This window comes from Typopeltis vanoorti, chromosome 12, assembly GCF_054136105.1.
Source record: "Typopeltis vanoorti isolate ZY-2024b chromosome 12, IOZ_Tvanoo_1.0, whole genome shotgun sequence".
NCBI lineage: Eukaryota > Metazoa > Arthropoda > Arachnida > Uropygi > Thelyphonidae > Typopeltis > Typopeltis vanoorti.
In genome coordinates, this window is record NC_143560.1 from 37,467,464 (window position 1) to 37,589,359 (window position 121,896).

Sequence of the window (121,896 nt, forward strand, 5' to 3'; positions counted from 1 at the left end):
CCCGGTGGATCTGAGCGTTCCTGATGAACCACGGGGCGTCCAGAATCATTCGCAGGCATTTGTTCTGTAGTCTTTGTAGCTTGAGGATGTTTGTCTTGGAGGTATGGCTCCAGACTGGGGAGGCGTATATGACTGTGGGACGGATCACTGTCTTGTACAGTAGTATTTTATTTGTTGAGCTTAGTTTGATGTGTCTGTTGATCAAGGGGTATAACTGGGCGATAACTTTTGAAGCTTTGGTGCATATGCTCTTGATGTGGCTGTTGAAGCATAATCGCTTATCGAGAAGTATTCCTAGGTATTTTGCTTCAGTTTTCCAGGGAATTTTAGAGTTGAACAGGGTGATGTCTCCTTTGGGGAATGCTCGTCTTCTTGTGAAGAGTATCGTTGTACTTTTCTGGGGGTTTAATTGTAGTCGCCAGTCTTTAAACCATTTTTCTAGATTCAGGATGGTGTCTTGTAGTTTTTTGGTGACGAGAAGTGGTTGACGAGATCTGGCTAGAATAGCCGTGTCATCAGCATAAAGAGCGATGGTGGCTGTGAGAGGATTTTGAGGGATGTCTGCCATATAGATGTTGAACAGGATCGGGGCTAGCAGTGATCCTTGAGGAACTCCAGCGAGGATTTTCCGTTGGGTTGAGACTGTTTCATTGATTTTGACTTGCATCCTCCTGTTGGAGAGGTATGATTTGATCAGGTGTATCATGTTTAGTGGAAGGTTAGCGATGATAAGTTTGTAGAGGAGGCCTTGGTGCCAGATCTTATCGAAGGCCTTTGAGATGTCTAGGAAGACAGCTCCAGTGTGTTGATTCCAATTGAATCCTGTGGTGATGTATTCTACCAGTCTATGGATTTGATGGATGGTGCTGTGATTTTGACGGAAGCCGAATTGTTCTTCTGGAATGATATTTAATTGGTTGACATGATCTTGGAGTCTGATAAGGATGATTTTCTCAGCTATTTTCCCTAAATTGGATAGCAGGCTGATGGGACAGTAATTTTCAGGTAGGTGTGGGTCTTTGCCTGGGGAGATACAAAGGCAGAAGCAATGAGAGGTCATCCTAACCTATAGGAGTTGCCAAAGGGTGTGCAACCTTATTATAAAAAGGCGCAAACTTTGCTTGCTCACACTTGGATAAAGGATTAAACTAAACTTATTATAGTCTAACCAAGTGAAAAAAAACTCTCAAAAGAGTTATCTTCGAAAGGGTTTCTAATTAAGTGCGCCATTGCTCTACCACCGAAGTAAATATCATTGACATTTTTATAGTTGTTTTAGTTTCTTGGATCAATTTCTGATGATTTAGCTGTTCTTAAAATCTCATCTTTAATGAAGCAAGTAAGTAAATTGAGATTTCTGTTGATACATTTAGGAATAGTTGGTGTAAACTGAAATGCTCTGATTGCAAATCTATATCAAAAAAAAAAAAAAATCAGCTAACGCCTTTTTATTCCCCGTATATGGGGAGTAGGCGAGGCCATTTAGCCCTATCTAACTTTTGGAGACTGAGTGGGCAGTTCAATCTCCACTGGTACCAATCAGAGATAGATGGCCCAAGGCTATCACTAATTAAGCGGTACTCAGTGAAGAGAGACGGCTCAAATTTGCCGCCATCTCGTGGTCCCTAACCCTAACACAATATATTTAATGTCTGAAATAATGTGGGTTCTACGGTCGATTTTCTTGAGTTTACAGGACGAAAAACCCGAGTTTCCGGGAGGAAAAACCTGCTTGCCCGTGCCAGAGATCGACTAACTCTGGAACCGGTCGAAAAAAGGCTTAGAAAAATTTCCTCTAGTCGCTGACTAGACTCGAAACCAAGTCTTCCTTCGTGCGGTCAAGCGCCGTGGTTGGCAAACGCCATATCCACTGAGCTACAAGTGTATTTACTTTTTCAAGAATATACTGAAGGAAAAATAGCATTGGTGTGGTTCCAAGGTCAGTAAGTGCATCATAAAATTTTTTGGAATTGGCAATTTTATCTGGAACGTATAGAACTAATGCATCATACTGTTCTAAAATAGTTGATTCCACTTTTTCCCTCGACAGTCACCTGGTTTGAGCAAGTTTGGGAATTTAATGTGTAGCTATATCAGCAGCTTCTTGAATGAGTACAAAATCTCTTTGCCGCTTAGCACTGCGGGAGAAGTAGGAGGTTAAATCCTTTAGAAAAGCTTCTAAGTATGAGAATAAAACACTGACTGCATGACTAGCGCATAGAGCAAATGAATGACAAACGCAACCCCTTCACAAAAACAGATGGGACGTCATCTTTCAAGTTTCTGAAATCCACTGTTAACGCCCATCATGGAGGAAGTTATCACTACCAAACCCAATGATATTGCTAAGGGGAATGCCATGATCCAGCAGAAGAGTTTTGACAGCACTGTAAAGACTTTTAGCACTTCCGTTCTCTACACATACTTTGTCTGGTAATGCATCAGCTACATCTTTTTTATCTGTATCAAAATATACAACAACAGCCAAGATTTGAGTGACGGAGATATCTGTATACTCTCATCTATTATAATTGAAAATTTTTGATTCTTGCATATTTTAGTAAGTTGAGACTTTTCATAGAATGATATTCCATCCTGAATAACATAAGAAAGTTAAGTTTTCTTCATTGCCAACTTTCCAGCAATTTGGCTATCCGGAAATGCGCGTTTACACATCGTTACAAAATGGTCAACATGAGAAAATGGGACGTTATGCTCAGAAAAGAAGCTAGCAATTATCAACTCACTCCTAGCTAATTGATTATCCTCTGTTGATGCTTTCTTATTAAGAAATTAAGTAATAACAGCTATCGACTTAGCAGACTGATAATTACTTTTATGTTTGGCCGAATCTTTATGCTTTATTAGCGCAGATTTGTTTGCGTTTTTAAATGTAATATTACAACACTTACAGTAACGGGTATCTTTGCTGTTCACATCTTGCTACAGCCAATCTTTTAATTCAGGATATTTTAATCGATCTTCTTTAAATGCTTGAGAATGCACACTTGTTTTTTCTTTGATGACTCCATATGGTTGGATTGGAAGTACCATAAATATGAAAATAGGTAAAAATATTGATAATTTAAACAATTTGTCAAACACCGTACAAGCACAAGGATCTCTACGATAACACTGCAAAAGGTTGTGCTATATGTATGTAACGATGTAAAACCTGTGTGATAAGAAAGGGAAAACGAAACCAGAACAGAGCAAACACGGTTTATTTATCAGATTTATCAAAAATAAAAAAAAAAATCGTGAATATAATAGTAAAATAAGACAAAAATATTAAAATTCAAACTTTTGTTCAAATTTCCCAAGATTTTGGGAGTTTTTTAATTAAAAATCCCTAGATCCCTAGGTAGCGGCTAAATTCCCTAGATCTTGGGAAAAATCCCAAGGAGTGGAAGCCCTAGTCAAAGGTAACTAAAAGTTTAAACACAAGAAATGAAAAATTACTCAAAATAGTCCATTAGATGTTGTTATGACAGTATAACTGTGCATCAAATTAAAAAATCCGAATGCAGCATTTTAATTCGATGAACAGTTAGACTGTTATAACATCTAATGAACTATTTTGAGTAATTTCTCATTTTTTGTGTTTAAACTTTTAGTTACCTTTAACCCCTGAAGATGTAAGTCAAACGACTTACGAAACTTGTCGGGTTTGTATATCTTTATTTATCTTAATAAACATGTAGTCGCAATACCGAAATCTTTCTTCACAAGATAAAACAGCTCTAAACAGATTAAATTGGGCAGTAAGAGATGCACTCAAAGCTCATAGGGACCAATTATGGGAAGAAAAGTTAGCCTCCATTTCATCTACTGATCATTCCATCTGGGGACTACTGAAAAATATCAGAAACAAAGATAGATCCCTTCCACCAATATTCTCTGACCAGGGCTTTGCTCACACCGATGTAGACAAAGCAGAAATTATAGCAAACAATTTGGAGGAGCAATGCAGGCCTTCGTATGAAAACCTTGACTTTGACCACATATATAAGATTCACAGCAAGGTCAGACACTCACTCAAACTTCCTGACACCAATACTGACCATATTGCACCAACATCACTGGCTGAGATATATGACATTATTAAAAAATTAAAGAACAAAAAAGCTCCTGGGCCAGATGGCATTACTAATTGGGTGATCAAACTTCTGCCCCGAAAAGCAGCAGTAGTGCACCTGACCACAATTATAAATGCAATCCTAAGTCTTCACTATTTTCCTTCCACCTGGAAACTGGCCAATGTAATTCCTATACATAAGCCAGGCAAGGATCCTCACCTGCCTTAAAATTATCATCCAATCAGTCTCATCTCCAACCTAGGCAAGATTGCGGAGAAGGTCATCCTCTCACGTCTTCAAGTCTCAATAAATGAACTAGACATCTTCCTAAAGAGCAGTTCGGCTTTCGGCAATACCACAGTACTACTCACCAAATCCATAGAATTGTGGAATACATAACTACCAGCTATAACTGGCGTCAATACACGGAAGCTGTTTTCCTTGACCTATCCAAAGCATTTAACAACATATGGCACTTTGGATTGCTACATAAATTTATCTGCTGGTATCTCAATGAAATTGACATATTTAGTTAGTTCATATCTGCATAACAGGACCATGCAAGTCAAGATTAACGGCACTACCTCATCTCAGCAACCCATCTTGGCTGGAGTGCCACAGGGATCACTACTGGCTCCATTGCTATTCTCTGTATACATGTCTGATATCCTGCACAACCCAATGACATCCATCATGGCCCTGTATGCAGATGACACAGCATTATTAGTCAGATCTCTTCGACCACATTTCGTTACTAGAAAACTTCAAGAAAGCCTTCTAAAATTAGAAAGATGGTTCTCCAAATGGAGACTGCAAGTAAATATTCCCTAAAAAGTTCAGCTATTCTCTTCACAAAAAGTTCGATATCTCCTTTGAACATCTTATTATTCAACACCAAAATTCCCTGGCAGACAGAAACAAATTACTTAGGTGTCGTCCTTGACAAAAAATAAACTTTTAACCAACACATCAAGGTTACATGTACAAAGGCATCTAAAGCCATCGCTCAGATCTACCCCCTAATAAACAGAAGCAGCAAGCTAAACATGAGAATCAAACTGCTTTTATACCAGTTGACGATTCGTCCTATAGTTACGTATGCTTCTCCAGCCTGGAGCCACACCTTCACTACAAATATTATCAAATTGCAATGGGTTCAGAACAAATGCTTGAGAATGATCCTAAACGCCCCATGGTTCGTCAGAAATCATCAACTTCACTGAGATACAAATATTCCTTATATCTTCTCCTTCCTACAAACTTTAGCTGCAAAGTTCTTCCTAAAGACATCCACTCATCCCAATGATCTAGTTCAGCAAGCTGTAGCCTATGAACCTATAGATACATTCAAACACAAAAAGACCAAAAGCCATTTTAACTTCCTTCAGTGATGTATAATCTCCATGCCCATTCTGGGTGAGCAAACTGCTCGTATTTTCCTTCACTGTGACCGTAACAGACAACGGGGAATATGAAAAGCTTTTCGCTTCACCCCTTAAGTCATGAATGTCAATTGTCAATTGAAATCTTTCTTTTGAACTGCTAACTAAACCACAGAAACCTACACCTATAACAATACATATGTTCAAGGCTTGATATGCACTGTAGTCTGTAGAAGAGTTTGAACTCCTGAAATGAGTCTTGTGACTCCACAGACATCTGGAAATAATAAAATTTTATATTAGCTCATCATGGCTAAATGGAAATTGTACATTTTTTGAAATACAGATCTAAAAGTTTTGAGAACATTAGCATCAGGTTGCTTATGTTGGCAAAATGAGAAGCCAAAACCATGGTATTGCATAACTGTTTCATTGCAATTATTCAAGAAGTTTTCAGTTTGGGAAAATTGTAATTGTCCAACATTCAGCATATTTAAATCAACCTGCAGGTTCTCTACATCAACATTGATTCACAATTGCTTTACCCATGAATGAATTTTGCATTATCAGCAAACAACTGAATATCTTCCTTTAAATTATTCCCTATATCATACATGTACAAATTAAACAACAGTGGTCCAAGCACAGAGACATGCAGGACACCACTAGTCACCTGCTTATTCCTGGATTCTGCTCTTCCATATACTACTTTTTGGTATCTGTCCATCAGCCACCCTTTTATCTATATCACCAGTTTCCTATCAATCCCCATTTGTTGCGCTCTGCATAACAGAGTTCCATAAAATTCTTCATAAAACTTCACCAAAAATGCAAATAATATACAGTAAAACCAATGCTGTCCTATATATATATATATATATATATATATATATATATATATTAAAGGGCTATCAGATAAATAAAATAGAATTCTACACCATTACAATTTTAATGCTACTTTCAAAACCACCTATAAAATTACAAAAACTTATTCAACTCCTCCAAGGAATCTCTCCCCCCCCACCAGGGTATACTAAATTGATTGCACCTGTAACTTACCTTACATTTGTGAGACTCTCAATGCACAATTCCAATCTATCAAGTTGCACTTTAAATTTACACAATTTTGGTAAAGCTTCTTGGACCACATTCTTACTACCCTATATCAAATGGATGGGAAAGGTACCTGTTCCTTACATCATACAAAAACCTGGTATGAATGCAAGTTGAAGGAAGACTGAAATTTTGATCAACCACCCTAACCTAAACAGTAATGTTGGCATAAAAATCCCAAGAATTTGTCTGGATTCAGCCCACAACTTCTTTCAAGTTGTGGGCTGAATTTCAAGATGTGATTATGTGAGATAATGTCTCACATAATCACATATCTGAGATTATGTGAGAGCACGTTGCACTCTAATTTGATATACCTCTTAATGATTTGTAACCAAACAGATAACAGGATCCTAGCTTTGATGTCAGTTTTTTTTCCATCAGAGGCCTCGTAGTGTTAATGGTTGACCAAATTGGTGACTTTAGCATATAAATTATAATGTAGCTTGTTTCTTTGTGTGTGTGTGTGTGTATATATATATATATATACTCCAGGTGATGACTTACATATGGAGGTTGAAATGCCAGATGATTATTTTGGTTTATACTACACTGAAGTTTTACTGTAACATGGTAGTTGTTTCCATAATTTTAAAATGAATGCTGATTTATAGTTGAATCATAATCATTATTCCAATTAAAGTGAAGTAATTGCTACATATAATTTCTATAAATGATGTAGATGGCATGATTGTAACAATGATCCAACAAATTTCTGTAATGATTCTAAATATCAAATTTCAATCATGATGTGATGGAAACAATGGCTAAATTTCTGTAATGATACTAAGTATCAACTTCATCCAACCAGAATCAAGGAATTGCACATGGAATGATAAAACAAATCAGAATGAAATTATACCAGTTCTGAATTGTGTTCAGAACTGGTATTTCAATCTAATTAAGACTGAACCTCACCACAGTCAATAGTAATTTGGTTACCTGTTGGGAGAGAGGTCCACACAATCACAACAAGGAATGTCATAGTTGTTTGATAATCATCATGTTTAATTCTTAGCAGACAAACTTGATTATATATTTTTAAAATCAGTGCAGTTATTTCAGAATAACTGACAATATTCAGTGTCTTCCAAAAAAACTACCTGCTTGATAATGGAAACAGTTCTTCATAAATAAATTTAAAGACAAAGACTTATGTTGGTCCCATCTTTATTGCAATTGTTGATAGAAGAAAAATAATTTCATCTACGATTTTCCCCTTCATATTAAGATCTCAAGATCTTAATATGAAGATCCGGAGCACAACATATATACAGGACAAGCTAAGTTACATTACATACAGTAAGCTAGAGAAACAATGAATTGATCACAAGTTATTCTACTGGCATGACCTCTAGTGAAAAAAAAATAATAAATTATTTATAAACTACATCAAGCCAAATTCTATTTATGATAACATGAATAAACATTCTTTCTTACAGATAGTTTTCTTTCAGTAAATGATGTCCTATTTTTGGCATTACAATTGTTATTTTTGATTTATTGACTGGAAAAGCACTAGTTGTCTACATCACACCAAAACATGGTATGAATGCAAATTTAAAGAAGCCTGTGAGATTATTACCAACCACCCCAATCTGAACAATAATGATGGTCTAAAAATCCCAAACATATGGAAGGCATATATTCGACCACAGAACCTTCTTCTCTAAGAGAAACTATAAATAGGACTGTAGAAAATCCAGGATCCTAAATCATCTAAAATAACAATTGTAATGCTAAAAATAGGACATCGTTGTTACTGAAAGAAAACTATCTGTAAGAAAGAATGTTTATTCATGTTATCATAAATAGAATTTAGCTTGATGTAGTTTAGAAATAATTTTTTTTCCCACTAGAGGTCATGCCAGTAGAATAACTTGCGATCAATTCATTGTTTCTTTAGCTTACTGTATGTAATGTAACTTAGCTTGTCCTATACATTTGTGCGTGCGCGCTCCAGATGATGATCTTGATATGAAGATCGAAACATCGAGATATTAAAAGAGTTATTTATAACACGGTTGTAAAGTTCATAATTTCTAAAATGAATCATTATTACTGTTCTTTTTAATAAGTTGGCAAGCCTAGTCCAAGAAAACGATAAGAACTTTTAGTTCTTCTGGAATCTGGCCTTGAGGATTTTTTTCCCCATAATTGATGAATGCTCAGAACTGTGTACTACTATCTGATAAGTTGTTTAGATGCAGCCTGCATGAACAGTGTTTATAGAAACCTGTGTACACGTTTAATGATTTCTCTAAGGTATTACAAATTGATGGATAGTGTTAAGATCATTTAGCTTATTGTTCGACTATCAGATGGACCCACTATCCTAAGTGCACTTGAAAGATATTTCAGTTGGCTATATTGCATATCAGTTGAAAATCATTCTCATGCCATCACAGTTGCCAAACTTAACATTTGTTCAAGTTTAGAATCACCAGCTAGACTTGAACAAATGTTAAGTTTGACAACTGTGATAGCAGGCAATCACACTTTATAATTAAAATTATGTAAATTAATGGTACAAATGTAGAAATGTGAAATCTCAGTCTGGTTCATTTCTGAAATATGCCCCTTACTTGGAGACTAATGGGTGTATTTGACTATTTATCAATCATCTTTATCCATCATTTTTTTTTTACTGCTGTTCAAATGCTTTAGCAATTTGATCTCCAAATGAGATTAAAACAAAACAATATAATTTAATAGATGAGAAATATTGCATCAGAATATTCAATACCCTACTGGTCATCGAAACATGATATCTAAATCTAAAAAAATTTTAGATATCATGTTTGAAAAACATTTATGAATTGCCATAAGTGCCAATTTTCACTTGTAATAACTTTTTTTTTTTTCAAGTATGGACTAAAATGTAATTGTCAGGATTTATGAAGACATAATGTAAATTTGCCAGAGAGGTCATCATAGTTCATAATAAAATGGAGATGTTAGCAATTAAATATACAGCATATAACATTTGAAAATGCATTGTAAGAATCAGAAATTCAATGTGTATTTGGTTCTCTGTATACATATATATGTTGTGATTGTTCATTTTTACTCGGTAGAAAATATTAATTATGTTGAAAGTTTATTTTTCACTTGGTTAGAGTATAATAAAATTAGTTTAATCCTTTATCGAAGTGTGAGCAAACAAAGTTTGCGCCTGAAAGTATCTTCAGGACTGGGGTAAGGTGGTACAACACCAGGGAAACTCGTTACAAAGGTGGAGCAAGCTACCAACACTCCTCACACTTGGATAAAGGATTAAACTAATTTTATTATAAAATATTAATTAGTTTAAATGACTGATACAGAGAGATAAAGAGGTGACATGGTTTATTTAAAAAGATACTAGTTTACTAGTTTCGTTGAATGGATCAACTTCTTCAGGTATCACAATCAAAGAAATATACAAAAAATAACTGACTTAAAAATTGCATTAACAGTACTAGTACATTCTGAAAACAGTAATGCGAGCTTGAGTTCCAAATAAAAGTTGACTACATGCTGTCACAAGTGTGCCAGTATTGAACAGAGGCAATGTGTGTCAGAGAGATTGAAACTTAGGTTGTTATTGATATGGGAAGAATCTAAGGTAATTTCTCTAGATTTGACAATATTTTTTCTTTCAAGTTCATCATAGCACACATGGATATTAGAAGTTTGTGTCCAGTCCACAATGTGTTGGCAGCCTTCTTCTGAGTTAACAGAAAAAAAGAACGTGGCTAGAGAGAGAATGCTGGCTCTAGTCCTGTTGTAGGAAATATCTCTACGGTGTTCTTCCATACGTAAAAGGATGGATTTTGCAGTTTGGTCGTAGTATGGCTTTCCACAATCACATAAAATCTTGTAGACTCCTGGAAACTGAGTGGGAAGAAGTTTCTCTTTAGGTTTATTAAGTATGGAGCAAAGTTTTGGGAGCATAGAGAAGCAAGTTCTGAAGTTAAATTTATTGAGAATTTTAGCTAGTACACCTTAGCACACCAGGCCAAATCTTTACTTACAGAAGAAACAGAAATTGAAAATGAACTCCTTTTTCTTAAAAAGACTTTTATTAATAATGGTTTCTCTCCTAATAAGATTGATAAATTTTTTTCTCTCCATCACTCAACTGCTTCTGAAGATCCATCTTCCACCAGAGCCTTTATTTCTTTGCCTTAGATCAGCTCTCTCTTTCACCAAAACTAGCTAAAATTCTCAAGAAATTTAACTTCAGAACTTGCTTCTCTATGCTCCCAAAACTTTGCTCTATACTTAGTAAACCTAAAGAGAAACATCTTCCCACTCAGTTTCCAGGAGTCTACAAGATTTTATGTGATTGTGGAAAACCAAACTACGGCCAAACTGCTAAATCCATCCTTTTACGTATGGAAGAACACCATAGAGATATTTCCTACAACAGGACTAGAGCCAGCGCTCTCTCTCTAACCACATTCTTTTTTCTGTTAACTCAGGTGAAGGCCGCCAACACATTGTAGACTGGACACAAACTTCTGATATCTATGTGCTATGATGAACTTGAAAGATCGTCGAATCTAGTGAAATTACCGTAGATTCTTATATTATTACCTTAGATGGAAAGATACCAGAGAGTGGTTTATTCAGGAGTTGCGTCCAAAAGACGGCTTGTGACTAGTGGTGTGCTGCAGGGCTGTTCTTGGACCACCACTTTTCAATTTGTTCATCAATGATATAGAAAAGGATCTGAGAGGAAGCGTTCACTTGTTTGCTGATGATGCAAAGTTGGGTAGAGCAATTGTGAGTGCACAGGATATCAAAATTTTACAGGATTTGGATAGTTTGGAGGACTGAGCTAGGGAAAATGGATGTCAATTTAATGTGGCAAAGTGTAAGGTTATGCATTCTGGGGTAAAAAAGAATAGCAGCAGTATATCACATTGGTGGAACCGTACTCCAGGAGATTGATGAGGCCAGGATTTGGGAGTGTTGGTGGATAGGGAATTGAAGTTTAGGGGTGGGGGGGGGGCACATTGCAAAAGTGGCTAAATCAGTTCATCATATCACTTGGCTTCTGAAAAATACTCTAACAAGCAGAGACAAACAAGTTATTGTTCCTCTGTACCGAGCCTTATTAAGACCCCATCTAGACAACTGTGCCCAGATATGGGCGCCAGGGTTTCTTTTTGATGGGGAGGAGGTGGAGAGGATCCAGAGACGAGTGACCAAGATGATAGCAGGTCTGTGGAATGAACCTTATGAGAACAGGTTGAAGATTTGTGGGTTGCAAAAATTGGTCGATAGGCGGAAAAGGGGTGATATGATTGAGACATTGAAATTACTGAAGGGTTTCTGTACGATCAATCCAGAAGATATTTTTGATACATGGAAGCTGGGCAAGAATGTGGTTAGCAAGGGTGTTAGAGCTAGGTTTTATGCTTGGAGAGTGGTGAATGAGTGGAATAAACAGCCAGAGTCTGTTGTGGGTGCTACGATTGTGAATGAGTTCAAGGCGAGGTATGATAGATAATGTGAATGTTAAATAGTTGTTCTTGACATGATGTCAGGGCCTCCCTCAATGAGTCCGTAAACTCCTTGGAGTTGCCCGCAATAATAATTATTCTTCCCATATCAATAACAGCCTAATTTTCAATCTCTCTGATGCACACATTGCCTGTGTTCAATACTGGCGCGCTCGTGACAGCACGTAGTCGACTTTTATTTGGAACTCAATCTTGCATTACTGTTTTCAAAATGTACTACTGTCTTTTGTACTAGTACTGTTAATGCAATTTTTAAGTCTCTGTTATTTTTCGTATATTTCTTTGATTGTGATACCTGAAGAAGTTGATCCATTCAACAAAACTAGTAAAATCTTTTTAAATAAACCATGTCACCTCTTTATTAGGGAGATCCCAGATACATTGGAAAAAAATACAGGACACTTATGACTGCGGTTGAAAGTTTAGTATGCGCATCCATCACATATGCCAGTCTTACAAGATGATTCTAACTTTCCAAGTGTGTGCATGGTAAGGTTTAATATGCACACACTTCACTAAGTATAAGTAAACAAATAGTAAATCCAATTGCTAGGCTGCATATTTTCATTAAGCCACTTTAAGTTGCCTTCAAATGGTTTTTTACTTACTATTATAGATTGTTAATACAGTAATGCTCTTCTCACCTGACAATATTCTTATTAATCAATCAGTCTTGTAATAGAATAGAAATTGTAACTCATCGATTTTGCCATTCAGTCTTGAACTCTAAAATACAGGACAAAAAGCTGCCCTGAAGAGTTTTCTCGGAAAACGGGACGATCCCGTATTTTAAGGATGTGTGGGATCCCTACTCTTTATCTCTCAGTATCAGTCATTTAAACTAATTAATATATATAAATATATAGAGCCTGTGTAGCTCAGTGGATGTGGCGTTTGCATACCACTGCGCTTGGCCGCACGAAGAAAGGCTTGGTTTCGAGTCTAGTCGGCGACTAGAGGAAATTTTTTTAAGCCTTTTTTCGACCGGTTCCCGAGTTAGTCGATCTCTGGCACGGGCAAGCAGGTTTTTCCTCCCGGAAACTCGGGTTTTTCGTCCTGTAAACTCAAGAAAATCGACCGTAGAACCCACATTATTTCAGACATTAAATATATTGTGTTAGGGTTAGGGACCACGAGATGGCGGCACATTTGAGCCGTCTCTCTTCACTGCATACCGCTTAATTAGTGATAGCTTTGGGCCATCTGTCTCTGATTGGGTACCAGTGGAGATTGAACTGCCCACTCAGTCTCCAAAAGTTAAATAGGGCTAAATGGCCTCGCCTACTCCCGTATACGGGAATAAAAAGGCGTTATCTGATTTTTTTTTTTTTATATATAAATATATATATACATATAAAATGAGGAAAAGTTCTGATAAACACTTAGAACAAAAATGAAAGAAAAAGAACAAATTATTACAATTTGATGAAACATGAGAGGGAGAGGGAGGGGTTAAAAGGTTTTAAGATGTTTTTCTTCTGATTATATTGGTTGCTTTAATATCATTTTTGTTCTAGGTGTTTATCAAAACTTCTCAGTCCTCCTCTTGAATGTGTGTGTGTGTGTGTGTGTGTAGCCTGTATTAAAAAAAATGAGGGGGGGGGCTTTTAAGTCATAGTAGAGTAAGTACTTCATTTGTATTAAAAAGGAGATCACAGGTAGTACTTCAGTAGTAACGGTGATTATTTGTCCTCTGGTTGGAAACATCTGGATTCAAATCCCACCATCTAGAATGCAAGGAACCTTTATAAAGACTTTTCAACTGAGATTGAATTAATGAGTCTTTGACTCCATGAGGTCTTGTTTAATAATAATAATAATAATAACAAGATTTTTCTTCAGAAATTGTAGGTTTGTTTCATCCCACAAATCAGACAAGCCAGATGAAGATCAATACCCTGCTGGTCATTCAAACATGACATCTAAAAAATTTTTAGATATCATGTTTGATAACAGTTCGAAGAACACATGCAATTAACAGAAATGTACTTAATATACTAATAATCTTAACTGTCTTTGTTTCGTTGCCATAATTCAAATGAAACTAATTAAAGCTAATTTATTTTCTTTTATATACAGTAATCCCTCGATTAATGCATCATTTTTTTTCGATACCCAAATTTGATTATTGTACCTATATACATCTTAAAAATATACGTTACAGATTTTAAAAATTTTCGATCTATACATTTTTCACTGCTAACTATTTTAAAAAATCATTCACCAGGACGAAATAATTTAGTTACCAATCTGAAACATTTTACTAAGTTATTTTTTTATGGCATACTACACTATTTCCATGTGCACTATGTTCCAAATTTACTGCCAAAATTTATGTCGTCTGCTTTAGATAGAATTTTACTGATCATAACTCGTGCAATTGTTTTCCTTACTTTTATTTTAAATTATTTTTCTAACCTTTAATCATGAGTAAAATAATTAGTGAGCAAAAAATAGAAGTGTGAAAATGATTCAAAAGGTAATCTGATTGGAAGAAAAACTTGAAATAATAAAGAAAAATGAACAAGGCGAGTGCAGAACAAAGATAGGATAAGAACACAAAAATGGGTGAATTAACTGCTGAACACAAAGAGAAAGGTAAGGCTGCTTCAAGTTCATCATGCATGCATTGAAAATCAAAGTATTATAATGATTGAATTAGAGAGACTTCTTTTTACATGGATCGAAGATTGTAACCAAAAACGGATTCCACTAAACACTGGCCTTATTAAATCAAGCATTGTCTCTTTGTAACCTGGAAAGAAAGGGCTATCAATGATGGAAAAGAAGAATTCCATGTTAGTGCTGGGTGATTTGAGCATTTCAAAAAGAGAAATAGCTTACATAATATTCTAATGACAGGCAAAGCTGCAAGTGCAGATGAGATATACAGAGATTTTGAAGAAAATTGTGTAAGGGAAGGAAACTATTGTGATCAACAAATATTTAATGTTGATGAAACCGGCCTTTTTTTGGAAGCAAATGCCTTCCAAGACTTTTCTAGCCAATAGGAGAAATCTCAGCCTGGTTATAAATTTGCAAAGTCGAATGAAATTACTGCTAGCAATATGCGAGCCGTTTGGAAGTACATTCTTCCACATTGTGCAAATGATTTTAGAGTTTTCAAATGAATCTAAGAAGTTGATTGATTCCGACCTGCTAAATTTAGATGCACAGCGGGAAGATCCTGAAGAATATGAAGAAAATGCGCCTGTTTTAAAGAATGCATTAATCGAGGGATTGCTGTATATATAATCACTATAATCTGTATTCTATTTTTATCATTAGGAAAGTGAGGTTTATCTATACGGCAACGGCATCAAGGACTGTGTTTTTTTCCTGCTGAATTTAGTGAATGAGAGAGCGTGCATGTGCGTGTGTGGATAGATAAAAAAATCAAAGAGTGGACATTGTTGAAACTAAAAAAAATCGCATGTGATGCTGTATGCTGGGAATTAAGTACAGAAAAACTTATCCATAAAGAAACTATTTTTGTATATTATAAGATTTAAAATTGTATTATAACTTTATTAACAGCCTATAAAAAGTGGGGAGGGAGAGAGAGAGAGAGAGAAAATTTTTATTAAGATAGTATTAAGATTCACTGCACTTATTGCTGGAGCTTTAGAATAAGCAAAAATAATCCATGTTAAAGGGTATGGTTCTGAAAATTTAAGACCCGGTGTTTTCATTCTTAAAAGGCATCAGCTCAGCACCACACTATTTGCCATTTGAGGTTAATGGCTGAACAAGTTACAAGCATGACAAATTTTCTGAGTTGCATCGAGGACTATTGGGTAGTGTAAGTTATAGCTATTATTTATACAGACAAGAATAGTATTACTACTCTCCAACCAATAGGCAATGGGTTCACATCCCACTGTAGCCATGGATGCTTGAGAGTCTCTGAAGGCAATTTTCACTTGCTTTCTGTAAGACCACTGTTCTGTTTAATGGTAACATTAAGTGGCTTGAAAAAGTTTCTTGTATGGTCTCTAAAGCAAGAGAACTGGATTATCTAACCTTACCCCCCTTTACAGTACTAAATGTATTCATGGGTAAATGGAGTATGGAGTTTTTCATCTGATACCAACAGGAAAAATATATATATTAGGGAATTATTTTAAATAACTTAGTGTTTATTTTAGTGATTAGTACAAACTGTGACATGTGAAGGATCAGAAGCCATATTTTAGTGCATTCAATATGCAATTTTTCCTTTGACAATTTTATTAACTCTTTACATTACTTTAAATTTTATGATTCATTGAAAATTGGTGGGCAACAGGTAAATTCTATAAGATCCATCCATTTCTGTGTGGGGTGCTTAAGGGTCAAAGCTGTATAACTGAGAGGAGACCTCCACATAGCCTTTAAAGGAATGCGGAGAACCGACCAGGGCTTCTGACCTAATGTCCAATCCTCACCTTCTTGTGGTGCACCCTGTTGGGTATCTACTTTGATACTGAACGAACGAGGATGGGCTGGCAATTTTTGATTTAGCCGACCAAATTGTATTCTTATTGGTTAAACCAAAATAAAAAATGATGGTACAACATGACAAAATTTCATGCCGGCTGGGGCGTCGTCTGGTTAAACAAGGCCCCCGTTGTTTTTGCCAGGGAACCAGGGCGAACAGCGAAAAGTCAGCTACTGGAACAAATCTGAAAACAAACCCCAACTCAACATCACCAGAGTTAAAGATTGGTACTATCAACGTAAGAAGCCTGAATGGCAAAGAAATGGAGCTAGCTGAGGAATTAGATAAGTACCAGATCGACATAATAGGGGTGACGGAAACAAAAAAGACCAAAACTGGTGAGATCTTTCTGAGCAATAAATACAAAATGTTATATTCAGGCAATGACAATCAAGGAAAAGAAGGAGTAGCCATAGTATTCAACACAAAATACGAGGCTAATCTTCTTGAATGGCAGTCAGTCTCAAGTAGAGTAATGTGGGCAAATATGAGAATGGGGAACTGGACAATGAGACTTATTTGTGCCTATGGTCCCACAGAAGGTTCTACTAAGGTAGAAGTGGAGGAATTTTTTGAGGCTTTAGAAAAAGCAACTGACACAATGAAAAAGGAAAAGTTGGTCCTTGTTGGGGATCTAAATAGTAGAGTAGGAAATGATTGTGAGACATACAAAAATATTTTGGGAAAATTTGGAGAAAAGAGCAAAGCTAATAATAATGGCAAATATCTGTTGGATTTCTGCTCAGGACATGGACTGGTTATTACTAACACCATCTTCCAACATAAAAATGTGCATAAATTCACATGGAGAGAAGAGGCTAGGAATAAGAAAAGTCTCATTGACTATGTTATTGTTGATAGTGATGTTTTCTCCCTGGTGCAGGACACCAGAGTGTACAGAGGATTTGAAATTGGAAATGATCACTATTTAGTCTTGAGCAGGATAAAATTGAATTTCATATTGAAAAGAATAACATGTAAGAAAGTTTTAAAGCGAATAAAAGTTCAGCAGCTCTCAGATGTGAACTGTAGACTAAAATACAGAAATATTATTGAAAAGAAAATGAAAGAGTTTGAGAACAGGAATCAGACCTTGGAGATTCAGTGGCAAACTCTGAAGGAAACATTGATTGATTCTGCCAGAGAGGCATGTGGTGAGGTTGTGTGCAAGGATAAAAAAATCAGAACTCCCTGGTGGACACAGGAAGTTAAAGAGGCAGTGAAGGAAAAGAAGAAAGCATATCAAAAGTTCCTGGCAAATAAGTCAGCTTTTACTCTTACAGAATACAGAGACAAATGTAAGAAAGCTAAACAGTGTGTAAAACTAGCTAAACAAAAGTCATGGGAGGACTTTGGCAAGAATATAGAAAATAAATATCAAGAAGGTGGCAAAATATTCTGGAGGTTGTTGAAGAAGCTTAGGAATGGAGGAAAGAGTGCTGTAAAAGGAATTAGAGATGATAAAGGTGAAATGAAAACAGGAGAAAAAGATATCCTTGAAGTATGGAGTAATTACTTTGAAAAACTGCTAAATGAAACAAGCAGTGATGACAGCACAGTGATAAAAAACACTGACCAGGCATGCAGTCAGGAATACATATCCATACTTGAAGTAGAAAAAGCCATCAAAGGCTTGAAATGTGGAAAGGCAGCAGGAGTAGATGATATTCGACCAGAAATGCTGAAGTACGGTGGTATAAGAGTCTTACAGTGGCTGCACTGCATAGTTCAGAAAGCCTGGACAGAGGGACGAATTCCCGATGATTGGAGTAGAGCTCTCATAGTACCCATATATAAAAAGGGAAATAAAACTGAATGTGAGAATTACAGAGGTATTTCCCTACTGAGTGTTCCTGGCAAGATCTATGCAAGTATACTTGAGAAACGGTTGAGAAGAATTGTGGAAGAAAAGCTTGGTGAAGAACAAGCTGGATTCAGGCCAAATAGAGGCTGTCAGGATCAGATCTTCACTTTACGACAAATAGTCGAGAAAGCATGGGAATATAACAAAGATCTGTATTTAAGTTTTGTCGATTTGGAAAAGGCATATGACAAGGTGCCAATAGAGAAGCTATTCAATACGCTGCAGTTATATGGTGTCAATGGGGCATTATATCAAGCAATACTTAGTCTTTATTTGAGTTGTGAGTCAGCAGTTAGAATTGAAGGAAGTACAGGAAGATGGTTTAATGTTAAATCTGGTGTGAGACAAGGATGTACATTATCCCCTCTGTTATTCATTATCTATATGGATCACATTATGAAGGAATGTGGTATTAAACCTGATATCAAAATTGGAGATGTTAATGTCAGCTCTTTGCTTTATGCGGATGATGTTATACTTCTAAATAAATCTGCTACAAGTCTGCAAGATTCTCTGACTAAATTGAATAGCTGCTGTAATAGATATGGTATGAAGGTCAGCAATAAAAAGACAAAGACAATGAAAATAGGCAGAATCATTGAAAATGTCAACTGTGTTGTGAATGGAGAACCTGTGGAACAAGTAAAACATTTCAGCTACTTAGGCACAATTTTTACTGAAGATGGTAAACTAAATATAGAAATAGACAACAGAATCAGCAAAGCTGGTATCGTGGGAAGTCAATTGAATAAATTCATATGGAATAAGAAAGAAATTAGTCGGAACACTAAATTAGCTGTATACAAGACAGTGTTCAAACCAATTTTAACTTATGGATCTGAGAGCTGGGTCAGAAGTAAAACACTTGACCAAAGACTAGAGACCGCAGATATGAGAGTCCTGAGAAAGATTAGAGGCGTGAACAGATGGCATCAATGGCAATATCATATTAAAAATGAGGATATTAGGAAAGAACTTGACATTGTCAGCATCCAGGAATGCGTTAGCAGAGCTAATCTCAGATGGTATGGTCACTTAAATAGAATGGGAGAGGAAAGATTAGCAAAACAAGTGTTCTCTGCCAGGTTGGCAGGAAAACGACCCAGAGGAAGACCAAGATATAGGTGGATTGATACGGTACAAAGTGCCTTAGACAATAGAAATATAAGATCTGATAATGTTGGAGTCTTGACAAGTAACAGACTGATTTGGAGGAAAATTGTAGATAGGAAGTTAGTAATGATGTAATTTTTTCATGTAGTACTGTCATATCCTGTACACCCTTTGAGGGTACATGGCAGGAATTTGATGATGATGATGATGATATATATATATATATATATATATATATATATATAGGACAAAAAGTTTTTATGTGTTATCCAGAGTAATCTATATAGTGCTTTTTTCTGTAATGAATAAATTTTTATTAATAAAAACTGGCTTAACTGAGATCCATTGCAAACATTCTCCACTGATGTCAATCACTCTATTAAGATTCCTTCCAATATTTTAAATGCCTCACCTTTCTTGTGCTGTTCATAAAAAGATAACATAGCAGGTAACTCAGCTGAAATTCTGTATACAAAATTAATGCATTTAAGTCAAAACTGAAGATTCATATAAAAGCCCCAAAAAACTGGAACTTCTGTTGATACTCTTATATAGTATGTTAACTATATCAAAAAATGCTTTGCTGTATTACACTCCATAACTATTTGATTAAACATCCTCATCTTGGATTGCAACACTTCCTGGTTTCAGTATATATTCAACTAATTTTTGATATCATGACATAAATAACAATACTTTTTTTTATTTTTATTAAAGCATAAACAGCAACCACAAGGTACTAGATTGCTTAAGTGACTTTATTATATCTGTATGGAGTAACAACATATGTACAGGGATAGAACATAAAACCTAAATGTCTCAGTAGAATTAAAAGTTCATTGCACAAAGAGCAAGACGTCACTATAGACACCGGAGGAAAGAAACCTTGTGGAGAAAGTATTTTCCAATAAGGGCAGCATTTGGACACAAAAGGAAAATACTTCTCCACAGAACTTTCCACATTTTATATAAACAATTCTCATAAAATAAAGCTTTCAACACAGATCTTGGAACAATTGTCGCTATGTAAGCTAGTTCTGATTACACAGGTTTATAATACAGCTGACAATGCCATGGTCCAACAACACAGCTTTAATATACACTGCCACCTGGATCGTTGTTAGTGACTACAGGTGGTTATCATTTGGTAAATGGGAGGGGGAAGGGAGGGGATATAAAAATCATTCAAGGTGTGCACTACAGAAATGATATTCTGTACTGTTCAAATATACAATAATTTACAGCAAAAGTAATCTCATTCAATTAGATTAAATCTTGCAACAATTTCAAGTGACTTTCAGCTGCTCTGAAATATGTTATCTGAATAAGCTAAAACTTCTTACTCTTAATAAAATCATACATGAAACAAAGGAGTGTGCTCTCAAGCATAAAACCATTTAGTCCATTTTTTAGACTACATAAATATGTGGAAAAAGGAGAAAAAAAGGGAAGGGGGCAGAGTGTGAGAGAGGGAAAGTATAAATGCGTGTGTGTATATTCACTACAAGTAGTTTTATTCTTCAACTACCTATTAAAAGTTTAAGGGAGGGATGAAACAGGGTGAGGAGAGGGGGCACCCTTGTATGTAATTTAAGTATATTTATATATTTATATACATCTTTTAACAATACTAATAACAACTACAGAACTTGAAGGTGCAGTCAGTCAGTGCCACTGATACACAGTTTTTCTTCTTTTTTTCTCTCTTCTCATTCTCCCTCAGACATTGTTCAACCAATTTCAACCATATCGAAAACAAGAATCTAATCTGTCCCTAAGGAACAATCACTCAAGCCATATTGTCACAACCTTTTATCACATAACACTCTGGAATGTTTCTGTCCAAACAATTTGCAGAGACCACCACTAGTAGTTGTAAGTGCCCACTAGGAACCAGTGAACTCCACCAGGTCTGTAGAATAGAAACAATTTGTACATTGTAGCAAACAAGTTGGCATCCATCCAACTATATATATATATATATATATTATATATATATATCACTCATGGACAAGAGTTGTTTGCTTTTGTGCTATTCTAGTGACAAATTTAATCTTGAAAAATTTAACATATGCGACAATGGAGGGACTTCTACAATTCCTCATGCCATTGCTTAGGACTTTACCTGGAAATCTTCAACCACTGAAGAACTCAAGATGACAGAGAACATTACATGGGCACTTTTGACAGACAAGTTTAGTTTTCTTTCAGCTGTAACATAACCAATATAAGCAGACTAGTTGCTTTCTCTCAAACATCAGTGGCCTCCCAAATGACTTTACTGGAGTAGCTATCCTGAGGTGATAAAGTAAATTCATTTAGATACTAAAAACTCAGGACATGCTAGATGTTGGCTTTTCCCTGGGATGTAAGGAATGAAGATCTTAAACTGCTGGTATAGAACCAACGGGAGCTACTGGTCTATAGTATTGAGCATGTGGAGCTGCAACAACCACTGCTTCTCTCTTTGCTTTTCTGCCGCTGATCTGCAATGACAAAAATAAAGCTTTTATTTGAAATATCTATGCACATTCAGTAAATGTAAGAGTAACAATGCAAGAACTGCAAAATATTATTTCATTGGAGCACAATACTTACACATAATGTGAGTATTATGATAATAAGCAACTTTCATATACAGTATATCTCAAACTAAGTATTTACTAATATAACAGAGGAATATCTTAATGTTTCAGCAGTTCCCTTTTAAGTCAGAAGTAAGGCAATGAAATACTATGTTAAAGCAATTACACATTACAAAAAAACATCTTTTAACTGTTGTGAGCACTTGTTCTGTGCCGCTGGAATGTAACCAACTAAGTAAGATAACTAAAACTAGGATCACTTAAAGTCAAGGCTAAGGAAAACTCCAACCAAATTCACTGTCCTCAATGCTTATCGGGCACATCATTATTATTAGGTCCATCTAGAAGCTGAATGAACAGAAATTTTGGATTAATCCAAGCAAACTGACAGCCAATATTCTATATTGGCAGAAACTACATACACTATGATGGCACAATATAATCAGAGTTTGGGGTACTGCCAATACCCCACCCACATACACACCTGATGTCCCCTCCCTTTGGGCAACAGGACAAATAGCAAAACATACATTACTGGAACAACTTCAACCAAACTGCACACAGATGCCAAAAATGAAGACTAGTGTGTACGTGTGAGTGTGGGGGGGGGGGGATACCAGAGAAATTACAGCAATTCCCTAATGACATAACTGTCTTATTAAGACTATGAACATAAGATAAAAGAAGGAAACATGCAACCAATTACAAGGATAGTGAATGATTTCTTTGGGTCAAGATGTAAGTTTTTTTTCTCCCCTGCATAAAAAGGGATTCGATCTATAATTTGGTAAGTAGAATGTTCTTTTAGAAGATTATGCACTTTTCTTTTTTTTGTTCTACTACAGTTTGATTCATAACAGTAGCATTATATCAGAAAACAACTTTTTTAAAGTTTCTTTTTTGGAATACTGCTTTTGGGGGTTTGGATTTGCTAGATTCTTGCTACATCCAAACAAATGTTGGCTATTACAGGAAATAGTTCATAAACTCCACATTTAATATTCAATGAATGTCATTATTTCCAATTTAGGTATTATGTCCTTAAGTGTGATAACAAATTTACTATCTCGACTACAAATCTTCACAGCTTTTTCTATTAAAGTTAGTAATGATCAGTTCACAAAAATGCGATCATGACAGACTTTTGTCATTGGCCTACTAAATGCTGTTGGAGGAGTTCAATATTTTTTCTTATAGCAGCTTTAATAAATTTGAATTTCTTCAATAACAAACAATGGACCAACCACATTATTTGGATGTAGTAAGCTTCTGGATGATTCAATTTACCCCCCCCCCCAAAAAAAAAAAACCAGTAATAACAGCCTTTAAAAAACTATACAAGATGATTACTATAACCAAAGTCAATAAACACTATGCTAAAAAAATAAAATTTAAATAAAAATAAATGAAAAAGTAAAATTTAGTTATACATTAGAGATATTTATTTTAAATTTATAACCTAGTATATTAATGGCAAGTGTTTTTAATGCTATATTAAAATAAGTGGATGGAGTACATGAGGGAGTTGTGCTTGTAAATAAACAACAACATTGTGCTTTGTGCCAATCTAGAAAGGGTCTCACCCCTCCCAACAGAGAGAGAGATGCACACCACAATTTTAAAACCCCTGATATATATATACAGTCTAGCCAGGCAACTTTCCTTGCTTTGTAAATAATTCTCTTCATTTTAAAACTATATTAAAAATATATCTTTTAACATTCAAATATTTATGGTTGGCTTTGATATTACATCTCTATTTACAATAAACACTTGCTACAGTAAACATCTAGGGATCAAAGAAAGAGTTTGTTATGTGGCTAGGGATCTTGGGATTATGATAGATAGGAAACTGAAGTTCAAAGGTCATGTTGCAGAAATCAAATATAACTTGGAAGATAACTGCAATGCTGAAACAAACACTAACATATAAAGTTAAACAGGCTGCTGTGCATCTTTTACCAGGCTTTGATATGACTGCACCTACATGACTAAGTCATCTGGTCTCCTGGGTTTGGAAGGGATAAAGAAGTTGTGGAAGGAGTGCAAAGCAGCATAACAAAAAATGATGATATCAGGATTATGGAATGTAGATTGTGAGGACAGATTGAGAGTAGGTGAACTGCATACACTATTAAATAGGAGAAAGAGGGGTGATATGATAAAGGTCTACAAAACTTCTGAAAGGTGTTATAGGTTATCAACTGATTAAAATTTTCATTATGGAAAGTGGGGAGAGGATGGGGGGGGTATCTGTCAAAGTGTTTGTGGACAATTAAGAAAGGGCTAAGAGCTAGATTTTTCTCTCACAGAGTAGTGAGTGAGTAGAACAATTGCTTGTTGAAATAATGAGTTTAAGAGAAGGTATATGATGGCTTATGTGTGATTTACTGCCTAACTTAGTGAGTCCATTCCCTGGAGGTCTCTGATAATCAACACTAATAACTGTGACTACATGGCTGAAGTTTTTTTTATGTTCCTGCCTATTTTCACAGTTATTGGTCTTTTTAATGCTGATTTTCATCCTAAATTTGTTACAGCTGTTATTCAATTTAGTTAGCGAATCCTAGAGACTTGCAGTGGATTTCTTTAGGAGTATATCAGCTGCATAAAGCAAAGCTAAATTTGATATCTCCAATTCTAATATCAGGTTTAATGCCACTTTCTTTCATAATTTAATCCATATAGATGAGATAATAAGAGTGGAGATAGTGTGCACCCTTGTCTTACTCCTGATTTTACAGCAAACCATCTTCCTGTATTTCCGTCAATTCTAACTGCTCACAAAAATATAGACATATTGCTCTGTATAATGTTCCAATTATGTTAGATAATTGGAACACCATTGAATTGAATGAATACCATTTTGACAAGCTTTTTGCTGGGCACCTTGTCATATGCTTTTTTCAGATCTACAAAACATAAATACAGATCCTCATTATATCTGCATGATTTCCCAACTATTTGTCAGAAAGTGAAAATATGATCTTCACAACTTTTATTTGCTCTTATCCAAGTTTCTCTTCCACAATTTTTCTTAGACTCTTTTCAAGTATGCTTGTATAAATATTACCCGGAACAGTTAGTAGAGTAATTCTTCTATAATTCTCACACTCAGTTTTATTCCTGTTTTTATAGATGGGCAGTTAAGAAAAGGCTGAGAGCTAGATTTTTCTCTCACAGAGTTCAACTGGAATTCATCCTTCTGACCAGGCCTTGTGAATTATGCAGTTTAGCAAAACTGCAAAATTTTTATACCTTCGTATATGAGTATTTCTAGTTGAATATCATCTACTCCACTGCCTTCCCATTTTTCAAACTTCTGACAGCTTTTTTCTACTCAAGTATTTATATGTAACCTGCTTATGTTGAAATTCCTCTTTGGTCATTTCTACTATTCTGTCACTGCTAAGCCTTTCAGAGTAATTAATCCAGATATCTGGAATAGATTGCTGAAAATTTTGCCACCTTCTGCATGTCAGAAAGGTGGCAAAACTTTAATGGTACAGATTGCATGTACTTGCAATCTACACTGTTAAAATAAAAAATAACATGCTACTTAAACAATTAATATTTAAATTTTGAAATATTAAAATACCTTCAATTAATGGCAATCGGTCATCTTTATAAATGGTCATTTCCAATTACAAAGATTGGCTAGAATGCCAGCCAATACAGCTTATTGTATTTTGCTCTTATGAAGCCTGCTTGGAATTTGTTGATGATTTTCTAGAGCCCGACACTTGTGTCGGGCTCTAGAAAATCATAGTATAGACTGAGTGAGAAGCTGAAGGTTTGACTCGAGTCACTGAATATATGCTATATTTTTATCATGGAAAGCAAGGCACATTTTTTAGAGAACTAGGGCTTGGGTAGAAGTCAGAGGTGTGCAGTGGAGTGAGGAATGAAGGTCCTCAGTGTAGTAAGAATTATTTTAGTTAACTGGTCAGAGCATGTGTTTGGATAAGGTTGACTGATTTATGGTTTACTGTGCAAAAACAGCAAAGGTTGCATCAGTACAGAAGGTAAATAATAAATAATAATAATAGTGATAACTAAGTAAATAATATGTACTGCACAAAAAATAAAATTTTAAAATTGTATCTACACAAAAATGGAATTTGTAATCAAATGAGCTTAAATAAATTAATTCTTTGTAAGTTAAGAACATCATGCAATTTGTCTGAATCTGAAAACATCTGCCTGAGTGTATATGGCTCAGCTAGATTAGTAGGAATTCCATTCCTTTCTCTCATGTGAAGTGCTGGCACCCCAACAGAATATGACAATTGGTGAGACGTTGCATTTTTCATACGTAGGTTGGGTCATCAGCCCTCAGTAAATAAAAAGACGACTAATGCAGAGCCTAGCAAGAACAACTTCCTCTCTTCTGTTTCTAGATGGCTAAACTGCCAATACTTAATTTCAGGTTTAATCTCAAGCAATCTGTTTGTCAGTGCTTCCTGCCATGAAGACTGCCAATGCTTAATTAGTTTTGATCTTACCAAGTCTGAAGTCTGCATATGGGACTGTCAAATAGTACATAGAAAAAGTATGAGCTGATTTTGCAGCTGCATCTGTAATCTCATTTTCTTAGTTCCAATGTGGCTGGGAATTCAGCACAAATGAATATCAAAATGAAGGATTTTCATTTTGTACAAGTTGTAAAACCTTACAAAGCACTATACGAAGGAAATGAGATGGCCTGTAAAGAACTCAATAATCTGTATAAATTACACACTTTTGGTAGTATTTTTCTTTTATATGCACAAGTACAAGCCGAATGGCATGCAACTCTGCTATATAATTACTGCAACCAATAGAGGTCTCAGATCTTGATTTGATTTGGCCGGCCTGATTGGCTGAGTGGTTAGTGCATCTGCTCTCCAGCCAAAAGGCTGCAGGTTCGAATCCCACCATAGGCATGGGTGTTTGTGATTGTCTGTGAAAATACTAGCGATGGTGGTGGGCAGTAGATGGCACTGGTGTATATGATAATGGTAGTTGTGGTTCGCTGTAGTTGAATTGAGTGGTGGAGATGGAGAGTTGTAGAATAGGTGCCCTACCTCAATGAGTCTTTAGACTCCTTGGAGGTGTCACATAATAATAATAACAATAATAATGCACAACAGAGTGGGCCACTCTGTTGTGTATTAAACAATTACAGGGTAGACAGATGATGGAGTGTGAGACTTCTGTAGTTAACAAAGTGAGAGGTTACAGGATATAGTTTAAAGCTGCCATGAAGGTGTGTTTGGTGCACGTAATGTTGTCAACATTTATGCCAATACTTGTGGAAAGGCTTATGTGTAAACCTTCCCAAGCCTTTACACATAAGCCTTTCCATGCACTTGAGAATTCTTCACAGAGATGGTATCATATGCAAGTCATGACAATTCAGTAAGTGGAAGTTAAAATTGGTGCAGCAGCTAAACAGGTTAGTCTTCTTAAAGAGGTGCCGAGACACCAATACAATACAATATCAAACTGCATCACAATTAAAAACAGGTGAGTTTAGCACTATTATGTGAACAGAATAACATGACCTGTGTGGAGCTCTCAAAAATAAATGCAAATATTAAAGCTCTATGCGATGAACTGTGTGATGTTTTAAACACAGAACTTTAGGATCTTGACAGTATCTCTGATGCAATGGCTAATAAAGAATTCACCATAGTCAAAAACTGGCATCAGAAAAAATTTGAAATCCTCCAGCATCATAGTGCTATGAAATGACTGCAATTACAAGAAGATCGTGTCGTTGTAAATTTATCATCAGTAGCCCTAATGGATAAAGCTGTTAATGTATATAATTATATAGCGGTAAGTCTAGGACATTTTTCTGCAAGTCACTATATTCAGTAGACATCATGAATTTGGTCAGGAGATCCTTAGGATGGACTGGCTGCCTATTGCTCATTTAGCAACACCTAGGGGACACGTATATAGCTTAAGGATCGCTATGGATGCGAGCAACAACATCCCAGACAAGTTCCAAAAGCTAAAATAACGGTTTCTGTTGAACAAGGAATATATGGCCTGCATCCAGCAACAGCTAATAATACACATTTGGATGTGGCCAACATTCTATTTCATTCCAAGCCTCTCAAGAACAATATCCCACAAAAGGAAATCAGTGCTTATACACTAAAAATGTATCCAATGTGTTTGCTATTTGGCCACAAGGTCCAGACACATTGGATACATTTTTAGTACATTTAAATAGCCAACACCCTAAAATCTACTTCACAATGAAACATGAAGCTAATGACTGTCTGCCCTTCCTGGATACACTAATCACATGGCTTCCAGATGGTTCCTTATCTTTTTCTGTTTGTAGAAAATTTGCACAAACAGTTACACCATCATGCAGTGCAACGATATGGTATCCTAAAAACACTAACTCACAGAGCAAGAGCTCTTTGTTCCAATGACAATGCTCTTGCTGCTGAACTCACTCACTTCACACCTGGGTTGGCAGATGCCTAATTGGTATAGCGCAGATAAAGATTTAAGCAGAATGAAACTTCGTACCAGCACTATTCCACAAATATGCTGTCTGCACTTGCAGTTGGTGAATGGATTAGAATTGCTGCTGAGCTGTCTATCCACAACCATTCAGCCTCTAATAGGTTACCAGCTTAAGAAATTTTGGATATTCCTGAATGTGTGAAAATCAATGACAGTTTTTAACCGCCATTTTGGTACTACATATTTTAACCATAAATACATGCTTCCCTGTATGCTTTGTGTAATTATGGTTAATAACTATTCATACAATAGATTAATTTACAGGAAAATTGATGGGAATCTATAATAAATGTAAACTTAATTATGAAATACTATTATAGTATCCCTTACAGTGACTGCACATATCGGGAATATGTGCTGAAGTCAGAATGCGAAGAATTAATTAGCCGATTGTGTTTAGCCAGTAACAGGTTATTTCAACTGTCTGTGCAAGTGTGTGTAGAGTGTTAGCCTTGGCACAACAAGGGCTGTATACTCTTATTACTACTAGTGCAGTAAGACGAACTTGTGTATCTGAAGTGCCCAATGGACACGAGGTTGTGGCGAGGAGGTATATCTAAGCATACGTAAGCATATGCCGATTGGTATGTCTATATTGGGAATTAGTCTGTTTGCATGGGGGATGGAGAACGATAACGCAAACTTTACGCATCACAGAAACACAGCTATTGATACAAAAGAAGCCAATGAAAACTTCACAAAGGACTGGGTAAGTCTGTAGGGAACATGCTATTTCAAGAAATATCCCAGACTGCTGGTATATAATTTCGTTCAAATAGTCATTTATAATGCGATTTCATTTAAAGAATATATATACAAACTTCACACCTTCTTAGCCAATGGCTATAATCTCAATACTAAATGCACCCCAGAAATCCTCCTCCACTGCCTACCACACAAGACTGCAGCAAAACTGTTATCATCCCATACATTCAAGTCACATCTGAAAAGATATCTAGAGTTCACAATAAATACCAGCTATGCACTGCATTTAAACCTCGTCAAATTTGCAACTCTCATCCATTCACCTAAGAACAAACTCTCTTCTTTATCACATCCAGGAGTTTATGAAGTGCTCTGTTCTTGTAACTGGGCTTAGTATGGACAGGCAGAAAGAACTGTTGACATCCACCTTGGTAAATGTAAAATAATACATCCGGCATATCGTTATGGCAAGTCGGGCTAACAGACCATGCCTTGGATATCCCTTCACAGAAGATCAATTAGAAGAAAACAAAAATGGCGCCAAATTAGGACTTTAGTTCCTTGCACTGTCTTGTCTGTTACAATTATTTTAAACTAGTCCCACTGTTATACCAAATTGCTGTTGTTTCACGTACTGTGACAAACTGTTTTTGTGCTCTGAAGATGCTGGATATAATACCAGCGAAATATCAGTATTAAATAAAAATGAGTCAATAAATATTATTTTCTTATCTTTCTGTGTTGTCATCTATATCATTAAAAATAAATAACATTTATGCCAATAACTCCCATGATCTCTGTAACATGCAAAGCAAAGGGACATGTCTGATATTGAGCTTCCCAATGTAAAGAAAAGAACAGGAAGAGACTATTTTTAAGACATAGGTAAGAGACAATTTATTGGTCTAAGACAGGGCTGTCCAAACCTTAGTTAATCCGAGGGTCGCATTACAAAAAAAAAAAATATCCCAGGGCCGCATCACAATGCATATCTAGTAATTTGGTGAGCAGCAGTGACACAGCCTTGATAGCTGAACAAATGAACAACACTAATCGCACACTCACGTTCGTCATGAGCACCCGGAGCATGCATGTTGGAACAAAACAGTATAAGAAACTTCTTTGACACATCTAATATTTGAAAAACACGTGGGTATATAGTGATGTAAATACACCAAATAATATTACCAACATCGAGATTATCGATTAGTGATAGAATTAAAATATCTAACACGCATTTGATTCAGATTATTTTATTTTTTCTCTTGTGAAAATCGAAACCCACAAGCAGGCCACACAAAATCGCACCATGGGCCACATCCGGCCTGTAGGCAGTGCTTTGGACAGCCCTGGTCTAAGAGATAGAGCAAGTTCATTTGCTTCAATGTAAAGACTTTGAATGGGTGATGTGCAAAAAGCACCAGTAGCTATTCGTATACACTGATGATGGACAGGGTCCAGCCATTGGAGAGTGCTCTCCCTTGCATAACCTGGGACACATAATCAAGTTTTGACCATACAAGTGCATGATAAACGTGGAGCAAGGAACACTGATCACTACTCCATTCTGTAGAAAAAAAGAGTGTGAAGGAAAGTCAGTGCTTTCTTTGCAACTGTCCCTAAATTGATTGACAAATGCATGTAAAGAATTAAGCTTTCTTTTAAGGATGAGGCTCCAAGAACATGGCTTCTGGTGCTACTGGAATAATATTTTGTACCATTCTTAAATTATGATGAGTGAAGGGATGTTTTTGGCAGAAGTGTACATTTACTGCAGATGATGATCAGCCTGTTTTCAACCTACTACAGGGTGAATTGCAGGAGGGTTGGGTCTACTACTCCCATGGTGACCCAGTCCATCTTGGGAGTGTGCACACATACTCGGATGAATGAATGTATGAAGGTGAAAGACAATCACAAACATCCCATGCCTTGGCAGCCTCTTGGCTGGAGAGCAGATACGCTAACCACTTGGCCAACCAGGCCAGCACTTATTGCAGAAGTGGACGTTTTTTTTTTTTTGACAAAAACCTGAACTCATTACTAAGAGTCCATGAAGAGACAATTAATTGCTTGTTGAAGTTTTCTTTCAATTACCCTCAATATTATGAATTCATTGACAATCCAGTAAATTGTGAAGTCATTTACATAAACAGCATTGCCTACTGTGGGAGGAAGCTGTTCAGTGATTGAATTAACTCTGATAGCAAAGAGTGTCACACTTAAGACAGAGCCTTGAAAAACGCCCTCTTCTTGATGATATGGCTGAGATAACATACTTCCAACTCAGACTTGGCTCGACAAAGCTTTTTAATTAAAAATGGGAAGGTGTTCCCTAGGCCCACGATTAAAGAGGTCTTTTAATATGCTACATCTCTGGTCTGTGTCAAAAGTTTTTTAGAAACATGTATAAAGAAACATCTCTTATACATGTTTCTAAGCAGTCGAAATGGTCCAATGTAGATCGGAGTCTGTGAAAGCCACGGTGGATATTGGAAAGAAGTGTGATGCTTTCTAAATATCAGAGAAGCCTTGCATTTACCATTTTTTCCAATATCTTACAAAGACAGTCAGAGCAATAGGTTGATAACTGTTTGACTGTGTTGGATCCTTTCTAGGTCTTGGGATGGCAAAGACAACTGACTTATACCAAGAATCCAGAAACTCTTCCTCTGTAAGTACTCTATTGTATAATAAGAGAAGGATATCCATAGAAGATGATGGAAGATGTTTCATCATCTCATAATGGATGTCATCAGGACTACACTGACATAACAGAGTAGAAGAGCTCTTAATAGTACACTGGTAGAAAAGTTTAGTTGCTGTTCTTCTTGTTGCTCTTTCAATATTAAAAATTCAGGAGGAAATGAGATTCTAGCAAAATTATCTTCCAAAGTATATATCTTTAGGATCAGCAACAACACATCCATTATGTTTCACAGCAGACAAACAGTGCATTCTATATATACCTTTCATTTTTTGTATTCTATCCCATACAATTTTTGTACTGGTTGTTTGATTAATTGATGATGTAAACTGGATCCATGAGATATCAGAATAAAAACTCAGATAACGTGCTTTGGATAAAGCATATTATGTTAAAGGCTATCAGATTTGATGTGGTGGGGGATATCTATGAAATATACCTCATGCAATGTATAGATCTTTTTCGGTTGCTTGACATTCTGGATTTCACCATGGTTTTGAATAGAGTGGAAATTGAGATGATGTTTTTGGACAATACAATTAGCAATATACTTCACTGCTTTATTAATAGGCGTTTGATTGACTGCTTCAGCATTAAATTTTGCAAGATGGGAAAGGGTATTTCAGTCAGCCTGGTCCATTTTCCACAGAAGTATCTGCATAGGAGAACATTTTCATGTGAAGACATAGTGCAAATAGCAGGAAAATGATCACTTCCACAGATGTTCTCTTTAACATCCCAAATGAGCAGTATAAAGATCAGGGAAGCATAAGATCTATAGTCGAATATGAGCAGGCAGATATATGGGAAAAGGTATCGACTCCATTAAGAAGGAGAGGGCATGGCTGTTGAGCTTGTGCATTCATGCTGATACTATACCAAAGAATGTTATGTTCATTAAAGTCACCCATAAGAAGTATAAGCTGAAGCAGTTGCAATATAAGATTCTCAAATTCAATTGCATTTAACTTGCAAGCCAGTGGCAAATAAATTGGAACATAATGTAATAAGAAATCCCACAGATATGAAAATTACTACTGAATCCAGAGCAGTATGAAGCTGGATATTATTAAGAGAGAGATCTCCAGGGAGTCAGGGACTCATCGAGGGAGGCCACATACTATATGCACCAGCTATCACGTTTATTCTTCTATTCATTCACACTGCTTTCACAAACACTCACTGGTAATCTATTCCAATCATGCACCACCCTATGAAAGAAAAATCTAGTCCTCTTCCCCCCCCCCTTCTTAATGGAATTCATTTTTAGCTTCCAAGGACTCTTGTCCATTCCCCACCCTCCATAAAATAAAAAATTCCATCAACTGAAATCCTATGACCCTTTCAGAAATTTGTATGTCTCAATCATATCATCCCTCTTTCTCCTGTTTGCTAGTGTCTGCAGCCTATAAATTCTCAATTTGCTTTCATAATCAGTATTTCACAATCTTGAGATCATTTTTTAACACACTCCTTCTCTCTCTCCATTGTGAAGAGGAAAAATGATTATCTTTACATGTTAAAGTTCATTTCAGCATTGCAATTATCTTTTGAGTTGTATTTGCAATCTTTGATACATGTCCCCCTGAACTTCAACTTGCTATCTACTAACACTCCAAGATCTCCAGCCTGATCAGTTTCTTCTATCGTAATCCCATTAATATAATATAACATTGGATATCTAATCACACCAAAGTGCATGACTTACATTTCCTGACACTGAACTGACATCCGTTTTCCCATGTCAACAATTCCAGCCTATTCAAATTCTGCAAGTACTGCCAATAAGCAGCTTAGGTGACATACAGCTACCTATCTCTGCATCAGCAGCTAATAGCTGTATGTCACCTGTTAAATCCTTCCCAATATCATTAATGTACAGATTGAATAACAGTAGACCAAGGACTGATCCTTGAGCTATCACCACTAGTTACTTTAAATCTTAAAGACTCACCCCCCCCCCTATTTACCACTTTTCGATATCTGTCAGTTAGCCATCCCCATATCTATGGCAATAATTTATAATCAGAACCCATATTCTCCAATTTATGGAAGTCTTCCATGATGTATTCTGTCAACAGCCTTAGCAAAATCCAAAAGTATCATGGTGTATCCATTCCCCTTGTCTAGTTCAACGGTATAGAATATGAGTAAGTTGAAATGTGAACATGACCTTCTCTTAGTAAACCCATGCTGTTTATCACAAAGTGGAGATTCACTGTCAACCCATTTCTGAAGGCAAGCCCTAACCAATTTTTCCAAAATCTTCGCCACCACTCCTGAGATACTGATTGGTCGATAGTTGGATATATCCATCTTTTTTGCACCACCCTTGTACACTGGGATTACCATACAATCTTTCCATTCCCAGAATCTTCCCTTTCTGAGATAAAAATTATATAGCCTGGTCAAAGGAATAGCCAGTTCAGCTGACACATTTTAACATTGCACCATTTAAGGATTTTTAAATGCTTCACATGCACTGTCAAATATTATTCCCATCCAGCAACTGATCCTATTCTGTTGAACTCAGTATACTCCTAGGTTGGTCATAATTTCCTTCTTTGTAGTTTAGCATGCAACCTTTTCTGAACGGGACATTCATAAACTTAGTCACTTCCCAAGTGAGTACTGCATGATCACTGTCATCAACTGGAGGCAGAATAATTGCATCTTTAACTGAAACATCCTCTGACACTATAATCAAATCCAACACTCTTTGACCTAGAGTTCCTTCTGTCACATGCTGTTTGAGGAAGTTGACCTGCAACAGTTCAATAAATTCAGTTTCATTCTTCACGAGATTTTACTGTTATCCAATCAATATTTGGATAATTAAAGTCTCCCATCATGATTACTCTTTTCGCACCCATCATCTCTATTTGGTGATGCATTTCTTCATCACTTGCAACTGATCCACCAGGTCTGTAACAACACCTGCTATGTAACTGATCTTGTTAGATTCCACCTTACACCAGTTGGTTTCAAATTCACTGCCACATGAAATACTGTTACTAGTACTATAATCGTAGTTCTCAACACTAACTGGATTCAAGTCATCCGATATCATTAGCCACAGCATCCCCCCGCCATCCTATGCTGTCTATCCTTCCTAAAAATACTGCACTCTTTATACTCGATACCAGTTAGTATGTCTGATTCTGATAGCCAGGTCTCACTAATACCTACAATCTGAGGTCCCAACATATTCACCAAGGCAACAAACTATACTCCTAGCATTCATGTATAGACATAATAATCTACCTGCATATTCTTTTGTATATTCTTGTTTGCTGACACAGTTGGACAACTTGCAGATCTCTATTCTTCTCTAGTGCCTTATACATGTAGACATCTTTGCATTTCTGATGGGTCCCAACCAAATGAACACAAAGTTGAAATCGTTCTCTCCTCGTAATCATTTCCATGATAATGCCCATTCCTGTCTTTAAAACAGTTACATAACATTGTCACTGTTACACTCATATTCTCACCATTATAATTTAGTTTCCATGACTCTGTGTTAGGTCTCATACTAGTTATTAGTGTTTCAACTCCTAATACCAAATGCATTGAGGTGTAGAGCAGTCCATCTTATACAAATCTAATCTTCCCTCAAACTCACTCAACACTTGCAAAAACTCGCATCCATTCCTTCTACACACACTATGCATTGAATCGCTTGCTATCATAGCCCTTCTTCTTAATTCATTTTTATCATATTGAGGTATACTACAATTATGATTTCATTTACTTTTCTTTTCTGTTTTTGAATTATTGGATATGTTGGAAAGGAGTATGATTTATTCATTAGTACTAACCACTAGGATAGCTTCTCCACCATGACCATGAGCTGGACCATCTCCAGTTCTGCCCTTATGAACAACAGTAAAATGTCTTAAGGTCAGATTCTCATTGAGTTTTAAATATGTTTCCTGATATGTTTGGAAAGGAGTATGATTAACCACTAGGATAGCCACTCTACCATGACCATGAGCTGGACCATCTCCAGTTCTGCCCTTACAAGCAACAATAAAACAATAAAATGTCTTAAGGTCAGATTCTCACTGAGTGTTAAATATGTTTCCTGAAGAAAGTTATTACCGGATTTTCATGCCACCAAGTTTCCTGACGTCCGCAAAAAAATAAAAAGTAACCTCATCAATCCCTGAAAAAGGTACCCATGTGTGTAACCAAGATCGGAAAGTAACAGAGGAAGGTGATTTCAAGAATCTATTAGAGTGGACTAGATGAACGACTATTTCAAAGTAAGGATTAATGTATTGTTTTTACTAGAGACAGAATTTGTGACAGTGATTTGTCTAAAGTTTTTTTTCATGTTAATAGTACTTGAGGACTGTAGGAATTAAGCTACTATTGAACTATCTTGTTCAGTTGTGTGAGAGAAAAATTAGCATTAGTTTAAGGTGAAAATTTTACATGCTGATATTGTTTTCTTAGCTAAGCCTGCCTTTTGTTTAGCACGTGTAAAATTGCTCTGTGTATGACTAAGTGTTAGCTAAAGTAATACCATGGACACGTTTTTAAGAGAGTTGTTTACTTAAGAGGATTAATTATATTTCCAAACATAAGAGCTAATCTCAGGTGGTATGGTCACTTAAATAGAATGGGAGAGGAAAGATTAGCAAAACAAATGTTCTCTGCCAGGTTGGCAGGAAAACGACCCAGAGGAAGACCAAGATATAGGTGGATTGATATGGTACAAAGTGCCTTAGACGATAGAAATATAAGATCTGATAATGTTGGAGTCTTGACAAGTAACAGACTGATTTGGAGGAAAATTGTAGATAGGAAGTTAGTAATGATGTAATTTTTTCATGTAGTACTGTCATATCCTGTACACCCCTTGAGGGTACATGGCAGGAATTTGATGATGATGATGATGAACATAAGTTGCTGTTGAAGTAAAGAGCCTGAATTAACTTGTAGTTTTAGTATTAACCCTTTTGTACATTCATTAAGTATGAATAAATTGTTTTCCTTGTCAAATAATTTGCCTGATTCCCATTTACCAATGCACTGCTCATAAAAATCGAATCTGTATGTCCTAGAATATTGAGTAGCCATGACTATAGAATAGAAATTTTGTGTTGCTAGATTTAGTAATAAGTAAGAGAGGAAAGTTCCATGTTTTGCTGAGCATTTTTTTTTTGGAAGGATATTCAACTCCAATCTACGAATTTTGATGGCGCAGTCGGAAATCAAATAAATTTTCAAAATTCAATTTAGAAAAACGCCAGTTGTTCAGACAAAGAGATTGGCTCCAGCCAGAGGCAATTTCTTAGTTCTGAAGGTTTTGTGCATGTGATAAATTTTATTTGTTTTAATTTTTAACTATTGTTTTCCGAAGAAAGTTATTACCGGATTTTCATACCACCAAGTTTCCTGACATTCGCAAAAAAATAAGAAGTAACCTCATCAATCCCTGAAAAAGGTATCCATGTGTGTAACCACGGGTACCTTTTTCAGGAATTGACTAAGGAGGAATTAAGTTGAACGAGAGGATTTGAAATTAAGAGACTAAATCAGGCAACAAATTAAGAGCTCAGAGAATATGACTGTTAAGGTTAAAGTCAAGTTAAATTAAAGTTAAAATAAGTGAAATAAAAATTAGGAAAGAAATAATAGTAATAAAATTTTACAATGGTGCAGACAACAAAAATTTAATATAATATAATCTCATAATTTTTACACTACCATTGTATAGTGAATCATTAATCTTAAATATTATTTATAGTGAAGCATTGCCTCCTCACTCTAACTTGTAGTGGTGGTTTAATAATGCTTTTAAGTAGTCATATGTGAGTAAATGATACAGATAAAGCATTTACTTACATCACATACACAAACAAAATATTTAGAATAATTTTTGCAAACAAAAGTTATTCTGAATAGCTTGGCTTAAGGAACATGCCAACCAGTTTGGTCATCACTCTACACCATTAAAAGTTTATCCATTTCGGCAATAAGACTGTCACATTAACAGATAACTGTAGGATTAATTAGTGCAGTACTTTTCACTACATTAAGAGAGCTTTATCTTTGTTTCAAATAACTGTAACAATAGTAGTGTGAGGTAAGTTTACAAAAAAAATAAATAAATAAATAAAATAATAATAAAGAATAGAAGAAGAAAAAAAATCCTTAGCCCACCCACACATGAATGTATTACAGATTTACAGAAAAATCTGTTGTATGTAGGAGATACATTTAAAAAAATTGAAACACTTTAAAATTCACAGGGAAACACCAAAACACAAAGATATGGTGAACTATGATGTCATTAAAACTGTGCACTAATTGTTTAATGAGAGTGCCATGTTGCTAGAAGTGTCAAATGAATGGATTGTTGTATTTTTTTAAATATTTTTTATGCGGTTCCCACCCATGAAAGGTTATTAGTAAACATATAGTACTTTTGTACCATTAGTGGGATAAGGATTTTCCCCACATTTTTTTTTAATCAATTTAATTTTATTTTTTTAACATTTTTATTTTATTTACATAGGCATGATATTACTGTAAATGAAAAAGATGTGAGAAAATAGAGAATTACATGAATGAATATTCACAAAAAAGTGCTATTAAATTTTTTTAAAAATCAATTTATAATTCACAAGGAAACACCAAAACACAAAGAGATGTAGCAAGCAATGACATCACCAAGACTTCATGAAAATCATGAATCAGTTGATTAATGAGAGTAGCATGTTACTAAAACTGTCGTACACACATGTGCCCATTAAAGAAAGAGATTGATTTTTTATAGGACAGCCCTTTGAATAAAAGTAACAAACGCATTTATAGTTTTGATTGCTAGAGTGTGTTGTAATTGCAGCTGCAACTTTAGAGTCAGGTGATGCAGCAGTTTTCCCGTGGCAACTGTTGAAGTAAGAACGTGTCAGTGGAACATGTCAGAAGTTACGTCATGGAGCAAAGAGCTGTGATAAAATTTTATGGTAAATTAGAAAAAAAACTGCTACAGAAGTGTACCAAGACTTAAAAAAAAAGCGATGACTGTCTGAACCGTGCACAGGTGTTCTGCTGGTTTTCAAAGAGGAAAGGTCCCTGGAGGATGAACAATGATGTGTATGGCCAGTTTCTGCATGGACAAATGAAATGTGGTGAAAGAATGTGGTTCCATTCAGGACTTCCACCGTGCTTTCAAATGCCTGTATTACAGATGTAAACATTGTGTGGAGTTGGAGGGTAATTATTTTGAATCAGTGTAATTGACAATTCCAAATATAGTTCATTGTTTTGATATAATAATTGTTGTCTCATTACTTAACACTGTGTATGAATGGATCGTTGTAAGGTATGGTATTACTGTTAATAAAAAAAAATGTGAGAAAATCAAGAATTACATTTATGAATATCCACAAGACAAATGCTATACATCAAGTAATGAATCTCATGTCATGTTGATTTGAGCATGGCGATTATTCAGCATATAGGTCACTGCTGTTTAATCCTCCCAGCAGAGACTCAGTTTCCCTGCCACTTCAAAAACACAAAACGGATATTGCATTTGGTAGAAGTTTTACACATAAGTTAGTTATATAGAAGTAGGATCCCAGTAATTCATGGAGTTTGAGTTGTAGCCACCATGCTAGAAGGACTTATGTCTTCTGGCAAAAGGATGATAATAATAATAATTTGGTCATCAGTTCAAAGGAAATTTAATGCTAAACTTCCACAATTTAGTTTCTTGATAAAGTTAGTACTCATATGCCAGAAAAGTACATGAACAACAGTTTTAGAATAACTTGTCCAGTAGCCTAAATATAATTTCATTATTTTGCATAATTTAGTTATTAAAAGTTGACATATTACAAACAAAACTGAAAAGTACAGGTTTGAGTAAAGCTTTAAAATATAAATTTCATCAAAATCCATTCATCCAAATAAGTGCTGTTATGTGTGTGTATCAATAGATGGATGGGGGAAAGGGGGGGGATGACCTTTAGATGCATTTTACATCTAAAGAGTGAAATTATGTTAGTCTTCGATATCAGTAATGATTACAGTATCTGACATGGTTAGCAAAGTAATTAACATATCTGCTGTCTAACATTAACCTCCCTACTGGCCGAGGTGGATGAAATAGCCAGACTACCCCAGGAATTTTCATGGATCAAAACTTCATAGCAGATTAACTGTGGTGTGAGTCACTTGTCTTCACACGTACTGCTGTGTTACTTGGAATTTTTGGAATGAATATATTTTAGTAATAGTAAATTTCCTTCACTTTACTGACAATATAGATTCTTTTCTCGAATTTTCAAATGTTTGTTTGCATTTAAAATATTTTGTGAAATATTTTTATTTTTAAATAACATTTGGTGAAATAAAAATGACATTTTGCTTTCTTTCTTTGCAAAATACCTTTATATGGATCATCACATTTCAATTTTAGGAACCAATTTTTTTTTTTTTTATGAACAACAAATGATTATAAACTGCATTACTCGGTTTCTGACTGCTGTGTCTTTTTTAGTATCAAAAATTTATATCCAATGGTATTTTATCAGACTCTTTGCTTAAAATTGCAACAGATTTTATTTTAATTTTTTTTTTTTTTTTGTAGGATGCACATTACTGTAATATCCAGTGCTTAACCATTGTAGGTATGTTGAAAATATAATAGGAAGGATATGCTGTATGGAATAAATCAAAATTTATGCTCATTTTTAAGATTTTTTTACCACAACTCCCCTCTCCCCTTCTCTGGAGCTCAGTAACGTAACTACTTTAAATTTCTACTGGTTTGAAAGCTTTCAGACAGTATTCAAAATCTCTTATTTCAGTTTACCATTTGACAAAAGAAATAAAGCAATAATATTGTTGTATATTTGAAGCTTCTAATTCTGTACTCTTTCTTTGCATCTGATATTAGCTATTTAGTGGTCTGCTAAAATTATTCTAAGATTTAGAAATACTATGCTATATTTTCAATATGAAAAACTGTTTATGCATACCACACAAAAGAAATTTCAGTTGTGCTATTTTTGTTTGTTTTCTTTCTTTCTTTCTTTTTTTTTTTTTTAAATAAAAATTCTAAATATTACCATTTCTATTGCTGCTGGTTGCTATTTCTGAAATATGTCTTAGAAATGCTGGACAATAATCCTCTTAGCTGGAGGAAAATTACCCAAAGAAAGTTTCCCAGAAGTCACACTAAATTGCTTCAAGCAAGAATGTCTTGTTTCGTTTTCAATTGTTCAGACATCCTAACACAGAAAACCTGACATTTCTTTTACAGGCTGATGCAGTATTTATGCCTAATATGATTTCTTTATTTATAGTGATCAGTTTCACTTTTTTTTATTATTGAAAAATTCTAAATTATTTGATACAATTATCTTGAAAAAAAAAAAAAAAAAAAAAAGGCTTTGAATTTTTTAAGAGAAAAGGCACATATCTGTTGCATAATCATTTATTTTTCGGGTTGAGGGGAGGGATTAAAACTATTCAATCTGCAAGCAATTGTTACAAATGTAAATCACTTCGGGAACATGCTCATGCAGTTTAGTGTAAAACAGTAGCAAAAGTTTAACTACTTCAATAATGTCACGTATGTATTTTATCGTTTTGCTCCCACAGAAGAAAAGAAATAATGCAATAATATTGTTCAATCTGTCGAACTTTATTGTAGTGCAAATATTTATTATCAAACTTTGCTGTTTTGTAATAAAAAAAATATTCGTGCTACTTAGAAAATTTCTAATCTGCAGCACACACTGCCATGAAAATTTAATAGACAAAGTTTTGGCATTCTTATTAACTCTATTCTTATTTACACAAAACAATCTTATAATAGGCATATTTGAAAAACAATTGCATTAGGTGAGATTGTGGTACATAGAATGTTTCAAAAATTAAGAAATAAAACATATCAGAGAATGATTTACTCTACTATTTAGAACTGTTTGGAATATAATTAAGGTGTTGTATATATATATATATAGAAAAAATATGGAAATATATAAATATATATTTTGTGTGAGAGATTTATTCTTATTAACTGTATTCTTATTTACAAAAAACAATCTTATAATAGGAATATTTGAAAAACAGTTGCATTAGGTGAGATTGTGGAAATATATATAATCTCCCACACAAAAAATTTGGAACTTATATCACATCAATGCTATGTATAGTGTGTTGGCAAGGGAAAATGTTAACGTAATTATTTATTTTATTATTTATATTTTTGCTCTTGCTAGCCACCTCACAAATGAATTGTGTATACTTTCTAATATTAGCCTTTCTGCGCAGTAAGCTAACGGAGCTTACTGACCCCCACCCCAACTGGGAACTAGATCAATAGAACATGCCCAGCAGGGTAGCACACCGAAGTGCCTCGTGCAATAACTGAATATTTTACAGCAGAAATTCCTTGTTTGTTTTTCCATTTTTCTGATTGATTACAGACATTCAAAACATATTATTCTGATATTGCATTTGTAGGATGACAGTGTTTTTAAATATTAATTTCCCCTATTACCCAATATCACATAACTTCCTGGTTTATAATGAGGAAATAATATGTATATTTTCTTATTTATAATTTGTTAATTTATAATAATCAAAACTTAGTTTCTGTGTGGAAAAATAACGAATTAAATAAAAACTGTACCTATGTTTCATAACAGTTTTCAGATGTGTGTGGTAGTGTTGCAGTGGGAGGGGGAGGTGTAAAACTATCAAAGTCGAAATAAAGTTCAATTCTATTGTGAAAATATGAAATTTCACATTTGATGCATGCACATATACATATTTTGTATCGGAGAATATAAGCAAAAGTATCGCTTACTTTAAAATTGGAGCAAAATATATACATATCAATTTAAATAATAACCATTTATTTCATTTGTAAAGACCGATTATACAGGGAAACCAGCAAGGTAAAAGTGCAAAGAACAGTAGATTACGATATTTTGAAAAAACTTGGTGATATGATTAAAGAATTGAATATTATTCTTATAAAGCAAAGTCATCAAAGAATAATTCTTCGATGAACATAACAACTACATTGGCAGCCGTTTTTTTTTTTTTTTTTTTTAAATAATATTACAAATAATTATCGTGAATTAATTTTTTCAAAAACAAAGAAAATATTCCGTCGAGTACGCGATTAAACAAAATTAGCACAAAAATATTAAACATTGGTTCTCCAAGGTAATGTAATATTTAAGTGAAGAAAGTATGCAAGGATTTATATTTTGTCCTGGAATTTAAAACTGTACAATAAAAAGAGAAAATAAAAATAATTTCTATATTTTTAGTCTCTCAAAATATAACTAAGAGTCCAGTTGCCAGCATAAAACAAGCAACTGTGTTCTTTGTTAGAGAACTGAGACTCAGTTTCGCGAGATAATATGGTTAAGTGTTTTCTACAGCGTGAAGGATTATCGCACCTTGTAAAGGACAGAATAGCCAAATTGCACTTCTTATCCATGTTCATATTATTCAGGTGTACTGAATCATATCCAGGTTTAGCTGGATGTATATATATGTCCTAGCTGGTTGGGAGGTTAAAGAAGGATGTGAAGTAGTTCAAATCCAATCATGGGCATAGATGGATGTTTTGCAAATATCTTTAGGTAGGTTGTTCTACCTAGTGTGAAACCACCATCCCACTTATTTGGAGGCCTGAAATAGCTTGTAAAAACTTCATGTTTGGTCTCTAGAGTAGGATTTTCAGATTATCTTGTAAAAATAATCATATTAAAAATTCTGAATATTTTTACGTATTAATTATGCTTGTTAGTTTTTGTTTTCATACACGCAGTGTCTGCACTTGTGATGTGCTCATTATGAAATTATTATATTAGGAGTAACATGTAAAGAAGTAAAAATATTGAAGTACTTACTAAACTGATTATTTGTGTTACTTATAAGAAAGTTTGTTGTATTTTAAAATGTTGAATTTTGTGTTTGTGAAAGACTTTCTTTTAGCGCTGATGGATACAGCGAGTCAGCTATTTTATTGCAGTGCGTAGTTTCTGACTTTTGTGAAGTGCGCATGCTCCCAGAGAGAACTTGATGTGTGATTGACAGCTGACAAGGAAAGCGTTGCGTATCCAAGTTACAGTTGTAAACAAGAGAGCGTTCGGAAGTTTTTTAGAACACTGGCCGAGATATATTCAAGGGAGGAACTTGATTTTTTTGTGCGGCAGTCAGAAGGAAATTTCATAATGTATTCCGAAAAGGGAATAGTGAAAATAATAGGTTTCAAGCAGGAATAAGTAAAGAATAAAAAGGAAATCTTGAAACTGTACGTTTTTATAAATTGGCGGTAAATATTCAAGTTAGAAGGAACTTGATATTTTTTTGTGTGTGGCAGTCGGAAGATATTTTATAGTTATTCCGAAAAGGGAATAGTGGAAATATTAGGTTTCAAGGAGAAATAAGTAATGAATAAAAGGAAATCTTGAAACTAAGTTTTTATGGTGAAATAAGTTAAGACTGTCAATTTAGTATTGTGAATGAAAGGAGAACTTGTTGCTTACATTCTAAAGTGAATGTTTTTCTTAGAGAAAATATTGATAAGGAAGTTTTATAAGTATTAAGAATGCCTGAAAGTGAAAGTTTAGAAAATATATTGATTAAGAAGATTTTTAGGTTTTAAAGGTGCCTGATCTGATGAGTATTACTACTAAAAGGAAAACAGGATATAGTCAAGAAGACTTTATGTGTGTTATATTGATTGATGAAAAGGATCCTGAAAATGAAGTACAGAGCCTTGTAACTTCTGGAAAAGAGCCTTAACAGAAAGAGAAAAAGACTATGAACATTTTTTGTGATTGTGAAAGAAAAAGTGTTTAGTCTTAAGAGCAAGTTTATATTTTTAAATAAGGCCTTGGATCCATATAATCTGTAGTTATAGTTGTGTATTATTGCTAGAAGTGTATATTTATTGTTTTAGTTTTATTAAATGTTTTGTACTTGGTATTGAGTCAATGATTAGTTGGATTCTGAAAGAGTGAGTTAAAGTCATTGCACCAATTGGAGTGAATTCTTTGTGCAAATATAATAACATATAGGGACACTCGGAGTCAAAATAAAAATAATTGTTAGTAAAAGAAATTTATATGATATTTCACCTCATAAGTATATAGTATAATTATTAACAAAGGCACAGCCGGTAGACTAAATAGTTAATATACTATATATATATATATATATATAAAGGATAAAAATTAACAATCTAATCCTAAGCCCACCTGATGGAACTAATACTAATGCATTACATAATAACAGCCTTTTGTGGGATTCAAATAAAATGTGCAATTTTTGGTGTATTGTACTTTCACAGCAAAAAAGCTGAAGCTAAATAAGTTAGCAAAACTATTTCATGTGCTTGTACATGCCTAAGGAATGTCTACTTTTTAGGAGATAGGTTATTTAACATTTAATAATATCTTACCTTGAGAGTTTGGTTCTGGCAAATTCTCTCGTGGTACTAAATGCATTACTGTTGTTCTACCAAGTGGAAGTTGTAGAGCTATGAAAGAAATTCACAATTAATAAAGCAATCAATTCAAATCAATTATGAATTTGTGTTAACAGATTTGTATGGCTAATTCTAATGAGTGATGATTATAAGAACCCTACCAATTTATTATTACACTTTGAGGGACCTTCACATAAAATATAGTAAGACAGGAAACACTAAAGCACTACATAATGGTCCAGAATTAAAATTGAATGTGGAACCAATGTTTCAAGTAGCATGAGCAGTATTGCCTACTGCTGGAGCTCCTGTGTACTTTTAAGTGAGTAAGCTCCATTGTCTTACTTAAGTGTCAGACTTGTGTGATTCGAATAACAGAAGTGAAACAGTTGTATAAGTTGTCCATATTAGCCATTAAAACTAATTTCTCATTTTAATATGGTTCTACATGCTAATAACTTTATATGTCAATATAAGTTTCACTTACAATGTGGCTCATATGAGTTTAAATCCAAGCATAATGTTAGAAGATTAAAAATCTTTGTAGATTCTAAAATTTTCTTTTCAATGCAATAGTAATATATGTGTAACAGTTTCTAAGAAGAAAGTGTTACACTTATTGTGGAATAAGAATTCTACAGTGTTTAACATAAAATTAGATCAAATATTAAATGAAAGAAATTAAAAGGAACCATGAGAACTGAAACTTTTAATGTGATATATAATGGAGTTGACAGAGACCAAAATTATTTGCTATAAATAATTTTGTACAAAATTAATTGTAGAAAATACAATACTTAAGCAATCTACAATTCACTGATGATATCATTCTAATAGCAGCAACATCACCAAAAAAAAAACACATGATTATTGAATTAAATGAACTAACTCTGGAGATAGGTCTACAAATAAATATGGATAAATCAAAAATAATGCATAATTCCAGAATGAAAACAAATTGCAATAAATCAAAGACAGACTGAAATAGTGAATTCATACAAATATCTAGGACAAATCATTACAAACAACCATAAACTTCAAAATGAAATTTCAGCTAGAATAACAGCAGGAATGAAATTTTTTCTTAACCCCATTATAGAGAGATATTTAAAAGTAATTTACCAAACACCTAAAAAAAAAAGATCTACAACCAGTATGTAATCCCAACAATGATGTATGGTAATGAAACCGTGAGTCTGACAAAAAAAAACAGAGAAACTGAAAACAGCACAAAGAAACATGAAGAGAGCCATTCTGGGAATAATGCAGTTAGATAAAAAGAATAATACTTGGATAAGGAAGCAAACAAAGGTAATGAGCATTGCATTAGTAATAAAAGGCAACATATGGCGCTGGACAAGTCATGTGATGAGAATATCTGACACCAGACATTCTCCATCATGTCACATCACACATAAGATGGACAAAGAGAACAACAGAATGGACACCAAGATTTGGTAATCAGAAACCAGGTAGACCAGTGGTAAGATGGGACAATGAGATAAGATATTATGGGCATTTATGGTAGAGAGATACACAAGACCGGCCAAAATGGAAGAAGCATGGAGAGGCATTTGTCCAGCAATACACTGAAGAAAGCTTTGATGATGACAACTGACTCTCAACCACAGCAAACTTGTAGAAACCATGAGAACAGTTTATTATAGTGGATTTCTTTTAACAACACTGAACCTGTGGGGCTTTGGCTGGAATTTTTCAGCAGTTTGTTACAGCGACTAACTTCGTTATAGAAGCATTTGCTATAGTGAGAGATGATGGTATAAGTTGCACCTTTTATATGCTAATCTGTATGAAGCTCAATGAAACTGAGCTCTGTCTGTCCAAGGTGCTTCAGCATACCATGTTTTGGTCTGAATGATCAAAGCAATGAGTGACCCAACTGCAATGAATATTTTTCTAATGTCAAATTTCTGTATATGCACTATGAGATGAGATGAAACCGTTACATAGTTGCTATGAATGTAATAAAAGGAAAAAATTTTAGAATCTACAGAAATTTTAATCTTTCAGCCACCATCACACATTTCATGTATATTTTTAAGTTATGAGACCCACATAATGAGAAATGCTATGGAGTGCACAAAGTAATAGTACATATCAATGAACACAAGGGTGATTATATAAGTTGATACAAATCAGATTGCTTTTGTTCCAGCTTTGACTTGTTAGTTTGCTTTGCTGTTTCAGTGTTTCCTTCTTGGCACTTGTGTCAACTGACAGAAAACAGGTAATGTAGAGCATAATAAATCAGTAAAATTTCTTATTAACTTTGCCCTCAGTAATTAGCTACAAACTGGAAATACAAACTCTACTAATAAAAAAAAATAGTATGAATAATAATATATAGTCTAGTCAAAATATTATGACCAATGTCCCGATAGTTTTTAGGATCTCTCCTGTTGCTAGAACTGTATGCTGTAAGAGGCATGCTATACTGCAGCATTAGGAATCCTTCCCATATATATAATCCCTCCACTCTGAACACTTCTGCAAGTGTTCAGAGCGGAGGACTGAAAATGCCGGATCCTTCAAATCCAAGCAATCCTAGAGATTCAATTCTGGCAACCACAGTGAAACCTAGAAGTTGTGTTTGGCAAAGCAGTACTCAAATAATACCAGCAATGTGGCATGGTACATTATCTACTGAAACACACGTCTTAATTAAGCATCGTATTGTGATAATATTGGCACTTTTCTGGTTATGTTACTCTTCAAAGGTTATTCTACAACCAAACCTTTTTTGAAGGCCATCAGATCATATCCCTTACTTGTCAATTAGTAACTCTGAATGAATAGTACATCACATTATCATGTACACTGTGAGAAGCGCTACATCATGAGGTGAAATGGCTGATTGTAAAAATATAGTAGTGGTCATAATATTTTGATTGGACTCTGTTGTGTTTGAGTATGCATACAATTTTAACTAATACCATTCTTGCAAGGGGTAATGTATTGCTAATGTTTGTATTACAAACTCATATTAATAATCTTGCTAGCACAATGGCAAATTCACAAAGTTCACAAGTACAATTATCTACTTCATAATTTTAAAAATCATATACGTGTAAAATTACTTGATTAAGCTGAATTTTAAATTCATAAATCTTGACATTATGTTATCTATATGTTGGACTTAACATAACTGAAATTATCATACCAAGTTAATGGATGACATATTTCCACTTTTCTCACCAGAATTACAAAAAGCAGAAGTGAAGGTAGTTTATTAAAACATAATATGCTGTTGATATTCTTTTTGTACAACTGCAGAGAAATAACTATTTTACTGTATCAACCAAGGGGTGCTTAAGGGTAAAAGCTGTATAACTGAGAGGAGACCTCCACATAGCCTTTAAAGGAATGCGGGAAAACCGACCAGGGCTTCTGACGTAATGTCCAATCCTCACCTTCTCGTGGTGCACCCTGTTGGGTATCTACTTTGATACTGAACAAACGAGGATGGGCTGCAATTTGGGATTTAGCCGACCAAATTGTATTCTTATTGGTTAAACCAAAATAAAAAATGATGGCACAACATGACAAAATTTCACGCGGGCTGGGGCGTCGCCCGGTTAAACAAAGTCGGTAAAGCCCCATTGTTTTCACCAGGGAACCAGGGCGAACAGCGAAAAGTCAGCTACTGGAACAAATCTGAAAACAAATCCCAACTCAACATCACCAGAGTTAAAGATCGGTACTATCAACGTAAGAAGCCTGAAGGGCAAAGAAATGGAGCTAGCTGAGGAATTAGATAAGTACCAGATCGACATAATAGGGGTGACTAAAACAAAAAAGACCAAAACTGGTAAGATCTTTCTGAGCAATAAATACAAAATGTTATATTCAGGCACTGAAAATCAAGGAAAAGAAGGAGTAGCCATAATATTCAACACAAAATATGAGGCTAATCTTCTTGAATGGCAGTGAGTCTCAAGTAGAGTAATGTGGGCGAATATGAGAATGGGAAACTGGCCAATGAGACTTATTTGCACCTATGGTCCCACAGAAGGTTCTACCAAGGTAGAAGTGGAGGAATTTTTTGACGCTTTAGAAAAAGCAACTGACACAATGAAAAAGGAAAAGTTGGTCCTTGTTGGGGATCTAAATAGCAGAGTAGGAAATGATTGTGAGATATATAAAAATATTTTGGGAAAATTTGGAGAAAAGAGCAAAGCTAATAATAATGGCAAATATCTGTTGGATTTCTGCTCAGGACATGGACTGGTTATTACTAACACCATGTTCCAACATAAAAATGTGCACAAATTCACATGGAGAGAAGAGGCTAGGAATAAGAAAAGTCTCATTGACTATGTTATTGTTGATAGTGATGTTTTCTCCCTGGTGCAGGACACCAGAGTGTACAGAGGATTTGAAATTGGAAATGATCACTATTTAGTCTTGAGCAGGATAAAATTGAATTTCATATTAAAAAGAATAACATGTAAGAAAGTTTTAAAGCGAATAAAAGTTGAGCAGCTCTCAGATGTGAACTGTAGACTAAAATACAGAAAGATTATTGAAAAGAAAATGAAAGAGTTTGAGAACAGGAATCAAACCTTGGAGATTCAGTGGCAAACTCTGAAGAAAACATTGATTGATTCTGCCAGAGAGGCATGTGGTGAGGTTGTGTGCAAGGATAAAAAAATCAGAACTCCCAGGTGGACACAGGAAGTTAAAGAGGCAGTGAAGGAAAAGAAGAAAGCATATCAAAAGTTCCTGGCAAATAAGTCAGCTTTTACTCTTACAGAATACAGAGACAAATGTAAGAAAGCTAAACACTGTGTAAAACTAGCTAAACAGAAGTCATGGGAGAATTTTTCAAGAACATAGAAAATAAGTATCAAGAAGGTGGCAAAATATTCTAGACGTTGTTGAAGAAGCTTAAAAATGTAGGAAAGAGTACTGTAAAAGGAGTTACAGATAATAAAGGTGACATGAAAACAGGCAAAAAAGATAGAAGAAAGCATATCAAAAGTTCCTTTTCCTCTTAGAGAATACAGAGACAAATATAAGAAAGCAAAACACTGTATAAAACTAGCTAAACAAAAGTCATGGGAGGACTTTGGCAAGAATATAGAAAATAAACATCAAGAAGGTGGCAAAATATTCTGGAGGTTGTTGAAGAAGCTTAGGAATGGAGGAAAGAGTGCTGTAAAAGGAATACATATCCATACTTGAAGTAGAAAAAGCCATCAAAGGCTTGAAATGTGGAAAGGCAGCAGGAGTAGATGATATTCGACCAGAAATGCTGAAGTATGGTGGTATAAAAGTCTTACAGTGGCTGCACTGCATAGTTCAGAAAGCCTGGACTGAGGGACGAATTCCCAATGATTGGAGTAGAGCTCTCATAGTACCCATATATAAAAAGGGAAATAAAACTGAATGTGAGAATTACAGAGGTATTTCCCTACTGAGTGTTCCTGGCAAGATCTATGCAAGTATACTTGAGAAACGGTTGAGAAGAATTGTGGAAGAAAAGCTTGGTGAAGAACAAGCTGGATTCAGGCCAAATAGAGGCTGTCAGGATCAGATCTTCACTTTACAACAAATAGTCGAGAAAGCATGGGAATATAACAAAGATCTGTATTTAAGTTTTGTCGATTTGGAAAAGGCATATGACAAGGTGCCAAGAGGGAAGCTATTCAATACGCTGCAGTTATATGGTGTCAATGGGGCATTAATCAAGCAATACTTAGTCTTTATTTGAGTTGTAAGTCAGCAGTTAGAATTGAAGGAAGTACAGGAAGATGGTTTAATGTTAAATCTGGTGTGAGACAAGGATGTACATTATCCCCTCTGTTATTCATTATCTATATGGATCACATTATGAAGGAAAGTGGTATTAAACCTGATATCAAAATTGGAGATGTTAATGTCAGCTCTTTGCTTTATACGGATGATGTTATACTTCTAAATAAATCCGCTACAAGTCTGCAAGATTCTCTGACTAAATTGAATAGCTGTTGTAATAGATATGGTATGAAGGTCAGCAATAAAAAGACAAAGACAATGAAAATAGGCAGAATCACTGAAAATGTCAACTGTGTTGTGAATGGAGAACCTGTGGAACAAGTAAAACATTTCAGTTACTTAGGCACGATTTTTACTGAAGATGGTAAATTAAATATAGAAATAGACAACAGAATCAGCAAAGCTGGTATGGTGGGAAGTCAGTTGAATAAATTCATATGGAATAAGAGAGAAATTAGTCGGAACACTAAATTAGCTGTATACAAGCCAGTGTTCAAACCAGTTTTAACTTATGGATCTGAGAGCTGGGTCAGAAGTAAAACACTTGACCAAAGACTAGAGACCGCAGATATGAGAGTCTTGAGAAAGATTATAGGCATGAACAGATGGCATCAATGGCAATATCATATTAAAAACGAGGATATTAGGAAAGAACTTGACATTGTCAGCATCCAGGAATGCGTTAGCAGAGCTAATCTCAGGTAGTATGGTCACTTAAATAGAATGTGAGAGTGAAAAATTAGCAAAACAAGTGTTCTCTGCCAGGTTGGCAGGAAAACGACCCAGAGGAAGACAAAGATATAGGTGGATTGATAAGGTACAAAGTGCCTTAGACAATAGAAATATAAGATCTGATAATGTTGGAGTCTTGACAAGTAACAGACTGATTTGGAGGAAAATTGTAGATAGGAAGTTAGTAATGATGTAAATTTTTCATGTAGTAGTGTCATATCCTCTACACCCCTTGAGGGTACATAGCAGGAATTTGATGATGATGATGTATCAACCAATCCCATAAAAATATTTTTTTTAATGGAATTATGTAAATTAAGTTCTTTAAGGAGTTCTTTACAATTTATTTGTAAATTCATTTAAATTTCTTGATTTAATGGAAAAAGTTTATTCTTGGTCAATTATAGTTCGCCCACAGTTTGTAGGTCTCTCCTTGGCATCTTGCCAAGAATAGTCAATTCATGCTGAAGGGAAGAAAGAAATGAATGATGTACAAATTGGTTGCCAACATGCGAAATCATGCTTTATAGGTAAAATTTTCAAACTGTTATACAAGCAACATAGTCAACTACAATGATCATAAAATAGAAGTTAATTTTCCGATGTGTAATAATAAACAACTCATCCCACAATACGGACTGATTAGCCTATTATCGGAATGGATTCTCCTCCTGTTTACATGCACAGAAGTGTCGAAGAGTCTCGAATCTGTTGGCGAACTATAATATGATTGTAATTTGTTACAGAAGCTGACATACTAGAAACGTTTCTTCAATTTAAAAGGCTATCACAAAGTGTCTATAGGATCCTCAAGATTTTCAATCAGCTATATGAACGGATTTCCCCCCCCCTTTCCTTCTTTATAACAGAAGCACAGATTTGCTTTTCAACTTTTGAAGTTACAGATGGGAATCCAGAGACTGCTTCTGTGTTCAATATCATTAGATGATTCTACATATCTGTTTATTTAAGTTGCATGAAGGTCGGTTGATGATGATGACGACGACGAAACAAGATCTTTTGCTAAATCTTCAACAGTTACATTGGCATTTCTTGAGATAGTGGCTTCCAGCATATCATTGTTGAGAGAGAAATAGTGTCCCGAGCAAGGAGTCTTTCAAGCTAAAGTCCCCTTGTTGAAATTTTTGGAACCATTACTGGCTTCCTAAAAAACATTATTGTCATACTCTTCTTGCAAATTTTTTACAGTGTCAGCAGCATTGTTGCTAACATTGTAAACTCATAAAGCATGATGTGCTCTTCAGTGAACCTCCATAATAATATAAAGGATTATTAAACAAAAACTTATGTATGATGCCCTTGCAAGGTAGAATTCCTTAGAATGAGGCCGCCTCAGCTTAGCAGTACTTATAAGGCTTTAAAAATTCATGTTTAGACAAGCTGAGACACATTTGAACAAGTACAGTATAAAAAAGGATATTACTTTTGAAATGGTCTAATACCACATACTGTATATTTGTAAAGTGGATCTAGAATGTTTTGGAAGCTTCATCCCTCTTAGACATGTAATCTATTACTTTTTGCTTCATTTTTCATAGTTGGCTGAAGTAAATCGAAATTAGGAAGGATGTGGAATATGTGTGATTAATTAATTATTTTTAAGAAATAATTAATCGCAAGCTATATATATATATATATATATATATATATATATTAAAGATACCAAGGTATTTTAAACCTGGTTTTACTCCATTTCCCAAGTAAGCAAACAGACAAATAAGTCAAGTTTGCGCCTGCACATAATGCAAGTCTAGCTGATTCTGCAGGTAATGCAAGACAAAGGTAACTCATGGTAAAAGCAGAATAAGCTCTGATCACTAATCTTAATATTTACTCATAATTCAAAGCACATCTCCTGGAGATGTATGATGCTTTGTATTAAAGACAAGGGGGCCACTACCCAGACCGGTTTCAACCTTTATTGAGGTCTCATCAATGGGAGCCAGGCTAGAAATACCAAGATTTTAGTAATACAGAGCTTATAAGTATTTTGCCAGAACAAGTTACCATAAGGTGTTTTAACCTTATTAAATAAAAATCTCAGGAGGAGATATAAATGTAGAAAGTATTTTACCTTGGGTATAATAAATGTTAAAGATACCAAGCTATTTTAAACCTGGTTTTACTCCATTTCCCAAGTAAGCAAACAGACAAATAAGTCAAGTTTGTGCCTGCAAACTTGACTTATTTGTCTGTTTGCTTACTTGGGAAATGGAGTAAAATGCCTAGCTGACCCTGCAGGTAGTGCAAGACCAAGGTAACTCATGGTAAAAGGTCAGGGTCAGCTAGACTTGCATTATGTGCAGGTGCAAACTTGACTTATTCGTCTGTTTGCTTACTTGGGAAATAGAGTAAAACCAGGTTTAAAATAGCTTGGTATCTTTAACATTTATTATACCCAAGGTAAAATACTTTCTATATATATATATATATATATATATACATACATAGAGAACATCCAGCCAACCTCACTTAGCAAGTTCTCATCTAGGACAAGATGAACCTTTGTAGGTTTTAAAACTGAAGGGGATAGCTGTTCTTATACAGAGGCGGAAGAGTTTTCCTTGCCTGGAAAACATGGAATTTTTTGCATAAAACATGTATTTACAGACATAATACAATCTCATACGTGCATTAACAGAATATACTGGCTTCCTAAATTATAGCTTTAGATTCTTCAGCCTATATTCCCAATCAGAACCAAACCCCCTTGAGCAGTACTGCCCCCCCCCTTCAATATCATTATTCTGACTTCTTACAGGCATACTTTTTTTTTTTTTTAAATATACAGTTAAGTCCTTCACTTTCACAGATCTGTAGATACATAGTGGCAATACTTCAACTAGCAATGCCATAACAGATGAATTTCCTAGTAAACTGACTCACAGCTGATAGTGTCATTGCCATTTTGTTTGTTTCTACCTTGCGTGCAAATTATGTCTTGTTAGTGAATGTACATAGCACTTATTGAAAACAAAACATAAACCCTAATATGTCTGAGAAACATAAGAGTGATGAGAATAAATACACAGTGATAAGAAGAGGCACACTATAACTATAGAGACTAAAGCAGATATTATTAAACAACATTAAAAAAAAAAGGGATATACGTTTGTAGACATTGCACAAGCTTACCAAATGAATGAATTGACTGTAACTATTATAAAAGATAAAATTCTTATTATGCAGCACATGAAAAGTTTAGGCAATACAATCCATGATAACTTCCAAGAAAAGATGTATATTAACAGAGGAAATTGAAAAAATGCCATAAAATAAATGTCAATAAGTCCTATGTTTATAGAAGAGAAAATCCAAGCAGCTACTGCATGTATAAACTTACAAGAAAAAAAAAAGAAAAGCACTTCAACAATACAGACTGTGTACGTAATACATAACTGTTTGAATTAGTTTTCTATTTTTATATAAAAAATATTTATATACTTGACACGATACTGGGTCAACTTTCATTTTTTCAAAGTTTTCCTTTCATATGTCCTATGAAATGATATGTTTAGTATTAATTATCCTTGTAACGAACATATATTTCAAAAATATATCACTTTTAAGTACCATTTGATTTAAGCAGATTTTCAAGTTGCCTGAAAACCTTTAGAATGCATTAACTGCACAAGTCAAAGACTTACTATGTATGTATCTCAGACCTACAATTAAAAAGTTTGCAAAACCTACAGCACATATGTGTTGTATGTAAGTGGGAGAATAAGCAAGAAGTCTGTTGACATCTTTCTTGAACAGCTACAGGCTGTTTAGGGGATGATAGGATGAGGAAGGCTGTTCTAAAGAACAGTGGATTTTCTCCACGTATATGGCTTCATGAAATGTATTCCATGTACTCCCTAATTTCTAGTTACCTCAACCAACGATGAAAAGTGAAAAAAAGAAACAGACTGCATATCTGGTGTAATATTTTACAGTGGTCGTCTGCTGCACCATTGTAAAATTTTTCTTCCTTATTGTCTTGTATCTTACATTCAACAGCACATTTATTAACCTTATACGTGCTGCACTCCCAGCACCCTATGTCTGGGTTGCAGCCAGTCACATGAGAACTTCTATAAGGAAGAGATATATGTGGAGCTACAAGGCTAGTGATATTTGAAAGTTTACGAGACAGCTGGGAGCTAACAGAAGCAAAGTGTGAGTGCATTCCAAAGGTGAAAGGTTAAACAAGCTAGGAGTAAAATGGATGAACGAAGAATGCAACTTAATTCTTAATTTAACTTTAATCTGCTTAACACATATCTCACTGTTAATCCTACTTAATCTTATTCCCTGTTCCCATTGCCAGCAAACAGACTTTAAGTTATTAGCCTATCTACGACATACAGGCTACCATTCTCGCACTAATCAATCAGAAAAATTTATTTGATTAATGACTGTACCATTCTAATTGAATTATATGTAGTTTGAGAATTAAGGCAAGGAACATTGCCAAGATCATAGTTAATACACATAAATTCCTATAGTTAGTCATGGCGATTAGCAATCTAAAGTGCACACAGGTTCACTAGTTTTTTAGAGATAGTGCAATGGCAATTGATCAGGCAAGGTAGTTAAACAAAACATTTTTATTTTAAGCTAGTAAGATAGTACAACACACACATCTAAGGGGAGAGGAAGTCTCTCTCAACCTATCCAAGTACACAGTAGGTACAACATACAATTGAGTAATTTTACACATAATTACATATTCCCATCACAGTGCTAACCTATCTATAATAAGTATGTAGTTATTCCCTAAGTTAAATCTTAACTTAATTCTATCCATAAATGTACAAGTTTGCAATCAATTTACCCTATTGTAACCATTACTCATTATTTAACATTTCACTAACAAATATCTGTAAGCACCCTCATTACATACTAATTCCATTTGTACCTTTCCAAAACATTAACAAAATGTGCTTACTTACAGTAGCATTTTAGATACACTGTTCAGTCAACTGCACAAAACCTCAGTTGCATCTTCATCATAGGTTACAATCATTGCTTGGACGATGTGGCGGTTCTCACTCTGGGAATTGCTGGACAAAGTCAGAGTGATTCTTCCATCAGTGCTGCTGCTATTTTCCATCTGTAACTGGAAGGGAACTGCCGAAATTTCCATTATGACCACGAGTGGTAGCACACTCCCAGCATGTCCATGCTTTCAAACAGGAGCTCAATCAAAAATGGCCTCACTCACACGCACACCTGGAACTCCATCCTCCGAGAAAGAAAAAACATAGCGGCTAAAATTTGAAAACCCTGCTGGTCCCTCTTGGTCCTCTTTTATCATCATCAAATTCCTGCCATGTACCCTCAAGGGAGGGTGTACAGGATACGATAGTACTACATGAAAAAAATTACATCATTACTAACTTCCTATCTACAATTTTCCTCCAAATCAGTCTGTTACTTGTCAAGACTCCAACATTATCAGATCTTATATTTCTATCGTCTAAGGTACTTTATACCATATCAATCCACCAATATCTTGGTCTTCCTCTGGGTCATTTTGCTGCCAACCTGGCAGAGAACACTTGCTTTGCTAATCTTTCTTCGCCCATTCTGTTTAAGAGACCTTACCACCTGAAATTAGCTCTGCTAACGCATTCCTGGATGCTGACAATGTCAAGTTCTTTCCTAATATCCTTGTTTTTAATATGATATTGCCATTGATGCCATCTGTTCATGCCTATAATCTTTCTCAAGACTCACATATCTGCGGTCTCTAGTCTTTGGTCAAGTGTTTTACTTATGACCCAGCTCTCAGATCCGTAAGTTAAAAGTGGTTTGAACACTGTCTTGTATACAGCTAATTTAGTGTTCGGACTAATTTCTCTCTTATTTCATATGAATTTATTCAATTGACTTCCCACCATACCAGCATTGCTGATTCTGTTGTCTATTTCTATATTTAATTTACCATCCTCACTAAATATCGTGCCTAAGTAGTTGAAATGTTTTACTTGTTCCACAGGTTCTTCATTCACAACACGGTTGACATTTTCAATGATTCTGCCTATTTTCATTGTCTTTGTCTTTTTAATGCTGACCTTCATACCATATCTATTACAACAGTTATTCAATTTAGTCAGAGAATCTTGCAGACTTGTAGCAGATTTATTTAGTAGTATAACATCATCCGCATAAAGCAAAGAGCTGACATTAACATCTCCAATTTTGATATCATGTTTAATACTACTTTCCTTCACAATGTGATCCATATAGATAATGAATAACAGAGGGAATAATGTACATCCTTGTCTCACACCAGATTTAACATTAAACCATCTTCCTGTACTTCCTTCAATTCTAACTGCTGACTCACAACTTAAATAAAGACTAAGTATTGCTTGATATAACCCATTGACACCATATAGCTGTAGTGTATCGAATAGATTCCCTCTTGGCACCTTGTCATGTGCCTTTTCCAAATCGACAAAACTTAAATACAGATCTCTGTTATATTCCCATGCTTTCTCGACTATTTGTCGTAAAGTGAAGATCTGATCCTGACAGCCTCTAATTGGCCTGAATCCAGCTTGTTCTTCACCAAGCTTTCCTTCCACAATTCTTCTCAACCGTTTCTCAAGTATACTTGCATAGATCTTGCCAGGAACACTCAGTAGGGAAATACCTCTGTAATTCTCACATTCAGTTTTATTTCCCTTTTTATATATGGGTACTATGAGAGCTCTACTCCAATCATCAGGAATTCGTCCCTCTGTCCAGGTTTTCTGAACTATGCAGTGTAGCCACTGTAAGACTCTTATACCACCATACTTCAGCATTTCTGGTCAAATATCATCTACTCCTGCTGCCTTTCCACATTTCAAGCCTTTGATGGCTTTTTCTACTTTAAGTATGAATATGTATTCTTGACTGCATGCCTGGTCAGTGTTTTTTTTTACCACTGTGCTACCACTGCTTGTTTCATTTAGCAATTTTTCAAAGTAATTACTCCATACTTGAAGGATATCTTTTTCTCCCGTTTTCATGTCACCTTTATCATGTCTAACTCCTTTTACAGCAATCTTTTCCACATTTCTAAGCATCTTCAACAACCTCCAGAATATTTTGCCACCTTCTTGATAGTTATTTTCTATGTTCTTACCAAAGTCCTCCCATGACTTTTGTTTAGCTAGTTTTATACAGTGTTTTGCTTTCTTACATTTGTCTCTGTATTCTCTAAGAGCAAAAGCTGACTTATTTGCCAGGAACTTTTGATATGCTTTCTTCTTTTCCTTCACTGCCTCTTTAACTTCCTGTGTCCACCATGGAGTTCTGCTTTTTCTATCCTTGCAGACAACTTCATCACATGACTCTCTGGCTGAATCAATCAGTGTTTTCATCAGGACTTGACACTGAATTCCAAGGTTTGGTTCCTGTTCTCAAACTCTTTCGTTTTTTCTTAAATAATGTTTGTGTATTGTAGTCTACTGTTCACACCTGAGAGCTGCTCAACTTTTATTCGCTTCAAAGCTTTCTTATATGTTCTTCTTTTCAATATGAAATTCAATTTTATCCTGATCAGGACTAAATGGTCACTTTCAATTTCAAATTCTCCTATACACTAAGTCTCATTGTCCAATTCCCCATTCTGATATTTGCCCACATCACTCTACTTGAGACTGCTTGCCATTCAAGAAGATTAGCATCGTATTTTGTGTTGAATACTATGGCTACTCCTTTTCCTTGATTGTCATTGCCTGAACATTTTCTATTTATTGCTCAGAAAGATCTCACCAATTTTAATCTTTTTTGTTTCAATAACCCCCTATTATGTCGATCTGGTACTTATCTAATTCCTCAGCTAGCTCCATTTCTTTGCCATTCAGGCTTCTTATGTCGATAGTACTGATCTCGATCTCTGGTGATGTTGAGTTGTGGTGTGTTTTAGGATTTATTCCAGTAATGACTTTTCGTTGTTTGCTCTGGTTCCCTGGTGAAAACAACAGGCGCCTTGTTTAACAGGGCAACACCCCAGTCGGCATGAAATTCTGTCATGTTGTATCATCATTTTACATTGTGGTTTAAACCAATAAGAATATAATTTGGTCGGCTAAATCCCAAATTGCCAGCCCATCCTCTTTCGTTCAGTATCCAGGTAGATACCTAACAGGGTGCACCACGAGAATGTGAGGATTGGACATTAGGTCAGAAGCCTTGATCGGTTTTCTGCATTCCTTGAAAGGCAATGTGGAGGTCTCCTCTCAGGTATGCAGCTTTTTTCACATCTACTTTTTCTAATCCACTATCACTTTTTTCAATTAGCACACATCTTAGTAATTATATAACTCACTCTTTCTCATCCACAAGTGACATTGTGTTTATCTTTGTTCTGACACGCCATATCAAAAGTGACTGTTTAAAACGCATTCTATCAACTCTCGCAATGCTGCCAAACATTCTGACATTTTGATTTTTTTTTCTTTCTTTATATTCTTATCTTCCATCTAACCCGCCTAAGTCACCCTTCTCAGAGATGTCAACTTTCATAACTTGAATGGTTTTCTTTTCCCACTGCAACTATAGATGCTGAAATATCAACAATGATCTCACTTCATCTGTTCATCACTACAAGAATACCAGAAAATCCTAACAAAGTGTCCAAAAAAATTGCTATTAATCTCTTCCTCAGCAGTGATCAAATGTTGTTTATTCTCTTGGCCAATTCATATTATAACTGGGTGATAATTTATATATTATTTAAATTATATATTTCACATCACATCATACCAAATGCAAAAGTACAAGGAAATAAATCCATTCGTGATAAAAATAAAATTAGCTACCAAGTAAATCTCTCATAAAACAAGCACTTAGCTATAGCTACAACATAACACAAACATAACTATATCCATATGAATAAATATTGACTAAAATATATTTTAGGTTCCAAGGAATGGCAAAATTTCTCCAATAAATTGCAATTATAATTAGCAGTAATTCCTACATAATAGAAGGGCATCATTAAAAAAAAAAGGGAAAAATCTTACTAATTCATCAACACAAACAAACACATCCTGCCTTCACTTACTCCATCTCCAAAGAGAATAAATATAACGCCGTAAACTTGTTTATAAATTTATCTAATTATATGCTTTCTCCAGACAAAGCAAAAGTATTAAAGAGTATTAATATAGTCAACATGGCATCAGTCACCTATGTACAGGCACTACACCCACGGTTCATGATGATAATAATTATTAATGAGAAAGTTTAATCCCCCAAAATTTTTCTAGACAAAACAGAAGTATTACACAAAACTTTTAAATATTACTATTCCCCTCCCCAACTTTCCCTAGAAAAGAATAATCATTGAAGTCCAAACTAGAAAATGATCCCAACAAAGACATGTTTTTCAAAAAGATAAACAATATCATACACAGAAAAATAATTCCTATACAAAATCTCCCACCATGACTTTCAAATGCTTAAAAAAAAAAAATAAAAAAAAAAAAAAAATATATATATATATATATAAAATCAGTAAAGCTGATAAAGGAAATATTACAGTAATAATAAACAGATTACCATAATAAAACATAGAAATCATCAATGATCCTAACAAAATAATCATTTAAGATCCCCTCATGAAACAAAATGAAAAATGTTTACATCAACTCAAAAAACACAAAATAGATAAACACACTGAATAAATAGATGCATACTCCTCATACAAACCGTTCCCCAACTATTTGTACACAAGTTACGATACATAAACCAGGCTAATTCAGATGTCCCACAATTTCATACAAGCATACCACAATAGATCCCTTATCAAAATTTATTATGCTTCTACTAAAACCATTGCTAAAATATTTCAAAATTTATGATAAAAAATACTGATCAACTCTTCCATCATATCAAACAAACCACCATATCACCTAGTAATATTCTTTCTTCTTTAGATGATTCCTCTCTATAAACTAATGTTGATGTGCCAAAAACCTTAGCCATCATTCACACTCTGCTTATAAATGACCAGATCCTATTGGAACACAAAATTATCTCCTACAGATATCCCTCTCTCTAATAAGACTAATAATTTTGGCAAATTACTTTAAATACAATGACAAATTTTACAAACAAATTTTCAGTCTTCCATAGGCTAGAACAGTAGCGGTATACTCGCAGAACGTTTTTCTTGCCCGTATGGAAACAATTCTTATCTCCCGCCTCTCTCATTACAGTACATACATGGACGATGTTCTGTGCATCAGTAATGAAAATGCCATACAACGGTTAGCTTGTTCTTTCAAAACTTTTATCCCAGGATTAAAATTCTCCATTACATATGAACAAAATAAATCTATAAACTTTTTAATTTGACCCACATTAGATTCGATCCTCATATCAGTACCAAAGTATACCATAAACATTGGAATTATTTTCATTTCACATCCTCTCACCCTTAATGTATCAAAAATTCTGCCATATTAACACAATTTATTAAAGCCTACAAATATTCATCTTCTGTTACAGCTTTAAACCTAGAAATTACTTGTCTGAAAGAGATCTTTAGCTCTCAATAGTATCCCAAACAACTCATACGCTGCATTATCGACTCAGCCCAAATCACGTCCCTTCTTCTGAAAGCCACATATCAAAACCACACATAGTCTTAAAATTCCCATATATCCACAACATTTATGAAGTCATCAAGCAAATCTTCAAATTTCAGAATTGTCTTCACCACTGACAACAAATTACAAAATTTACTAAAAACATGGAATCATAGTAGCTCAGACTGACATGCTACTATGACATAATATCCTTTTTCAGTTTACATGCTAGTCAGTAAGCAATACTTATATAAACAAAAATCACACTGCACTGATACAATAAAAACAAACCACTGATATTGAGCTCATCGTTATTGATTTCCTAGACAATGAAACCAAGCCACATTGTTCTGTATCTAGCAATAAGACCCACCCAATGTTATCCTGTTATAAAGAAATAATCAGGGAAAGAAGAGATCAATTAACAACACTCAAAACATGCATCATAAGACAGGAGATAAGTAGCATGAACTTAATTGCTCATGTCAAACTCACAGCCTAGTTAATAGGAGAATGCACTATTAGAGTTTAAAGTAGTATTTAATTCAAATACAAGGATATACATAGCATGTCTGTTAAGTAATGAGACAACAATTATTATATCAAAACAAAGAACTATATTTGGAATTGTCAATTACACAGATTCAAAGTAATCGCCCTCCAACTCCACACAATGTTTACATCTTCATACAGGTGCTCGAAGGCATGGTGGAAATCCTGAACGGGAACCTCCTTCAGTCTCTGTGTCACAATGCGTTGTTTGATGTCCTCAATGTCATTGAAACTCTTTCAAGGCATGCTTCATCTTTGGGAAGAAAAAAAGTGGGAGCCAAATCTGGCGAATAGGGAGGAAGAGGAGGGGATGTTCGATCACACAGACCAACTTTGAAGCCAAAAAATGCTTCACAGGCACATTGCTGTGCAACCGAAACCAATTGTTGTTATGGAACAGTTCTTTTCTGATACATTGCATGCTAGAATTGAATGTTGCATTACTCCTAAATCTGACCATTCACTGTGGTGCCCTCAGGGACATATTCACAGTAGATAATTCCAGCAGCACCGAAAAAAAACAACAACAACAAAAAAAAAAAAAACAATGGTCATTGTCTTGACGTGATTTTTGCAATCTGACTTTCTTCTGCCAAGGAGAAGATGTTCCACCATTCCATGATCTGGCATTTCATTTCCAGATCAAACTGAAAACACCAACTTTCAACACCAGTAACAATTCTTTGCAACATATCACAATCTTGCATGGATGAAATTTTGACAAGATGCAACCTGGTGCTCTCTCTGTTCATGTGTCAACGTGTGCAGCACAAACCTTGAACAAATCTTCCTCTTGTGCAAATCTCTTTCTAAAATTAATCTGGCCATTTCCTTACCGACAACAAGCTGTACGGTGAGTAGCCTACTGGTTATTTGCCTGTCATGACAACAATTTCCCTAGCTTTCACCACATTTCACTTGCCCATGCAGAAACTGACCATCCACAGAATGGTTCATCCTCCAGGGGACTGACTCCCTTCCCCTCTTTAAACATTGAAAAACCAATGAAACACCTGTGCACGGCTCAGACAGTCATCGGCATAAACCTTTTTTTAGGTCCTCGTACACTTCTATAGCAGTTATTATTATTATTATTATTATTATTATTAAGTGACACCTCCAGGGAGTCCAAAGACTCATCAAGGGAGGGCACCTACTCTACAACTCTCTGTCTCCACCACTCAATCTGCCAACTACAACGAACCGCAACTGCACCAACGCAATCTACTGCCCACCACCACCACCAGTATTTCCACAGACAATCACAAGCATTCATGCCCACGGCAGGATTCAAACCCGCAGCCTTCTGGAGAGAGCGGATATACTAACCACTCGGCCATCAGTTATTGTTTATTCAAGTGTGGTTGCATCAACATGGAGAAGTGTTCTTTTTAACCGTATAAATGATATAAATAAAGATAAAACTATTATTAGAAATAAATGCAAAGTAGTTGAAGGGCATCCTTCCAACCCTGTGTGTAATACAGAAAACTTAAGAAATCTGTACAAAATCTCTGCTTTTCCAAGCATGCACTAGGAAAAGCAATTACTGTATTTTTGTTTAAATATTTTGATTAAAATACCCATAGAATATTAAGATGGAGTTTCGATTAACTTTCCACTCTTTTTAATATTTTGACACTCCAGTGTGTTTTTACAAAGTAAAGTTTCTTCTTCTTTATTATTACACTTTTATGTTTCAAGAGTCATCAAAACAGTGCTCCGAAATATTGGCATGACAGAAAATTTTTGTTTTGTTTTATGTTTTGTTGATAAATTAAGGTTTAAAGATATAACAAGTTATGAAAGGTGTTTATTTTTAAACTGAAATTTCTTTTTAATAGAGTATAGTTCACATGAGATGGTATTAACATCATTTAAATTTCCTTAACACAAGAGACTTTTTTGGTATCCAGAGTGAAATTCTGCTCTTTTCTAGCAGAAAATCAATAGAGGCATTGAATGATTATTTTGAATGGCAGAAGAACACTGACTTAGAAGTGCCGCTATCATTTGGGCATAGTACATTTCTCATTTTTAATATTTTTTAAATCTGGTTGTTTTATGGTAATGAAGTGTTCTCAGAGTGATTTTCCAAGCAGTATATTCAAAAGAGAATAGTAAACAATAGTAATTTAACTCATTCTGATTAAGTGACTATAGTGCTCGTTAGTTATATTGAAATTGTGAAGAGTATAATAAAGTGGGAACTGGAGAAATAAAGAATACGAGGAATTTAAACTAGGTGGAAGATATGGGAAGAATTAAGAATGTAGAAGCTGACAGTCCTGTTTTTAACTCTATAGTTTATAGATTAAATTGGAAGATAAGGAATAATATGACATGTTCTTTGTTGTTAGTAGGAGGACTTTGAAAAAAAAAAAAAAAATTGAAGCGGTGAGAATAAATATGCAATTGTGTGTGTGTGTGTGTGTGTGTGTGTTGGGGGGAAGGGGTTGAGTATTGTGCTTTTGAACAGGGAGTTGAAGTTGACTACATTGGTGTCTGATATGAAAATGCCTAATGTTTTGATTGATAAATTTTGATAAATTTGATAAATCATCATCATCAAATTCCTGCCATGTACCCTCAAGAGGTATACAGGATATGATAGTACTACATGAAAAATTTACATCATTACTAACTTCCTATCTACAATTTTCCTCCAAATCAGTCTGTTACTTGTCAAGACTCCAACATTATCAGATCTTATATTTCTATCATCTAAGGCACTTTGTACCGCATCAATCCACCTATATCTTGGTCTTCCTCTGGGTTGTTTTGCTGCCAACCTGGCAGAGAACACTTGTTTTGCTAATCTTTCTTCGCCCATTCCGTTTAAGTGACCATACCACCTGAGATTAGCTCTGCTAACGCATTCCTGGATGCTGACAATGTCAAGTTCTTTCCTAATATCCTCGTTTTTAATATGATATTGCCATCGATGCCATCTGTTCATGCCTATAATCTTTCTTAGGACTCTCATATCTGCGGTCTCTATTCATTGGTCAAGTGTTTTACTTCTGACCCAGCTCTCAGATTCATAAGTTTAAACTGGTTTTGACACTGTCTCGCATACAGCTAATTTAGTGTTCGACTAATTTCTCTCTTATTCCATATGAATTTATTCAATTGACTTCCTACCATACCAACTTTGTTGATTCTGTTGTCTATTTCTATATTTAATTTACATTCTTCACTAAAAATCGTGCCTAAGTAGCTGAAATGTTATACTTGTTCCACAGGTTTTCCGTTCACAACACAGTTGACATTTTCAACGATTCTGCCTATTTTCATTGTCTTTGTCTTTTTATTGCTGACCTTCATACCATATCTATTACAACAGTTATTCAATTTAGTCAGAAAATCTTGCAGACCTGTCGCGGATTTATTTAGAAGTATAACATCGTCCACATAAAGCAAAGAGCTGACATTAACATATCCAATTTTGATATCATGTTTAATACTACTTTCCTTCATAATGTGATCCATATAGATAATGAATAACAGAGGGGATAATGTACATCCTTGTCTCACACCAGATTTAACATTAAACCATCTTCCTGTACTTCCTTCAATTCTAACTGCTGACTTACGACTCAAATAAAGATTAAGTATTGCTTGATATAATGCCCCATTGACACCATATAACTGTAGTGTATTGAATAACTTCTCTCTTGGCACCTTGTCATATGCCATTTCCAAATCGACAAAACTTAAATACAGATTTTTGTTATATTCCCATGATTTCTCGACTATTTGTCGTAAAGTGAAGATCTGATCCTGACAGCCTCTATTTTCCAGGTTGTTCTTCACCAAGTTTTTTTTTTCACAATTCTTCTCAACTGTTTCTCAAGTATACTTGCATAAATCTTACCAGAACACTCAGTAGGGAAATACCTCTGTAATTCTCATATTCAGTTTTCTTTCCCTTTTTATATATGGAAATCTATGAGAGCTCTACTCCAATCATTGGGAATTTGTCCCTCTGTCCAGGCATTCTGAACTATGCAGTGCAGCCACTATAAGACTTTTATGCTACCATACTTCAGCATTTCTGGCCTTTGATGGCTTTTTTCTACTTCAAGTATGGATATGTATTCCTGACAGTATGCCTGTTGAGTGTTTTTTACCACTGTGCTACCACTGCTTGTTTCATTTAGCAATTTTTCGAATTAATTACTCCATACTTCAAGGATATCTTTTTCTCCAGTTTTCATGTCACCTTTATCATCTCTAATCCTTTTACGGTATTCTTTCCTCCATTTCTAAGCTTCTTTAATAACCTACAGAATATTTTGGAGGTTATTGAAGGCGCTTAGAAATGGAGGAAAAAGTGCTGTAAAAAGAGTTAGATGATAAAGGTGACATGAAAAATCATGGTTCTTTTTTTTTTTTTTTTTTATGGCTAGAGATTTCATGAGAAATGGGCAGAGAGTGGGATCATCTGTTTATGAGGAAGCATGATTTGAAACTTAAAAAAAATTATTTTTATGATAATGCCATCTCTGAATGGTTGTAAATCTATAGTACAATTACTCTTGCTACAAGATGTTTTGGTTTATTTTCTGGTGGAAAAATGAAATATTTGATATTGCAGAAGTTGTTGGGAATCTGAGTTTTATTTCTCTGATTTTTAGTTATTTTTGTATTTGAGCATTTTTGTGTTAGAATCAAAGCTAGATATGAAATTGAGGGAAAATAGGACTGTAGAATTGATTTTCCAGTTATTTCGTGGCTTCAATTTGTGGTTGATATCTTTGCAGTTTGATCTTACTCAGAGATAGAATTACTACAATTTCTGGATAAAATAAATTCCAAGTACTCCTTTATCAAGTTCACTTTGAAGATGAATAATAATAATCCATACTTCTATAGGCACTATTTGCTTTTCTGTTTATAGAAAACAATCCTTCACTGGCAGATATATGGACACAGATATATCCATCCATCACAGGAAAACAAGTATTATCATAACTCTTATACATAGAGCTCACAGTAAGGTCTTCTGAATCCCTTCTGTTGAAAGAATTAAATAAAAATCATCTTGATTACTAACAGATATAACGAAACATCCATAAAATTACTGAAAGATATCATTCTTCAACCAGACTACAATCTGATATATAAAGAATTTCAATGCTCTATCTTAAAGGAACATTGGAACAGACAGCAGAGATTCTTTGCCAGTATAGCATATGTGTCACCTTCAAATCCGCTTGGAAATTGTCTTCTTTTCTGTCACCCACAAAGATAAATTATCATATCTCTCTCTCCTTTCCTAGTAACTAGCAAGTTCTCTGTTCATATCACTTTTATTATTTTGGATAGATGGGCCATTCTAAGATTAGAGCTCAAGAACATTAAGACTATATCATATTCTTAGAATTTTAAATGTTTGGGCATGTTTACCATACCATTGACCCTAAACATGATTCTTTGGAGTCAAACCAAGATTCTTCACATTAGTATTAAATTTGATCTTCTGTTTCTCGTGTTTCATTATTTCTTATTTTCCCACCTCTTTTATTTATTTTTTTGCAAATGTGTAATTAGCCTCTCTGAATCTTGTCATCATACTCTAATTTATTTTAGAATTTATGTATACTTTACATTCAATTTCTTTATGTTCTATTTTTCCATTAGGTTACCAAGGTTACATTTTAGAATTATTTAGGTTGAAACTATCCAGCCATAAAAGTTGGATGGTATGTTTTTTTGGATCTACAGCCAGAGTAACTATGGTTATGAGTGTGTATCATCTGTAAATTGCAAGTATTTTTTTCTGGCCTGTTCTGGTTTTCAAAAAAATGAGTTTCCAAAAGGAAAAAACCTTTATGAATTTTTTTTTTTTCTAGATGGGATTTCAACCCACCATGTCTTTCCAACCAAAGGACATCATTGATGTCACCTCAGCTACAGAGGCTGTACAAGTTGGAATTCAGTCTTTCAAAATAGCATTGTTAAATTAAACTGATACAGATGAAAACTGCATTAAAATATTACTGCAAAAAAAAAATTTCTTTGTGATGAAATAGTACTTTGACTGTAACATAATTCAGATTACATGACTGTTTTCCTATCAACAATTTTCTTCCAAACTGCTTTATGTGTCAGGTCTCCAACTTGATCAGTCTTATATTTCAATCTACTAAAGCACACCTATCTGCATCAACCAACCTATATCTTGCTCTTCCTCTCGTCTTGCTTTAAACACTTGTTTTGCTAACCTCATTCTGTTTAAGCTCTGCTTATACATTCTTAAATATTAATATCACGTTCTTTTCTTAATATCTTCCCCTTCCCCTTGATATGCTTTATCACATGATTTTTTGAGATCAACAAGCTTAACACAGGGATCCTTATTGTATTTTTATGATTTTCAACTGTCATAAGGTAAAAATCTGGCAGCAAGCAACCTTTGTTCAGCTTCAGCCTTCTCTTCAACAATGCTTCTTATTTTTTTTAGTCTTTTCTCAAGTATGCTTGTATCAATCTTTCCTGGAACACTCAACAGGGGAATTCCTCTATAATTCTCCCATCCAGTTCTTTTTTATTTTATAACTTAACACGATGAGCACTCTACTCCAATCACCTGAAATTGAACACTGACCAAACCTTCTTGATTACACAATGCAGCCACTGTAAAAGTTATTGACCTTTTTCAACTATAAATTAAAGATGCTAAGAAATTATATTATTGGTTTCATCCTTTATCCAAGTGTAAGCAAACAAAGTTTGCATATGAAGTAACTTTACAACGGCTACTTGTATATAGTGGCTAATGACTTCACATCAATTGCCTTAGTATCCCATAATGCAAGGCACATATCCTCATGGACATGTATAATGCTATGTGTTATGAGAAGGGCCACTTCATATCCAGACCAGTTCTGACCTTTACTGATGTCTCACCAGTGGGAGCCAGACCCAGAAGAGATGCCACGGTTGATATTAGCCATTCCCATAATGCCTAGCATGATACATGTCTGTAAGGATTATGTGCCTTGCATTATGAGATACTAAACAAATAGCCCAGCTGTGAAGTTACTTCATGTGCAAATTTTGTTTGCTACACTTAGATAAAGGATGGAACCAAGAATATAATTTCTTGGCATCTTTAATTTATAGTATAACCAATTTCAACTTCCAAAAAAAAAGCTTTCAACATGTTTCCACTAATTAAGTATGTACTCCTTACTGTCTCTGAATACTTTGTACCACTTTTTCTATCATCTGTTATCTCATTTAATAAATTTTTTTCTAAGTAATTGCAATAGACATCCATGATCTTTATTTTCTTTCGTGGTATTCTTTCTATCTAACTCCAAAACATTTTTCCACTTTTGTAATATTTATCTTTTATTTCCAATATCTTTCAACAACTTTTCTCTAGCCATTTTTACACATAATATTATCCTCTAATATATCTACAGGTCTTCAAGAATAGCTAGTAAAATTAAATAAGTATAGTAAAAAAATCTGGTAGAAAAATCAATGACCAAATATGAAAACAGGGTCAAAGAGCCAGAAAGCATCAACTGCATTTTAAAGTAGTGAACCAACAATACATATTTACACATTGTAGCTATTGATGCATAATTTTTAGAGATGATGGCCAAATAAATATGAAAAGAGATAACAGAATAAGCAATGTTAGTATCATGGAAACCAGCTGATTAACTTTATATAACAAGAGAGAAATCAGCCAAATGGCTGAAGTAACAATACAAAAAACAACATGGAACTGATACAGAAGATGATAAAAAACTGGAGATGTATGAAAGTTCTGAGGAAAGTTAGTGGAGTAAACAGAAGCATCAATGACCATATTCAAAATGAATATGGTCCTGTGAATATTCAATATCAGAAAAGAACTTGGTATTATTAAGATTCAAGAATGCAGAAACAGAACCTAACCTAAGAATGCATAGCTACTTCAGCAAAATGGGAAATGAAAGGTTAGCAAAACAAGGGTACCATCATTATTATCAATTTCCTAATATGCTAACCACAAGAGATTGGACACTATGACAGCAAGACATGATTAAGATTACGTTATTACTAATTTCCTATCAACAATTTTCCTTCAAATTAGTCTATCACTTGTCAGTACTCCAATATTGCGATAGCTTATATTTGTGTCTTATGGGGTACTTCTGACTGCATCAATCTACCTAGATCTTAGTGTTCCTCTGGATCTTTTCTCTACCATCTTAGCATGAACACATATTTTGCAAACCACTTCCATTTTCTATAAGTAAACATATTATCTTAGATTAATTCTACTCACTCATTCCTGAATGCTAACAATGTCCCTTCCTAATATCTTTATTTTTAATGATTCTGACACTGATGAAATCTCCTATCTGTGGTCTATAGTATGATTAAGTGCTTCATTTCAAACTCAACTCCAAGTAGATCTTCACCTCCAAGAAGTTAAAAGTAGTTTGAACATGCATTGTTTTGGCAATTTATCTATTGTTCCATACAATTCAATTGACTTCCCGTCATATCAGCTTTGCTTCTTCTTCCGTTGTCTATTTCCATATTTAATTTGCCATCTACACTAAAAATCAGGCCTAGAGTAGAAATAATGTTTTATTTGTTCTATAAATATTACATTCATAATATAGTTGAATATTTTCAATGTTTCTGCCTATTTTTGTCTTTTCTTGTAATTGCTGATTTCATACCAAATTTATTACAACAGCTATTCAATTTAGTCAGGGAATCTTGCAGACTTCTGCTAGATTTATTTAAAGGTATAACATCATCTGCATAAAGTAAAGAGCTGAGATTAGCATCTCCAATTTTGATATCAGATTAAATATCACTTTCCTTCATAATGTGATTCATATAGATAATGAATAACAGAGGGGATAACTTGCATCCTTTTCTGACACCAGATTTAACATTAAACCACCTTCCTCTACTTCCTTCAATTCTAACTGCTGACTTACAACTCAAATAAAGATGAATTATTGCTTGATATTGATATGGTAAAATGCACCTTAATAGATACAAATATAAGATCTGATAATGTTGGAGTCTCGACAGGTAACAAATTGATTTGGAGGAAAATTGTAGATAGGAAGGTAGTCATCATCATCATCAAATTCTTGCCATGTACCTCAAGTGGTTTAAATGATATGATAGTACTACATGAAAACATTACATCATTACTAACTTCTTATCTACAATTTTCCTCCAAATCAGTCTGTTAACTGTCAAGAATCCAACATTATCAGATCTTATATTTCTATCTTCTAAGGCACTTTTTACTGTATCAATCCACCTATATCTTGGTCTTCCTCTGGGTCTTTTTCCTGCCAACCTGGCAGAGAACACCTGCATTAGAATACGTTAGCAGAGCTAATCTTTCCTGACCCATTCTGTTTAAGTGGCCATACTACCTGAGACTAGCTCTGCTAACAGATTCCTGTAATAAATTTGGTTTAATCCTTTATCCAAGTGTAAGCAAACAAACTTTGTGCCTGAAGTATCTTCAGGACTGAGGCAACTCGTAGTAAAGGTGGACCAAGCTCTCATCACTTCTTGTCTCAGTATCTTCCATAATGCTATGCATTAAGGGAAGGGCCACTACCCAGACCGGTTTTGACCTTTATTGAGGTCTTGCCAGTGGGAGCCAGACCCACAGGTGGTGATACTAAGGCAGAAGCAATGGAGATGCCATATTTACTTATATGAGTTGCCAAAAGGTGTACCATCTTATTATTAAATTACTCTGGATTTAAAGAAAGATGTTGGAAGTTTATTTTCCACTTGGTTAGAATATAATAAATTTAGTTTAATCCTTTATCCAAGCGTAAGCAAACAAAGTTTGTGCCTAAAGTATCTTCAGGACAGCATTATACATGTCCGCAAGGAGATGTGCTTTGCATTATGGAAGATACTGAGACGAGAGCTTGGCCCACCTTTACTACGAGTTGCCATGGTCCTGAAGATACATCAGGCACAAACTTTGTTTGCTTACACTTGGATAAAGGATTAAACTAAATTTATTATAGTCTAACCAAGTGGAAAATAAACTTTTAACACATTCCTGGATGCTAACAATGTCAAGTTCTTTCCTAATATCCTTGTTTTTAATATGATATTGCCATTGATGCCATCTGTTCATGCTCATAATCTTTCTCACGATTCTCATATCTGGGGTCTCCAGTATTTGGTCAAGTGTTTTATTTCTAATCTAGCTCTCAGATCAGTAAATTAAAATTGGTTTGAACACTGTCTTGTATACAGCAGATTTAGTGTTTTGACTAATATATCTCTTATTCCATATAAATTAATTCAGCTGACTTTCTACCATACCAGTTTTGTTGATTCTGTTGTCTATTTCCATATTTAGTTTACCATCTTTACTAAAAATCGTGCCTAAGCAGCTGAAATGTTTTACTTGTTCCAAAGGTTTTCAATTCACAACGGATTTGATATTTTTAATGCTTCTGCCTATTTTCATTTTGTTTGTCTCGTTATTGCTGACCTTCACACCATATCAATTACAGCAGTTATTCAATTTAGTCAGGGAATCTTGCAGACTTGTAGCAGATTTATTTAGAGGTATAACATCAACCACATAAAGCAAAGGGCTGACATTAACATCTCCAATTTTGACATCAGGTTTAATACCACTTTCCTTCATAATGTGATCCACATTACATAATGAATAACAGAAGGGATAATTTACATCCTTGTCTGACACTAGATTTAACATTAAACCAACTTCATGTATTTCCTTCTATTCTAACTGCTGACTTACAACTCAAATAAAGACTAAGTATTGCTGATATAATTTCCCATTGACACCATATAACTGTAGGGTTTTGAATAGCTTCTCTCTTGGCACCTTGTCATAGGCTTTTCCAGAACTACAAAACTTAAATACAGATCTTTGTTATATTCCCATGATTTCTCGACTATCTGTTATAAAGTGAAAATCTGATCCTGACAGCCTCTATTTGGCCTGAATCCAGCGTGTTCTTCACCAAGCTTCTCTTCCACAATTATTCTCAACCGTTTCTCAAGTATACTTGCATAGATCTTGCCAGGAACACTCAGTAGGGAAATACCTCTGTAATTCTCACATTCAGTTTTATTTCCCTATTTATATATGGGTACTATGAGAGGTCTACTCCAATAATACGGAATTCGTCCCTCTGTCCAGGTCTTCTGAACTATGCAGTGCAGTCACTGTAAGTCTTTTATACCTCCATACTTGAGCATTTCTGGTCGAATATCATCTACTCCAGCTGTCTCTCCACATTTCAGGCTTTTTCTACTTCAAGTATGGATATGTATTTCTGACTGCATGCATGTCGAGTGTTTTTTACCATTGTGCTATACTGCTTGTTTTATTTAGCGATTTTTCGAATTATTACTCCATACTTCAAGTATATTTTTTTCTCTATTTTTCATGTCACCTTTATCATCTATGATTTTTACAGCACTCTTTCCTACATTTCTGAGCTTCTTCAACAACCTCCAGAATATCTTACCACCTTCTTGATATTTATTTTCTATGTTCTTGCCAAAGTCCTCCCATGACTTTTGTTTAGCTAGTTTTATACAGTGTTTTGCTTTCTTATATTTGTCTCTGTATTCTCTAAGAGGAAAAGGAACTTTTGATATGCTTTCTTCTTTTCCTTCACTGTCTCTTTAACTTCCTGTGTCCACCATGGAGTTCTGCTTTTTCTATCCTTGCAGACAATTTCACCACATGCCTCTCTGGCTGAATCAATCAGTGTTTTCTTCAGGGCATACCACTGAATCTCGAAGGTTTGGTTCCTGTTCTCAGACTCTTTCATTTTTTCTTAAATAATGTTTGTGTATTTTAGTCTACAGCTCACACCTGAGAGCTGCTCAACTTTTATTTGCTTCAAAACTTTCTTATATGTTCTTCTTTCCAATATGAAATTCAATTTTATCCTGATCAGGACTAAATGGTCACTTTCAATTTCAAATTCTCCTATACACTCTGGTGTCCTGCACCAGGAAGAAAACATCACTATCAACAATAACATAGTGAATGAGACTTTCTTATTCCTTGCCTCTTCTCTCCATGTGAATTTGTGCACATTTTTATGTTGGAACATGGTGTCAGTAATAACCAGTCCATGTCCTGAGCAGAAATCCAACAGGTATTTGTCATTATTATTAGCTTTGCTCTCTTCTCCAAAATTCCCCAAAACATTTTTGTATGTCTGACAATCATTTCCTACTCTGCTATTTAGATCCCCAAGAAGGGTCAACATTTCCTTTTTCATTGTGTCAGTTGCTTTCTCTAAACCCTCAAAAAATTTCTCCACTTCTACCTTAGTAGAACCTTCTGCGAGATCATAGGCACAAATAAATCTCATTGTCCAGTTCCCTATTCTGATTGCCCACATCACTCTACTTGAGACTGCTTGCCATTCAAGAAGATTAGCCTTGTATTTTGTTTGTGTTGAATACTATGGCTACTCCTTGTTTTCCTTGATTGTCATTGCCTGAATATAACATTTTCTATTTATTGCTCAGAAAGATCTCACCAATTTTAATCTTTTTTGTTTCAGTCACCCCCATTACGTCGATCTGGTACTTATCTAATTCCTCAGCTAGCTCCATTTCTTTGCCATTCAGGCTTCTTATGTCGATAGTACTGATCTTGATCTCTGGTGATGTTGAGTTGTGGTGTGTTTTAGGATTTGTTCCAGTAATGACTTTTCGTTGTTTGCTCTGGTTCCCTGGTGAAAACAACGAGGGCCTTGTTTAACAAGGCAACGCCCCAGTCGGCATGAAATTCTGTCATGTTGTATCATCATTTTACATTGTGGTTTAAGCCAATAAGAATATAATTGGTCGGCTAAATCCCAAATCCTCTTTAGTTCAGTATCCAGGTAGATACCTAACAGGATGCACCACGAGAATGTGAGGATTGGACATTAGGTCAGAAGCCTTGATCGGTTTTCTGCATTCCTAGAAAGAAGGGATCTTAAACTCAAATGCAGCAAAGGGCCAGTCAATTAGATGTATATTAAACGTGGCTGTATTCAATATTATTCTGTGAACCAAAACATAAACTAAAAAAAGAAAGGCCCTTTTGTTGCCGGACCTTTACAACTTATGTAAACAGTTACACCTCCATTTAAATTTTAAATTTATAACCGGTTTTATTTTTGAATTTTAAAAATATAACAAGTTTAGAAAATATAAGTTCAATTACATTTTATTCATACTTTACAGCCAGTGTGGTTACGCTATCCACAACCATATGCATGGGAAAGGAGTGTCCTCCGTTCGATTCTCGTCGCTGATGTGAGGAGCTAAGGATCTTTCTCAGACATAGTCAAGTTAGCCGGTCTTGGGCGTGGGCTGCAGGGTTTTTCTCCCCAGTTTATCCGGGGTTTTTCCTCCCGTAAAGTAGACAAACTTGTTTTAAGAACACGATGCTTCACAGACAATCACACATGGTTGAGTGTAGGGGTAACGACCCCACCTCATAGTGAGTTACGAAAACCAAAAATGGGAGACCAAGGTCCTACATGTGGCTGTAGTGCCGAAGAAGAAGAATTTTGATTTACAAAAATAAATATTTTTATCTACAAGTTCTTTTTTAAATTTGATTTTGTTTCTGAAACCTGACATCTTTTCCCTCTGTACTAACATGTCAATATCTGCTTTTTCTTTTTGTGTTGCAATATGAAGTATTGCATTTAATCTAGAATCTTTTATCCGTGAGCAGAACTTTGACTTATTTAGTTTCATAATTGAAAATAATTGCTCACATACATTGGTGCTTCCAAAGATTGACAACATTTTTGCACAATAAATTTTATATTTGAGATATTTACTGCCAAGATATTTATAAAAATTTGGTATGCCAACTTCGTTATATTTATTTTTTAGTTCAGTATTGCACTGGAGTTCAATTACTTCCATTTATAATTCTTCGTCAACATTTTCAATATTAATTTAAAAAGGTGAACTGAATAATAATAATTCATTTTCAAACTGTTGAAATCAGAAAATCGTTTTTCAAATTCAATTTCCAAGTCTTCAATTTGAGGAATGTACTTTTCAGCATCATTATTATTTCGAGAAATCGATTTAAGTGTAGGAAAGAGGGCTAAATTATTCTTTGCCAACTGGGTTTGCCAGAAATGACTTAATTGAATCATACATATAACATATTAACTGTTCACGTCCTTGCAGAGCAGTATTCAAAGTGTTTAAGTGGCTTGTTAGTCAACTAAAAAGGCCAAATCGTTGCACTAATTTTCATTGGTGAGCTGAGGAGTCAATTTTCCCTTGGATGAAGTAAACATGTCAATTTCTTTTAAGAGTTCAAAAAATCTTTTAAAAACTACACCACGACTAAGCAACCTAACGTCCATATAATATAGCAAACTGCTGTATTGTGAATCCAATTCATCCAACAAAGCATTGAATTGTCAATGATTCAAGGCATGACAGGATATCCAGTTTACTGTTTTAATTACTACACTCATGACGTGTTCCATCTTTAGTTTTTTAGCACAAAGTGACTCCTGGTGCACAACATTTCCTTTTTCATTTGAAGTTTCGTAACTAGTCCAACATAAACAACAACCATAGCAGGCGCCCCACCTGTAGTCACACTTACTAATTTTGACATCCACGTGAGCATTTTCAAGACTTTTCTCACTACACAAATAAAAGTAATTTCCTGTGGTTATTCCTGACATAGGCATTATATCCAATAGTTCTTCAGTCACATTCATATCGTCATTAATGCCACGAATAAATATTGCTAACTGTGACAATGTCTGTACATTCATCAACTGCAATGGAAAACGCTATAAAACTCTTTATTTTTTCACGCAATATATCCCCAAGAAGGTTCTTGGGGATATCTTGGAAGTTCTCTGCTATATCTTCAACATGCTCTGCAACTGTATTTCCTGATAGGCTTATTCTTTGACCTGTTTTTTTTCTGGAAATATGATTTAGACCACACTTAAAATACAATTTTTAAACTTATGCCGTAACTACATTTAACAGCAGCATCACTTGTTGTGATAACATTCGAAAATATCCTCTGTTAAAACTTCAGTTCATTTTTTAAATCTTTAAGTTTGTCATCACACATCTTTTTTGTATATTTATCACAGTTCTTATGGTTTGTTTCATAATGGCATTTTAGGTTATATGGCTGTGTCACAAGTGACTTCCATTCAGTGTTGCCAGCATTTAATGATAGAAACATGGTACAAAGAATTGTAATAATAAGTTTTACTTTTGTTTAAAGCATTTAGAAGTTTGAATTTTTTTTTCTGTTTTAATCCCCACAGGATGTTAGAAACATTGATTTTTAGAAAAGAAATCATTAAGGTCACGGGGCCAGATAAAAAGCCTTCGCGAGCTGTATCTGGCCAGTGGGCAACCAGTTTGCGACCCCAGCTTTAAAGGCTATGTGGAGGTCTCCTCTCAGTTATACAGCTTTGACCCTTAAGCACCCCTAGGAAATTAGTAATGATGTAAATTTTTCGTGTAGTACTATCATATCCTGTACACTCCTTGTGGGTACATGCCAGGAATTCGATTATGATGATATTAAAACAAAACAACACATAACACAATTTATTATATGTGCAAGGATTGTTAATTATTATATATTAAAATTTTTGCAAACAATTAAAATATTGGCTATTTATAGGCAATAAATTGTTTGTGTTTATTCCCTATAAATAGCCAATATACTTAAATCATTCTAAAAACAAAAAATAGTCTTTCTACATTTACTTGTGTCACAGCATATAACTCAAATCAAATTGTAAAGGTTTTCATAGTAATTTCATCATAAATTCAAACTAATTTCTGCTAGAATTCTGCTATATGCAAAATCTTCAAGTGAAAAAATTGGCATACTTTTTTGCTCTTTGCACACTTTTCAGTGTGTCCTAAATAAACGCTCTAAGTCATCTTCGCATGGATAATTGCATATCGAAATCCAATGCACGTGTAATTCTTTTGAATGAAACTATCAAAAATAAACTTTATGCAAAATTTGCAGAACATAACTGTTACATAAGTCAAGGACTGCCTATAATTGTTTCCTTGATGTTATCTGATGTACTGTATAGGCAAAGAAACTTCTGCAGCAGATGGTGTTGCTATTTGGGGAGTCACCACTGATATACTAAATGTTAATGCCAAGCACAATCTATCAAGACATGACATAATGTTTATTTTCAATGAAAATAATCTATCCTGGAGCTCTCTGCAAATAAGTTTAACAACATATAAAGCACTTTTTGTCGATTAAGGTTGAAATTTTCTTCTATTCCAATGAAATGTTGAGTGCTTTTTTTTTAATGGGTCTATGATTTTGCAAAGGCCACTATCTTCTAGTGCAAAAAATGGTCTCCAATTCACAGTAACCATTTCAATCAATTCAACATTAAATGTCTTTGAATCAATTTTAATGCTGACTGCTGGATGAACAAGATCTAAGGTTCTTATGCATTTGGAACTCTAATTTCTTCTGCTTTATCTTCTTGTAATTCAGTTAAGTCTCATTTCCCCCCCCCCCCCCTCAAGAATGAATTCGTTTTGATTTGCAACAGAAGAGTACTTCAAAACTACAGTAAGACTCCGTTTAAAGTTACCCTGATTAATGCTGATTCGCTATAACGCGTTTTTTTTTCCGAACCCTAAAAAAGCGTTAAATTTACGCTGATTCAATTTATCGCTGTATTTCCCTTGTTTCATATATAATACAATTATCCACGAACCTGAACCAATCAGCGAAAGGTTACAACAAAACAAAATTGATACGAAAAAGCATTTCGCTTGATATTAAAATGCAGGTGCTGAGGTGATTAGAAAAAAGTGAACATCAAGTTAATGTTGGAGCTGCTTTAAATTTGTCTATTTCTATTATATGAACGATTTTAGAAAACAAGGACAAAATTAAGTGTTCAGCAACCACAACCATGACGTCTTCTGCAACAAAGGTTACTTGATCTAGAAACAATGTTTTAGAGGAAATGGAGAAACATCTTTCCATTTGGATTGATGATGAAACCGAATGCAACATGCCATTAAGTCAGGCAATAATAATGGAAAAGGCCAGAAGTATTTTTAATCATATTCAAAAACAAATAGAGGATATGAGCGAAAACTTTGCAGCTAGCAGAGGTTGGTTTGATAGATTTAAAAAAAAGGAAGCAACCTCTACAACATTCAAATCACCAGAAAAATGGCGAGTGCAGGTACTGAAGCTGCTACAGCCTTTCCATCAACTTTAAGAGTCATAATTGAAAGAGGAAATTATCCTCGCAAACTAGTTCTTAATGTTGATGAGATAGGACTTTTCTGGAAGTGAATGCCAAAGAACATATTTATATTGCGCGAACAAAAGCAAGCATCAGGATTCAAAGCTTCAAAAGCTCGTTTAACCATTCCTCTGGGCGGTAACGCCAATGATGATTTCAGATTAAAACCATTGCTTGTGTATTATTCCAAAACACCAAGAGCCATGAAAGGAAAGTTAATATAAAAATAACTTAAAATTAAAGCAACACTTGTTTATTCTTGGTTACGTGTTCCCTATCTACTGTGTGTTAAAATGATCCTGTTTAACGGCATATCGTTTAGCACTTTGTCTTCTAGGAATGCATCCTGAGCATTAATCAAGATAGTACTGTATATTACAATAACTTACTTTGCAAGTTGCCTTTGCTTCTTTACCATTAAAATCAAAATGTGAATATACACAACTCATTTCGTGATAGCCCATTTTCAAAGCTATGAAAACTATTAAAAAAATGTACAAAAGAAAATAAAATGAAATTAGAAAAGCACTTTCGTTCAAGACATTTGCTGTATGATAACTTTATTCTCTCTTCTACTATCTATATAAAGCTCAAGATATTCCAAGTGCCTTGGTGGAGTTAGATCATTTGATTTCATTTACATCCATTTTAGAAGGATTAATAAATTTTGACTTACCTGAAGGAAAAGCAGAATTACATTCCACTCTGATGACTCAAAACAGGACATCATGAGTATTAGTGAGTCACTGATTCTCAAGAGGAGTCATAGTCACTAATCTTATCGGAGGGGATTTTCTCGTGTTGTATTTATGGGCTTATTTCTCTATTTCAGTTCAAACTGATAATTTTTTATCTCAAGATTTTTTACTTATTTTTCTAATTTCATTCTAGAAATTAAAAAATTTTACTTTAATTTACGATTTTCAAAAAAATATCAGTTCAAGCCCCCCCCCCCCCCCTACACACATAATAAAAAAATATTAATTTTTTTTAGTGGGTGTGTAATATATTACACACCCACTAAATCACACAATCCTGGGTGCAGGATTGCTATAAGAAAGGTATACCCATAGACTCTAATATGATTCAAGAAAAAGCAAAAGGAAGGTGAAGGATCTAAAGCTGGAGAATTTAATGCCAGCAAAGGATGGTTTGATAATTTTAGAAAGAGGTTTGGCTTAAAAAATGTCAAGATAACAGGAGAAGCAGCTTCTGCCAACCAAGAGGCAGCAGATGAGTTCCCAGATGCAATTAAGAAAATCATTGAGGAGAAAGGAGATTTGCCTGAACAGATTTTTAATGTAGATGAAAGTGCCCTAATTCTAGAAAAAAATGCCACAAAGGACATTTATTAGTCAGGAAGAGAAGCAAGCACCAGGATTGAAAGCAGGAAGGGATAAACTAATTCTGTTTTGTGCAAATGCAGTCAGGTTTATGATCAGGACTGCCCTTATGTATAAAGCTGCCAACCCCTGAGCCCTGAAGGGGAAAAAACATCAGCTGCTAATCTTTTGGTTGTACAACAAGAAGGCCTGGACAGCGAGAACCTTTTTTTCTGGATTGGTTCCATTGATACTTGTCCCTAAAGCCAGGAAGCATCTTGCCAGTAAGGGACTGTCTTTCAAAGTTCTTTTGATAATGAACAATTCCCCTGGCCACCCAGAACCCCATGAGTCCAACACCAAAAGGCACTGAAGTTGTGGTAGTGGTCTATTTGTCCCCAAACAAGTCTCTAATTCAGCCTCTAGACAAGAGGGGGGAGGGGTCACATAAGGACCTTTAAGGCTCATTACCCACAGTATTCTATGGAAAGGATTGTCAACACTATGGAAGAACATCCCAATAGAGAGAACATCATGAGTCTGGAAAGATTACACCATTCAAGAACAAAGCTGTGAAAGCCATCAAGCCTAAAACAATAAATTCTTGTTGGAGAAAACTGTGTCCAAATGTTGTGCATGACTTCAAAAGATTTACGACAGAGCCAATTGAGGAAATCATGAAAGAGATTGTGGATGTCAAGATATGGATCTTGGAGAAATTCAAGAGCTAATAGACACCACACCAGAGGAATTAACAGAAGATGACTTGATATAGATGAGCGCTTCTGAACCAGTGCCAGATGATGAGGACAAAGAAGAAGTATAAGCAGTGCCAGAAAACAAACTGACATTAGACAATCTGGCAGAAAGGTTCCGATTATGCAAGACTGCTTTTGACTTCTTTTACAACATGGACCCTTCTATGATACAGGCACTGAACTAAAGCAAATGGTAGAAGAAGGATTGGTACCATACAGAAACATTTTTAGAGAAATAAAAAAGCAGAAAAGTCAGGCAGAAATTATGTATTTCTATAAAATTACGAGTGTGCCTGCCTCTCCTGAGACAGCAAGACCAATCCCTATCCCTTCTCTATGTGAAGACAACGAGGATGAAGACCTTTATAATGATCCACTTCCACTTAATGAATAGTAAATAATCATCATGCTGTACAGTTAATAAACTTATCCTTTGTGTATGTATGCAAGTCTTCATGTGAAAATCTAAACTGTATGGCAAGAATTGCATGAGATGTTTTTGTGTCATCACCACCTGAGTATTCATCATGTAGAACATCCACTTGTATGGAAGTGGATAGTCTATCCTTACATAGGCAAAGGTGAGCAATATTTAATATAAAATTAATAATGTGTTTATTAATAAAATTTTTTTATTAATAATGTATGTTTCTTTGAAAGCAAAGAGTATATTACTGTATAGTATGCCCCTCTCTCTCTCTCACAATTAAAAAAATTGCATATTAGCCTATCATCACAGGTGATTTTAAAAAAAAAAATTGCAATGTTTCCAATACAGTATTATGAATATGACTGTAATACTGTATGCCATAAAAATTTATAACGATTCATTCATTACTATATAGGCTAGGCTACTGTGAAATAATCGTATCAATTATGCTAGGCTACCATAAAGCAATCATATTGCTGCTACTTCTCTTCATGGAAGGAAGGCACTGGGGGAAGAGGGAATTGACCTGCTGTGGGACCTGTTCATGAAAGTTTGCCAACAGGAAAATATACCCGAGGAATGGAGGGAGAGTACTCTTGTTCCCATCTACAAGGGTAAAGGGGATGCACAAGACTGTAAAAATTACAGAGGAATAAAGTTGATGTCCCACACAATGAAGATCCTAGAAAGGGTTCTTGATGGTAGATTGAGGGAGGAGGTGGAGATTGCAAAGGAACAATTTGGCTTCATGCCTGGTAGATCAACAACAGATGCTATCTTTGGGTTACGACAGGTGATGGAAAAATATCGAGAGAAACAAAGGGAGCTACATCTGGTATTTATTGATCTGGAGAAAGCATACGATAGAGTGCCAAGGCAAGAAGTCTGGAGGTGTCTGAGGGAGAAGAAGGTGCCGGAGAAATATGTCAGGTTGGTGCGGGAAATGTACAGAAATGTGAAGACAAGTGTTCGGACCTGTTTGGGACAGACAAAGTTTTCAAGTAAGTTGGCTTGCATCAAGGGTCAGCATTAAGTCCGTTTCTGTTTAATATTGTGATGGAGGTGGTAACAGAGGAGGTGAGAGAAGATGCACCTTGGACAATGTTGTATGCAGATGACATCTTGCTGTGTGTAGATTCAAGAGAAGAAGCGGAAACTAAACTGGAAAGATGGAGAAAAGTACTGGAAGAGAGAGGTATGAGACTGAGCAGAAGTAAGACAGAGTATATGTGTTGCGCAGTGGGCGGTGGCCAGGAGACAGATCTGGAGCTGGAAGGAAATGTCATCAGGAAGGTGAGAGACTTTAGATACTTAGGTTCAACAGTGGAAGAAGATGGAGGAGCTGAGAAGGAAGTGGGATGCAGGATACAAGCAGGTTGGAGGAACTGGAGGGAGATGGCTGGAGTGTTATACGATAAGAGGGTGCCGATCAATCTGAAAGGCAAAATTTATAGGACAGCAGTGAGGCCAGCTATGACATATGCTATAGAAACTGTGGCCCTGAGGAAAAATAACATCAGCAGGATGGAAGTAGCAGAGATGAGAATGCTTAGGTGGATGTGCGGTGTGACCAGAAAGGATCATCTGAGAAATGACTATGTCAGGGGAACAGTGAAAGTTACGAACTTAGGAGCGAAAATACAAGGGGCAAGGTTGAGATGGTTTGGTCATGTGATGAGGAGGGAGGACGAATATGTGGGAAGAAGGGTCATGCAGATGGATGTGCAAGGAAGGCAGAAGCGTGGGCGGCCATAGAAGAGATGGAGGGAGCTGGTAGAAGAGGACTTGAAGATGAAGAACTTGGATGTGGTGATAGCCCAAGACAGGAAGGTGTGGAGGAGACTCATAACAAACAGTGACCCCACTTAAGTGGGAAAAGCTGTAGAAGAAGAAGAAGAAGAAGATTGCTGCTACTTCTCTTCATTATCAATGTATGAATCGTTATACCTGTAAATAAATATGAATTTCTTTTTCACGTTATCTTTTCATTTTTGATGTCATCATCATCATCAAATTCCTGCCATGAACCCATAAGAGGTGTACAGGATATGATAGCACTCCATGAAAAATTTACATCATTACTAACTTTCTATCTACAATTTTCTTCCAAATCAGTCTGTTACTTGTCAAGACTCCAACATTATCAGATTTCTATAGTCTAAGGCACTTTATACCGTATCAATCCACCTATATCTTGGCCTTCCTCTGGATCGTTTTCCTGCCAACCAGGCAGAGAACACTTGTTTTGCTAATCTTTCCTCGCCAATTCGGTTTAAATGACCATACCACCTGAGATTAGCTCTGCTAATGCATTCCTGGATGCTGACAATGTTCTTTCCTAATATCCCTGTTTTTAATATGATATTGCCACATGCCATCTGTTCATGCCTATAATCTTTCTCAGGAGTCTCATATCTGTGGTCTCTGGTCTTTGGTCAAGTGTTTTATTTCTGATCCAGCTCTCAGATCCATAGGTTAAAACTGGTTTGAACACTGTCTCGTATACAACTAATTTAGCGTTCCGACTAATTTCTCTCTTATTCCATATAAATTTATTCGATTGATTTTCTACCATACCAGCTTTGTTGTTTCTGTTGTCCATTTCTATATTTAATTTACCATCTTCACTACAAATCGTGCCTAAGTAACTGAAATGTTTTACTTGTTCCGCAGGTTCTCCATTCAAAACACAGTTGACATTTTCAACGATTCTGCCTATTTTCATTGTCTTTGTCTTTTTATTGCTGACCTTCATACCATATCTATTACAACAGTTATTCAATTTAGTCAGAGAATCTTGCAGACATGTAGCGGATTTATTTAGACGTATAACATTGTCCACATAAAGCAAAGAGCTGACATTAACATCTCCAATTTTGATATTATGTTTAATACTACTTTCATTTATAATGTGATCCATATAGATAATGAATAACAGAGGGGATAATGTACATCCTTTTCTCACGCCAGATTTAATATAAACCATCTCCCTGTACCTCCTTCAATTTTAACTGCTGATTTACAACTCAAATAAAGATTAAGTATCGCTTGATATAATGCCCCATTGACACCATATAACTGTAGCATATTGAATAGCTTCTCTCTTGGCACCATGTCATATGCCTTTTCCAAATCGACAAAATTTAAATACAGATCTTTGTTATATTCCCATGATTTCTCCACTATTTGTCATAAAGTGAAGATCTGATCCTGACAGCCTATATTTGGCCTGAATCCAACATGTTCTTCACCAAGCTTTTCTTCCACAATTCTTCTCAACCGTTTCTCAAGTATACTTGCATAAATCTTACCAGGAACACTCAGTAGGGAAATACCTCTGTAATTCTCACTTCAGTTTTATTTCCCATTTTATATATATGGGTACTATGAGAGCTCTACTCCAATCATCGGGAATTCGTCCCTCTGTCCAGGCCTGCTGAACTATGCAGTGCAGCCGCTGTAAGACTTTTATACCACCACACTTCAGCATTTCTGGTCAAATATCATCTACTCATGCTGCCTTTCCACATTTCAAGCCCTTGATAGCTTTTTCTACTTTAAGTATGGATATGTATTCCTGACTGTATGCCTGTTGAGTGTTTCTTACCATTGTGCTTTTACTGCTTGTTTCATTTAGCAAATTTTCAAAGTAATTACTCCATACTTCCAGGATATCTTTTTTGCCTGTTTTCATGTCACCTTTATTATCTGTAACTCCTTTTACAGTACTCTTTCCTACATTTTTAAGCTTCTTCAACAACGTCTAGAATATTTTGCCACCTTCTTGATACTTATTTTCTATGTTCTTGCCAAAATTCTCCCATGACTTCTGTTTAGCTAGTTTTACACAGTGTTTAGCTTTCTTACATTTGTCTCTGTATTCTCTAACAGCACCAGCTGACTTATTTGCCAGGAACTTTTGATATGCTTTCTTCTTTTCCTTCACTGCCTCTTTAACTTCTTGTGTCAACCATGGAGTTCTAATTTTCTATCCTTGCAGACACCTTCACCACATGCCTCTCTAGCTGAATCAATCAGGGTTTTCTTCAAGGCTTGTCACTGAATCTCCAATGTTTGGTTCCTGTTCTCAAACTCTTTCATTTTTTCTTCAATAATCTTTGTGTATTTTAATCTTCAGTTTACATCTGAGAGCTGCTCAACTTTTATTCGCTTTAAAACTTTCTTACATATTATTCTTTTCGACATGAAATTCAATTTTATTCTGCTCAAGACTAAATAGTAATCAATTCCAATTTCAAATCCTCTGTACACTCTGCTGTCCTGCACCAGGGAGAAAACATCACTATCAACAATAACATAGTCAATGGGACTTTCTTATTCCTTGCTTCTTCTCTCCATGTGAATTTGTGCACATTTTTATGTTGGAACATTGTGTTAGTAATAACCAGTCCATGTCCTGAGCAGAAATCCAACAAGTATTTGCATTATTATTAGCTTTGCTCTTTTCTCCAAATTTTCCCAAAATATAATATTTGGTTAACCGATCAAGTGTTGATCAATTTTATTAATTAACTGGACCAACTAGTTTCGCCACACTTATCTGTTGGCTTCTTCAGGGCACTTACATATAGGTTTAAACACTCTCACAATTATGCGTAACTGCAAAACTGACAAGAATAAAAACTGACTAGAATAATTACAAATAAAATAGTATCGAACATGAGTGAAACACGTATCACGTGTACAAGATCAGCTAGCTGTTGCTGAGGAACCTTCTGTAGTTTGTATTAAAGTTCATTTCTTCCGTTTTTAAGGCTCTGATTAGGGTTTTCCATATCTCTGGGAGTATTAGGCCTTGATTTCTGTTAAGGTTCACAGTAGAACGAGCGACTGTGGCTGCTTCTTTGAACATTCTTGAATGGTAATCTTCCTCTAAGTAAGGGGAATAGCTTTTGTCCCACTCGATGACATGGTTAGTTGTGGAGAAATGAGACGATAGGCCAGAAATGTCCTGTCTGTTGTTTTTGACATAGCCAATGTGCTCCTTTTGCCTGATTTCGAGGCTTCTCGAAGTCTGTCCGATGTAATTAGAGCCACATGAGCATGGAATATTATAGACTCCAGCATATTTGTAGAAAGGATGGTTGTCTTTTGGAGATCTTAGTAGTTTACGAATAGTATCTATAGGCTGAAATGCTACTCTTATTTTGTGTTGTTTGAGGAGATTGGCGAGCTTGTTGGAGATGCCACTTACATACGGACGTATGTAAGTGGCATCTCCAACTCTATGGCTACTCCTTCTTTTCCTTGATTATCATTGCCTGAATATAACATTTTATATCTAATTATCTAATCTAATCTAATTCCTCAGCTAGCTCCATTTCTTTGCTATTCAGGCTTCTTATGTTGATAGTACCGATCTTTAACTCTGGTGATGTTGAGTTGGGATGTCTTTTCAGATTTGTTCCAGTAGCTGACTTTTCACTCTTTGCCCTGGTTCCCTGGTGAAAACAACAGGGGCCTTGTTTAACTGGGTGACGCCCCAGCCGGCATGAAATTTTGTCATGTTGTACCGTCATTTTGTATTTTGTTTTAAGCCAATAAGAATACAATTTGGTCGGCTAAATCCCAAATTGCCAGCCCATCCTCATTAGTTCAGTATCCAGGTAGATACCCAACAGGGTGCACCACGAGAAGGTGAGGATTGGACATTAGGTTAGAAGCCCTGTCGGTTCTCTGCATTCCTTTAAAGACTATGTGGAGGTCTCCTCTCAGTTATACAGCTTTGACCCTTAAGCACTCCTCACACTAGACATTTTTGATGTCTAGTGTGAGTAATACGTATTAACATGTACAGTGTTTTGTATCATATAACAGTTGTCTGCTCTTCACAAAAAGAGGAACAAATAAAAAGAAAAGAGGGAGAAAAACAAAGTCGATAAAAATTACTGCAATAAAAAAGTTTAATTCGAAACACATTGAATGAAGTCTACTTTGAGCAATTAGAATAATTTTGAAGTCGAAAAACAATTTTAGTTACTTATGTACTAGTAGATGCCTTGTTGTATCCATTTTCTTAGTAAGCTTCTTAAAATTAGGTGCGTAATTAGTCAAACGCCGTTCTTGCAAGTCGTTACATCCTCGCTATTTGCACCCTCACTTACTCCTGTACAAAAGAGAAGCAACCTGTGTCAAAGTTTTCGGCTCTTCTAAGTCTAACTGGAATTATCGTGGCTCCAAAAGGACATGTAGTTGGCCTCCCCTATCATATAAGACAATATTGATGTAGGTACCAACAGACAGATGATTTATCTTGTAAACTTATGGTATTGATAAATCTTCTTCTTCTTCTCTTCCGTCTAAGACGGGTTGAGTCTTCTCTTGAGCAGGATCTTCCAGGTCTTCTCTATTCCTTGCTGTTCGAAAAAGTTCCTTATAAGTTCTGCATCCCGAGATGTTCTTTATTAATTTCAGCCAGGTAATTCTTGGTCTTCTTTTTTCAGTTGGAAAAGTACGGTGTGTTCAAACGATCTCAGTTGTTGTTTTCTAATTTTTTCTATTATTGTATTTTTATACAATAGTTCTTGTCTGACTGTGATGTTTGTTTTCTTTTCTATCCAACTTGTTCTATTTATTTTTCTTAAGCATTTCATTTCAAATGCCAGCAGTTTTTTCTCCTCTCTCTCTCTCTCTCTTTTTTTTTTTTTTTTTTTAACTGTCCACGCTTCTTGCTCCATAGATGACTGTTGGTATAATTATTGCTTCATATAATTTGATTTTGGCTTGCGTAGATATCTTGTTTGTTTTCCAGATTTTCTGTAATTTTCCCATGGTGGTCCATCCTATCGCTATTCTGTGTTTGATTGTTTTGAGTTCATCTATTGTTTCTGTTAGTTTTGATCCAAGGTATATGAAGTTGTCTATTTGTTCAATTTGTTCTCCGTTTAGGGTGGCTGAGATGGTAGTTCTGTTCCTCCCTATTTTCATCACTTTTGTCGTTTGTATATTTATTGTCATGTCATATGTTTTACAGGTTCCGTTTAGCTTGTTGATCAACTTTTGTAGTTCATTTGGGGTTCTTGCAAGAAGGATGAGATCATCTGCATATTTGATATTATTTATGTTTAAACCATTGATTCCAGGCTCATTGTCTATTGCCTTCTTTACAACTTCTAGATATATGTTGAATAGGCATGGGGATAATGGGCATCCTTGCATTACTCCTTTTTGGATCTCTATGGGTTCTGTTATGAGTGTGTCCTTTTTAATTATTGCATTTGTCTTAGAGTAATATTTTATCAGAAACTGTATTATATATTTGTCTATTGCTTTTTCTCGTAGAATTTTAAGGATTTCTCTGTTGATGTTATCGAAAGCTTGTGTAAAGTCCACAAAACAACAATATAGTTCTTTATGGTCTTCCCAGCTTCTCTGCTAGTTGGTGCAATGTGAAAATTTGGTCTATTGTTGAATAGTTTCCTCGGAAACCAGTTTGTTCTATGCCTATCATTTCTTCATAGGTGTTTTTTAATCTATTTTGTATAATTCTTATGAATATTTTATAGGTGTGAGGGAGTAAATTGATTGGTCTGTAATTTCTGCAGTCTCTTTCCTTTCTTGTATACTGGGATGATCTTTCCAGTTCTCCAGTCATCTGGGATCTCTCCTGTTTGTAGTATTTTATTGAATAGGGTTGTTAAATATTCTATTGATATGCTGCCTCCATATGACCACAGTTCAGTAGGGATAGTATCAATGTCTCTGGTGCTTTATTGTTTTTCATCTGTTTTATTGCGTATCTAACTGTAAAATTTTTGGGGGATCATTATTTTCTTCCATTGTTGACATTGTAGTTTTGTTTCCTTGGTGGAAGATAGTCTTAAAATGGTTTGACCAGATTTTTCTTATATATTCAATATTCCCGGTTTCAGTCATCTTGTTGTTTATCATTGTTACTGCTTTTGCTGAGAATTCCTTTGTAATTTCTCTTACAGTATCATGGAAGACTTTTAGGTTGTTTTGTTGATATGCTTCTTGGCATTTCTTAGCTTTTTCTTCTAACCACTTTTCTTTGGCTTTTTTGCATAGGTTATCAACTTTATTTTTTAGTGCTCTGTATTTTTCTCTATTCTCTTCATTGTTTTGTTGGTTTACAAGTATCTTGGCCTCTCTTTTCTCTTCTATGGTAGCTATGATTTCTTGGGTTATCCACTGTTTGTTTATTTTGGGTTTGGAACCCAGAGTGTCTTTTGCAATTGATAACACTGTTTCTTTTCCTTCTTCCCAGTATTTTCCGCTGTTCTGGAAGATGAAGGGTTTTAATTTCAAGCACATCTGTTCTAAAAATCGACTTCTGCTTGAGCTATCTTTTAGTTTTGATAGGTTGATGTTTTCTTCTTTTCTGATATTATTTTTCCTGTTGAATTTTACCTTCACTTTGGCAGTTAATATTTCGTGGTCAGTGTCAAAATCAAAACTTCTTAATGCTCATACATTATTTACTGATCTTTTCCGTTGTTTGTTTATGATGATATAGTCTATGCAGTTCTTTATATTACCATCTGGGGATGTCCATGTATATTTATTATTAGGGCATTGATAGAACAATGTGTTTTTAATCATTAGATCGTTTGCTTTACAGAAGTGGAGTAATTGTTCTCCTCTGTCGTTAAGCTCTGCGTATCCAAATTTTTCCATCACATCTTTTTTGTCTGCTGTGAACTGTCCTATTTTAGCATTAAAATCTCCCATCACTATCATGAGTTCTCTATTTTTGGGATTATCTATTTCCTATTGTAGTTCTTCATAGAAATTTTCTATTTCTTCCTCTGAATGGTTACTGTCTGGTGCATATATTTGGATTATTTTAATTGTTTGACCTTTTTCTTTTGCTTGAAGTTTGGCTGTTATTATTCTAGGAGACACTGGGTTTATTTCAATTACTGAGTGTGCAAGTTTCTTTTCAATTAATAATGCAACTCCTTCTCTGTGTATGTTATCTTTTCTTCCTGAGAAGTACAGTCTTCCTTCTGGTAAATCCATGAATCCATCTCCACACCAACGTGTCTCTGATAAACTTAAAATACTCCATTTCAGTCTTTTTAAATTTTCCTGGACTAATTGCAATTTTCCAGATCGGTATAGTGATCTTATGTTGAGGGTGGCTACATGTTTCACATCCTTGGCTGACCACATTGTTGATTTCTCACCTATTCTATGTGGTCTTCGAGTAGGCGTGTCAGTTCTTCCGTATGCAGTAGCACTATCTCGGTTTGTAGACTTTCTCCTGCTCATGAAAGTTACTAGAATAATAATGTAGCCAGCTTGACATGCCTCTGCTACATTCTTTGGTCCACGGCTCTTTATTTTTTATTCAGAGCAACCCATTTGGGTTTCCCCCATCCGCCACCTGGGGGACGCACCTGGTAGGAGTGTGGTCTCCCCCCAAGTATTGATAAATACAGTACAGTAAATGTATTTTCTCATCTTCATAATTTTCTTAACATTTCCTTTTCTCTAGCTTACTTTATTGTAAGAATACAGTATATAATACATATAACATGCAAAATATGTATCAATCGACTGTTTATATTATCGGTAAAGCTTCCGGTCAGCAGTAGGCTATTGGTAGTTATGTTTATGGGAGTCAAATGTTATAAGCAGATTTTCAACTGTGCACAGGTGGAGGGATCGGCACCCCTAATCCCCGTGTTGTTCAAGGTCAAATATTGTATCAGTATGTACTGTATTATCAGTACATGCTGATTCAAGCATGTAAAAAGTTACAACAATGGATACAGTCTTATAATAATGAGATTTTTTTTGTGTATAAGTAAATATAACTTTTTAACTATACATCAGATATTTTTATTTTAATCCTTACCTCCCAGAGTAACATTTCCATGAAGGAATCTTCCCTGGTATATAAGCCTTAATATTTCAGCTTTTGATACAGCTTCTTCAGCCCATTCTATTATTGTAAAAGAATGCATATAAGTATCTGATGTTCTTGCAAAATTCATGACTATAAACAGAAGGCATCAATTAGAATTTCCACAATTAACAAAGCAGACAGTGAAAACGTAACAATAACTACTAACATTACCATGTCAACCAATTATTCTTCATGCAATATCACTGTATATACATGTGTATGTGCACTGGAGGTTTACTAAAGTTACAATGCTATGTTTTATTTAAGCAAGCCCTTCTGGCCAGTTTACAGTCTATAGGATTTTTTGGAGAGTTTGTTACTTTCAAAATTAGTTCTCTCAGATTTAAATCTGGTTCTACATACTAATTTCTGCTTTATGAATCAGATGAATTCTATCTGGCATGTCTTCTATGTTTTCTTTCATACATAGATACTTCCTGTTAGTTCAGAATATTCATGACAACAATGTAAGGAATACTATAAATTTCCAGAGGGAAGGAAGGGTGCTTTAGTTTAGCTAAGGCAGTTAATCGGTGAATATACTCAATTTTCTTTATAAATGCAAGACAATGAAAGTGCTGGTGCTCTGTCTGGAGGGATTGGGGGCATTTTATCTTCTTCTTTTACAGTCTCCTTATATTTATTTTTTTTATAGCTGCTTGTGATGTCCCAGATGATACATAATATAGCTCAGCACTAGAAGTCAATATCTTGAAATGCTTTGAAAATATAAAATTTTTTTGAGTTGTAATGCTGTGTGAAGGAGGGGGGGGGGAGAAATCTACCTATATACAAGAATTTATGGTATAATAAATTTAGTTTAATCCTTTATCCAAGTGTGAGCAAACAAAGTTTGCACCTGAAAATATCTTCAGGACTGGGGTAAGGTAGTACAACACCGGGCAACTCGTAGCAAAGGTGGACCAGGCTAACATCACTCCTATCTCAGTATCTCCCATAATGCAAAACACATCTCCTTGCGGATATGTATAACATTATGCATTAAGGGAAGGGCCACTACCCAGACTAGTTTCGACCTTTATTGAGGTCTCTTCAGTGGGAGCCAGGCCCAGAGGTGGAGATACCAGGCAGAAGCAATGGCAGGCCAGCTTTACCTACAGGAGTTGCCAAATGATGTGCCACCTTTTTATTAAATTACTCTGGATACCCCAGTCCTGAAGATATTTTCAGGCGCAAACTTTGTTTGCTCACACTTGGATAAAGGATTAAACTAAATTTATTATAGTGTAACCAAGTGAAAAATAATCTTTCAACGTCTTTCTCTAAATCCAGAGAAATTTAATAAAAAGGTGGCACACCGTTTGGCAACTCCTATAGGTAAAGATGACCTGCCATTGCTTCTGCCTGGTATCTTCACCTCTGCGCCTGGCTCCCACTGAAGAGACCTCAATAAAGGTCGAAACTAGTCTGGGTGGTGGCCCTTACCTTAATGCATAACATTATACATATCCGCAAGGAGATGTGTTTTGCATTATGGGAGATACTGAGATAGGAGTGATGTTAGCTTGGTCCACCTTTGCTAGGAGTTGTCCGGTGTTGTACTACCTTATTCCAGTCCTGAAGATATTTTCAGGCACAAACTTTGTTTGCTTACACTTGGATAAAGGATTAAACTAAATTTATTATAGTCTAACCAAGTGAAAAATAAACTTTCAAGAATTTATGGTAAACCAAACAACCCAGGATAATGTTGTGAATTACATATGGTGAGAATATTGAGGAATGGAAGTATATCTTCCTTTTCTTCCTCTATAACTTTGTTATAGAAGAAGAAAAGAAGTGACTGTAGGTTAGAGGATATGTAACTATATGGTAAGCATTACTAATACATCTCAGCGAGATTTTGGACTTGAGAGACAGAGAAGATCGTTTTGAACATCGCATTTTGTACTAACCTTAAATATGATCAGGTAAACAACCATATTATATTAATCCTTCAACCCAAATGACAAGCATATACAAGAATTGTTATATTTATTCATGGAAGGCCATTTTGTTACTGGTCTTTGTTGTGTGTGTGTGTGTTATTATAATGCATGTTACATAGAAATATTATTATATAAAAATTCTGATTTTAGAATGCACGTTTATTTGTCAAGCATTCTCATCATTCTTAAGCTTTTTGTTGTATATATTGATATTCTGGAGACCAATAAAATCCATCAGTCATTTAATTTTATCATGTTTAAGATGTGACATCTTTCAGAAGTTATTTTTTTTTAATAGAATAAGATATGAGTAAACATACAAGTAGGTTTTAATTACTAGAACTAATATTTCACTGATACTTTAGTTGTCATCAGATACAGAAATTATGAAACGAAAAGAATATAAATTTTGCTATTATTACAATTATTAATATAAACAATACACACTTATATATTTGTTTTGAATCAGTCAAAATAGAACGATGATCAGTTCTTATTTCAAATCCTCTACTTTTGTTTCCTAAATCTGGGTGAAGATATTACTATCAATAATGTAATCATTAACAATGTAATTTTTTTTTGCTTTGTGTACATGCTCTTCATGTGAATTTATACAGTGTTGAGCCAGAACATGGTGTTAGTAATAACACCATCATGTCCAACAGAAATCTAGGGTTATTAGCTCTACTCTTTTCTTAGCTATGTGGTCGATTTTCTACTCTGCTCTTTAAATCTTTAAAAAAGAGCCAACTTTCCCTTTTTTTTTTTCATTATGTCAGCTGCCATTTCTAATGACTCAAAACAAAAAAAAAAAAAAAAAAAAAAAAAAAAAAAAAAAAAACACCACCATTTACTATTAGAGCAACCTTCAGAAGGGTTGGTTGTTTGGAATTATGGCTGAAGCAATAATATGAGGCTAGTGTATTTTATCTGTTAATTGTGTGCGTGTTGTTCTGGACAGTTTGTCTATTTCGTAGGATTGTAAACCTATCCTTTAGATGGACCATAATTAAAAATAAGTCGTACTCTTCCACTGTCAATCTGGAAAGGTGCCTGCATCACTAAACGAAACTGCTCCCTATTTACAAAATGTATTTTAATGTTTTTAGTGCCATGAAACTCCATAAATGTCAAAAAAAACTAATTATTCCCTTTCACTTGAAACATGTTACTTCTGAACAAAAATTAATTCCATGAAGTGTTTTAGCTAGCTTTGTGTCCTTAAATTACTGAGATTCCCAGATTTCCTTGATTATGTTCAAAAGAAAACAGTAAGCAATTAACATATGTTCAGTTTCTGCTGGATACATTTTCATTGGAAAGTCATTTCCCATCGCTGCAGATATGATCATCCTCATCTATCACACATACAGCTCATGAAATTATGCCTTAAACTTGTTCACGTTTCCACACTCTCAGGAAATGCATTCCACACACCAACCACTCTCCAAGCAAAAAACTTTGCTTCTCATTCCATTGCTCTCTCTCTTTCTCTCCTTATACAGCTAGAGTTGGCCTCCTGTTCTATTCCTGTCTCCCCTAGTCTGTGCAAAATCTCTTCCACATTAATCCAGTATGAACCCCTTGCCAACTTATGTCTTAATCATACCCTCCTCAATCTTCCTCCTATCTACAAGACTCTGAAAACTGCACTTCCTAAATTTATAGTGCTGTCACAAGAGGCACACAAAGACCAGTTCCTGTAAGTCACATATCAATTACAAATGGCAAATAGTGTGTGTGTGCATGTGCATGCACATTAAACCGATATCAAATTATCTATCTGTAGATGAGGATGGTCATGCTGAGATTTTTCCATTTTTTAGAAACAAATGAAACATATATTTAGAAACAAATGAAAAAATAAAATAAAGAAAAGGTATAACTTCATACTATTAATGAAATTTTGTAATTCTTTTTATTTAATATCAGCTTAATATTAAATCATTAAATTAAATAGTAAATCATATATGCACAAAAGTGATGCCTGCAGTTATGATACTTAACAATTAGCCATCTTCCCCAGATTCAAAAGAATTTCTTACCTTCTGGCCAATTATCAAACACAAATTGTGCTATATCAGCTGCTGAATCACTGGGGCTGAAGAGAAATTCCTTTGTCTTTCCACTTACTAAAATTAGTCGCAGGTTAATCTAAAAGACAATAAGGTGTATTACATATTGATGAATATAACATTTCAAAATTTTCACATTCATAAATTGATGAACATTTAAAATATAAAAATTTTTATATTTTAAGTAGTGCCATTCAAGTACAGTAGAATAATGATATACATACAAACATATCTATTTATAATAAGGTTAACTCCAACATCATCGTCTAAAGGAGATGTTTTTTTCTACATAATTAAAAAACATTAAAGCCTCCATACTTAATTAACAGCTGACATAAAAATACTTTTGATGAAAAAATATGTTGACTTTTTTTTTTATTATTATTATTCTTCATGTCAGTGCTTAATATTAGTGTGATGGGAAGTGGTCATACTATAGGCTGGGAAATATAGAAGATAAGTAGGAAATATTCAGGCAAATTTAGTGCAAAGTGGGTGCATCAATAGATCAATGACATGACACAAAAAGTAGTGGCAAGATTTTTCCTCCTGGATAACCAGATTTGTTATCCCACAGAAAAACAAAATGGTCTGAGTGCATATAGTAAAGTGAGGTGCAAATATGCATATAACGGGTCTACAATGTACTGTGAATGTAGTGTGCTCATTATGAAAAGGGAAATCTAGATCTTCATTGGTGTTTAGACTTATACAATGATTCTCCAACATCGTATATTGTTTAAGGAAAGTGACAACACTATCCATGTCTCAGAAAAGCTATCGTCTATGTTGTCAATTTCCTTAAACAATACATGATGCTAGATCTTCACTGGAAATCATCTAGTAGGATAAGAAACCTGATATAAAGGAGAAAAATAAGAATCTGGAATAAGGGACCAATAATCCATCCCAAAAGTATTTCTGTAACTTTTGGGATGGATTTCCATATTTCCAAAATTTCCATGAAATTTTGTAGGACAGGGATGGCCAGAAGTTTTTGTTAACTAATACAAACATCGTGTGTCAACAGAAAAAAAAAAAAGAACCCAGACTGTGAGAAAATGGAAACCAGTCTCATGGAGCAATAAACTAGGTAATCACTATATAAGCCTAGAGAATATTTTTATCTGAGTGACCTGAAGATGAGGTCTGGAAGTGGCAATTAATGGTATGCAGCTATTTCTAGGTATATGGTTCAGATCCAGCGGTTGTAATGTGGAATCATAACTGCTGGGCCCTACACTGATATTTTGCCCATTGTGTATCTATCCTATGATAGATTGTGGCAATTTTATGTAGTGGCCAAAACTTTCTAAAACAATAATGCTCCACATCACAGAGCAATCACTGTACATAGGTGGTTTGAAGATAATAATAATAATGTCTGAACATTGCAGTGGATCAACCTAATATTTGTGGAATGAAATGGAATAGAGGTAGGATATAGCCAGATGATTTATTAGTCAGTTTTGACGTCTCTGCCCTCTTCACAAACATCCCAATCAATGACACAATCCTTCTATTCCAGGACAAATTCCCTCCTGATATCACAGCACTCTTTGCACTTGTACAACATTCTGGCTATTTTGTGTGGCAAAACACTTTCTACCTACCAAAAGAAGGCACAGCTATGGGCTCACCATTACCCCCCCCCCATTGCTAACTTTTACATGGAACATTTTGAGCAACGTGTCTAATGTCTGGCCCCATGGCTGCCAGACATTAGACACTTTCCTCAGCCACCTAAACAAACAACACAAACACATATAATTCACAATTGAGATTAAAAAGCAGAACACACTGCCGTTTCTAGATACACTTGTCATACGTCTTCCTTCTGGGTCTTTCCTTCACTGTTTACCGGAAACCAACACATACTGGCCAACATATACACATAAACTCCTATCACCACCCAACACAAAAACCAGGAGTCATTAATAAGCTAAAAAACAGGGCTTTGAAGATTTGCTCCAATGAACAAGCACTTACAGATGAATTAAAACATCAGCAATACCTTCCTAAAAAATGGTTACAGCCAAAATACTCTCAACAAAATTCTGTACAAGCCCTCACTTAAAAACAAAAATAAACTAGACTACAATAAAACCTTAACCATTCCATACATTAAAGGGATATCACACAAAATAAACAGAATACTACAAAAATACAACCTTAAAGCCACCTTTAAACCTCTTGCAAAATTAAAGAGCTGACTCAAGTCATCCAAGGATCCACTCCCTCTGCTGGCCCACCCTGGAATATACCGTATTCACTGCACCTGTAATTTGCCTCATATAGGTGAAACAGGATGCACAATTATCAGAAAAAAAGGAACATAAACGACACATTAAATATAATAACTAAGATCAAGCTGGTCTTTCTGATCATGCCCTGAACACTTTACATAGAATTGACTGGAAAAGCACCTGTTGTTTACATCACCAAAACATGGTATGAATGTAAATTTAAGGAAGCTTGTGAGATTCTTATCAACTACCCAAATCTTAACAATAATGATGGTCTAAAAATCCCAAGAATATGGAAGGCACATAATCTACCCACTTAACCTTTCTCCCTAAGAGTTATAAATAGGACCATAGGTAAACTAGGATCTTAAATCTAATATAACAATTGTCATGTTAAATTAGGACATCATTTTTACTGCAACAAAACTATATGAAAGAATGTTTCTCTGATGTCTTATATAGAATATAGCTTTGATGTAGTTAATTTATTTTATTTCATTTATTTATTGCATTGGTTAAAGGTTGCAGCTCTTCTAAGTCTTACTGTAATTATTTTGACTCCAAAAGGAGAAGTAGTTGGCCACCCCTGTACTGTAGGTTTACAACCTCTCATGGGTGAGTCGCATTGGTAGGTTGGCAGAGTCTCTGCTACTAATGGCTCACGCAAAAAGTTAAGCAAGTTTGAGCACGGTTAGTAGTTGGAAGAGGTTCAATCATTCGATGCTGTTGGCACACTCTCCCTCGATTAGTCCAAAGACTCATCGAGGTGTCATATAATAATAATTTTATTTTCACTAGAGGTCAGGCCAGAAGAATAACTGTTGATCAAATCATTGTCTCTTCAGCATACTGTGTGAAATGTAATTTAGCTTGTCTTTGCGTGTATATATATATATATATATATGTGTATGTCTATACTCCAGATGATGACCTTAATAGTAACAGCCTGATTGGCCGTCTGCTCTTCTGCTCTCCAAAAGGCTGCAGGTACAAATCCTGCTGTGGGTAAAGATGTTTGCGACTGTCTGCGAAAATACTAGTGGTGGTGGTCAACAGTAGATGATGAAAGTAATTGCATTGTAGTTGATGGATTGAGCAGTGGAAATGGAGAGTTGTGGAGTAGGTGCCCTCCCTCGATGAGTCTTTGGACTCCCTGGAAGTGTCATGTAATAATAATAATAATAATAATAAAATAATAATCATAATATGAAGGTTGAAACATTGGGAAATTAAAATAATTATTTATAACATGGTTGTAGAGTCCATAATTTATGCAAAATGAATGCTGATCACCATGTAACACTAAAAGAAAAGAATTTGATAAAGCACTATCTGAAATGAGTAAGGGAAAAAGTACAGGTGTAGACATTATTCCTATAGAACTACTACAAAATCTAGGTGATGAGACAAAAACCTTACTCTATCAATTAATAGCCCAAATCTATGATAGAGGAAAAATACCAAAGGAGTTTATGATATCAACTATAATACCAATACCGAAAAAGAATAATGCTAATAAATGCAGCCAATTTAGAATAATAGCTTTAATCCCACATGTTAGCAAAATTCTGCTAAAAATTATTCAAAATATAATTTATTCAATGGATGAAGACCAATTTGGATTCAGAAAGAATAAAGAAACAAGAGAGGCAATACTTTGTTTAAGAACAATAATAGAAAGAAGAACAGACCTTAGTAAAAATATGTTTGCTTCCTTGATTTAGAGAAAGCATTTGATAAAGTAAACCAGCAAATACTTCTAAATTGTCTAACTAATATCGGCAAAGACTTGAGGGATAGGAAAATAATTTATCAAATTTATAAAAATCAAAATGGACTTATTAAAATCAATGATAAGAAGAAAATAATAAATATAAGGAGTGGAATAAGACAAGGATGTATACTTTCACCACTTTTACTTAATTTATATATTGAAAATGCCACAGGAAACTGAAGATAAAATCAATAGTGGAATAAAGACAAATGGTGAGGCAAGTCATGTGTATGATATTTGCTGATGACATAGCCCCTCTAGCAGAAAACAGAAGAATGTTAAAAGCAATACTAGAATTACTAAATAACCTCAAAAAATATAAAATGAAAATCAACACACATAAGACAAAAATCCTTGTTACAGGCAAAATTCATATCGATACAGAATATATAGACATCAGCAGAAAACAAATAAAATAAGTAAAAAGCTTTAAATACTTAGGATGCCTAATAACAAAAGATGGCAGAACAAGAGAAGATATGAGATTAAGAATAAACAATGCAAAAGCCCAATTCTCTAAGATGAAAAGCATTTTAACAGGAAACCTAAACCTACAATTGAAAAAAAAAAAAAAAAATTAATAAAGACATTGATATCGAGCATCGCTGTATGGATGTGAAACCTGGATTCTAGGCAGAGATGATGTAAGAAGATTGGAGGCTTTTGAAACGTGGTTTGAAACAAAATAAAATGGACAAAAGAAATAAAAAAATTAAAAAAATCAAACAAACAAGTTCTGAGAAAGATAAGCAAAACAAGAAGTCTAATTAGATAGATCAAAATTAGAAGGGATAGGTGGTATATTTCGGCATGATGAATTTGTGAAAAGAATAACTGAAGGCAAAACAGAGGGGAAAAACGAAGAGGCAGACCAAGGAAAAGCTTTGTTGACCAAGTCAAAGAAAGCACAGGTTTGAGGAGTTACCAGGAGATTAAGAAGAAAGCCAATGATAGAGCAGAATGGAGGAAATTGCTGCTGAGCTACCAGTCCCAAGACTAATGCGACTGATGATGAGATGCCATTGTTCCCAAAAGTAATCGTGCGAATGATTGCATCGGGGAAGGAGGGGGGGGGAGGAGTTAAAGCTTTGCTTGTCATTTCATACTTATGCTTTTTGTAGTTCTATATACTGTTAATTCTTCCATCTATAGTATTCTCTCAAGTACTTCTATCATAATCAAATGGTTTGTAATTCCTCATAAATCTTGAGGGAGATGTATGCATAACTACAAAAAGCATAAGCATGAAATGACAAGCAAAGCTTTTATGAATATGGAGCTCCCTACAACAGCAGACTACTTTTGTCTACAATTACTCTAAATTATAAATATTGGAAAAAAAGACAATGAGAACAATGGTGTAATGACACCATTAACCTAATTTTGTGATATTAACTCATCTGGAAAGCAAATCATTGGGCTGAAATATGTTTGAAGTTTGTTAAAATATAAAGATGGAAAAAAGAAGGGAAAAAAACCATCAAAGTTGGCTGAATGGTTAGCATATCCGCTCTCCAGCCAAAAGGCTGTGGGTTCGAATCCTGCCGTGGGCATGGATGTTTGTGATTGTCTGTGAAAACACTATTAGTGGTGGTGGCCTGTAGATGGTGTTGATGTAGTCACCGTTCGTTGTGGGTGGTGGAGACAGAGTTATAGAGTAGGTGCCCTCCCTCGATGAGTCTTTGGACTCCTTGGAGGTATCAAGTAATAATAATAATCATAAGTTAAAAATATACAAAAAACTGGAATATCAGAAATAATTAATATATTATGAAGACAAATAAATACAGCAAAGATAACACGATGGGAATTAAAATAGCTGAAAATATAAAATAACCCCAAAAACAAAATTAAAATGTGAAAACTAAATAAAGACTATATAGTTTTTAAAAGACCTAAGAAATCTAAAAACATAATAAAATACATGCGTACAATCTAAAATGCTGCTAAAATAAAGGGGTGAATGTATCTAGGGCAAAAAGCCGTTTCAGTGTGCTGTCTTCAGAAAAGTGGGAGGTTAGTGCGCACAATACATACTGTATCAATGAGCTACAATGTTTGGATTGGCAGAAAGTGTGTGCATATTTATGTTATGGAGATACCAAAATGCCAAACTTCAGAGATGACACAGGGTGAATGATATCGAGGGTTGGCAGCTCTATAATCTAAATATGCACAAGAAATTTTCTGCCAATCCAAACATTACAGTTTATTGATACAGTCTATATTATTATTATTTTTGTATATTTATCCTACACAGAGGTACAAGAACCTACAGCACAACAGTGCCATGTGTGAGGTGTAGATAGATGAGCATTGAGGAAGAAGAAGAAACCTATTGTCATTCTTGTTCTTAAAGAGCCGTAGGTTCAAATTGTTGGGAAACGCATCACAAGGAAGGCTGTTTCAGAGTACAAAGGTACATGGAATAAATGAGGAAGAGGAGAAGCAGATGAGTTTGCATTTGTACTAAAAGGTATTGTATGTACTATTGTACTGTACATATTTTTCTGGCATATGTGAAAATAAATTTTAAAAGTACAAACCTTAGCCACATATGCTGATGTACTGTCTCACTAATGAAAGGTTGCAAACCTTTCATTAATGAGACAAACATAAACAGATATATAATGAGTTGCATGACATCAGATCACCCTAGAATAGACCAGCACAGAAGACTGGAATAATTAGACGTTGAGATGGAAATAAAACATCAGTGGTGGAACTAATGCCAACAAAGATCAAAAATGAAAAATATTGCTAGTACCTATAACACACATTGCAGTGATGTGGGGTATAGGTTCTACCTCTCATGTATGACTTCAATATATATAATCCTGCTACTTGATTTACAGGCAATATTCCCTCTAATTTTTGCCAGCAAACATGCACACGAAAACTATCTGTGCACAAGTTTCCAGTTGCAGACTCAATGTGTGTGTGTGGGTGGGTGGGGGGAGGGGTGTAGGCTGTGTAAACAATAGCAAAAATCACAAACCAGAAACTCTTAATATGATAAGCCTAAAATTGGTGACAATACCTTTGTTAAAAGATGTTGAACGTTTTTTTTCACTTAGTTATACTATAAATTAGACGTCAAGAAATTATATTCTTGATCTTGTAGGTTGCATGCTAAATATTTCTATAAAAGCAAACCTAAATACTTATTCCTTCAGCTACTTAAATACTGCACATACCTGTGGTTTAAAAACAAATTACAGCAATCTACCATTTATCCAACTTTCAAAACAATAACCCTTTAATCAACCAATCTGTACCCTACATGTCAAACAACTTACTTCTAGTAGAGCATCATGTAATTGTGGTTCAACTATATAGTACTGGGTTTGCTATGATTATGCGACTGGGGGAAATGCCAACCAGCTTGTCACAGAGTCTGGCATTGGGGGGGCAGTTTTTTTTTATACTGTAGAAGTGTGTTCACGGAGTCAATTTGCTTGTTCTGGAGGACGAAAAACCTGAGTTTCCAGGTGAACCCCCCCCCCCACCTTCATATGAGACTGGCTAACTCACCTTTAGTCAAAAGAGACCAGATAAAGATTCCTCACGTAACTCACCTTTAGTCAAAAGAGACCAGATAAAGATTCCTCACGTTTTGGATGGGAATTGAACCGATGTCTTTCTGACCAAAGGGCGTCATCTATACTGACCGAGCTAAGGAGGCTCTAATATTTCTCATAATGTTGCCCATTTTTTATCTAGCCGTAACCTGTAAAACTGCAAGTACTAAATTAATTTGTTTAAATATGCATAGCCACAAAATTCCATCAAAGTTTGCATGACTGTACTGTCTAGAAAGTAGACACACTAAATAAATGTCACTGCAACTTGCTGATGTCAGTGTCCATTTATCCTCATGGCACAGGCTAAAAGTAACTAATTAGAGGATATTAAGTTGGAATAGGTTAGGATAATAGTGGAGTGGACACAATGGAGAAATTATTAAAATAAGTGATGTATGATTTATATAGAGCCTCTGTAGCTCAGTCAGTATAGACAAAGCCCTTTGGTCGGAAAGACCTAGGTTCAATTCCTAGTGAGGAACCTTTATCTGGTCTCTTTCGACCAAAGGTGAGCCAGCTGATCTCATACAGTTTTTTCACCCAGAACAGACAAACCAGCCCTATGAACACTCAAGAATTTATAACCATGAATACTTACGACAATATGTGGACAAACAAATGCCGTGATGCCCCTAGTTAACCATGAGTCAAATCATGGTAGTCAACCTCCTAGATAGGAGATGGCACTTGAATGGGATGATTTTTAATATAATTTGTTTTTATAGTAAATTCAAAAATTATTGACTGTAAGTTAGAAATTCTGAAAGAAAAATTTTTGTAAGTGCAGTTACTAGACATGTGTACATGCATAGCTTAGAGGGAACATTGTTCACAGAGTTAACCACTGCAGCATCATTAGCAACTGTTATAGACTCATTACAATTAATATTTAGTTATAGTTACTACATATTAAAAAGCAAAAATAACTATGTTTTGAAGTAGATACAGTAACAGTAATACTGTTCTTTTATTACAATACAGTAATACTGCATTATTACACTTTAGTAATGTATAGCATGTCTGTCAAACATGCTACACAATATTTTCCCAATTAATAATAAACTTTTGGTGTTAAATAGTACACGAGCAGAAAGTTATTTAAATTGCATAATTCATATTCAAGTAAGCACAGTTTCATAACTCTCTCAACTGTCAAATTATTTATACAAAAATACATCACTTGTATTTTCAGGCACATTCATATTGGGATGTGTTTTGTGCTGTATTAGTGCATGACACAGCACCTGGAGTGAACTCTTCTTTCTTCCTTTCTTTAATATTACTCCCACACACAAAAGGCAGAAGACCTTATAGCAAATAAATGCTGTGCGTGGGGGATATTCTTCCTGAAGTGCATCACAGGGAAGGCTGTTCCACAGAACTGAAGCAGATGGAATGAAAGATGATTGGGAGTAGCAGGTGTGGCAAATATGCAGTTCGACTGTGAAGGGATCATCTAGACTGGCAGAAATGGGAGGCATACTGGATGATAATTCTGGTGAACAATGGCCATAGAAATATCTGTAGAAGAGATACAATGCAGAAACTGATCTTCTATGGGAAAGTGGCTGAAGAGAGTCTCTAAGAGATGTGTTATTAATCAACTGAACAGCATCAAGAATTTTTAAGGTCTTAAATGCACCACCACAAGCATGAGAACAGTATTCTAAGGTTAACTGCATTTGGTATTTATATAGAGTAAGTAACTGTTCAGAAGAATGCCAAGTTTTTGGAAGTGATATGATTATGCCAGGAAAGAGATGAAGTATGAGTCAGTCTGGAGAAGAGATCTGGTCTTGACTGTAGAGCTGAGCATTATCAAAAGTAAGTGGAGAAGTTCTGGGGTCTGTTTTTGCAAGAAAACAAGCAAAACTGTGTTTTGGAAACACTGAAATTGACTAGGTTGTTCTCACTGTAACGGAATACTATGGAGATCAGTGTTCAGGGCACTTATAACATACAGATGACTTGAAGCTTGAGCACTGCATGGCAAGTAGGAAGCAGTGAAACTAAGAATAGGGTTTGATGTGGATTAGAGCACATCATTTATATCAATCAGGAAGAGCACATCCATCATTACATGTAGAGATTGATCTGAGAGAAAACTGGCAATATCTAATTATACAAGGATGAAGACAGCCCATATCATGGTAATTTGCTTAAAAGCTCTCAATGCCAGACCCTATCAAAACCTTTGGAGATATCAAGCAATGGGATAGGTTTCCCAATCCTTTACACAGAATGAGTCCAGAGGTGTGTAATGTAGGCAACATCACCTATGGATCTAGAGTGGCAAAATTCATATTGGTGGTCACTAATCAGCTTGCAACTCTCCAAGTGTTGAAGTTGACTGTTGATAACCTTCTCCATTACTATGGAGAAAACTGAGATGAAAGTGATAGGTCAATAGCTTGATGGCAGACATTTATCACTTTTTGGGAAGTGGTTGTACATGGGCTTGCTTTCGTGCTCCAGGGTGGATGCCAGCTGAGTACAGTTTAGTGTATGGATGATAAAAACCAGGTGTTATTCCAGGAGCAAGTCTTGAGCACAATGTGTGGGATTACATCAGGCCTTTGTCATATCCAAGTTATTCAAGATTCTTCTGATGTCTTTCTGGCAGAAGACCACAGGAGGTGTTCTTCTGCTCTAAGCAAAGAAGAAAGTAATTTGCCATGGACATCTATAGAGGAGTTGAAAGAAGAGAATGAAGCCAGGATGTCAACCTTGTATTTGATGATATAATGCTACTGTTAAGGTAAGATAGAGGAGGTAGTGCAGATGGACAAAAGTTGCACCCAACAGCTTTGGTCAAGGACTAGAAGACATGATTGCCAATAGCACAAGCAACGAGGTTTCATTTATCCTTGTTGAATTTAAACTTTGCCCTTTTAATGATGGTTTTAGAAGTGTTGCATGCAACAGTGTAGGCTGCGAAGACAGCTGGTGTTTTGGTCTCAAGGCACTTGTGATAAGCTGTTTGATTTTCTTGGACTGCCCTGGCACACTTCTTGGAAAAACATGGTTTGAATATGGAGTGGGAAATTTGAACTGAGTGAGGAATGAAAGCTTCCATTCCAACATGGGTTATTTCTGTAAAGATCACAGCAGGTATCTGGATCTGACGAATGAAAACAGTAATCTGATCCTGGAAAACAGAAGTAAATGTCATGCAAGTCCTCCCAATTGGCACTGTTGTAATGCAGAATAAATGAGGTTTTGAGTGCTGAAGGATGTTCCACCAGAGATGAAACTTGGATGAGATTGCGATCATTACCAAGAAAGCAGTCATCTGAACAGAGTATCTGGAAGGAGCACTAGAAAAGATCCAGAGTGTTGAGTGAGTGAAGGGGATTGTCATCATTGTTTTAAGTCATTGCTTACAGCAAAAATATCTGCCTCTCTTCCAGTTTGGTGAGTGAAATTCAAAAAAAAGAGAGCCAATTAGAACTGTGAATCCACAAGAAAGATGACGTTAAAGATTTTCTGAATTAACATTTTCTGTATTAGATGGTGGAACAAAAATGTTATTGAATCACTATGCATTTATTTCTAATAACAGTTTTCCCTTTCTTTTCAACAATCTTCATAGTATATTTGGAGAGTGATTGGGATTATCTGGTGGACATGAGAAATATACTGCACTTAATATAATGTTATTAAATATGTTTTAAATTTTAAATATTTTAAAAAAATTTCTATTTCTTTAAAATAATAAAATATCATTAGATCACTGATAGAGCAATATTAGATTATTGTTCTATCAGTGCAGCAAAATAGACACATATGGCAATTTTTATTACACTAAGCAGCTCTGAGTCAGTTTTCTCACAGAATTACCGCTCTTATCTTGTGGTTTGTTGGTTAAAATGAAAACATATTATCACTATCAGTAGCCAGCTGATTTTCATGCTGTAATATATGGTGAAGTTATTAGTTTTAAGTTTTATTTTTAAATTTGGATCACATTTAATAACTTGCTGGTAAGATACAAATTATTATTAATAATTTGATTTTTTTTATTTTATAATTTTAATATTTTCACTTTAGCTTTAGAATGAAAATAAATAAATTTGAGGTTTGGAAACAGGTCCGCACAGTTAGCCTAGTGGCTTTGTGCTTCGCAACCATATGCCTGAGGAAGGAGTGTCCTAGGTTCGATTCCCGTTGGTGACATGAAGAGCTGAAGGAGCCTCAGCCATAGCCAAGTTAGCTGGTCTTGAGCGTGGACAGTAGGTTTTTTCCCCAGTTTATCCTAGGGTTTTTCATCCTGCAGAGCAGGCAAACCGGCGTTGAGAACTCAATACTACAGGACATAGGGTACACCGGGGAGTAGGGATGACCATTTTATCCTGTGAACAGTTTGAGGTCTGATGATTAATAAACCCTCGACACTGTAAAGTAAAAGAGGGTAAAAGGAAGATGATGATGAGGTTTGGAAACATTTTAAAAATATATAAAAATGCAAAAAGCAGCTCAGGTGCAATTATTGTCCAAAGCAATATGTTATATGTAAGGGATTGCATGCTAGTGTGAATAGTATTATAAAAGGACTGTGGAAAATGCAGAACCTTCAAGTAGTTCAAAAATAATTAAAACTGGTAAGTCAAGTTTATTTTAATTCATGAGACTGTATCAAAATTGGCTTCAAAGACAGCATCTCAAATTGAACAACTGAGAATAGTTATTTTATATGAGAATTAATTTTAAAACCAAATAATGTAAAGAATCAGTCAGATACCTTAAAGTTAATTATGGACTTCTATGAGCATATAAAAGAATATGCAAATATCAGAAATTAAACAAAATCAGATGTCTGTTTCAGTCTTACTCTAGACGAGTGGACCAATATTGAAAATAAAAGGTATTTATTCATTCAGATGATGCAAATATTTTTAATTTAGATTAGTTCGTATACCCGGAAAATGTTCTCGGTTGTTATTCAAAATGTTCTGGACTTATGAATGCAAGAATTTTGAATAATTTTGAAAGGACATCGTGATTACAATGAGAGATGGAGAGCGAGTGATGCAGAAATTTGGACATGAAACATCATTTGAAAATTTACTCTGTCTTAATCATGCCATTCATTTAGCTGTTGTTGACAAATTTTATAAAACTAATATATTGCCCACACATGGCATTTATTTGCTATAGGCTCTTCTGCCTGTCATCTGTGGGAGTAATATATATATAAATAATAATAATAAATATATTTACAAATTTTTATTAGCAGAATTATAGTCCCAGGAATTATTATTATTAACACCAGACCTCCATGGAGTCAAAAGGCCTCATTGCGGGACTTGCAAAAAGTCTTTAGTCCCAGGAACAGAAAAATAGCGAAGACTCAGAAATCCTGATCAGCACAATATTACTTATAACCCTCCCAAGCTGCACATCATCTGCTAACAACTGAATTTCTCCCTGCAGTCCCACGACAACATCACAGACAAAGATTGAACAGTAACAAACTCTGTGGAACTCCACTACCTTCCTACTCGCTGATATTCTCCCTCCATATACAACTTTGATATCTATTGGAAAGCCAGTTACCAATAGACATCAGAGTTGGATATCAGACCTTGATATCCAAATCCATATGTTGCAACTTAAAAACCAACTTGTTATGCAGCATCCTGTCAAATGGCTTTGCAAAATCCCCCCCCCCCCAAATGACAATGAATATCTCACTCTCATCCATTGTTCATCCAAAATTAGATTGTTGTGAAATTATTAATATTTCATGTTTTATTTCTGCTGTTTTTCTCTTATATAATACATATTTATAAAAATAAAACTTTTTTTTTGTAAAAATCTAAACAGTCACACAACACCAAATTTACAATTCAACATGAAACAAAAAGTAACCAGAAAGTGAAAAAAAGTTTTTGTTAAAATGGCCAGCTGTACATACACAAATGTCGTGAACATGATACTGTTGAATAAGCATTATTTTCTAAACAGATAAGCTCAATAAATTTTGAAAGCAAAGTAACTTCTCAGTTACTCTCTCTTAATATGAGAAATGTAGATTAAAAAAGAATAACTACAAACATGCTCAAATTACTAATTGTGCATTTTAAGGGTAGTTATTTAAATCTGATACAAATTTATATCAAAATAAAAAAAAGTCTTCTATCTCTGATCCATACACTGTATAAACAATAATTTTCCAGGATGGGCTAAATTTGTTTACATTACTGGTGAGCATTTATATAGAAACAAAATGACATCCTTGGTGATCAGTATGTTATTTTCGACCACAAAATTAATTTAATAAGATAACTGATAACTGAACTGGGTTTTATTGGTCGGAATTTGATACAACTACTAGTTTTGCCATGTTAACTAGTGGCTTCATCTGGGTTTTTTGATGAACATACAAATATAAACTTAAAATAATAATTACTTAAATAAAGAGCTAATATATGTGCTTTAGCTTACGCTACAATACGCCGAAACTTTTATAGTTTACTATATTCAGTATGAAACTCTTTGATTCCGATCTTTGAGTTTCTTATTTGGCTTTGAAATAATGTGGGATTTAATATCCCCTTAATTAAAATAATTAAAACAACAAGCTTTGATTATGAAACAATACATAACTCGTAAGAGTAATGTATTGATATGCATGCACGCACACACACGCATACACACAGATTAGATTAAACGAAATAAGCCAACGATCAATTTAAAAATTTCGCAAATGAAAACAAAAATCATGGCATTTAAAGGACGAGATCATATTAGATCAAAAATAGCCATAGAAAATAACAGGACATGTTTAATTATTTAGGATGCATAATAACATATCAAAAAGATAAAAATAGAGATGAGAAAATAAAGAAATTTGAGAAAATCTATGGAAAACCAAAGGACAATGAATAAAAAAACAAGACGGGTAACTCAACTAAAATTTTATGAAGTAATGGCCACTCCCATTCTGTTATATGATTCAGAAACATGGATGGTTAAAAAGAAAGATGAAAATAAAATAAAACACAAGCTGCAGAGATGAGATTTTTGAGAACAATTAAAGGATGCACAAATTGGACTATATAAGAAATGAAGACATCAGAAGACAGCTAGATATTTACAACAAAAATGAAAAGATCAAGGAATATAGAGAGAATGGAAAGAGCATCTATTTAGGATGGCAAGATATTGAAGAGAGAAAGAGAGAGGAAGACTAGCTGCAAGTTGGAAAGACCAGTGAAGCCAGAACAGGCCTAATCCTTGAAGAGAAGAAGTAAAAAATTATCCTCAGGTTAATTCTCTTATGTTTATCTTCTTTCAGATGTTTATAAATACAGAGCTACATACTTTTCAAAAAATGTATCCTGTTCTATTGTTGCTGTTATATGACATATAGTCATCTCCAACCTTTTGGTGTTGAGAACAACAACTTTCTCCTGTCTCTTCTTTCAGCAGTTGTAATTGCATGTTGGTAAATTCCTTTATGTTATCAATCCAACTCCTTAGCTGCCTTCCTCTCCTCATGTCCCGAACCTGCACAAACATAACTGCTTTTCCCAATGACTCATGTTCACATATGTCCCAAGTACGTTAACTTCTGTTTAGCAATCAACGCCTCCAAGAAGCAGTTTGTTCTTCATGGTTTCTAAAACCTTATTAGTCAACCCTGTGGGATTCTTAACTCTTTTACTGTTGAGAATACAGAAGCTCCTGTTGGTGTTCAAACTGTCTTATTTGTAGGTCTCTATTTCTTAAGCACACAGCCTAACTAGACTTAGGAATGCTTAACCGCTGTACAATGAATACATATTCCTCAAATATGGCTCAAACAGACATCTCTATATGAAACGCTGTTAACTCTTTCCATCTACTTTTGGCCAAAGTGACACCATTTTGTGGCAATCAGATTGATGTCCAACAATTTTTGATTGAATGGATATATGTTAATAATGAAGATAATAACATTAAACAATATGATAAAGAAGTGGAAAGGGATTAGCAGGGCTGAGAAGAGAAAGAAGGTGGTGGTCCGAAGTAATAATAAAGACTGAGCGAACAAACGAAAAAAACAAGTTAAGGAGAAAATTATGTATGGAGACTCAATGATCAGGGGAGTACTTAATGAAAGTGTAACAAAATCATGCTTCCATGTTGCAAAAATTCATGATATTAGTCTTGCTATCTGGAATGCAAAAAGGTAAGGCAAAAGAACTAATTGCCTTGGTTAGCACAAATGATCTGAATCAAGAAATATTCTAAGAGGGAGGATGTAAAGGAGTTGTTAGATAAAGCAAAACTGAAGAGTGAGAAGGTGAAGATTGTAAGCTTCTTGCCATGCTATGATAGAAGCGAACTGAGGAGGAGGGCATTGGTAGCAAATGAATTAATACACAAGTTGTATAGAAAGAATGATGGAGGATCTGTGGTCTGTGTTTAATGTCAAGAAAACTTCAGCAATTAAAGTGGAAGCAAGTGAGTTTGTGTGAAGGGATCCATGAGGCAAGTGAGTGTGAGAATGACCAAGCACAGAATCTAGTCTCTAAAGCAAAAAATTGAATAGGATAGTCAATTCAAGAAGTAAGGGTAACTGGAGGCCCTAAAGGGATGCTTTAGTTTTATAACTAATGCCAAAAATATCCAGGAACAAGAGAGAGGAGTTTTTGGCATTGGTTAATGAAACCTTACCAAAGATATAGGCATTAATGAGACTTGGCTAACAGCAGATGATGTAGTTACAGGGATAGAATGTGAACAATTTAGTATTTTCAGGGAAGAAAGAGAAGATAGGATGGGTGAGGGGTACTGCTGATGATAGCAGATAAACTGCAGCCAAAAAGAATAGGAAATAAAAGGAGGGTGACTGTTCATCTGAAGCAGACTGGTGTGACATGCATTGGTCAATATTCTTGCACCTGAGGTGCAAGAGTATTGGACATGGTCATAGGATCAGAAGAGCTATCCATAACTGAGGTGGCCACATTGCCTCTGTTGGGGAAAGTGATCATGTGGTCTTGGCTTGGGAGAATGTAAAACATGAGAAATATTCTGTCAACAAGAGGTATACGTGGAACTAAGTAGGTGATTATGACATGCTTAGGAGGAAGCTTGAATCTGTGCAATGGCACAGAACCGTACAAGGAAAGAATGTTAGTAGCATATGGGAGATAGTTAAAGGACATCTAGAGGAAGCAATATTAAATTGTATACCTAAGGTAAGAAGGGTTAATCAGGCAGGAGTTAGATGGATGAGTAATATCATTAAGCATGAGCTGCAGAAGAAGAAAATGTTGTGGAGGATATATAAGAAGATGACTAGCAAACTCATGAACAGTACAAGGCTCAGGCAAGAAAGGTAAGGACGGCAAAATCAGATTATGAAAAGAATCTATCCAAGCAGGCCAAAGGAAATCCCAGAGTTCTTTCGTTAAGTGGCAAGTAAGAGAAAGAATGACTGATGTGTGGCGAGTGCAGAAGCTGTGAATGGGTTCGAGGCACGGATTGATGATCTTTTGGAACGAGAGAGTATAGACCTTCTGTGATGAGTCCTTTGATTCCATGAGGGGCTAGATATCATTAATATTAATAATAATGTGAGAATTGTTTATCTTTTGCAAATGTCTCCACAGTAGAGTTATGATATCTTCTCCACTAGCTGGAAAAATCTGTTTTGAATCCTGTTTAGGATGCAAGGAGCCTTTATATACATTCTTCAGCTGAAATTTTTTAAATGTCAATGGTACAGGGATTTCCTTTCAGACAGTTATTCACACAATACCTATCATACCTCTCCTTAAAGATGAAGCACTCACAACCACTTCACAAAACTGGTATAGTGAACTGAAAAATACACACACAATTAACGGCATAACAGACTAGTGGTTGTATTCCATACCTGCATAGAAACAAAATGCACCCCTCAAAATAGAGAACAATTAACTTCTATTTCTTACTCACTCACTATGCTGCTCAGTTTTTACTCTATGCTTCTACAGGTTGATCTATAATTCTGTCACTCCTAATCCCTCCTACCCAACCTTAATATTTTGAGTTGCAATCAACAACTCCATTTTCAAATCAAACTTCAAACTTACCATATGACTCTCCATGAAACAAGACTTTTTTTCTTCTCTTGGTATTTCTTAGCAACTACACTCTAGCATCACTTAAATAACAAATCTCTCCAATGTAAACCAGAATGCTTCAAGACAAACAGAAATCCTAGCCTAAATGAGCCATATAGAGATATTTCACAACCATAAACAAACAAAAATTTACATGTGAAGTATCTTGAAGACTATGCCACTTGTATACAAAGTGGCTTGACATTTATAATCCATGGCAATATACATAGATATCATTAATATTAATAATAATGTGAGAATTGTTTATCTTTTGCAAATGTCTCCACAGTAGAGTTGTGATATCTTCTCCACTAGCTGGAAAAATCTGTTTTGAATCCTGTTTAGGATGCAAGGAGCCTTTATATACATTCTTCAGCTGAAATTTTTTAAATGTCAATGGTACAGGGATTTCCTTTCAGACAATTATTCACACAATACCTATCATACCTCTCCTTAAAGATGAAGCACTCACAACCACTTCACAAAACTGGTATAGTGAACTGAAAAATACACACACAATTAACGGCATAACAGACTAGTGGTTGTATTCCATACCTGCATAGAAACAAAATGCACCCCTCAAAATAGAGAACAATTAACTTCTATTTCTTACTCACTCACTATGCTGCTCAGTTTTTACTCTATGCTTCTATATGGAAGCATAGAGTAAAAGTCACTGTTAAATGATCTATATGGAAGTAGCTTAGTTGCAATTGTTTACTTACACCATGGTAAAAATAGATAAAAACAATTTCTTGTCAAGAGTATTATTATTATTATAAGTGTCTCCATGGAGTAAGAAGACTCATCACGAGAGACCTTACATTGACACATTAACCATTATTCACACAATACCTATCATACCTCTCCTTAAAGATGAAGCACTCACAACCACCACTGGATATGCATTCCACACATTCACCATCCTCCAAGCAAAAAAATCTAGTTCTAACACTCTTGTTAACTGCGCTCTTACACAATTTCCAAGGATGACCTCTTTTTCTCTTTCTTCCTGCTGTACAGAAAAAAAAAAAATCAGTATCAATTCTATAAAACGCCTTTAATAACTTATAGGCTACTATCATAACTCCTCTCTTAAGTCTATCAGCTAGTTTTTGGAGTCCATAGACATTTAATCTTTCTTCACAGGAAATATTCCACAGACCTGCAACAATTTTAGTCACTCACCTCCAAATCCTCTCTACCACTTCTTCATCACCTAGGAAGTGTGCAATAGTCCAGATGTGGCCTTATTAATGTCATGTAAAGTGGAACAATAACTTCCCTATCCATGCTTGTCAAAGTGTTCTTCAACAATCATGTAATCTGATGTGCTGTTTTGGCCACCTTTGCAATATGCCCTGTAAACCTCATAATATTTTGAATCCTCTCTCTACCACTTCTTCATCATCAAGGAAGTGTGCAACAGTCCAGATGTGGCCTTATTAATGTCATGTAAAGTGGAACAATAACTTCCCTATCCATGCTTGTCAGTGTGTGTTCTTCAACAACCATGTAATTTGATGTGTTGTTTGGGCCACCTTTGCAACATGCCTTCTAAACCTCATAATATTTTGAATCTTCTATACCACTTCTTCATCATCAAGGAAGCGTGCAACAGTCCAGATATCGCCTTATTAATGTCATGTAAAGTGGAACAATAACTTCCCTATCCATGCTTGTCAGTGTGTTCTTCAACAACCATGTAATTTGATGTGCTGTTTTGGCCACCTTTGCAATATGCCTTCTAAACCTCATAATATTTTGAATCCTCTCTACCACTTCTTTATCATCAAGGAAGTGTGCAACAGTCCAGATATCGCCTTATTAATCTCATGTAAAGTGGCACAATAACTTCCCTATCCATGCCTGTCAGTGTGTTCTTCAACAACCATGTAATTTGATGTGCTGTTTTGGCCACCTTTGCAATATGCCCTCTAAACCTTATAATATTTTGAATCCTCTCTACCACTTCTTCATCACCAAGGAAGTGTGCAACAGTCCAGATATCGCCTTATTAATGTCATGTAAAGTGGAACAATAACTTCCCTATCCATGCTTGTCAGTGTGTTCTTCAACAGCCATGTAATTTGATGTGCTGTTTTGGCCACCTTTGCAATATGCCCTCTAAACCTTAAATTCTCTGTCCACAATAACTCCCCACCCCAATCCCTTGCCTCATTTACTTCTTGCAGTTTAATTCTATTAATATAGGGCACAGCATGTGATCTCATCCTCCCAAAGTGCATCACCTTACACTTAGCCACGTTAAACTGAAAGCCATTTACCTTTGCCCATACTGTGGCATATTTAAGTCATCCTGCAAGATATACATCACCTTCATCGATTATCGCTCTTTCCAATTTTGCATCATCAGCAAACAATAGATTCCTGTAAAATTATTTACAATATCATTAATGTACAAATTAAACAACAGAGGACCAGGTACTGAGCCCTGAGGTACACAACTAGTCACCTGCATTCTCCTGGATTCCATAAACCACTCTTAATAACCACTCTCATAAATCCATCAGCCACCCTCTAATCCAAATCACCAGCTTCAGATCCATTCTCATTTGCTCCAATTTATGCAACAGAGTTCCATGTGGGATCCTGTCAAATGCCTTTGCAAAGTCTAGCAGTATCACCAAGTAAGGATTTCCTTTACCCAACTCCACTCTTACTTTATTATAGAAAGTAAGTTACTACCTACCATACCCTTCACAAAACCATGTTGCCCCTTATAAAGTATCATATTTCTCTCCGCCCAGTCCTGAATTCTAATATTTATCAATTTCTCCAAAATCTTAACCACCACTCCTCATACTGATTGGTCTATAATTTGTTACTTCTACTTCTGTCTTGGAGCTTCCCTTATGCAGTGGAATTATTTTCCCCTCTTTCCGCTCTGTGGGAACTTTATCCGAACTAAAGCAGAATTAAGCAGCTTGGTCAGAGGTGGTGGTGCTAATTCTCTTGCACATTCTCATAACACATGGGCTGATATGGCATCTAACCACATAGCAGTGTTAGCATTAAACTTCTGTAATATACTAAGCAGCTCTATTCCTTCTGTCTCTAGACTCTCAGTCAGTCAGTAACATATTCGATACTGCAATATTACAACCAAGATAGTACACTTTTGCAAAATGATCACTAAGTAACTCAACTTTAGAGATAGATGCTGAAAGTTTTTTTACTTGGTTATGCTGTAAATTAAGGATGCCAAGAAATTATATTTTTGGTTTCATCCTTTATCCAAGTGTAAGCAAACAAAGTTTGCACATGAAATAACTTCATGACTGGGCTACTTGTATATAGAGGCTAATGACTTCACATCAATTGCCTTAGTATCCCATAATGCAAAGCATATATCCTTGTAGACATGTATGATGCTAAGCATTATGGAAAGGGCCACTACCCAGACCGGTTTCACTATATCAGTGAAAGACTCCAAACACTCAGTCAGGTGACCCCCCCCCCCCTAGATCACTCTAAACTCAGAAAGTGCGAGCGACCTGAAGGATCATTTCACTCAGGGGTAGTCCTACTCAGTGACCCACCCAGCAAAAGAGAGGAACCCTCAGCAGTGGCTCTGCCCAATGGCAGACTCACCCCACCACTGAGCAGAGCTGTAAACTCAGTGGTGGCTTCACTCAGAGAGAGACAAGTAAAAACCTGCCACTGAGCAGAGCTACTCATATCTCAGTGCAGTGAGCACTTCAATGCTAAAGTGCATCAGTGGAAGTTATTTTTGTCCCTGTTCTTCTCTCAGATCCTTTTTTTTAATATCACACAGTAATCTGTATATATGTGTTTCTGCACTTTTCATTCCATGCACACACTCACTTAATCCGTTACTAAATAATCGCTCATTCATTATCATTCTCAATCAACCCCCATACTTTCTATTCCATAAAAAACATCAGAACATATTGGAATGCTACAAGATAAGCTATACAAATTGATCAGAACAAAATTATAATATATATTCCAGTGTCATTTAAAAATGTTGTCCCAGGAGAACCTGTATAGCACAATTTACTCCACATGCCTCTATCAGTTACATTTATTGGGTATGGTTGTATAAAGGCATGCTTCCTATGAGAATGATCACACTTAAATGTGAAGTCTTGATGTTCACTTAAACTTGAAACAGTAGAAAAACCAGATGTATCATCATATATCTCACAAATACTTCAGTGTTACGAGTCAAATAAAACAGGCGAAACAGTAGACACATTAAAGGATGCAAAATGTTTTGCATAATATTTTGTTTCTACCTTGGCATCAGGTACAAGAGGTGATATCACAGATACACAGAATGATGATGTTAAGTAATTTGAACTGACGTCCAGTGTAACTACAAAAGAAATAGTAGATTTTGATGACGTCTCAAAACTAGAAAATAAATATTATTGTCATAAGGACTCAAAGTCCTTATTGACATGTGAGTATTGACTGAAGCATCAGAAACTAGAAGGGAACATACACTGGTATGTATAGATTCACCTGACAGTTGGTCTTCAGCAAACAGGTCAAGACCGCTTGAAAGTTGATGTAGATGACCATACTCACTAGACAAATCTGACTCCTTATCCTTGAATGACACCAATTCATCTATGACAATGTTCCTCGAGTTGTCAAATAATCTTTTCATCTTTTCAAATATTCATATAGTTTAAATCTACTAAGCAAGATGGAAACCAGCGTTTCAGGATGTTTAACTCCTGACAACTTCTGCCTAATCGTCTATATCAGACAACAAAAAAGATATAATTTAAATTCCAGCCAAAAATCTTCATATAAATGAAGTGGACATTGCCAATTAGAACATCTGCATTATCAAATATTAAAAAAAAAAAAAGTCATAAGAAAACATTTTCAATTCCAGCATATATATCAATATCAAATACTAATATAAAACAATTAGGTTGTTAACTAAAATGGAATGCATTTTTTAAAAATTATCATTAGATTTCTTTCATTAGTTTTAATGAAATCGATATTAGCCTATGCTCAATATCTGGTATTGTAACTGAGTATGTTGTTCAATATCCGAAAATAATGCACAGCGTTAATCCTTGAATAACTAAACATACACACGTAACCACAGTAATAAGATTTTTTAATAAGTAAATATTTCGTCCTAAGTATCATTGGAGACATCTTCAGTATAGTTAAAAATGTCCTATGATACTTAGGACGAAATATTTACTTATTAAAAAATCTTATTACTGTGGTTACGTGTGTTTAGTCATGAATGCTCCACAGGTTTCATTATACAACAAAATCCTTAAATAAGCTGCAATCTCTTCTGAATCTAATGAAATTATAAACTTAAATATTACTCGATTGAATGTCAACTTCCCTTTTTATCAACCTAAACTTTAGTGAACGATAGAAATGTTCGTATACTTCTATTTCTTTGATTCAGTTTTCTATTTTGGTTAATGACTATCTAAACTTTACAACCATTAACCAGAAAGCATGTAATGATAGTTCACATACCTTGTCACTTGGAATTCTTGATCCCATCTTTGAAGCAAAGGCAGATCAACTTATCCAAAATGCGAAAATACACACTATCTTATTGAGCTCAACTAATACTATTTTAAAATGGCTTTTAGGTGCTCAAGATATTCTAAAATCGACTTCAGTGAAAGTATGATATGTTTCTTCACTTCGATAAATATTTTAAAATCCCATGTAAATTCGGGCCTCTCATTAATAAAATTAGATCCCGTTAATTATCATCTAAACACACATGATAGAGCTTTAATTATATCTTTTGTGAAGGTCATGTTTGACTAAATCGAGAAGTAGTTAAATTTACTGTAAGGATAAAAATTCTAACCACTCTATCGCAGTTTGTCAACAAGACCAAGAAGGATAACCAAAGCTACTTGTATTCAACGTAGCAACCATACGACACTTCAGGCTGAAAAAATCCTTGATACAATCTCACGATGTTTTCTAATCGTGCAATAGATGTTAACTTAGGCTCTTACCGTAAGTTATCATTTTATCGTGTAAACTAAAAACAGTAACACACATCATCATAGTACTGCGCTATTCAACAGTGGCATAATAACACAAAAACGAACCAACCACTTCGCAACTTAGCAGTCGCAACTATATCATTCAACGCCAAAATGGCGAACTGCTGACTTCTGTGGAGCATCATGGGAAGATAGTCAGGATCACATTAATAAGAAAACCGAGTTACTTCTTACTATAGGATTCGGAGTTAAACAGCATCTTAAGAGCTATAGCAATACAGACTTTGCAGTTTCCCTGCATAAGAAATCACAGAAAAATTTGGCATTTAATTCATGATAAATTATAATTAGACTTTATATAAGCTGTGTGTGTTTTCAATCAATAGTGATTCTTTTACTCAAGTCAGCACAATCAAAAGTTTAGTTCAAAATAAAGAATAAACATTTCTATGGGTCATATGAAAACCTTCAAATATTGTATAACACGAGCCAAACATACCTGGAGTTGGGAATTACTTCTCATGTTGCACGAGTTCAAATTGATAGTGTTACTCTTGCGCCTGAAAATAGGCACTACATCTAAGTCATGCATAGCTAAAACATTAAGAAGAAAAATCCAGCTACCAAAAGTCAGAGCCATTCACAGACGCAGTTCAGAAAGGACGATGGTTGTCTTAATTAATTTGAGTGAACCACTACATGAAAAATGAAATAAGAAAAACCTCCAACACTTTTTTATTCCCTAAAAGTAGAGGTGTTTCAGTCCTAACTAATTTCTGGAAATCGGTGGACAATCGGTCTTCTCCTAAGCCATCACCATTAACTGAGCTCGTGACTTTCGATAATTTTAAAAGAATCACGGCCAATAGACGGCAGACAACTGCCGCCAGCTCGTGATTTTAGACATCAACATTATCGTGTTGCAGTCAGAAAATAATATGAGTTCTAAACCGAGTTTTCTGAGTATAACAGAACAAGAAATTATATTCTAGTTTTAATCCTTTACCCAAGCGTAAACAAGCAAAGCTTGGCGTCAATATATAAGTAATCTAGTGGTGAAGTAGTTTCTTCACTAGGCTACTTTTATATTCACTTCACGTAACTTTGCCAGCCTGGTTGGCCAAATGGTTAGCGTATCCGCTCTCTAGCCAAGAGGCTGCGAGTTCGAATTCAGTCATGGCCATGGATGTTTGTGATTGTCCTACTAACTCTGTGTGGAAAGAGCATC

General features: G+C 35.1%; 1 protein-coding gene across 2 annotated transcripts; it reads right to left on the bottom strand.

The window, feature by feature from the left end:
- Window positions 1–20,284: 20,284 nt before the first annotated feature.
- On the bottom strand, window positions 20,285–121,340 carry LOC150100706 (ubiquitin-like protein 3). 2 transcript variants are annotated; one of them, XM_090401544.1, is made up of 5 exons: window positions 121,168–121,340; window positions 96,933–97,041; window positions 92,888–92,974; window positions 45,529–45,606; window positions 20,285–22,030 (listed from the first exon to the last, which is right to left on the bottom strand). In XM_090401544.1, the coding sequence occupies exons 1-5, from the start codon at window positions 121,306–121,308 to the stop codon at window positions 21,966–21,968; spliced, it is 480 nt and encodes a 159-aa protein (XP_090257670.1). In that variant the 5' UTR covers window positions 121,309–121,340; the 3' UTR covers window positions 20,285–21,965. The 2 variants fall into 2 exon arrangements, with proteins under 2 accessions (XP_090257670.1, XP_090257671.1); XM_090401545.1 differs by lacking the exon at window positions 121,168–121,340 and adding an exon at window positions 120,178–120,820.
- Between the last annotated feature and the right edge of the window lie 556 nt (window positions 121,341–121,896).

Excerpts from the sequence above, each read along its gene's own strand:
- LOC150100706 (XM_090401544.1), bottom strand. The coding sequence starts at position 121,308 with ATGGCTCTGACTTTTGGTAGCTGGATTTTTCTTCTTAATGTTTTAGCT. Across the intron at positions 97,042-121,167 it reads GAAGTAATTCCCAACTCCAG|ATTAACCTGCGACTAATTTT; the intron begins GTATGTTTGGCT and ends ATTGTCTTTTAG. Across the intron at positions 22,031-45,528 it reads GCCAGAACCAAACTCTCAAG|ATCAGCGGCAGAAAAGCAAA; the intron begins GTAAGATATTAT and ends TTGTCATTGCAG.